Source organism: Prunus avium, chromosome 6 (assembly GCF_965620075.1).
Source record: "Prunus avium chromosome 6, drPruAviu1.hap1.1, whole genome shotgun sequence".
Taxonomy (NCBI): Eukaryota; Viridiplantae; Streptophyta; class Magnoliopsida; order Rosales; family Rosaceae; genus Prunus; species Prunus avium.
In genome coordinates this window covers 32,323,844-32,468,022 of record NC_142289.1, presented here as the reverse complement: position 1 = coordinate 32,468,022, position 144,179 = coordinate 32,323,844, and the positions used below count along the sequence as shown (strand labels likewise).

At 37.3% G+C, this 144,179-nt stretch overlaps 9 protein-coding genes, 3 long non-coding RNA genes and 1 pseudogene across 16 annotated transcripts; 11 read left to right on the top strand and 2 right to left on the bottom strand.

Moving 5' to 3' along the window:
* Positions 1-37,228: 37,228 nt before the first annotated feature.
* On the top strand, positions 37,229-38,633 carry LOC110770026 (small ribosomal subunit protein eS21y). The gene is made up of 4 exons (XM_021974104.2): positions 37,229-37,365; positions 37,937-38,003; positions 38,100-38,232; positions 38,388-38,633. The coding sequence occupies exons 2-4, from the start codon at positions 37,954-37,956 to the stop codon at positions 38,451-38,453; spliced, it is 249 nt and encodes an 82-aa protein (XP_021829796.1). The 5' UTR covers positions 37,229-37,365; positions 37,937-37,953; the 3' UTR covers positions 38,454-38,633.
* An 82-nt stretch (positions 38,634-38,715) lies between these two features.
* Positions 38,716-39,774, top strand: LOC110770028 (uncharacterized; annotated as a pseudogene).
* Positions 39,775-46,683: 6,909 nt separating this feature from the next.
* LOC110770025 (uncharacterized) lies at positions 46,684-49,003 on the top strand. The gene has a single exon (XM_021974102.2). The coding sequence runs from the start codon at positions 46,903-46,905 to the stop codon at positions 48,721-48,723; it is 1,821 nt and encodes a 606-aa protein (XP_021829794.1). The 5' UTR covers positions 46,684-46,902; the 3' UTR covers positions 48,724-49,003.
* Positions 49,004-54,978: 5,975 nt separating this feature from the next.
* Positions 54,979-60,101, top strand: CARB (carbamoyl phosphate synthetase B). The gene is made up of 3 exons (XM_021974105.2): positions 54,979-56,570; positions 56,990-57,682; positions 58,404-60,101. Exons 1-3 carry the CDS (start codon positions 55,227-55,229, stop codon positions 59,952-59,954), a joined length of 3,588 nt encoding a protein of 1,195 aa, XP_021829797.1. The 5' UTR covers positions 54,979-55,226; the 3' UTR covers positions 59,955-60,101.
* Positions 60,102-68,412: 8,311 nt separating this feature from the next.
* LBD1 (LOB domain-containing protein 1) lies at positions 68,413-70,326 on the top strand. The gene is made up of 2 exons (XM_021974107.2): positions 68,413-68,794; positions 69,397-70,326. Exons 1-2 carry the CDS (start codon positions 68,510-68,512, stop codon positions 69,754-69,756), a joined length of 645 nt encoding a protein of 214 aa, XP_021829799.1. The 5' UTR covers positions 68,413-68,509; the 3' UTR covers positions 69,757-70,326.
* A 6,508-nt stretch (positions 70,327-76,834) lies between these two features.
* LOC110770029 (uncharacterized) lies at positions 76,835-79,043 on the bottom strand. The gene is made up of 2 exons (XM_088253991.1): positions 78,791-79,043; positions 76,835-78,337 (listed from the first exon to the last, which is right to left on the bottom strand). The coding sequence occupies exons 1-2, from the start codon at positions 78,796-78,798 to the stop codon at positions 77,038-77,040; spliced, it is 1,308 nt and encodes a 435-aa protein (XP_088110117.1). The 5' UTR covers positions 78,799-79,043; the 3' UTR covers positions 76,835-77,037.
* A 1,306-nt stretch (positions 79,044-80,349) lies between these two features.
* LOC148294054 (uncharacterized) lies at positions 80,350-82,122 on the top strand. 2 transcript variants are annotated; one of them, XR_015836614.1, is made up of 3 exons: positions 80,350-80,694; positions 80,782-81,054; positions 81,847-82,122. It is a non-coding gene; the product is annotated as an uncharacterized LOC148294054 (long non-coding RNA). The 2 variants fall into 2 exon arrangements; XR_015836615.1 differs by having other exon boundaries at positions 81,611-82,122.
* Positions 82,123-85,227: 3,105 nt separating this feature from the next.
* LOC110747677 (uncharacterized) lies at positions 85,228-86,974 on the top strand. 2 transcript variants are annotated; one of them, XR_015836613.1, is made up of 3 exons: positions 85,228-85,530; positions 85,820-86,645; positions 86,725-86,974. It is a non-coding gene; the product is annotated as an uncharacterized LOC110747677 (long non-coding RNA). The 2 variants fall into 2 exon arrangements; XR_015836612.1 differs by having other exon boundaries at positions 86,718-86,974.
* Positions 86,975-88,088: 1,114 nt separating this feature from the next.
* LOC110771232 (uncharacterized) lies at positions 88,089-96,217 on the bottom strand. Of its 3 annotated transcripts, none has more exons than XM_088255090.1 (6): positions 94,022-96,217; positions 91,047-93,709; positions 90,654-90,741; positions 89,695-90,395; positions 89,493-89,554; positions 88,089-88,459 (listed from the first exon to the last, which is right to left on the bottom strand). In XM_088255090.1, exon 1 carries the CDS (start codon positions 95,942-95,944, stop codon positions 94,115-94,117), a length of 1,830 nt encoding a protein of 609 aa, XP_088111216.1. In that variant the 5' UTR covers positions 95,945-96,217; the 3' UTR covers positions 88,089-88,459; positions 89,493-89,554; positions 89,695-90,395; positions 90,654-90,741; positions 91,047-93,709; positions 94,022-94,114. The 3 variants fall into 3 exon arrangements, with proteins under 3 accessions (XP_088111216.1, XP_088111217.1, XP_088111215.1); XM_088255091.1 differs by having other exon boundaries at positions 91,047-93,699; XM_088255089.1 differs by having other exon boundaries at positions 91,047-96,217.
* A 62-nt stretch (positions 96,218-96,279) lies between these two features.
* On the top strand, positions 96,280-100,859 carry LOC110771033 (uncharacterized). The gene is made up of 4 exons (XM_021975276.2): positions 96,280-97,085; positions 98,098-98,876; positions 99,630-99,806; positions 100,308-100,859. The coding sequence occupies exons 1-4, from the start codon at positions 96,363-96,365 to the stop codon at positions 100,783-100,785; spliced, it is 2,157 nt and encodes a 718-aa protein (XP_021830968.1). The 5' UTR covers positions 96,280-96,362; the 3' UTR covers positions 100,786-100,859.
* Positions 100,860-103,101: 2,242 nt separating this feature from the next.
* On the top strand, positions 103,102-106,876 carry LOC110770869 (E3 ubiquitin-protein ligase RSL1-like). The gene is made up of 3 exons (XM_021975097.2): positions 103,102-104,028; positions 105,003-105,775; positions 106,337-106,876. Exons 1-3 carry the CDS (start codon positions 103,282-103,284, stop codon positions 106,629-106,631), a joined length of 1,815 nt encoding a protein of 604 aa, XP_021830789.2. The 5' UTR covers positions 103,102-103,281; the 3' UTR covers positions 106,632-106,876.
* A 743-nt stretch (positions 106,877-107,619) lies between these two features.
* LOC148294053 (uncharacterized) lies at positions 107,620-110,275 on the top strand. Its single transcript, XR_015836595.1, has 3 exons — positions 107,620-108,195; positions 108,972-109,052; positions 109,970-110,275. It is a non-coding gene; the product is annotated as an uncharacterized LOC148294053 (long non-coding RNA).
* Positions 110,276-121,136: 10,861 nt separating this feature from the next.
* Positions 121,137-124,876, top strand: LOC110770962 (E3 ubiquitin-protein ligase RSL1). The gene is made up of 3 exons (XM_021975196.2): positions 121,137-122,050; positions 123,016-123,788; positions 124,343-124,876. The coding sequence occupies exons 1-3, from the start codon at positions 121,292-121,294 to the stop codon at positions 124,602-124,604; spliced, it is 1,794 nt and encodes a 597-aa protein (XP_021830888.1). The 5' UTR covers positions 121,137-121,291; the 3' UTR covers positions 124,605-124,876.
* Positions 124,877-144,179: the final 19,303 nt, after the last annotated feature.

The window sequence follows — 144,179 nt, the reverse complement described above, 5'->3', positions numbered from 1 at the left end:
TCCTAGAATCAGCCACCAAGCTATTTGGTCGGCAGCCCCCAAATAAGGAAAACGACACAGTTTTAATACTTTATATTCTTTTTTACAGGAACCGCGACCAAAACAATTGGTCGCCAAGTTTCACAAAATATTTGGGCGGCATCTCACAAAATATTTTCGCGGCATCTCAAATTTAGAGACGACGCAAGCAATCTTAAAGACGAAATACTGTGGTTGCCAATAATTTTCAAGCTTAAAGGCGACCAATCTTAATATTGGTCGCCAATTCCTCCCCTAGCGACCAAATATTTTGGTCGCCATTCGGACATATTTTATGGTCAATTAGTTCATAAATCTGACGAAATTATTGGCGACGAATTAAAAAACTTCGTCTCCCATAACCCTGTTTGGCGACCAAATTTGGATTGGTCGCAAAAGATTTCGTCGTGAAAGACCTTTTTTCTTGTAGTGAATTGTATAGAATATACAACACTGATCTTTTCATAAGCATTGACAACATTGTCATAATCCATGCTACCCAATTCTGTATTAGAGGTTGCATTCAAGTCCTGGACAAGTTTTGCCTGCATTCCTTTGAAGAGTTACGAGAAAATAATGACAAAATTTAAAATTACAAAGCCAATGAAATTCTAATAAAAGAGAGATAAAGAGGGGTTCACACAGTACCACAAAGTGAACAGAAGGACCTACTCTATCAACAGCATCCAGAAGATCACAGATAAAAACACGTTTATCTAGATCAGTAGAAGTAGGGGAGATACGGCATTAAGAATTTTATTTGTAATCTCACTCCCCAATACTGGAACAATATCACGAATTACTTGCACCACTTCAAAACAAAAATCTGCAAGGTAAACAGGCACAAAGGTTGGAGAGAGAGAGAGAGAGAGAGGCGTGCGAATGTGGGATTGTGGTTTGGGCATTTAGTTTTTGGTGAGATTCTTTATTTATTAGACCTTAATAAATATTTGAGATTAAAGAGGCAAGAGAGATTACGTGCTCGTTTGGCATTGCTTATTTAGGGTGATAAGTGATTTTTAAAAAAATTTGGGAAGTCCAGCCCGTTTGGTAAACTGTGAGAAAATCACTTATTGTTAAAAATTGCTGTGAGAGAAGGCTATAAGAGAAAACATCTAATGAGGTGCTTTCATTTTCTGATTATGCAGGAATCAGTTTTGAAGAGGCACTGGGTTTAATGATTATGCCGCAATAATTTTTTGATTATGAGGAAATCAATACCAACAACACTTTTAACAAAAAGTTTACCAAACGCCAAACTGCTTTCTTTCACAACTGATTTATCTCACAGCAAATCTGACAGCGATTATTTTCACAGCACAACAATGCCAAACTGGCCCTACGTCTTCCAGCCAAAAAGTTGGAGAGAGAAAAGTTTTCTTTTATTTTTATGAGAGAGAAAATAAAATTAATGATTGTCTATTTAAAAAAATTAAAACTACTTGCCATGTAATATTTAATCTCAACAATTGAAAGTGGAGTAATCTAATGGCCCAAAAATTGTGTCAAAACTTGTGTCAAAAACATAGTGCCACGGATCCGCCCCATATATATATATATACAATATAGCCGGTCGGCTATACATTTTCAGTATAATATATTTAAAGCGTATAGCCTCGCGGCTATACTATGTTGTGTTTTAATTTTTTTTTCAAAATTAATCGTATAGCCGCGCGGCTATACGCGCGGCTATACTAAAAAAAAATTCCACTTTTGGAGGTTTTTAAAACAAATGAAAATCAATATACCACTTTTGGATGCTATAAAACAAATTCCGTCATATTAAATTTTTTTAAAGGATTAATGCACTGTCAAAAGTAGGGGTGGGCATGGTTCGGTTTGGACCGGTTTTTGCCTCAAATTAGAACCGATCTGGTACTATTCATTCAGTTTGGTTCGGTTCGATTTTAATAAAAAAATTTCAAATACTATTTGGTTTGGTTTCGGTTCCGGTTCAATTTTGAACCGGATTATATAAATTATTTTTTAATACAATTTTCAACTGAAATTTTATTTTTTTACTTGAAAATTAACAAATTATTCAATTTCATATAAAAAAAATATTAAAGCTAGAAAAGAGAGATATTTTGAAATTGAACTTGGATAAATATTAGTTATGAGATTAAAAATATAGTATTGAATATAAATAAATATTGAAATTATATATTTTTTAATTTGACCGGTTTGAAGACATAGAACCGGAAGCCTATTTTTCTCATTATTAAGAACTGACTTTGCATGCTTTTAAATTAAAAGATTAGATATTAAGCAATTCCATTTTCTGGAAGCCTAATGCAAATGACAATCTTGAAATTTTGGAGGTTTTTAAACAAATGAAAATCAATAGACCCCTTTTGGATGTTATAAAACAAATTCCGTCATATTCAAAAAATTTAAAGGATTAATGCACTATCAAAAGAAAGCACAACGTTGATAAGACCACATTTTTAACTGAAAATGTAAGTGCAATTCTTCAAACTAATACTCCACTCAAGCCTAAAGATCCAGGTTGTCCCACAATTTCATGTATTATTGGGAATTTTAGCATTGGGCAAGCTTTATTGGATTTGGGTGCTAGTGTTAATTTGTTGCCTTACTCAGTTTATAAGCAATTGGGTCTTTGTGAATTAAAACCCACCTCAGTCACATTGCAATTGACTGACCAAAAAGAATAAACTATTTCAATGTAGCTGTACAGAGTTACCAAAAATCATTACAGTCCTGCAAATGCAATGCACCAAAATAAGAACAGGGAAACCAAAAAGAAAAGGATGGAAACAAGACAATAGTATAGATTTTGATCCGCAGACCTCTGCGTGAATCAACTGGTGCCAATTTCAATCTCCATATTTCAAGAGAAAAGTAATTGACACATAAATGCCTTATCAAGATATGACTTTTTTTAAGCCTTGAAACCTTCATCAATCTATTAATCTGGACTTATCTATCCAAAACTTATAGAAGCATAAGAAAACAAGACCCAGCGTTAACTAGATCGCAGAACATAAACCCACGTAGACCAAAAGTCTCTAGGTGATTATGGTTACTGTTCAATTAACTTGTAAGATCCCACATCGACCAACGGAGAGGGGGTTGATGTGCCTTATATGTACATGCCCGCATCCATCTAGCACGAGGCCTTTTGGGAGCTCACTGGCTTCGGAGTCATGAGAATTCCGAAGTTAAGCGAGTTGGGGGATAGAGCAATCCCAGGATGGGTGACCCACTGGGAAGTTGCTCGTGAGCTCCCAAAAACAAAACCATGAGGGTAGAGAGGGGGGCCCAAAGTGGACAATGCCGTTCTACGGCAGAGCCGATCCCGGGATGTGACATAACTAAAGAGTAAAGCACAGCCTTTCAGGTTTCTCCTTACTCAACACATCTAAAACAACATATGACATATCTTCTATTACAACTATTAATATCTTCGAATGTATTTCTACTCGATCCTTATTCTTCGCCGCGACATTTAACTCATTGTCATATATATTACTAAACTTTTCCATTTTACCTTCGTTAGTCTACCAAGTCGTCATTCAATTCAAACCTTGGTTATTTATGCCTAGTTGTTTAGCAAGTCTTTAAATGAAAATAAAGTATACTAGCCCCATAAGAGGAAAACAAAATCTTGGGATAAAAACCATTTCAAGCATAAGAATATAATAGACCATGTATTGCAAATTGCAATCATTTGTGATAAAAACAATACACGATGTAGACATCAAAACGATAGGATACATGATGTTTACGGCAAATGACATAAAAGAGCACTCCTTTCTCTTTTGCTTTAACTCTAGAGTACAATTAACTATGCCTTCTCTACTGGTTTCAAAGGGTGAATCTTGACAGAAAAAGAACCATTATAAGGGTTGTAAGTAAAACCAGAATTCCTATCGCGTTTCGGGCACTCAAAAGGCAAGTGTTCACCTCGCTTCTCACAGATTGAACAATACTTGATACGTGCACGTCCTAGGCTTATGCCACAATTAGCACAACGTGAGTCTCTAAAGAGGCAGCCACATACGAGACATGTAACCACACAACTCTCGCCAACAATTGCGTTCTCTGGGACTTCATACATGTAAGAGCATAGTTGCGTATAGTGGTCACCCACCTTTAAACAATACTTACATTCACCTGTGTGCAATTTGTAGATCCATTGTTAAATACATTGAAAGCAAAATAGAAATAATCATTTTTTTTAAGACAATGAATGAATGAAGATGATAAAACCTAAAAATTAGTACTAGGAGCACAGTGCATAGAATAACGACAAATACGTATAAATTATGTCATAAGGGAGAAAAAAATGAAAAAAAAAATTGTAAATTTAAAATAGAGAAGCTGCAGTCGCATCTTTTTTGTCCCTAAAGTCAAAAGCTTATCAATAAGATTATGAGGGAGGAGGGGGGAGGTTATCGCTTACCAATAATATAGTTATAGACTATCGCTTCTATTTATAAATAAAAAAAATATTCCAAAAGCATACCAATTTCTTCATCCTCTGATTCTTCAGTCTCTGATTCTTCATCATCCTCTGATTCTGATTCTGATTCTTCATCATCCTCTGATTCTTCAGGCTGTGATTTTTCAGGCTTGCTCCCTGTTCCCATGCAATTATACATTGTTAAATACAAAAGCAAAAAAAGAGAACATCCTCGAATTTCACCAACAAAAATAAAATAAAAACAACATGCCAACAACTTCAATTACCTCCCATAAAATAAAAGAGAAACGCATAACACAATTTTGTTTGTTTGTTGAGAAATACACTCGATTAACCAAATGGAGCAAGGAACTCATAAATAATTTTACTCTAAAAGTATTCCCAAATCAAATAGAACAACATGACTGAGTGGAGGCAAGGGTTCTGCCCCTGCTAATTTTTCATACACAAAAGTTGTGGCATAAAATTTAGAACCCAAGTAAAAGAAAAAGGAAAAGCATACATACCGATTGTTGGCGTATTGAGGGGGATCATAGCTGGCGAGAAAAGGTCCTTTCCGCCGCCGTCCTTATCGATCACCTCCGACTGGGAATCCAGTTTTAGGGCCTCCATACATGAGACGTTGTCCATGGTTTTGTTGTGTAGAGCTTGGGGTTTGGGTTTAGGGTTTGTCAGAGAAAAAACAAAGAGCTTGGCTTTAGGGTGAATTGGGGGAGAATGAAAGAAGGCGATTCTTACTTATTTCTTGTATAGGCGTGGGTTGTGTTGTGAATTAATGACTAACTCACTGCCCTTTTAAGATCTTGTTGTTGATGGACTTTAGACAAAGAACTCAATGATAGATGAGTCTTACACACACACACAGAAATTAACCAAGCACAAATGACACAAGTGTTTATAGAGGTTCAGCAAATTGCCTACATCCTCTTTGGTGATCACCTTGAGAAATTTCACTAATGAAGATAGGTAACAACTTTGGTTTACAAAGGAAAACCCCCTTAGAACACTACCCTCACAATCTGTTTCTCTCACACCCTTGCTCAACACCTTGATACACTTAGAGAACTCTCTTGCTCTCCCCTTGGCTTTTCTGAAACTCTCACAGAAAAACTACAACTTCTGCACCAGCCACTTCCTAATTATCCAACTTGTTTTCTCCTCTTGTGTTATCTTACTTCACCCCATTTCCTACACAAGCCAATAGACAAGAGATAAGATATCAGCTTGTCCTCCACGTTCTTCCCTTTAGTCACCACTTAGACTAAATGTCAGATCAAGTAGGTAAATAGAATCCAACTCAGCCACCTCCCACTTACACCAGAAAATGGAGAGTGATATCTTTGAAATAAGATAACCAACTAGCCATGAGTGCTCTCCCAACTTATCCAGCACGTAGTCAACATTCAATTAACTCAGAAGTGACCCACAAAGCTTCTGAAATCATGTGGAAAGCGATAGCCATCGAAAACACAGTTGAAAACACGTAAGGAAACGTCACAGCACGACTGGAGCGACCGGTCGTCAGGAATGGGCGACCGGTCGTCAGGAATGGGCGACCGGTCGCCAGAAGTTTTCCCTCCAGACTTTGAATCTGCTTCTCAGCGACCGGTCGCATATGTCTGGCGACCGGTCGCTCGTGCTTCATGCGACCGGTCGCAAAGAACTGGCGACCGGTCGCTCCTTGGTTTAGCTCCAGACCTCGAATCTGCCAGACAACGACCGGTCGCAACTTCCCAGCGACCGGTCGCTTTTAGGCAGTTTCAAATACTCCCTTTGAGCGCCAAAACCTTTGTATCCTTTAGGTGAGCCATTTTTTCCAACAATCTCCACCATGGCGAGCCTAATACTCCTTGTGGACATCATTGCCTTCCAGGACATCTGTAATGTCTTGAGAATCGCCCTGATAACTCTCAAGAACTCCACCTCAATCTTTAGCATGTAACAAGATTGAGCAAGCTCAAACAATGCTTGAACTTTGCTGTTGTGACTGGCTTTGTTAGGCAATCTGAAGCGTTCTCATTTGTATGAACCTTCATTATTGTGATGTCTCCATCATTCACCCAATCCCTTATCCGGTGGTATCTCACATCAATGTGTTTGGACCTCCCATGGAACACTTGATTCTTCACTAAGCAAATAGCACTTTGACTGTCACTTAGAATCACCACCAAGTCTTGAGCTATCCCGAATTCCTTTGCCAATCTCTTCAGCCATACCGCTTCTTTTGAAGCTTCCGTTAAAGCCATATACTCCGCTTCCGTAGTAGACAAGGCACTAACCTATTGTAACACCGCTCTCCAACTAATCGGTCCTCCACCACAAGTGAAGACATATCCTGTGGTGGATCTCCTCTTGTCTAAATCTCCTGCATAATCAGAATCTACATACCCCGACACACATGCATTTCCTTGTTGTCTTTCAAACAATATCCCAAGCCTTTTGGTGCCCTTCAAGTACCTGAGAATCCATTTTGCTGCTGTCCAATGTTGCCTTCCAGGATTCGCCATATACCTTGACACCACACTAACGGCTTGGGCTAAGTCGGGGCGTGTGCACACCATTGCATACATGAGACACCCTACCAAGCTTGCATATGGAACTTTACTCATTTCTTCCTTCTCCACATTCGTAGAAGGACATTCTTTTGCACTTAACTTAAAATGCTCCGCCAAAGGAGTAGACACCGGTTTGCAATCCATCATATTAAACCTTTCAAGTACCTTGGAAATGTACTTACTTTGTGACAGCCACAACTTGCCTTCCTTTCTGTCTCTCCTTATCTCCATTCCTAGGATCTTTTGTGCAGCACCAAGATCCTTCATGTCAAACTCCCTTCCAAGCAATGTCTTCAAATTCTGGATTTTTGACATGTCCTTACATGCAATTAGCATGTCATCAACATAAAGAAGCAAAAGGATGAAGTTACCATCCTTGAATGCATGAGAGTAAACACAACAATCAGATTCACATCTTCTATACCCAATCTTCATCATGTAAGAATCAAAGCACTTGTTCCACTGCCTTGGAGATTGCTTCAGCCCATACAAAGACTTCTTCAACCTGCAAACCAGATTTTCCTTCCCTGCTTTAATGAACCCTTGAGGTTGGCTCATGTAGATGTCTTCCTCCAATTCACCATGAAGGAAAGCAGTCTTCACATCCATTTGCTCCACCTCCATGTCCTCTTGTGCTACTATGGAGAGTAGTAGTCGTATAGAAGTATGTTTCACCACCGGAGAGAAGATTTCATCATAATCAACTCCCTCCTTTTGTAAGAATCCTTTTGCCACCAACCGAGCTTTGAATAAGGTGGCACCCTTCTCATGCATTTCTTCTTTCTTCCTAAACACCCATTTGCAGCCAATAACCTTGCGACCTTTGGGTTTAGGAACCAACTCCCAAACTGAGTTTTGGTGTAGAGATTCCATCTCTTGCATCATAGCTTCCATCCAACTTTCCCGTTCCTTGTTCTCAACAGCTTCTTGGAACGTGGTTGGTTCTTCTTCACTAGCATTTAGGGCATAGTGAACCGCATCCGTCTCCCATCCAAACCTTTGAGGTGGTTTGATGGTTCTCTTGGGCCTGGATCGAGCTATAGATGAAGGCTCCACCTGTTCTTGAGCCTCTTCTTCTTCTTGAGTGTGTTGTTGATGCTGCCCAGCTTCTTCCTCTTCAATGTCAGACTCCACCTCCTCCTGACCGTCTTCAGTTGGCTGTTTCCGTGAAGTCTTTCTTGACACCTTCTTGAGTGGAACTTCAATGGTTGTTCCTTTCTCAACAACATCCTCCTTTGCCTCTGAATTCTTGACTTTGTTCATAGGTATGGTCTTCTCATCAAACACAACATTTCTGCTGAGTATCTTCTTGTGGTTCACTGGATCCCACAGCTTGTAGCCCTTCACACCACTCTCAAATCCAATGAAAATGCATTCAAGAGACTTTGGCTTCAACTTGGATCTTTCATCACTAGGAATAAGTGCATATGCACTACACCCAAACACCTTAAGATTCGAATAATCAATTGACTTATTAGACCATACCTCCTCTGCACACTTGAACTCAAGATTTCTTGAAGGCGATCGGTTAACCAAATAGGCAGCGTAGTTAACCGTTTCTGCCCAAAAAGATTCGGACAACCCTGCATGAATTCTCATACATCTCTCACGCTCCATTAGAGTTCGGTTCATCCTCTCCGCAGCTCCATTTTGTTGGGGTGTCTTCTTCACGGTAAAGTGCCTCTTAATGCCTTCACTTTTGCAAAACTCAAGGAACTTGCTGTCCTTATATTCACCACCATTGTCACTCTTTAGGATCTTGATCTTTCTTCCGGTTAGGTTCTCTACTTCCGCCTTCCACTCTTTGAATTTGGTGAAGACCTCAGATTTCTCCTTCATGAAGTAGACCCAAACCTTCCTGGAAAAATCATCCAAGAAAGTCACAAAATAGCGAGCTCCACCCTTCGATTTAACCGGTGATGGCCCCCATACATCCGTGTGAATATAATCAAGCACACCCGTGCTTTCTTCCTCTTTGTTTCGCTGCTTGAAAGCTATTTTTGATTGCTTTCCCATGGTACAAAATCTGCAGAACTCAAGCTTACAACTTTGAACACCTTTCAACAATTTTCTGTTGTGTAGTTCCTGCATACCCCTCTCACTCATGTGCCCTAGCCTCAAATGCCAAAGTTGAGTTTCATCTTCCGAGTCCTTACTTGTAGATACAGCTGCTCCACCTATGATTGTTGTACCACACAACCTATATAGACAATTAGGTTGAATCTCTCCCTTCATAATCACAAGTGAACCTTTTGAGACTATGAGTTTCCCTCCATTTGCTTTGAATGAATAACCATTCTTATCAAGAGTTCCAAGGGAAATGAGATTCTTACGCAACTTTGGAATATGCCTTACCATTCCAAGCGTCCTAACAGCCCCATCATGCATCTTCACCTTGATTGTACCGGTTCCTTTGACTCTACACATTGAGCCATCCCCCATCATCACTTCACTGCTATCTTCTTTCTCATACGTGTCAAACCACTCCTTGTTTGAGCACATATGATATGAGCATCCGGAATCCAAAATCCAATAGGAAGAGGAACACCTTGAAGAATTAGCCAATGCATTTGTTTTAACATTGCTATTAACACACAAAAGCTCACCATCACTTTCCGTGACATCCTCCGCTGTGTTCGCTGCATTCTTCCCTTTGTTCTTCTTCTCCTTCCATATGGGGCAATTCTTTTTCCAATGCTCCTTTGACCCACACTCGAAACAACCATCTTTCGCCTTGGATTTGGACCTTCCTCTATTGCCTTTCTTGCCTTCACGCCTCTTTGAACGACCTCTCTCTCCGGTCTTTGCAACTAGACCTTCGCCTTGAGAGTTTTCTCCCGAACGTTGAGTCATCCTATGGTGTGTCATGATGTCTTGCACCACAGGCTCAAAATCAAGAGTAACCTTTCCGAACATAAGAGTGGTTCGGAAGTGTTTATAGGACGAAGGTAAGGATGTCAACAACATGAGAGCCTTATCCTCCGGACTATAATTCACATCCATTTTCTGCAAGTCAGCAACACATCTATTGAAACTACTTAGATGTTCCATTAGATTTCCTCCCTCCTCCATCCGAAGATTTAGGAGTTCTTCCTTAAGGAAGAGTTTGTTGGACAACGATTTCCCTGCAAACATCTCTTCGAGCTTCTCCCATGTTTGCTTCGCTGTATCCTTTATCACGTTGATGAGCACCTCATCGAAGAGATAGTTTTCGATAGCTCCTCTGGCTAACTCGTCAAGAACTCCCCACTCATCATCCGTCATGCTTGCTGGCTTCTTCTCCTTGCCAACCAACACAACATGGAGTTGTTGTTGTGTAAGAGCTGACTTCATCCTTCGTTGCCAAAGAGTGAAGTTCTCCTTCCCTGTGAAAGGCTTTAACTCCACCTTCATGCTTGCTACTTGTGGTTGCTTCATATGCTGTGAACTGCTACCACTCTCAGCTTCCATGTCACTTGCCATCTTCAACACACTAGCACTCCAAGAGAAGAACTAGCACCAGCTGCCAAACACAGCTCTGATACCACTTGTTGTGAATTAATGACTAACTCACTGCCCTTTTAAGATCTTGTTGTTGATGGACTTTAGACAAAGAACTCAATGATGGATGAGTCTTACACACACACACAGAAATTAACCAAGCACAAATGACACAAGTGTTTATAGAGGTTCAGCAAATTGCCTACATCCTCTTTGGTGATCACCTTGAGAAATTTCACTAATGAAGATAGGTTACAACTTTGGTTTACAAAGGAAAACCCCCTTAGAACACTACCCTCACAATCTGTTTCTCTCACACCCTTGCTCAACACCTTGATACACTTAGAGAACTCTCTTGCTCTCCCCTTGGCTTTTCTGAAACTCTCACAGAAAAACTACAACTTCTGCACCAGCCACTTCCTAATTATCCAACTTGTTTTCTCCTCTTGTGTTATCTTACTTCACCCCATTTCCTACACAAGCCAATAGACAAGAGATAAGATATCAGCTTGTCCTCCACGTTCTTCCCTTTAGTCACCACTTAGACTAAATGTCAGATCAAGTAGGTAAATAGAATCCAACTCAGCCACCTCCCACTTACACCAGAAAATGGAGAGTGATATCTTTGAAATAAGATAACCAACTAGCCATGAGTGCTCTCCCAACTTATCCAGCACGTAGTCAACATTCAATTAACTCAGAAGTGACCCACAAAGCTTCTGAAATCATGTGGAAAGCGATAGCCATCGAAAACACAGTTGAAAACACGTAAGGAAACGTCACAGCACGACTGGAGCGACCGGTCGTCAGGAATGGGCGACCGGTCGTCAGGAATGGGCGACCGGTCGCCAGAAGTTTTCCCTCCAGACTTTGAATCTGCTTCTCAGCGACCGGTCGCATATGTCTGGCGACCGGTCGCTCGTGCTTCATGCGACCGGTCGCAAAGAACTGGCGACCGGTCGCTCCTTGGTTTAGCTCCAGACCTCGAATCTGCCAGACAACGACCGGTCGCAACTTCCCAGCGACCGGTCGCTTTTAGGCAGTTTCAAATACTCCCTTTGAGCGCCAAAACCTTTGTATCCTTTAGGTGAGCCATTTTTTCCAACAGGTTGAACCGACCATATAAGTTTTGAATAATAAATTATCATTAAAAACTAATGAACCCGAATGCACGGATCTTTAATAAGCATGGCATTAATTTCTAGTTTTGATTTTCCGATTTGGTTTAGGGGATTATCTTTTTCTCAGCTAGAGTAGGAATATTGTTTGGTGATTTTGAGTCCCAAATAAAGGAAGTTAATTAATGTAGTTTTTCCTTTGTTTTACGTTTCCTTTTCCCTTTCTTTAGTTTGCGCTAATACTTCATTGAGTTTGAGCCCCACTTCCGAAATTTGTGACTCTTTTTTCTTTCTTTCTTGTATTCAGTCCATCTAGGGCCACATATTAGATATTGCAAGAGATTTTTTTCCTGATTGAATAATAAATTATCATTAAAAACTAATAGACCCTAATGCAGGTACGTATCGGTGACGTCTTTAATAAGCAGGGCATTAGTTTCTAGTTTTGATTTTCTGATTTCGTTTTTTAGTTTTGTCAACTAGATCCTCCAAAGTACGTAGCTTTTCAGTAATCTTTTCTTTTGTTGTTTTTACTAACAAATAGGTAAGATTCTATTGATTTCTTTAGGTTCAAGCATGGAAAGTTTTAGTTCAGAGAGTAAGATTCGTTTACTTCCTAAAAGAATATCTCTCCTCTATAAAAGAATGGATGCCCCTCTTAAATGTTTGAACTTTTTCAAACTCATCTTTATTTTTCAATAACAAATTGGTGATTGCAGCCGAGTTGAACTTTTGTTTTGCATTATGGCTGAGGCATGCTTGGAGAAAACCATGGTTGAGGCATGCTTGGAGAAAACCAACGAAGAGTTCAAGGTTTGTGACTTTACCACTATTTTTTTTAATTCTTTTTCTATCTTAAGTATTTTTTATTATAGTGAAATTAATCATACGTACTTACTTATGCATCCGTATCTCTTGAACCCAAATTCTATGCGCCCTCCTTGTCCCCTACCTATACTTTTGTCATCTATCCATCTAGTTAACCAACTAATAACTCTGTTAACTCATATAAGAAAATTAATAAAATAATAATTTTAAATAAGATTCCTCAATAGTATAAGTTCTGAATCCAAATTTATCATAATCAATAGCAGGAGAATTCAATCTAAATTTAGCAGATAAATCTTTTGAACACAAAAACACCAAATTTGTACTTTCCTTTGGTTTATTCATCTGTTTTATGTTTCTTCGATCCTATCAGTTTATTAATTTGTTTTTATATGTTCCTGTTTCTTCATCTGTACTCTGTTATGTTTTCCTATTTAGATCGGTGCACTAGATACTAAGTTATATCAGGTTTTGATAAGAGTTTAAATTAAGTTGTATCTTGAGGCCCAAAACCTTGTGAGATAAGGAACGGTTTTGAAGCCTATTAAGGGGTCCTATTTATTTCCTTTTATGCGTGAACGGATCTGGTGGGCTTGGAAGATTAGTCAAGTCGGCCCTCGAATTGTTGGGACTAACCTTGAAGATTAGTCATGACAATGGCAACTTCATCCTTCAGCTCAATCATCTCATAGCACCAGCAGCACAACACTACTCAACCAAATGCAGTGATGAAATATAAATTTAAGAAAGGATCAATTTTCTCAATTGATCATTCTCGGAGAAAATCAATCTCAAAATCTGTACTCTAAATCTAGAATGATATATATGTTTTAGTACATCTAGACGCAGATTTAGTGAGCACAAGCAGATTTTATGAAAAACTGGTTTTTTCCTAAAATCTCATAAATGCAACCTCACCACCCTCACAAAGAAAAGGATTGTGCCTTCAAACATTCCAAAAGTGCAAGTTGTATTTTCCAAGTAGGTGACGGCTGCTTAAAACTATTGCCTCCTTATAGCAAGGGGAATGAAAGGCTGCCCTAGGATAAAAGTAACATATGTCAACAGTGTATTGGCTATCAAACAAGACAAAGAGAATTTTATGGACAAAGAAGCAAAGGCTGGTAGAAACGGTAAAATTGTATCATTGGGATGACAGATCGTTCAGGTGGACCATTAGCACGTACGGAATGAAATGCAAAGCATGATTTTACCTTTATTGAGTAACGCCAAAGCCGCTTTGTTGAGGATTAGCCAATCAAGACAGTCTTTTTGTGCGGACCACAACAAGCCAACAACCTAAAACTAATCTAAATCCTTTTTGAACAAGCTTATTACAAAAAGTTAAACAGAGGTCAAGGAAAGCTAAAAACTAATTAATTAAAACTTTACACTATAGAATATCAGTTTTTAAAAAAGGCTTAATATCACAAAACATCCCTAAAGTTTAAGAAACTATCAAATTGCATCCTTAATATATTTTTTTTTTTGTCATTCGTGGTCCTCAAGGTTTGTATGTGTGATCACAAATGGTCTTTGCCGTTAGGTTCCGTCAAAAACTCCTTTAATTTGCTGACGTGGCATATATATAGGGTTTAGGGGTATTTTGGTCCACTCGAGCTAAATTCCTCCCAATACACCAAAATTTTAACCCAAAGATGCAAATGTTTTCGAAATTGCTCCTAAAGTGAATGGAAAGAGCTTCAGCTTGTGTTTTACTATTAGATGGCTTGACTGAACTGAAATAACCTTCCAAGTGATGGGCATGTGGTCAAAACTCCATAGGAATTGGGGGAAGTGACATGAATTGAAACATGTCCTTCAATTGCTCCGAATTGAAACTACAATGATAAAATTGAAATTACGGAAACCAAAGTACCAAAAAAATGAAGGCTTCTATTTGTGCACCAACTTAAAATAGTATGAATAAAGTTCAACTTAAAAAATGAAGGCTTCTATTTGTGTTCCTATTTGAGCTTACTCATTGACCATTAACAAAACAAAATTTAAAACTCACTCACTTAGCTCAAAACAAAAATAGACCATTTACCATATTAAAGTTTTTTTTTATAAATAATAATTATTACTATATACTAATTTTTCTTAAATTAAAATTGGGCATGAGTACACAATTTGTGCATGTGACAATCTCTTTAATTCTCAATCCCAAAATTTGTAAGCGTCATAGAGTCAGTCCCACTGTTTCTTCGAGCCCTAAGCCCAATTGACGCAACTATCATGCCCAAAAGACTAAAATACCCATATGCTCAACTTTAATTCATAAATCAATATTCACTAGCCAGCCACAGACAGACCCACGATAGAGGAATTAATCGGAGAAAGAAATCAACGGTGAGAGCGCACTTCATTTACGCTCACCAATTTACCATTTTTCTAATTTTATATGTAAAGTCTTTTTTAGAAGGAATATATTTTTGAAATATAAAAATAAGAAGTAATGGAAGTTTTATAATAAAAATACCCACACGTTATTTTATATTTTTTATATTAAAATTTTACTTTTATTCTTTTATTTCATATTACTTAAGTCATCTTCTTAGTATTTTATTTTGAAAGTTTCCCTATATTCTTTGGAAAACAAAAGGTTTCCTAAATTTAAGAACGGGACTGACGTATTAAGGGATTTTACTTTGGCTTAAAAAAAAATCATAAAATCAGTATTTAATAACCCTAAGAGCAGCGTTCTGTTTAGGTAAAGCTTCAAAAATAAGCATCGCTACAATACACGCCAAGCCCTTAACCGTAAAATCCTCCCGTCTTTTTCCTACCCCTTGACCGTGATACGTCACTTTTGAAGCCAATCGGTATGTATGTTTTTCCTTTTTTGTTTAAATTAAGGATTTGTAGTACGCGATACGTCACTTTTTGTTCATATAGTAGAATTTCGTTTTGTAAAATATCCTAGTTCTATTTGATTTGAAATTATGTTTGAGTTCGTTGCTCCATTTGGTTAATTGGGTGTATTTCTCAACAAAATTTGTGTGTTGTACTTCATTTATCTTTTATAAATTTCTACTTTTTTTTTGTTTGAGCTTTTCGTATTGCCATACAACAGAGTGTTCTTTTATCATACAATGTGGCATGTTATATTTGTTAAATTATGAGACCACACATAAAGATACAAATGAATGCACCTAATGAATGGTTCGTATTTCCAATCTAACACTTTTTTGGTTTTTGGGTCACAATGTCTACTTATTCTTACCTCTCTCTAATAATCCCAAAAATTTATAAGCATCACAGAGTCAGGTCCACTGTTGTTCGAGCCCTAATCCCTATTGACACACAACTATCAGCCCCAAAAAACTAAAATATTTAGGAGGATGACCAGCTATGCCTATTGTTCGAGCCCTAATCCCATATGCCCGACTTTAATTTCATAAATCAATATTCACTAGCCACAGACAAACTTCGTTATTTTACCTTTTTTTAATATTAAAACTTTACTTTTATTACTTTATTTCATATTAATTAAGTTATCTTGTTTTAGAAGTCTAATTAATAAAGGATATTTCTTAGTATATATTTTCAAAGTTTCCCTAAATTCTTTAGGAAAAAAAAAGGGTTCCCTAAATTATATATGCCTCTGTCTTTAATTATATATAATAGTCTGTCTTTTCGTATTTTTTTTGTCTCCATCTCTCTCTTTGTCTTTGGTTTTTTGTGCGTTCAAGGCTCATAATTTGGTTTTCGCAGTATGGTGTCATTCAAAGAAAATTTAAGATTTCTCTCTCAAATGTTTTTCTACCCTTCTCTTTTCGCCACAGAATTTCTTTATGGATTCATTCAAGAAGGTTGTTTTGTTTTTCCTAATATAAACTTTGGTCATTAGCCGTATAGTTCATTTTTGCAGTTACGTTCCTGGCTAAAAGAATTGGAACATATGGGGTAAAGCCTCAATCATCATGAGGGCTTATTGTATTGATTTATACAGTATTACAGATAGAGTCTTATAGCAAGTATGATAAGAATACAATGTAATCAGATAACCAAGAGGAATCCCAAATGGGATAAACGTAAATACAAGATAGAGTCCTGAGGACAATAGTCATCTAATACACCCCCCAAGCTGACAGGGGAGGAACGCACTGGAAGCTTGGAGGTCAGCAGTTGGAAAAGTGGAAAGACAACCCCTTCATAAAAATGTCGCCAATTTGGTCATGAGTAGCAAGATAACGAACGTTAAGCTCCTACCGCACAACTTTTTCACGAACATAATGATAATCAACTTCAACATGACGAGTAAGCACATGGAAGACGGGATTGGAGGCCAAGGAGATGGCGCTAATGTTGTCACACCAAAGTGTAGGACAAGAAAGAGAAAACTGTAGATCACGAAATAGTGCATGGAACCAAGAAATCGCAGCAACAGTATAAGCAAGTTGACAGTACTTGGCTTCGTCATAGTCCGCATTAGAATTAAAGACAGGGAACCAGGTTTATAGAACAAGCCATGAGTGCAAGTACCATTAAGATAGCGAAGAATACGTTTGACAAAACCCAATGAGCAAAGGTAGGTTGGTGCATAAATTGGTAGACGTGGTTCACAGTAAAGGCAATATCAGGGCGTGTGAGAGTGAGATATTGCAAGGCACCAATGACACTTCAGTACTCAGAGGGATCATCCAATGGAACACCATCATGGAGGCTAAGACGATGTCCACTGGCAACAAGTCCTGCATCTTTGTGTGCACCAACAAGTCCTTTATTAATTTGGATTGAGTGAGAGAAAGCCCGTTAGGAGTGCGAAGAATTTCCATGCCTAGAAAATAATGAACAGGGTCGAGGTCCTTCATGGAGAAGAGACGGCTCAAGTCTTGAATGAGTGTGGAGATATGGGCTGGGTCATTGCCTGTAATTAAAATGTCATCAACATAAATTAATAAATAAACTCGAATGGACCCATTAAGATAGATGAATAAAGAAGAGTCGGCCTTGGAAGCAGTGAAGCCCAAATCTTCCAAATGAGTGGAGAAACATTTAAAATTGGACAATTTTGAAAACATTAGGGTGTCTATTGATGAAATTGATACATCGAGGCCCATATTTAGAATGGCCTCAAATCTTTAGGGAGTCTTTTGTTGTTAGGTCTAATAAAAATGGGAGTTTCACTAAAACACCCAAAATGGAGGCTGAAATTATAAAAAAACCCAACACCCAAAACACTTTATAAACACACCCAAAACCTATCATTACACACACTCAAAACCCATTTATAAACACACCCCAAAAATATACAATTGTTGATTTTGGGGTTGATTTTGAGTGTGTTTCTATGTTTAAATAGTGTGTGAGTTTTTTTATAAATACATGTCTAGGATTGGGTTTATTTATAATAATCTAAATAAAGATCCCCAGCAACCACGTCCCTGAGATCGCCGCCAAAGCCCCTCCTCCCCACTTTCTGCCATTGTTCTTGCTTTTTTTAGGGTGGGTTTATGGTCTTTAAGGAATCATTTAATTTCATAGGAAGGTCAGGAAGTCTAAGGTTTTGAGGAATATGATAAGTTTCCAAAGTCCTACAAGGTATATGGCCGTTGAGATCTTTGACAAGAAAAGCAAATAAGGTAGGTGAATAGGAATCCAATCTTGGTTGCATAGCCATTAACATGTATCAATAGCCGAATCAATTTTTTTCTATTGACTGTGAAAGTGGAATGATTGTTGAAGAGACGAAGTAGTCATGGCAGACGATGGGTGTGGGTGGGGGTTGAGGGGTTTGTCGATGAAGTAGGAGGGGTTTGTCGATGAAGTAGGTGGGTTTTGGGGTTTTCTTCTTTATTTTTCTAATTTTTTTTTTAATCTCTCTAATTTTATTTTTTAAGAGAAAAAATGAGTGTGAATCCAGTTGTCACAAAATTATACACGTTGCAAATTTTTAGTGGAAGTATCACATGGTAAATTAAGATTACTACTTATGTATTGTGAAGTGCAAGTACCTATCAATTGAATTCACCAACAGATTCAAACGAGTTAAGTTTTGTTCAAGAACTATACGACTAAAAAGTGCATTCAATACATGTAAACTGAAATTCACAAACAAATCCAAAGAAATATACAGCGCTTGAAAGTTGCTCTAAAAAAAGTGCATATAAAAGCTCCCAACTTCAGTACATATAATTTATAAATCTTCAGCATGGACTCTACTTGTACAAGTCTATTGGAATTGTCAAAGCTACATACAATACACCTCACTTAGGATTCCTAAGAACAATGATAACTGAATCCCCACGGAGAAACATCTTGCTGATGATAATCTATCCTTCCTTTAACGGATTGGGCCTTTTTTCTTGCCTTTTCCAGTATAGCCGCGCGGCTATACTATTTAAATAATAAATTTAATAAGTATAGCCGGTCGGCTATACCCTCTAAATAATATAATTAATTTTAAAAATGAGTACAGCCGCGAGGCTATACTGTTTATTAAAATAAAATTTAAAAAGAACCCTTCTAGGCCGCCTAGGCCGCCGATTTTTCGAAAACTTGAATGGCGTGTTTTTTTTTAGATTTCTTTTTTCCTGGCGGGTCTGGCATCTCTGCAAATACTCAAAAATGGAGATCATCCCTCCTGTTGGTGATATGAGATATGAATCATTCTTGGACAAATCAAAGCAAGACATAGCCTCTTCTTCAGGGTTGGTGCTAGGAAGGTCATTGTTCATCAGCTCTAAGCCACTCCTTGGTTTCCATAAATTAGGGTGAACCTTGGCATTCAATCAATATCATCAGAATCAAATGACCAACTATTGCTCCGATTTCAATTTCGAAAGGAAAGAGAGGAGAAATCTGACAAGCAGTAAGATTTACTGTTTTTTTTTTTCTCCTGTTTTTTAGCTGGCATGTATGTTTGGTGACTTAATGCATTATAGAATGCAGTGTTAGTTATTCGTATAGAATGCAGGCTCAGAGTTATAGTTTATAAGAAATTATGATTCTTTGATGTGTTAATAAAATATTAAGCATCTTTATTCATAATTTTGTCTTTTGGCAATGTAGGTTTTTCTTAATTGAATATAGGTCCCTCTGTAGTTGAGGTGTTGATAGTCAGTTTATGTGACTTCTGATCTCATGAGTTTGATAAGAGTAGAAATTGCCCTGCTTTACTAATGCCGGTTACGAGAAGTTAATCCTATAGACCAAAGAAATACTGTTTGAGGTTTAGCAAGATTTAATTTTAAATCTGGTTATTTCTGCTAAATCCTTTGATTGGCTTTTCAATGCAATTAGTCGTATGTGTTGGCGAGTCCTTACTTAGTTAGGATTTTGGTTCCTTACAATGTTAGGATTTTAGTTACTTACCTATTTGTCTAGTCCAATTATAATTAAGATTTATTTCCTATTATAATTTAGATTTATTTTCTATTGTAATTTAGATATATTTCCTATTTTATTTAGGGTTAACACATCTTTATACTTGTATAAATACCTCCATATTGGAGAAGAATAATAATATGAGCATATATGAGCATATATGAATATTTGCCCTACTTTGTTTGACTATATGGCATACAGTTCATATTCAAATTACATAGGTATTTTATACAAGCATATACATTTGGAATTATATGAACTTGTCTACAAAACAAATATTTGAAGCAGATTTGGGATCTTTTTGGATAAACAAATATACAAACTGAAATTTGGTGCAACCTTAATGGAGACTTGAGAATAAACTTTGAGTTAAAACTGGTGGGACTAATGTGATATGATGATGAACCGAAATCAGTTATGGAATTTTAATACTACATCTGATCTGCAAGTTAATCACATGATGTATGCATTTTGCAGCTTCAGTAGGACCTTTCTACAAGGAGATCCGTTTCTTGGAATTTTCAGGACTCTTGATCTTTTATCCCCTCTGTTGGTTACGTTGATGGTTCGTTTTCTCTATGCAAAGGAGAATTTGCAAGGCATACAAAAACACCACAGCACAATGATGTGCCATGCTTAGTTTTTTTTTGGCGAGGATGGTAGAGTGCCCATGTGAAAAGTTTGACACAACAGGTTCCTTATGCAACAACACATATAAAAGCGAATCAGGAGATGATTGCAGGTCAAAGCCAAAAAGGTGGCAGGCCTCTCATCTCTGTTTTACATTTGTGATGTCGCAACTACCGGACGGTCATTCCTAAGGGAAAACCTCCTAGAGATAGTGTGACCACTTGAAGAATATACTTAGCTTGCAGAATTTCCAAAAAGAACCTTATCTTTCTTGAAATCAATTGTAAAATATGAAGGCTCTTTTTGAGCATTTGCAATGCAAGGAAAGTTAAAATTGATACACAATTTGTATAGGTTAGTATCATACACTTGTGAAGGGGCGGTGACTTCATCTTTATATGAAAAAATAAAAATAAAAATCATGGTGAATCATTGAGTGGCCTGATCCCTTTTTGGGTGCCTTTTGTTTTTAATCCCGAAGTGAAGAATTAAAAAGCCAAATGGTTCCTCAAAGAGGCCTTGGTATGCCCTGACCTTGGGATGGGGTAGTCTCCTCTCCCCCTAAACACAAGCTAGTTCTTTCACTTCATATACTGCAAGGTGAGCCTTGTTTATGGCAAGGAGGTGCAGCTCATTCTGGTGAATTTGGATGTAAGTATCTTACAATGATCTCAACTCCTTCCCGTCTGGAATCTGCAACAATTTGCTTCTCTATTTTTCCCACACAAAAATCAGCAGGGCCAAAACAACGTCGTTAAATAACAGAAATCACATTAGAGTAGAATCCATGTATGAAAGTAATATTGTAGTTTCCAATATGCATCAGCACCGGAAGAAACTAGTACATTTAGACTGTTCGAGAAGGCAAGGCTAGTGACTCTTTTGGAATGACCCTCAAGCTTCCTTGTAACCTGCAAAATATATAAATCAAGGCAATGACAAACTTTTCGGGTTTGCTTCATCACAACATCGAGCATGATTTATTTTTTTACAAGAACAAACAAACTACCTCGTCTGAGTGGAGATTGTATATTACAATCGTGGAATTGTCATGCCAATAGCAACTATACCATCATCTCGGGAGTGAAAAGCAAGACATGTTGCCACATGTGGCGGTGGCATGACTTTATTCATCGTCTGCGTTTTTACGCAACAGATTTTTATGAGTACAATGAGTTAGATCATGAGAAATTTGCAAACAAAACCTAAGCATATTGACAAACAAGATTTGGGAAGTTTTGGCTGGGAATAGAAAATTTCAAGAATACTATTTATGTTGGGTTTACCTTAAATGTTGTCATGTCAAAAATGGAGATCATCCCTCCTGGTGACAGGAGATAGAGTCTTCAGGGTTGGCGCTGGGAAGGTCATTGTTCATTAGCTCTAAGCCACTCCTTGGTTTCCATAAATTAGGGTGAACCTTGGGAGTTGCCTGCGTTCAATCAATATCATCAAAATCAAATGACCAACTGTCGTTTTGGTTTCAATTCGAAAGGAAAGAGAGGAGAAATCTAATAGGAAGGAATTATAAAGCATGTCATTCTTTACCACTCCACTAGAATTAAGGTCATGTGGCCATTTCTAGAGAAAATGAATGCCATTTGATGCTAACACCAAAATGGTCACCTCCATTTGTGTATACCAGCCTTGATATAATGAGAAGCTACCAAAACATTTTAAAGGCGAAATCTGAAACTTAAATAATAGATATTCCCCTGCTTATATGCTCCCAATGCATAGGCAGAGAAAAACTATATATCAGTTTTAGAATTAAGAGACCTCATATTGAATTATTTATTTTTCTGTGTCTGAAAGATAGAGTACCTTCAGACAGAATTGCAAATTGAAACTTAAATATAGTAAAGCCGAGCGGCTATACTACTTATTATTATTTTATTTTATTTTTTTGAAAAAAATAAGGAACCGCCTAGCCCGCCGACTTTTCGAAACCTTGAATGGCTTTTTTTTTTCCTTTCCAGATTTCTTTTTCCCTAAGAGCAACTCCACCCATTTGCCCCTTGCCATGGCAAGGGGGGGCTAGGGCAGCCACTATTCACGTGAATAGTGGTTGCCCTTGCAAATAGTATATTTTGTGTTTCCACCTGTTGCCATGGCTAAGGGCAATTACTATTCATTTTTTTATTTTTTTCACAACTTTTTTTATCTCAATAATTAATTTGGATCATATTTTCGGATAAGATTTTCGGGTTCCTACGTGTCAATACTATTCATATCTCATAATCGGATAAAATTTTCAATTTCAAATTTCAGATAAATTTAAAATAAAAAAAAGGCTAGTATTTATAGAAAAAAATTCATTAATTTTTAGGTATTTTTTTAAAAAAATTCCAGTATTTTATTGCAAAAAAATTGGCTGCCGTTGGATTGGAGGAAAGAATCAGATCGGAGAGCCCAGACGACGCCACGTCAGCACCAACCTGCGTTTTGGACCTCAGGCTGAACTGGCCTTCGGGCCAGCCCGAGTTGCGTGGGACCCACTCCAGCCTGTGCTTGGGCTCACCGCTGGAAACCAATTTTCGCAAAAAACTCCCCCAGCCTGAGGCAAGGGGGCCTCGGTGGAACTGCTCTAGCGGGCTATTGCAATTATGAAACTTAAAAATAGTATAGCCGCGCGGCTATACTATTTACTTTTTCAAAGGGAACCGCCTAGCCCGCCTAGCCCGCCGATTTTTCGAAAACTTGAATGCCCTTCTTTTTTTTTCAGATTTCTTTTTTCCTGGTAGGTCTGGCATCTCTGCAAATACATTTTGTCAATTCTCAATAATGTAATCTGGGTGAAATGCAGCTTTTGGATCCATAAGATGGGCAAAAAGAGTAAATCAAAAACTCCCAGAGAGATGCAAGATAATATAGCTGTTGGTATCGGTGGCAGCTTCTTAGGTCCTCTTCAAACAGGTTTAGATGATTCTTTCCATTTTGTCAATTCATAACTCTATTTTGCTGCCTTGTTTCCTATTTAGTGTGAGTTTCCTTGTGAAAATGATTAAGCTTTCTTTGGAATGAACTTTGGGTAGTGTTCACTGGTTTGATTACATTTTGCAGATCCAGAGGCTATCGAAACAGCAAGGGGAAGGCAACTGCATTTGTGAGTACTTACGTATCAATTTTTAAGTGATTATTTTCCAGTTCTCTATATCAATGAATTAAGAGCCGGTAAGATGCTAATGGTATGAATCCATGTCTTGAGGCTTTTGAGGTGATTTCCCACTACTGATGTCAAACATTGCGGATTAGCTTTCTTTTAGCTCCTTCATTTTAGGACCTACCTGATTTGAACAATGAGATTGTCTGTGTTCATGAGTTTATTTCAGTGGCATAGTTCTTGAAGGAGGGATGCATTCATCTGTTAAAGACATGTAGAGAAGCATTTTGTATTTGATACGGCACATAGGATTTTAGGACATGGCATGCTTTTGCTTATGCTTTCAAATTTTCTTTGTTTTTTTATTTTTGAAAGCAATCTGTATTCTGTGTGTTTGGTTGTAGTTGTGGTGGTTGAAGAAACATAGCCCATATTCAGAGACTATGTTAGATTAATTCTCTGTGTAAATATTTGGTTGTAGTCTTGGAAATTGGGTTAAGGGATTAGATGCATTCTGTAAAAATCCACTAACATGGCCCATAAAGAGTGGCAGTATTCCATTTCTGATATTTGCAGTTGTGGTAGTTTCGAAGACCTTTACAAGAGCTGAAACTATGTTGAATGTTTGAACCCTTAGGGAATGGATTTCATCTTCTCTTGGGTTAGTGCACTACTAGCACTTCTTCAAGTATATGAACACATTGTTTCAGTTCAGGATTTTTGCTTAATAATCTTTGGGTTAATTTAAACAAACGTGTACGAGCTTGGGAGTGGGTGGGAATGAATCATATTTGGAATAGCTTAGTAATTTTATAATTGAATAATTTAGTCCTCAAGATGGTATGATGGAGTGAAGGTTTATTATGTCTTTGTAGTTAATCATTGATTTTGTCAGATAAAATGTAAGTTTTGAAGATCTGCCTGCCCCTCTCTCTTTCTCATGATTGAGCGTAACAATTTCAGGCCTGATGCAGTTGCAAAGCATATGGAATGGTAGCAGTCAGCACTAATCTTACAGTATGGAAATTTCCCTTGTTCTCTTGCCTTTAGTTGATTAAACATTAAGATTATCACTAAATTTAATTAACAATTTTTCATTATCCTTTGGTAATTCTGAATTTATGTGCTTTTTGATTTTTGATTTTGACGGTGATGCTATTTATTGAGTTCATGAGGACGAAGGTTCTAAAGATATCCTTGTTATTTCTATTTCATATTGACATATTGGAGACATCAAATCAGGTTGAGAGGAAAAATTCGAGGGTCATTTTTTGAAGAATTAAACTTAGTTTACCTAGAGTGCAAAAAGGTTCTTTTTCATTGCTCATGAGTTTGACTCCAGCTTTTCAGTTAACTGCATCTTGAATATTGGTTTTGATAATTTTTTTCATCCCTTTCAATCATATTTCAATGAATTCAGATGTTGAAGAACTGTTCAACGAGCATAAAGATCAATTTTCTCTGATATGAGCAGTCGAGTCAGTGCAAAAGTATGAGGGACATCAGCGTAAGATATGCATCTGCAGTGGCAGGCAAAGGTAGATGCTTGAAGATGTACTCCTTTGAGACATTAAGCAATTTAATTTTCATCAAATTGACTGTAATGTTTAACTCAAGTAAATATGCATTTCATGAACCCTCATAGGGTTCCTCCTGCTTGTAGATTGCCACTAATAACCGATACCCTCCGATTTCTTATGTAGAGATGAGATCTGATAAATGTTGCGTAGATACAGCTGCACCAAAATGGATTCAGCTGCATCCTCAACTTGTGATACTCGCAAGTGCACGAGCCGTTCGGTAGTATAGCGTATGTAAGTACGAGGTCGATCCCACGAGGATTGGTGATTGAATGATTCAATTCATTTTCCCTACACAAAACAGAAATGAAAAAGAAGGGAAATAAATAAAACAAGAAAGAAAATAACTAACTCAAGCAGATAAGTTCCCAAGTTCAATTAGATTAACGGATTGATTCTAGCTAATGTATGATTAAGCCATGGTGTGTGGTCATAACCTTGTGTTCCTAATTCCCTAATTTGATCATTTGTTGTCTAACCTAAAATTAAGCATTAGGAACCCATTAAGCATAGAAGAACAATTTAAACAACCAAGCATGTATCTAATCCCTGTTGTCGAATGTCCATACATACTCTTCCTATTCATAGTTCAATTCGAATTAAAGCATGGTGTATACTCTTAATTCAAACCAAGATAGCTAACATGCAAGCCTTAATGGTGATCAATCATTCAAACTAGCATATTAACTTATAAGCATAATGAATAAGAACATGAACCATAATTGAAACTTGGAAACTAACTAAACTTGAGACTAAAGAAAAGAATTTACATAATGAAAAGTAAAGTGGAACTAAGAAAAACTTAAGGAAAATTTCAACACAAAAGATTTCATTACAACAATTGAAAACTAGAAAGAGAAACTAAGAGAATTTGAGGGAGAGAAGGGAAGGGAGCTCTAGAGAAGTGTTTGAGAGCTCCCCCCCTTGGGGTGTGTTTACAAGCTTGGGAAACCTCACTATATATAGGCCTAAGGAAGCTGAAAATCTGAATTAAGTATGGCTAATGCGTACAACACTTGTTTTATAAAATCTGAAATGGTTGATGCACTTCACTAATGCATACAACACTTCCATTATAAAATCTGAAATGGTTGATGCACTTGTATTAGAAAATCTTGAATTGGTTGATGCACCAATAGATCCCACCAGCAGCCCTAGCTCATCTTCATGTCACCATGACCAAGCTTCCAACCAGAAATGATAGCTCATACCTAGCTCACCATGACCAAGCATCCAACCAGCACATGCTGAGGTCAGCATGACCAGCAACTTCAAGGGCTTACAACTTGGGCTTCTCTTAATCAAATTAGGACTTTAAGCACTCAAACTTGAAGTTCAGAATGTCTTCTTTCCAGCCATATATCATTTGGGCCAATCCAAGGTCGGAGGAGGAAGTTAAGGCCAAAACAAATTGCTAACTCATTTTGCGCGCTGATAAAATCCATCCTGAGCATGGCTCTGTGTTTGCTAGGTAACAGACTCCATATTTATCCAATGGGGCTGAATTTTGGATATGTTATATTACACACCCATTGGAACAACTTTCATGAAGAATGTGGCCTCATCCGAGCTATGTAGGTTGCTGAAACAAATCTTGCAATATGACCTACGAAACTGGGCTGGCAGGGGACTGTAGCCAAAATTGAGTTTGTCTTTAAGCTCTTCATCCATTCATCCAAATTAGGCCCTAACATGCTTGGATTGCATCATTTACTATCCAAAGCCATCATTATTACCTAAAGCTCAATGAACTGAAAGATAAACACAAAAAGGATTAAAAGCACAAGTTTAACTCAAAAACATAACCAAATCATAAGCTAGAAGGGTACAAAATGATATGTAAATATGCACCGATCAAATACCCCCAAACCTAGATTTTGCTAGTCCTCAAGCAAAACAAAAGGAAAACAAAGATAAAAACAAACAAGAAGTTAACTAGACCACTTTCGTAGGTAACTCGATTGCATTGAGCATATGCAACAAGCCTTTAAACCTCTAGGCATCCCTAGTAGGAGGAGTTGTGTCTCCTGAGGGTTTAACAGATACGATACCCACAAACGTTTTACTGACTCTGTAAAACAAGGTAATTAGAAAACTTAAAAGATTGTTAGTCCTTAAGCAAAATAAAAAACAAAAACAAAAAAAATAATTACATTAACAAAAACAAAACAACACAAAACAAAAAAAAAATTACAAAAATAAAAAGAACTCAAAACAATCTTTCCGAACATTTTCTGAAGAGAAATGACTCATGCACATGACTCAAAAGTTTTAACAATAAAAGCTCAATTTTAAACATTATTCACAAAGCGGCAAAGTTCAAAACATAATATGCTCAAAGTGTGGTAGTGTGATAGCCAAATGCAACAAATTCCCCAATCTTAGTTTTCACACAATTTCAAAAATCATACAAAGCACAAGTTCAACTTCAAATCTCACCAAAGTTGTCCTCTCACAAATGAATCACTCGGAAGATGGCTATAATGCAACACTCAGTTATAAACATGAGATTAGAGTTAAACCATAAAGACTTAACTCGAAATAGAAAGATGAAGAACTTGCATTAATATGATCTCAAGAAGGATGCCAAACACTTAAAAGTAGAAAAATGAATGCAATTCAACCACATGACATTTAAGATCAATTTAGGTCTTTAACATAGGTTGTAATGGGGCCAAGGGTGTAAGGTGAGTAAGAAATGAAAGGTATGGATAAAACAAAGTCCAAGGAACTCAAAATATAAGAGCATAAAACAATTGTTTACAAGACTTCGAATCATCACAATGAGAATTTATTTTTCTTTTACATGATCAAAACTCCTTATACCTTCATTTACATTGATTCACTCCTTTCCTGAACAACCACCAATTTATTTTGAAGGCCCAAAAATGAAACCCAAAAATGAAATTTCATTCAACCACCACTTAATCACAATTTTTCTCTTTTCTTTTCTTTTCTTTCACCAATTGAGTGAATTTTTTTTTTTCTTTATGTAATATCCCTTCCCAAACTTAGCATGAAAAATACATCCGAATTAGAGCTCATGAGTTCCTTAGAAAGGTAAATTCTTGTTTTTCGGGCAAAGGAGAGGAAATATAATTGGTAAAATGAAAGAAAAGGTTTACATGTAGGCTCAAAATGGTTAACAATGGAAAATCATGCTTAAGCATGCATAAGGTTAGCTTGAAAGGCACAAACGATCCAAAGAGGGCCTTAATATCACTTCTTAAATGTCATGAAATCAAATTGCATAAGAATGAATGACTTTTAAGTGTTCAACCAAATCAATGAATAATGAGATCAAACAACAACTTTGATGACAAGAAAATAAGAGTATGTATATAACACTCATGAATTGAAGTACAAGGCTCAAAAGCTCACATTATATGGTTATATAAGTCTAATTTATGCTTGATACAATTCTTTGGGTCATGCAAATCCTTTAATTGGAGAATTATGAAAAAAATGGCAAGTGCAAAGAAAGTTTCGAACATATCATGCTAGAACGATGCCAAATTAATTATATATATATATTTTTTTTTACAATAAAAATTTACAAGGAAAAAAAATTAATAATAATAAATAAATAAAATTCAATTTTCATTTAAGTCATGCAAACATTTATCACAATCTCATCAAATGTGTTCGGAAAGTGAATAAAATCAAAATCAAAATAAAATAAAAATAAAAATAAAAATAAAAGCAAGAATTAAACAAAATAAAGTAAAAATAAAAACAAGCAAATAAAAAAATTTAAATTAAATTAAGGAAAAACCAATTTTACATGCTAAACTCCAATACCCCCAAACCTAGAAATGAACATTGTCCTCAATGTTTAAAAATTAGGAACAAGCAATGTCATAACAAGAAATGAAAGGTACTAAAGTAAATATAAACCACAAATAAAATAAAAAATAAAAAAAACACAAATAAAATAAAATAATTACAAAAATAAAAATTACAAAACAAACAAACAAATAAACAAAAAAGAAAAAAAAAAATGAAACAGTAAAACACTCGAAACAGAAAGCCCTAAACAGACAAAACAGTAAGCCCTAAACAGACAGTCTTACGCAAACCAAAACCCAAACAATTGAAAGCCCAACCCAAAAGAAAGTTAGCCCACCTTGAAACCTAACAACGGTGAAAACCTAACCCACAATGAAATCTGAAGCCCCACACGTTTGTTATTATTTTTATTTATTTATTTATTTTTATTTATTATTATTTTTTTATTTAAAAAAAACGTGCAATGGGAGCGCAAAGAGTGTGATTTCTGAAAGGGAAGAGCGTGGTCCCTGATGCCTTGGTTCCTGGGAAGTCACGGGTGAAAGGGGTGAGGGACGTGTCGCCGCGCAGAAGCAGCTGTCACATCCCCCAAGCCAGAATTATTGGCTTCTTGGGTGAAGCGGGACGACTTTTTCACTAGAAGGTGGTGAAAGGTGAAAATGCAATTAAGGGGGGTTGGGAAACGGGTGCGGCGACATATAGAGATAAGCCGTAAGGGCCGCACAGAACTCAGAACCGCAGCGGCTAGGGTTTAGCAGACTAAGTCTATAAAAGGTAAAAAGAAAGGGTAAAAAAAACACAAACTCAGAAACACACAAAAGAGAAAAAAAAGAAAGAAGAAAAGAGAGTGAGAAATCAAATGGCCTCTAACTACCCATTTTCGTTGGATCTCAACCTAGCTCCACCGACTCAGACACGAGGCCAAGCAGCGGCACCAGTATGGATGCCCTACTTTGCTTCCGCACGGGGGCCTGTGACAGTAACTGACTCAATACTCCTGGACAACGATGTTGCCATTGGAGTGGCTAGAAATTTAGTGACTCCTAAAGATATACGTGTGCTGGGAACAAGGGATGACAACCGGGTCGTGAGCGATGCCCTGGCACTGAGCGTGCAGAGTACGGCAACAGTCGCAAGTTTGGGTCATCGCCTACTTGCGAAGTCCCATGAGGTAGAGGTGCTAAAGGGTCAGTTGGCGGCGGAGCGAAGTATGGTTGAGGAGTGTCAGACTGCTATAAAAAGCTTGAAAAGGGAGAGGTCAAGGATAATGGAGGTGAATCGACACCAGCTAGAAGTATTGCGGGACGAGAATAAAAACCTATCAAAAATGGTAGAGTTGTACTCTCGCGACATGAGAAAACAGCTGGAGGACCTAGACCGACCGGGTAAACGCAAACAAGCAGATCGCGAGAGTAGTTACACTCAAGCTAAGATTGCGATCTTTGGGAGCTCAAGTGATGAGCCCCAAGAAGCTGTGTGTGAAGCCCTGGAAGAGGACAGCCAGAGGGCCAAACTCAAAGCTCCAATGGTCGAGACACCAAGCACCGAGAAGAAATGATTTCCTACTGCATTATTGTTGTTTTTATTTTATTTTGTTGTTTTTGTATTTTCGTTATTTTGTTTCGGAAATAAAAGAGTAAGGTTGCAGAAAGAAAAAGAAAAAGAAAAAGAAAACAAAGACGACAAACGGAAAAGAAAACACATTTCCCTAACTAAAATAAGATAAAGATGATAGCCGAAAGGGAAAAGCAAAAACACAAAGCTCTAGAAAATGAAAGTAACGGGCAAAAACATTAAACACCAGAAAACACGGAAAAAAGAAAAGTAAAGTAAAAGTAAAGGTGCTCCCCCTTGAAGCGATTAGGTCGAGCATGCCCGGGAAATCCGAAATGGTGTTGGCTCTCTCTCATCAGCATATGTCTATTTAAACCACACCCCTGCAAGCGGATGATACCCAGCATTTCTTCCTGCAAACTCAAGGAAAAACATCAAAAAATTCAGAAGCAAAACAAATGGCATCCTCATGCACTCACCTTGATGATCTCAACCTTGAGCTCTCACTTGCACCACCGAATGCCCAGACAAGGGCTCCTCCAAACACTGTCTTTCTAAACTCTTCATATCATCACGGCACGGCCTCAAACTTTGCTGAGGCAATACCGAACTTTTCTGAGGCACTGTCAAACAGAGCAGTGCTGCTAGGAGGCATGATTAGCAGCAAGCTCACTCCGACAGATCATCTGCATGTGGCACAGAGGTCTGATAAGGCAGCGGTAGAGGAGTCCCACAATTTAACTGTGCTCCACGCGGTCTCCGCTACCAATTTGGGCATGCGATTACTGGCGAGGACAAGGGAGTGTGCCGCGATGAGCGAGGAAATAGCTTCCTTGAAGGCTATGGTGGCGGACTTGCAGAAGCGGCTCTACTGTGCCAATCAGCACGTGGAAGCACTGCAGAGAAAAAATGAGGACCATGTGGAGCTGCTGCAGATTCTACAAGTGCGAGAAAATAGAGGCAAGCCATGATGATGATGGAGATGAAGAAGATGAAGAAGATGATGAAGAAGATGATGATGTTGTTTTTTTATTTTTATTGTTTTTATTTTTGTTTTGTTTTTTTGTTTTTTGTTTTTATGCAATGTTTGAATTGAAATAAAGTTTGTTTTTAACACTCAGAGAAAAAAAAAAAAAAAAAAAAAAAACTAACTAACCATACCACGTAAATAAATACATAAACTAACTTAACAAAACAAAAACAAAAACAAAACAAAAACAAAGACTTAACAGAAAAGAAAACAAAGAAAATAAAAATAAAAATAAAAAAAACTTAATTTAAAAACACACGAATATACAAGCAACTCATGGATGACCAGTTAAGGGCCTCAGAAAACACAGCCAGGGGATCCGGGAAGGTTGGAGGGGTCACAATGGTCCCGCTTAAAACCCAAACTTCTTAGACACCGAAGGTGTCGCCTAAAGAACTCCTAGACACTGTATTAACGGAAGTGCTCACTGGGGTTACCATAAGTCGGCTCATATGAAAAATCTTTTTTTTTTTAATTTAAAAATTTTTAAGATAAGAAATAAAAACAAATTAAGATAAAATGAAACAACAAACCATAAACAAAAATGAACTAAGTACTGTAAACAAATTCAAACAAACAACATAAATTGTTGTACTAAAAGAAACAAACCAAGAAACCAAAGAAAAAAAAAAACAAACAACACTTTCTATCACCCGTTTATCACCATTTGGACAGATTCGTTTCTATGTTTTTCAGCTTCGACCTATGTTCAGTTTTTAGGCTATAACTTTCCAACCGTAAGTCCAAATTTTACGTTCTTTATATGGTTGGATTCAGCATAGAAAAACAAAGACCTCAACGCGGACCAAAAGGCAAAAACAACTACGGAAATAAACAGAATTCAAAGAAGAGAAAGGATTGAAATGCTCCCCCTTGAAGCGATTAGGTCGAGCGTGATGCACTTGGAGGTCGCGACTTCTCCCATTGCTCCACACTTCCCATTCTTATGATTGAGGTTGCCATCTCTCTCCATTTATTATTGAGCTATAATAAATTGCTAAAACAAACATAGAAAACTTGAAATAGAATTAAAAGGATTAGGAAATAAAAACTAAAATGAAAAGGAAAATCAACACACATCCAATTCCATGCTTCAAAGCAACAAGCACCAATGGGTTGTGTAAGCTGGGACTTAAACCCAGTTCTCTTGCTTGTTGGGCAATTGTCCTTTTCTGTTGGACTACAAACACAACTGGTCCATTAACGTCATTAACTTTAAAACAAGAAATTGTCTAGAAAAACATGAAAATGAAAAATAAAAATAAAACAAGTAGGGAAAAGAAATAGAACCAAACTATGTTGCCAATCCCCGGCAACGGCGCCAAAAACTTGTTGCGTAGATACAGCTGCACCAAAATGGATTCAGCTGCATCCTCAACTTGTGATACTCGCAAGTGCACGAGCCGTTCGGTAGTATAGCGTATGTAAGTACGAGGTCGATCCCACGAGGATTGGTGATTGAATGATTCAATTCATTTTCCCTACACAAAACAGAAATGAAAAAGAAGGGAAATAAATAAAACAAGAAAGAAAATAACTAACTCAAGCAGATAAGTTCCCAAGTTCAATTAGATTAACGGATTGATTCTAGCTAATGTATGATTAAGCCATGGTGTGTGGTCATAACCTTGTGTTCCTAATTCCCTAATTTGATCATTTGTTGTCTAACCTAAAATTAAGCATTAGGAACCCATTAAGCATAGAAGAACAATTTAAACAACCAAGCATGTATCTAATCCCTGTTGTCGAATGTCCATACATACTCTTCCTATTCATAGTTCAATTCGAATTAAAGCATGGTGTATACTCTTAATTCAAACCAAGATAGCTAACATGCAAGCCTTAATGGTGATCAATCATTCAAACTAGCATATTAACTTATAAGCATAATGAATAAGAACATGAACCATAATTGAAACTTGGAAACTAACTAAACTTGAGACTAAAGAAAAGAATTTACATAATGAAAAGTAAAGTGGAACTAAGAAAAACTTAAGGAAAATTTCAACACAAAAGATTTCATTACAACAATTGAAAACTAGAAAGAGAAACTAAGAGAATTTGAGGGAGAGAAGGGAAGGGAGCTCTAGAGAAGTGTTTGAGAGCTCCCCCCCTTGGGGTGTGTTTACAAGCTTGGGAAACCTCACTATATATAGGCCTAAGGAAGCTGAAAATCTGAATTAAGTATGGCTAATGCATACAACACTTGTTTTATAAAATCTGAAATGGTTGATGCACTTCACTAATGCATACAACACTTCCATTATAAAATCTGAAATGGTTGATGCACTTGTATTAGAAAATCTTGAATTGGTTGATGCACCAATAGATCCCACCAGCAGCCCTAGCTCATCTTCATGTCACCATGACCAAGCTTCCAACCAGAAATGATAGCTCATACCTAGCTCACCATGACCAAGCATCCAACCAGCACATGCTGAGGTCAGCATGACCAGCAACTTCAAGGGCTTACAACTTGGGCTTCTCTTAATCAAATTAGGACTTTAAGCACTCAAACTTGAAGTTCAGAATGTCTTCTTTCCAGCCATATATCATTTGGGCCAATCCAAGGTCGGAGGAGGAAGTTAAGGCCAAAACAAATTGCTAACTCATTTTGCGCGCTGATAAAATCCATCCTGAGCATGGCTCTGTGTTTGCTAGGTAACAGACTCCATATTTATCCAATGGGGCTGAATTTTGGATATGTTATATTACACACCCATTGGAACAACTTTCATGAAGAATGTGGCCTCATCCGAGCTATGTAGGTTGCTGAAACAAATCTTGCAATATGACCTACGAAACTGGGCTGGCAGGGGACTGTAGCCAAAATTGAGTTTGTCTTTAAGCTCTTCATCCATTCATCCAAATTAGGCCCTAACATGCTTGGATTGCATCATTTACTATCCAAAGCCATCATTATTACCTAAAGCTCAATGAACTGAAAGATAAACACAAAAAGGATTAAAAGCACAAGTTTAACTCAAAAACATAACCAAATCATAAGCTAGAAGGGTACAAAATGATATGTAAATATGCACCGATCAATAAACAGCACAGAAAATAGATCAGTGCTTCATGTAGCTCTTCATTTTCCAAGGGATGCAATCTTGTTTACTATTTAGTGTGAGTTTCCTTGTGAAAATGATTAAGCTTTCTTTGGAATAAACTTTGGGTACATAGTGTTCTCTGGTTTAAAAACATTTTGCAGATCCAGAGGCTATCGAAACAGCAAGGGGAAAGCAACTGCATTTGTAAGTACTTACGTATCAATTTTTAAGTGATTATTTTCCAGTTCTCTATATCAATGAATTAAGAGCCGGTAAGATGCTAATGGTATGAATCCATGTCTTCAGGCTTTTGAAGTGATTTCCCACTACTTGCTGTCAAACATTGTGGATTAGCTTTCTTTTAGCTCCTTCATTTTAGGACCTACCTAATTGAAACAATGAGATTGTCTGTGTTCATGAGTTTATTTCAGTGGCATAGTTCTTGAAGGAGGGATGCATTCATCTGTTAAAGACATGTAGAGAAGTATTTTGTATTTGATACAGCACATAGGATTTTTGGACATGGCATGCTTTTGCTTATGCTTTCAAATTTTCTTTGTTTTTGATTTTTGAAAGCAATCTATATTCTGTGTGTTTGGTTGTAGTTGTGGTGGTTGAAGAAACATAGCCCATATTCAGAGACTATGTTAGATGCATTCTCTGTGTATACTGTTTAAATATATTATTTAAGGCGTTCGGCTATACTCTTTAAATATATTATTTAAGAAGTACAGCCGTCCGGCTACACCGTTTAAGTAGATTATTTAAGGGGTATAGCCGCGCGGCTATACTATTTATAGAGAAAAAAAGAAAAAAAAAAGAAAAGGGGAGCCGGCTAGCCCGCCTAGGAGGCCGATGTTTCGAAAACTTGAATGGCATTTTTTTCTTTGGATTTCTTTTTTCCTGGCGGGTCTGGCATCTCTGCAAATACATCAAGCTAGGGTTTTAGTGACTATATTGAAGACATCAAATCAGGTTGAGGGGGAAAATCTGAGGGAGAAGAAATTTTTTGAAGAATTAAACTTAGTTTACCTAGACTGCAAAATGGTTTTTTTTTTCATTGCTCATAACTTGGACTCCAATTCTTCAGTTAACTACATCTAGAATATTGGTTTTGATCATTATTTCATCCCTTTCAATCATATTTCAATGCATTGAGATGCTGAAGAACTATTCAACGAGCGTAAAGATCAATTTTCTCAGATATGAGCAGTCGAGTCAGTGCAAAACTATGAGGGACAGCAGCGTAAGTTATGCATCTGCGGCAGCAAAGGTAGATGCTTGAAGATGTATTCTCCTTTGAGAAATCCAGCAATTTAATTCTCGTCAAATTGACCGTAATGTGTAACTCAAGTAAATATGCATTTCATGATGACCCCTCATAGGGTTCCCCTGCTTGTAGATTGACATTAATAATGGATGCCCTTTGATTTCTTATTAGTTGTAGATCAGATCATGTATTGGGTTATCTTTAATTTCTCTTAGAGATTCAATCCCACTCGAGCCTAATCTTATAACTAATGATCCCGATCAATCGTCTCCACTCTTTTCTTCTTTGTCGTCTATCATTTTTGGCTTGGCTAGAATGAAATTGTAAAAGAGAGATAGGTGAGTTTTGGCTCAAAAATGACTGTTGAAATGTGGTCAAGATCATCATATATAGAGAGAGACCAAGTGCGCAAGAAAGAATAGTTGAAACTTAAAAGAAATAATGGCTGCAAATTTTCCAAGAAACTTCTGAATTTATTTTGTTGAGGATCCATAACATTATTGATTTTAGATTTATAAAATTTGCTGCCGCTAATGCCTAAACTACATAGCATACATTATGTAGAGATGAGTTATTATTATGTTTAGGCCTATATTATCTAGAGATCACACGCCAAGGACGATGCCCTCGGATTCCACAGGCTCGCAGCTCTCCAACTTGCTGCAAAGTCAACCAACGGCAAAAATACCCCATTTATCTTCATCTTCCAAATGCTCAAGGACATGGAGCTCGCCATTGGAGAGCCCCACAACAAACTGGGCTACTTTTCGTGGATGCGCCGCCATAACAAGTGGATACACCAAAATGGCATCACCCGCATTTGTGTAGACTAGCCTTGATATCTGCATTGCCAGAGAAAGCTAATGAGAAGCTACCGAAACATTTTAGTGGCAAAATCTGAAACTTAAATAATGTGTATAGTAATAGAATTTAGTATTTCTCGAGAGAACGAGGTCGATCAAAGGCAAACATTCCCACACCCAAAAAAAAAAAAACTCTCTAATTGATTTACTGTGAAATTTCTCTTTCTTCGATATCTGCTTTGGATATTGAAACTAACAAATTAATATCTATAAATAGTATAGCTAGGTGGCTATACACTGTTTTAATAATAAAAAATTCAAAAAATAATACAGCCGGGCGGCTATAGTCGGATTTGTAAATTGTTTTTAAAAAATAGTATAGCCGCTCGGCTATACTCTGTTTTTCCAAAAATTTTTTTAAAAAAAGGTCTGTATCGGGTTTTATTAATGTTTCTTAAAAAATAGTGCAGCCGCTTGGCTTTACTTGTTTGAAACGTGGCGCCTATGCGGTGGGGAGGGTCCTCTTTTGTTTTTTTTTTTTAATTAATAGGCAAACCTAATTTTTTTAAAATTAGTATAGCCGCACGGCTGTACAATTTTTTGAAATAATTTTTTTATTAAAACCGAGTCTCGCTCCACTAGTTCTAATTCCCTAAAAAAGCCCTAACGCACGCACAGCACAAACTCGTTCGTTTCAATTTGCACTCTTGAGGCAGCCGCCACAACCACCTCCCTTGCGCCCTCAATCTCATCCACTCAACTCTACCGGTTGCGGAAGGTAAAATTCTCTCTCTTCTGTACATTCTGTTCCCATTATGGCAGAACGAATTATGCTCTGAACTTTACAATATATTTTTGCATTTTTTTGAACGATACTTCCATTCCATCTGTCTGTGCTCTTTGCTTAAAAAAATGTTGGGCAGGGTTGAATAGTATGGGTGGGCTTTAAGCCTTCAATCTCTGTTTACCTATAACAGCAGTTTCTTATTGAAAAGAGAGAAATTGATTGCCACCACAACTTCTAGCCATTATTTGTATTGTATAGCCAATTGGGTATCGAGAATTGTTTACAAATTTGAGTTTGTGATGTTCAAAACGTAAATTTAGAGAGATTGAATTGCAGTGAAAACATCCATGCTTGAACCATTGAACGTTAATCTAATATCTATGTTTGGACATTATTGTGTATTTGGAGATGATTTTGCTATGTTTTTTTAAAATAAATACATTGGAGCTTCTGAGACTGTTTTGATTTGAGCATATTATTTTGCACATGAAAACATAGTTTTTGATAGCTTCGTAAGCAACCAATCTAGTACTTAGAAAAATCAGATTTGTTTCTGTTGTAGTCGATTCATTGACCAAGATGCAGAATGAAGAGGGAGTTATCACTGAGCTTTACATTCCCAGAAAATGGTATCAATCTAATCTAATCAAAATTTGTGTCATTGATTGTTTGTGGGGTTTTGATGTGAGGGTATTCTGTTAAACTTGTGTGATCTGTGGACATAGCTCGGCCACCAACAGGTTGATAACTTCAAAGGACCACGCATCCGTTCAGATCAATGTCGGGCATCTGGATGAGAATGGCATCTACACAGGCCAGTTCTCCACTTTTGCTCTCTGTGGTTACGTCCGTGCTCAGGTCCTCCTTCTTACCCTCATTTCAGTACTAGTTCATGATATGCCAGTTTTATGCAGTTGTCTAATTGTACTATACATGTAATGCGAGCTTATTCAGGCACTTGCAATTTTTCAGTTCACTAATTCTACTTCTGATCTATTGCTCTCTTTCTTCAGGGAGATGCTGACAGTGGTCTGGACCGACTCTGGCAGAAGAAGAAAACTGAAGTTAAACAACACTAGGAAGAGAAAACTGTTTTTCTAGTGTTTCTTCTTCGGACATGTGTTCTTGAGTATGGAAGTGTTTAATTAGTGAACTGATACACTATGTTGAGCAATTTTCTCTCCATTCGTATTGTACGTTGCAACTAGTTGGCAAATTTTTCACTTATTGGAGTATCGTGAAACTATTTCCACCGGCAATGCATAATGATCTGAAAATCCATGTTTTAGTTCATCATGGATGTGAGATCCCAAAAGAACCAAAAAAAAAAAAAAAAAATACATGGATGACCAAGGCACTATATAGACTCTTCTGGTGTAGTTAATTCAAGACATATCTACCATATTTTTTAGTTGACAAATTCCCAGAAGAAATGCTTTTGCTGTTTCAGATTTGTCACTTGCTGCATGTAGTACAAGGGCCCAGATTGATTTTTGTTCTGTTTCTCTTGCGGCATGCAATGCAACATGAAATATGGACTTCCCTTAACCCCAATTTTATCTTTATTCTTTTTTTTAGGGTCAATTCTAGGGTTGATTTTTGGACAAATCGGATTAGAATCGGGGGATTCCAATTCCAATTCAAAAAAATTTGGAATGAAAAATCTATTCTTTCGGCGATTGAATCATCAAATTTGCATAAATCTCTTCCCGAGAGATTTATGCATGCACCAAGCTCTCAGAGCTTAACACCAAAGCTCCTGAACATAGCTTTGCCTACACCAAGAAAACTATCGAACCAGCGTTTGGTCACAAGCTCCCTGAGATTTTTGATAATTTTGAAGGTAAACTAGTAGCATTTGGAAGGATTGCTCAAGCGCATCCATCGAGAGCTACTTTAAGATTTAGGTACCCCGGTCAACATGTGAAGCCCCATACTAATTGCCGTAAAGGTTAGGCATCCTGGTATTGGTGAATCGATTAGGAGAGATTTTGCTATAATCAATCTGGTAGCAAAACTCTCAAACTTCATTCCTGCTTTAAAGTGGTGGAGATTGGATGAGAGTGTACAACAGTTAGCAGTTTTTATCATGTCCCAAGTTGCCCATTTGAGCAAGGGAAGCTGCCCATTTGAACCGCTTTATATATAATTTCCGTACATTGAAGGATGCCCCTTTCCCCAAGCCTTTCTATCCAATTGTGCATCCTGCTGTTTTGGTGGAAACTTATGAACAAGGGGAATGTTGTCTCACACTATGTCGATGATCTTGAAGGACATGATCGGATTAAATATGCGCTTGCTCACATTGGGACACACGCACTTTTGAAGATGCTAGCTCTCCTGGTAACATATATACCTCCCTCCGTTTGGATGCGGGAAAATAACTCGGAATTTAGCTAAAAGTCGAGAATTTAAGAGAAGAAATTGACAATTCCCTTGTTTGGCAACTTAAGCGCAGAATTTATTAAATGACGCGCGGAAAAAATCATGGAAATTGAGGCACCAAATTCCCGAGTTTAATTTCCACCAAAATAGACGTCATTTCACAATTTCCATAGTGCGAGAATTCATATTTTCCATGGAGCCAAAACTTAAATAAATAAATAAAAGGCCAAACTTTTCATTATAAAAAAAAAAAAAAAAAAAAGGTGCCAAACTTAAAAACAGGGCCAAGTTTGGAGCAGATTGCTTTGTCCCTTTATAAACCTATGAAACCCTGGACAACAACATTTGAAGAGTTTATCCATGCTGATACTAAGAACCTTGATCTAGCAGAGGTATATGCTGAAGTACAAGCAGTACCAGGTCTTAGTGAAAATGAACAACTCAAAGCATGTGCTTGGCTGATAGAAAATGACAAGCAATTTCAGATGCTGAAGGCACTCCCAATTGAGAAAAAAAAAAGTGTATGTTGTTGATGTTTATTGCACGTGGGGAGTGATTTGGTTTGCTAATATGCTCTGTTTGTTTAAGTTGAGTTATTTAGTTCATCAAACGATATGTTATTTTATACTTCGAGGAATACCTTCTATGTCGGTTATCAATTTTTTTTTTCTTTCGAAATATTTAATTTCTGTCATTTATAATTTACATGAGATATCCAAACATTGAAATTTTCAATTTCTATTATTTACAAAATCCGACATACATAAATCCAAACATTGAAATCTTCAATTGCCAGAAATTGAAATGACGGAAATCTAAATTCCGTCATTTTAGAATTCTATGTAATTGGCAATCCCTTCATCCAAACGGACTTGCAATGCATTTATGCTTTTGGACTATTTTGATTGAATTGTGTTTAAATCTTATAAGCATCTTGTTGTGTCTTAAGGTTTGTGAATTATACCAGTTGATAAATACACCTGAATGTGGTCTCAATACATAACAAATCCAGAAAAAAAGAAAAAAAGTAGGAAAGCTACTATCTTTTTAATATCTTGTCCTTTATGCTTAATGTTTTATTTTCTTTCATGTAAATTTACATGGTTTTTCTCTCTATTGTTCTATCTCCTCTCTATAGATGGCCAAGTAACTTTAGTGGATAAGATAATAATAGTAATAATAATAATAGAGAGAGAGAGAGAGAGAGAGAGAGAGAGAGAGAGAGAGAGAGAGAGAGAGAGAGAGAGAGAGAGAGAGAGAGAGAGATTTAATTCTCCTTGATTTCTTGTGTTTAAATATTAGGGAGAGCTCAGAAGTTCTGGTATTTGCTACTTTTCATTATGTTGGGGTGTATTCAATTCTAACTTTTAAAGACTTTTTGTAAGTAAGTGACTTTTATAGAGTTGACAAATTCTTAATGACTTTTACATACTTCATAAAGTTAAGTGATATACTCTCATATACTTTCATCATAGAGTTTTACATACTTTTATCTACTTTTTTTAATATTTATTTATGAATAGTATTTATCTTTTTAATATTTATCATAGAGTATTATAACGAAAAAAGAAATTGCTACGATTGGATACAATTGTGTAAAAGCAAAGAAATATTTTTCCATGTCTAAGAACTTTTCACTTGAGAACAAACAAGTATGGAGAAAATAAGGCTGTTGTTCTTCGATGCAACTCAAATATAAGGTGTGTCATCAATATTATGGATTTAATTAGTTTTTAGTTTGTAGAGCTAGGTCTTGGGGAAGAAGGGACAGATTATCCGATTGTTGGAACGAAGTTGAGATCCTCAAGACATTCTAGAAGTATACTCTGTTTGGGTGAGAGATACCAGTAAAGTGGCATGGTGATAGAGCCAAGCCAAATAACAGCACAAGAATGTGGGGTTAGCCATAAACCCCGAGATGCTACGAGCTAAATTGCTGTTGGAGAATGTGGGTTTTGTAACAAAATCATCTATTCCTACAGATAGGCCTTAAAAATTGCAAATGGAGGCAAAAAAAATTTACAGAAGAAACCAATGCAGTCCCACCATAGCTCTTTTAGTACGTAACAATTGTTTCAAGCATTGAAAAGAAAAAAAAAAGGTAAGAAATGGCTCATCATCATAACAATTCCGAGGACATATAATGATAGCCAAAAACAAAATCAAATTGGCAGTGTAAGTAGGCCATCTGTAATATCCCACATCGACCAACGGAGAGGGGGTGATGTGCCTAATATGTACATGCCCACCTCCATCTAGTACAAGGCCTTTTGGGAGCTCACTGGCTTCAGATTCCATGGGAACTCCGAAGTTAAGCGAGTTTGGGTTAGAGCAATCCCATGATGGGTGACCCACTGGGAAGTTGCTTGTGAGTTCCCAAAAACAAAACCGTGAGGGCAGGGGGTTCCAAAGCGGACAATATCATGCTACAACGGAGCCGATCCAGGATGTGACACCATCACTTAATAGTACACTGACCAAAGAGGGAGGGGGTCTAGAGACCCAAACATGGTGGCACACCCTCGCAATGGCCAAAGCTGCAACATGATCGAATTCGTTGATAAAGTCCTGGGTAAATTTACAAGACTTTTGGCCTTAAGAATTAGGCTTAAAAGTATTGAAAAGTCATTTATTTAACAAAGTTTTCAAAAGTCATTAATTTTTTGGTTCGTCAGCACATGTCTATATACCACTATTGGTCTATATACTATTAATAAAAAAACAAAAGAGGACAGCCCTAACGCATAGGTGCCACGTGTCAAACAAGTAAAGCCAAACGGCTGTACTATTTTTAAGAAACATTAATAAAACCGGGTACAGCCGTTCGGCTATACTATTTTTCAAAAAGAAATTTAAAAAAACCGGATATAGCCGGCCGGCTATACTATATATATATATGAGGACCCGCCCCAGCGCATAGGTGCCATGTGTCACGCCAGTAAAGCCAAGCGGCTGTACTATTTTTAAAAAAAATTAGGAAAAAATCGAGTATAGCCGTGCCTCTTTTTATAAATAAAAAATAAAAAATTTTGATGTATCAAAATCTATAAATCCGTAAACTTTACAATTGTAAAGTGAAAATTACCCTGATATAGAACCAGAGAAAACCTCATGTCCATTATTAGAAAAAGTATATTGTGGGTTAGCCCTGTTAATCATGATAATGAACTCGCCTACTTAAATTCAAGTTTACATTTGTCTAGAATAGATTATCACTTATATAAAAATAATAAATAAATAAAAACACATGTCATCTTTAAAATAAAACTCCAACTTTCTAATGATTAAAAAGGAAAATAAAGCCCAATTGAACTAACGTGCAACTTAACATCGGTAGTCTTTCTTCTTCTTTTTCAACGTCTATGCATGCAAGCATTTGGTTCCTCCAAGCTAGGTTTCAGTATTTGTTTATGGCAACAACCAGGTTGACCTTGAAATAGTATAAAACGAACAAAATGAGACAAATGGTACCAATTACAAAGCATGAACCCAAAAACCAATTGTGAAGAAGACAAATGGTGAGCATCTCGGCTGTTGCTATTGTTATGGAAATAGAAACGGTCTTGCTATTCTAAAAGAGTAATGCTATTTAGACACACAACATTGACCACCTTAGCTCCTTATGTGACAACTGATGTGTCATGTCATGTCAATTAATGAATGTTGCCATGAGTCCACTTACTAGGAACGCTAGGGTTTAGTCGAATCCAGATGATAAACTCAATCTATTTTATTGGGCTACAGCGGATTGGATGTTATTGATTGGGAATAAAAGTTATATAAATGAAAATTAACATGTATATATCATTAGACATAAAATTAAGAGATAAAAGAAATTGAAAATAATAAAAAGTTATCCGTTGTCGGGATTCAAACCCGAGTGGTTATCTCAATCTAATTTATTGGGCTACAACGGACTGGATGCTATTAACAGGAATAAATATTATATAAATGCAAATTAGGCATATAATTAATATATAATAGAAATATTAAAAATAAAACAATTTCCGCTGTCGGGATTCGAACCCGAATGATTAACTCAATCCCATTTATTGGGCTACAGCGGACTGTATGCCATTAATGGGAATTATAAAAAAAAAAAATTCTATTTAAACCCCACACTTCTCTTTGCTCACCCCAATACTTAAATTATTAAGCTGTCAGTTTTATTATTGCATAAAAAGACAAAAAAAGGTCATTCAACTTAATATTTAACCCTAGTACATCTATCTACACACACACTCCACACACCCCACCACTCTTCATATTAAGTTTTAGAAAAATACAAACTCCTCTACATCCTATTGCTAATGGAGTCTAGTCCCGTAAAAAATGGTCTTAACTTGCATATCAGTGGTCTGAGGTTTTGAACCCTACCACACACATCTTTGTCTGATTAGTTAACCTTTTTATTCACATGATAAAAACAGACTTGTGAAAACAACAAAATCTCATGTATACTACAAATATTGTTTAATGATTTAAGTATTGGGGTGAACAAATAAAAGTGTGGAGTTTAAATAAAAAAAACTCTTTTATTTCTTATTTTTTCAGCTTGGGGTGTATTTAAGGGTAATTTGAGAAGATAGTGGGGTTTTCTTAGAAATTGTGAAAATTTAAATTAGAAGTTGGGGTGAACTTAGAACATGGGGTGAACAAAGAGAAGTGTGTGGTTTAAATAGAAAATCTCTAAAAAAAACTATATAAATGGAACTATTAAGCATAGGAAAATTATTAAAAATTAAAAACAGTTTTTCCGCTGCCAGGATTTGAACCCGGATGATTAACTCAATCCAATTTATTAGGCTACAGCGGACTGTTGCTATTTACTTGAATAACAATTATATAAATGATGAAGCAGCGGACTGCAATTTATCCCTTGCCAATATTAACCCTCTTTGGCAAATACATGTCGAGTTGAAGCAGCAGTCACGGCCCACCTCAACCTCTCAACACAATCTAATTATACTTAGAAAATTATATATAGAACAAGAGAAAAACTCATGCCCATTATTAGAAAAAAAAACATATATAGGTTAGTCCAGTTTAATCATGATTAGCCTTCCTGCATGCGCGAGAGCCTCTCGTGCAAGGAGGCTAGTTACACTTATATGTTTACATTGCAAACCAAACCCAACTTAATTCCGTTTTAGATTTGCTTGCATGTTAAACGTTTTAGGATAGTGAATTAAATGGATAGCATTTAATACTCTTATTCTGAGATGGGATCAGATTTGTTTTCAACTTCATATACCAAGCACCAAACCAACAGTAATAATTCATAACTCTACCAAGATAGATTATTTATCTGGAAGTAAGAGGCATTGCATAAACCCAATGAAAGGACGAACCGATGTCATGGGTCGGTCTTCTTAATACCACACCCAATAACATGTTGTCTCAAACTCAAACAAATTAATACAACACTGGAAAAGCAAAAATACCACTCGACATTCCAAATGTCATCTATGAATGGCACATAATGAACAAAATTATTCTACTTGTCTGACTCAATGTCAGTACACAATCAAAAACTGGAAGCACCCTGTTATTTGGAGTGTAACACTCAAAAAGTGGCCTGAAAACGAAGTCTCACTCCATGGTCATATGATATCCAGCTTCTTTCCAATCGGATTCTTTGTGTAAAGGACAATTGCCATTTTCTGAATAAGCACTTGATGTAATCAGAGAAATCCAACTCAAAGGTTGCAAAGATTCATGACCAATGGTGTGCGATAACTGGTATAAAACTATGAATAGCACACAATAAACAACAGAAAGAAGAAACCATGATACAATTAACATGACTATTGCAAATTCAAAAAGAAATGAATGACCAAAACTGCTGCACAATTCTCTGATCCTTACAAAATCAAAATCTCATTTCTGTCATGTATTCACGGATGAACAGATCATAAGAAAAAATCCCAAGCATGATAGCAGATGAAGAACCCTTATTTGAGAAACAACACGACATGCAAGAATAATCTAACAAATATGATTAATTCGAAGAAGAATTCCATTCAAAAAGAAAAAAATATACCCCGAAATTAAAGAGAGATACGTACCCCTAAAATCAAAACTAATGCTTGCTTCATTGATAACCCGTAGAAAGAAAATATAATATTTGAATAAATTTAATAGAAAGCAGAAAAGAAAATGGGGTAGAGTCTTGCATAAACAGGTAACATCTAAAGCATTTTAAATTTTTCAGTACAATGCAAACCCAAATAATATGGCAATATAGCACTTACTTCCGTTGTAGTGGTGGGGCAGATCCACATAGGGGCAAGAGGGGTCAATTGACCCCCACAAGCCCGGAATCCATCATTGGAGGTGAAGGAACGATGTTGTACACACCCCACCAACCCCACCACTCTTCATATTAAATAGAAAATTTCTATATTTTTTTATTATTAAAATTTCATTTTGTATTGTTTATTTTTAAAAAGCATTAATTTTTTTAATAATTTGACGGAATTGCCCTTCTACGAGTAGCAGAAGTTAAAAAAATTTGACAAAAATTAAGGATTGTCCTTAAATTGCTTAAATTGAAAACTACATGGACAAAATTGATCAAATTGAAATGACAAGGACCAAAGTGGTAATAATGGCAAACTACAGAGACCAAAATTGACTTTTTGCCAAGATATATTGTGGTAGTTCCGATTTTCAGAATTTTGTGGAAGAAAGCGTCAACTGCCAACATCACAACGTGGGTTATCCTTCTTTTGTGCAGTTATCATATTTTATTTTATTTTATATTTTTAATATTCTTGGTTACATGTTGAATTTTCCATTTTGTCCTCATCATATTTGTTTTCAATTTTTTCTTAACCAAAATATTCTCTGTCTTTTACTTTATATATATAAATATATATAGATGAGAACTCGCGATAATTCCGAAATATTTAATTCACTCGTAACAATTAACCCACTGAAATAAATTCTTTGTAAAAATGAAGAAAAAAGAAAGGCACACCCCTTTCCCGACATAGCATAGCATTGTTAAATGCAATTAGAAACAAAGTTTTTGTCGACTGGATCATCATCCACACACTTGAGAGCTCCGCCGCTCCCTTTCGAGATTTGGTCTCGCTTCCCAAATGTTGAAGGTTGGCTGAGACTCACTGACTCACTGAGATGCTGAAGATGATGATGCGGAATATAGCTGCTTCTTCTTCTTCTTATTGCACCAGCAGGAGATGGAGAGGTATGCCTTGTCTTCACTCTAACTCCACTGTTGTTCTTTTCGCCAACGATTACTTTGCTTTCCTTCACTCTCAACCTTCTAAACCAATCAAATCTACAAGGACCCAACTAGAGCAGCAACCCAAAATCACAACTGTTGAGGATGCTTTCAATGTGTTTGATAGAATGCTTCAAATGCGTCCTCCTCCTTCAGTTGTTCGTTTCACTCAAATATTGGGTCAAGTTGCGAAATTGAAACATTATTCGGCCGTCATCTCCTTGTATAACGAAATGGATGTGGCGGGAATTGAACCTGGTGTTTATACTCTAACCATTCTAATAAATTGTTATTCTCATTTGAACCAAATGGAGTTTAGTTTATCTGTATTGGGAAAATTCTTCAAACTTGGTCTTGAACCAAATGTCTTTACCTTCACCACTCTAATCAACGGCTTTCTTCTCGAGAATAAAGTGGCGGAGGCGGCAGGAATTTTCAACAAAATGATTGCGGGAGCTAATTGTCAGCCCAATGTGGTTACTTACGGCACACTAGTAAAGGGCTTTTGCATGAGAGGTAACAATAGTGCTGCAATTCAGTTGCTTAGGAAGATGGAGGAAGGGCCTTGCAAGCCTGACCTAGTTGTCTATAGCACAATCATCGACAGTCTTTGTAAGGACACACTAGTTGATGATGCATTAAACCTCTTCTCAGAAATGACGTGCAAGGGTATTGTCCCAGATGTCATTACCTATACATCCTTGATTCATGGAGTTTGCAAATTAGGCCAGTGGAAAGAAGCTACAAGGTTGTTGAATGAAATGGTGAGTAAAAATATCTTTCCAAATGTGTTAACGTTCAGCGTCTTGGTAGACACACTTTGTAAGGAGGGGATGGTTGTGGAAGCAGAAGGCGTGGTTGAGATGATGATTCAAAGAGGTATTGAACCTGATACGGTTACGTACAGTTCACTAATGGATGGTTACTGCTTGCGAGGAGAAATAGACAAAGCGAAAAAGGTTTTTGAACTAATGCTTAGCAAGGGCTCGATGGTTGATGTTGTTTGTTACAACACATTGATAAATGGATATTGTAAGCATAAAAAGATTGATGAGGCCATGATGCTTTTTCTGGATATGTCTCATAAGGGACTGGTTCCAAATACCATTACTTATACCAGTCTTATGGACGGTTTTTGCAAAGTGGGTAGAATAGATGATGCACAAAAGTTGTTCTCTGAGATGCAAGCTTCTGGCCAGCTTCCAGATGTTCAAACTTATGCTGTTCTACTGGATGGCCTGTGTAAAAACCGACAACTTTCTAGGGCGATGCAATTGTTTGGAGAGATGGAAGCGAAGAAGTTGGATATTGGTACTGTGATTTACAATATTCTTCTTGAAGGTTTGTTTATAACTGGAAAAACTGAATCTGCAAGGGATCTCTTTTGTGGTTTATCATCAAAAGGACTTCGACCTGATGTGAAGACGTACACTATAATGATTAATGGACTCTGTATCGCGGGTCTAACAAGTGAAGCAGAAAAGTTGCTTGTCGAAATGGACGAGAAAGGCTGTTCTACAGATGATTGCACCTATAACACAATTATCAGAGGCCTTATCAATAACAATGAGATATCAAAGGCGACAGTACTTATTCAACAAATGGTGGAGAAGGGTTTCTCTGCCGATGCATCAACAATGGAGTTGATAGTGAATTTACTGTCGAAAGATGAAGTGGATCCTGCTTTGTTACTGTTGATAAAAGGATCACTGTGAAATTAATATGCATCTGTGGACAATCGGTGCACCTTGACGACCATGAAGGCATTACAGTGGTTGTGTGCGTATGGCAGGAGGTGAAAATGCCTTCTCACTTGCATCCTTAATTTCTGGCATTAATTCTGTTTAATGGGATATCTAGCACTCATTTGAATTTTTCCCTTTATCTGTGATGATTTATTTACTTTGTATTCCTATCACTCGGCATCTTGCAGTATATAGAAGGCCAAATATATAAATTTAGGTGTGCCTTGTTGCGACTCTCCTAGCTTGAAAATGTTTCTACAGATAATGTGTCTGCTTATTCGGGTATCAGAAACTTTGACAAAACATAGACCATTATAGGTTAAAATCATAGGTTGGTTTGTCTCTCTTCCCACATAAAGATGAAATAATGAGCCTAAACTTTGGCAATTCATTGATGTTCTGGAGAGGAGTGTGTTATATTGGGATAGCGGCTGATAATGGTATATATACTGTTGTTCCTTGATTGAACTTATGTTGCGTACCAATCTTTATGTTAACTAAACTAATTTTCCAAGTCAAACTCTTTAGATGTTTTGCGTGGTTAGAAGTTGGAACTAGTTAGGCATGATGGAAAATACTTGCCCCAATGCCAGGATTGGGATTGGAAGGGAAGGGAGAGTTTTTACAAAGTGATTTTTGAAGATAGTGTACTATATTTCCTATCAAAAAGAAAAAGAAATGCTTTAATTTGCAGCTAGTTTATGCTTTAATTAGCACGTGTCAAACAAGTAAAGCCTAGTGGCTGTACTATTTTTAGATATTAATTTCCTAGTTTCAACATCCAAAGCAGATATCGAAGAGAGAGAAATTTCACAGTAACTCAATTAGAGAGTTTTTTTTTTGTTTTTTTGGTGTGGGAATGTTTGCCTTTGATCGACCTCGTTCTCTCGAGTAATACTGAATTCTATTACTGCACACATTATTTGTCGTAGAGAATTGCATGCTGAGTTGGAGTGTTCTTGATAATTCCTTCACTTTTCAAACAATACTTTACATGAAGAATACTACCACCTCTCTTACTACTATACCCATAAGTCTTTGTTTGAAATTGTTGTTTTGGTTGGCAAAGATATTACAAAATCACCATCCTGCATTTTTGTTACAACAAGAAAGAAATAATCTTAGCCTCTCACATTCATTCATAGTTAGTAAGATACGGAAAGGGAAAAAATACGAATAAAACACGTATGTGTTTTATTCGGCAAAATTTTGGCACATTACAACTTAAAAGTCTGGCCACTATATTATATTTTAATACAAATTATTTACATTTTTTAATATATATATATATATTATTTTTATTCACTAATATGTGAGAATTATGTGTATAATACGTGAATTTTGTGTCTTGTATTAAACATGAAAAATACATATGTACCTGTATAATATGACTATTGTACGTTTGCTTTTTAAAAGATGTGAACTTTACTGAGTTTTTAAGACGTTTGCAGAACACATATGTATTATTGAAAAATACGTGTGTACTTGTTTAATACATTATTAAACATGAAAGTGCTAAAATCTTTATATGGGTAATAACTTTGGAGAAATTTGATTATCTTTAACATATTTAAATATTCACTAAAGAAACTAATTTTATATTTTCAAAATTTAAAACCAAAAAAAAAAAAAAAAACCTCTCGAGACGAAGGTTCGTCGGGACAGGTCTATGGTGGCGAAATTTGCCTAGTTTCAAAATTTTTATTTTGAAAAATAGTATAACTGCGCGGCTATACAATATTTTAAAAAAATTAGGTAAAACGAGTATAGCCGAGTGGCGATACTATTAATAAAGAAACAAAAGAGGACCTACCCCAACGCATAGGCGGCACATGTCAAACCAGTAAAGCCAAGCAGCTATACTATTTTTTAAGAAACATTAATAAAACCAGGTACCGCCGTGCGGCTATACTATTTTTTAAAAACCGGGTATAGCCGGCCGGCTATACTATATATCCAGCGCATAGGCGCCACGTGTCAAAAAAGTAAAGCCAAGCGGCTGTACTATTTTTTAAAACAATTAAGGAAAAACCGAGTATAGCCGTGCGGCGATACTATTTGAAGATATTAATTTACTAATTTCAACATCCAAAGCAAATATCGAAGAAAGAGAAATTTCACAGTAAATCAATGACAGAGTTCTTTTTGTGTGTGTGTGTGTGGGAATGTTTGCCTTTGATCGACCTCGTTCTCTTGAGTACCTAATCAGCCCAACCCAACTATAGGCAGAGGGAGAGGTAGAGGTACTACTACAGGAAGAGGGAGAGGAAATGGGAGAGGACAAATGCCAATTGGAACTGGAAATGGAGGAGGAAATGTAAGTGACAACTCTGTCAAATTTAATTCTTGTACTTTGGTTAGTTAATATGGTTCCATTTTATTTTAGGTTGGAAATGGGACAACAGAAATGCCAAACAAGCCATCGTCATCACAACCACTCCCATCATCACAGCCACTCTCTTATACTGGAGCTACATCATCATCATCACAGCCACCCAACATTGTTGAGGTTGCCTCACAACCATCAAAGTCTCCTGCTAAGAGATTCAAGTCTCCTGCCAACAGAGTCAAGTCTCCTACCAAGAGATTCAAGTCTCCTGCCAAGAAGCTTAGACCATGGATGTGGTGAAGAAAACTGGGAGGATATGTTTTTTGAACTAGATGGATGTGTTTTTTGAACTAGTTGGATGTGTTTTGTCAACATGTTAGTTATGAATGGTTTGTTGGATGTGGTTTTTGAGTCTTTGGGCTGGAACTTAGTGTGGATGTTTTGTATTTGGTACATTTTGTGGATGTTTTGTATTTGGTACATTTTGGAACCTGAACTGGGTGTTTGTGTTCTTCTATCTTTATGCTTGTGTTTCACTTGAAACTTGATTTGGTAGATACTAAATTCTGTTATTACATACATTATTTGTCGTAGAGAATTACATGCTGAGTTGGAGTGTTCTTGATAATTGCTTCACTTTTCTAACAACACTTTACATGAAGAATACTACCAACCTCTTTTACTGCTATACCCATAAATCTTTGTTTGAAATTGTTGTTCTGGTTATACTGTTTTTATAAATAAATAAAAACATTGAGCTACCAGTCAAGCCTTATACCGTGCAACAGAACCATTTTCATGTCTCTTTATTTTGCAAACCCATACCAACTATATATTTCTGTTGAGGACAAGGGACTAAAGACCAAGTACTCATGGTTCTAACAGTGAGGTTAATTCTTAGTCTCACAGCTATGCACCTGTGGTCTTTGAGGCAATTGAATGTTAAGAACGTGTTCTTACATGGGGAGCTTGAAGAAGAAGTTTTAATGAGACAACCTCAAGGTTTTGAAGACTCCAAGCATCCTGAATTTGTGTGTAAGTTGAATAAGTCTCTGTATGGACTTAAGCAAGCTCCAAGGGCATGGAATGCCAAATTTACAGGATATTTACTAGCTATAGGGTTCCAATCATCTCACTCTGATCCCAGCTTATTTGTCAAGCATGAAGGCACTGATATTGTCATTTTATTATTGTATGTTGATGATATAATCTTGACAGGTTCCAATGCACAGTTAGTGCAGACAGTGATTGATGATTTAGGAGCTGTGTTTGAGATGAAGGACATGGGTCAACTTAACTATTTCCTTGGCCTTCAAATGTCTTACAATTCTACAGGTGACATCAGCACAAGCATGCTAAAGATCTATCACACAAGGCTGGTCTGAGTAATTGTAGGGCTTGTCCCACTCCTTGCAAGCCGCATAATCAAGTCTTAAAGTCTAAAGGAGAACCATTGCATGATCCTACATTTTATAGAAGTATTGTTAGTGCTTTACAGTACTTGACATTCACAAGACCTGACTTATCCTATGCTGTCAATACTGTATGTCAGTATATGACTGCTCCCACATAGATACATTTCAACCTGGTCAAAAGAATTTTGAGATACGTTCAAGGTACTATGAATTATGGGATTCACTTTACTCATGGTCCTTGGCAATTATAAGCTTATAGTGATTCTGACTGGGCTGGGGACTTAAATACTAGGAGGTTAACTACAGGTTAATTTTGTGGTATTGCTTGGACATAATCCTATCTCATGGCAGTCGAAGAAGCAAGGGTCTGTATCTAGAAGTTCAATAGAGGCTGAGTATAGGGCATTGGCTAATACAACTGCAGATTTGGCTTGGATTCGACAGGTTTTGCTAGACTTGAAAGTGTGCTTGCCTCAACCTCCTACAATCGTTTGTGACAATCTGTCTGCTTTGTCACTTAGTAGTAATCAAGTATATCATTCAAGAATCAAACATTTGCATATAGATTTTCACTTTGTGCGTGAAAGGGTTCAAAGGAATGATCTTACTGTTCAGTATGTTCCTACTCGAGCAAATTGCTAATGTGTTTACTAAAGGACTTCATAGTCCTATTTTCTTAAGTCACTGTATTAGTATGCGACTTGGAAATCCAGAGCAGGATCCAGAGTTGGGTTTGAGGGGGAATGATAACAATATTAGTTAGCTTATATTCAGTTAAGCTGTCGCGTGTGTGCTAACGTGTTGTTAGTTAGTATTAGCTGTAATTAGTTAGATTGTTAAGTCTTGGTTATTGAGATATATAACACAGATGACACTATGATTGTAATCATTATGTGAAATCAATATATAGAGCATATCATTTTCTCTTGAATCTTCTTCTTCTTTCTTAGCTTTCTTAATTCTTAAGCTTCCTCTTCTAAACTGTTAACAGAAAAATCAGATTTGTTTCTGTTGTAGTCGATTCATTGACCAAGATGCAGAACGAAGAGGGAGTTATCACTGAGCTTTACATTCCCAGGAAATGGTATCAATCTAATCTAATCAAAATTTTGTGTCATCGATTGTTTGTGTGGTTTTGATGTGAGGGTATTCTGTTAAACTTGTGTGATCTGTGGACACAGCTCGGCCACCAACATGTTGATAACTTCAAAGGACCACACGTCCGTTCAGATCAACGTTGGGCATCTGGATTCTGGATGAGAATGGCATCTACACAGGCCAGTTCTCCACTTTTGCTCTCTGGATGCTCTCTGGATGGGGCATCCAGATGAGGTTTTTTTTCACTTATTGGAGTATCGTGAAACTATTTCTACTGGCAATGCATAATGATCTGAAAATCCATGTTTTAGTTCATCATGGATGTGAGACCCCAAAAGAGAAAAAAAAAAAACATGGATAACCAAGGCACTATATAGACTCTTTTGGTGTAGTTAATTCAAGACATGTCTACCATATTTTATAGTTGACAAATTCCGAGCAGAAATGCTTTTGCTGTTTCAGATTTGTCACTTGCTGCATATAGTACAAGGGCCCAGATTGATTTTGTTATCTCTTTCTCTTGCGGCATGCAATGCAACATGAAATATGGACTTCCCTTTTCCCAATTTTATACCAATATTTTGTTTGGAATCGAATCTAGGACTGATTTTCAGACAGATAGGATCGGAATAAGGGGATTCCAATTCCAATCCAAAAAATTTCAGAATGAAAATTCTATTCCAATTCCATTCCAAAAAATTCCAGAATTTCGGGAATATTTTTGGAAATTTTCATAAACTAGTTCAAAATTTGAAACATTACCATTCGAACGGATAAAATTGGCTCACATTTTAAAAAACATATTGAACGCTTGAAAAACCCAATATATTTCTAATATTTAAAATTCATATTCTAGTACTTGGATGTTGTTATCCTTGATGGAATAACTTGTCTCTAATTTGGTCATTAAATTATATTTTGTTCAACATAAAATTGGTAATTGTATGTCTTCTAAGCTTAAAATATATAGTTTGGAATTCGGAATTTTTCGGAATCTCGAGATACATTTCAATTTCAATCCAACTTTTTTTGAAATTTTTAGATTTTGAAATTTATTTGAACTTGCCAAAATTGGAAATTTTCGAATGAGAATCAGCCATAACTTGCACCCCTAGTCAAATCTCTCTCTCTCTCTCTCTATTTTAGTTAAGGAAAAAACTTAAACTTTTTGTTTAGAATCGACTACTTTTTTATTTTTATGGTAAGAAGAATTTGAGGAGTTGGGTGTCCATAAACAATTGTTGGGTGTTTTGTGTTTGATTATGGGCAGTCCGGACTTAAGACCAACCAAGACAGAGCCAATCAAAAGCAGGCCCATAAAAAGCCCAATCCAAAAAAGAAATTTGAATCATTTGAGTTGACTGCACAAAAAACCCTAATGTCAGATGCCGAGTACGGCGTCGCCCACTGTCTCACTGTTTTGTTGGCTTCCTCACCAAAAGACAAACAAATACTCCACTCAGGAACACTGGCTTCTTCAGCAAAACCAAAACTGGCCTACATTGAAAGTCCACTTCCATTTCCTCACCCTCCCTCCTAAAACCCTAATTTCTCAAACCACGAACTCTCTTTCTCTCTCTGAGCTCTGAGCGCTGAGTCTCTCTTGTGATAGTTTATATTACAGGGAGAAAATGGACCATTGCCTCAGTCACAGTGAAGCAGCTCTCTCTCCCAAGCTCTCAATTTTCGCCAACTCCAAGCCGTATTTGTCGAAACCAAACCACTTTAGCTTCTTCCTCTACTCTAAGAAGCTCGGAGCCAGAACCGCCGCGCCCTCTCTCCACCTCCGATCATGGCCCTCAAACCTCGTCACTTTCACCAAGCGCCCGAGCCGCCGAGTCTACTCGGTCCGGAGCGAGTCTTCCCACGCCGGAGCTGCGGCGAACGGAGAGCCGCCGAAACTGGGGAAGAGAACGGACATAAAGAAGATCCTGATACTCGGAGCTGGGCCGATTGTGATAGGGCAAGCCTGCGAGTTCGATTACTCGGGCACTCAGGCCTGCAAGGCTCTCAAGGAGGACGGATACGAGGTCGTTTTGATAAACTCGAACCCGGCCACCATCATGACCGACCCGGACTTGGCTGACAGGACTTACATTACGCCAATGACGCCCGAGCTGGTCGAGCAAATCCTCGAGAAGGAGCGGCCTGATGCTCTGTTGCCCACCATGGGTGGCCAGACAGCGTTGAACCTTGCCGTGGCGTTGGCCGAGAGCGGCGCTCTGGCCAAATACGGCGTCGAATTGATTGGAGCGAAGCTGGAGGCAATAAAAAAAGCAGAGGACAGAGACTTGTTCAAGCAGGCCATGAAGAACATCGGAGTCAAGACACCGCCGTCTGGGATTGCGACGACGCTTGATGAATGTATCGAAATTGCTCATGAAATCGGAGAGTTTCCGTTGATTATTCGGCCTGCGTTTACTTTGGGCGGGACTGGAGGGGGCATTGCTTATAACAAAGATGAGTTTGAGGACATTTGCAAGGCCGGGATAGCGGCAAGTGTGACGTCTCAAGTTTTGGTGGAGAAATCGTTGTTGGGTTGGAAGGAGTATGAGCTTGAGGTGATGAGAGACTTGGCTGACAATGTGGTGATTATATGTTCCATTGAGAATATTGACCCAATGGGGGTTCATACTGGGGACTCAATCACTGTGGCTCCTGCTCAGACTTTGACTGATAAGGAGTATCAGCGGCTGAGGGATTATTCCATTGCTATCATAAGGGAGATTGGAGTGGAATGTGGTGGTTCTAATGTGCAGTTTGCGGTTAATCCTGTAGATGGTGAGGTTATGGTGATTGAGATGAACCCAAGGGTTTCGCGGTCCTCGGCTCTTGCCTCCAAAGCTACTGGTTTTCCAATTGCGAAAATGGCTGCCAAGTTGTCAGTTGGGTATTCCTTGGATCAGATACCTAATGACATTACAAAGAAGACACCGGCTAGTTTTGAGCCTTCCATAGATTATGTGGTAACCAAGGTAAGTACTTATTCATTACCTTCTTCATTACCCTTTTGTAGCGCGCTCTGATTAAACACATCGAGCTTTGTATTCTTGGATTAATTAGTTTTTGATTGCTTCATTTATGGGTATTCAAATTTTCTTTTTCGTATGTCTGTCTTTGGTATTGCTAGAATTTTTGTGTACATTTTTAGTCCTAGCTTGGATGTAATGGTTAGACCTTACACAGGAGTTGAGTTTTTTCTGTCAAATTTTAGATGGCATTGTCCATTAGCTTCCTGGATAATATGCATATTACTTATGCTGGTAGGAATGTCATCAATCTTTGTCGTCATTTATCTTATTTATGACAACACATTTCTGTTAATCCATGCATTTTTAGATCCGTTTTGCATGTCATCTCAATTTTCTTGTTTTTGTTTTATTGAATTGTGCAGATTCCCCGGTTTGCATTTGAAAAATTTCCTGGTTCACAGCCCATATTAACTACCCAAATGAAATCTGTTGGTGAGTCAATGGCACTGGGTCGCACATTTCAAGAGTCCTTTCAGAAAGCAGTTCGATCTTTGGAATGTGGGTTCTCTGGATGGGGCTGTGCGAAAATTAAGGAACTTGACTGGGATTGGGACCAGTTGAAGTATAGCCTCCGAGTTCCTAACCCAGACCGCATCCATGCCATATATGCTGCAATGAAGAAGGGGATGAAGGTAGATGATATTCATGAGTTGAGTTACATTGACAAATGGTTCCTCACACAGCTTAAGGAGCTGGTAGATGTGGAGCAATTTCTCCTGGCTAGAAACTTGTCTGATCTAACAAAGGATGAGTTATACGAAGTGAAAAAAAGAGGTTTCAGTGACAAACAGATAGCTTTTGCCACTAAAGCCACTGAAAAGGACGTCCGGTTGAAGAGGCTATCTTTAGGTGTTGCTCCGGCATATAAGCGGGTGGATACGTGTGCTGCGGAGTTTGAGGCCAATACTCCTTATATGTACTCTTCCTATGACTTTGAGTGTGAAGCAGCTCCCACCCAGAGGAAGAAGGTTTTGATTTTAGGTGGAGGACCAAATCGAATCGGTCAGGGGATAGAGTTTGACTACTGTTGTTGCCATACGTCCTTTGCCCTACAGGTTTGTCTCTGATATGTTTACTGCCCACTTGCCTGCCCTTCCTTTTTCAACTCCCTCTCTTACCACACCTTTTTCATTCATGAACGCAAGTTCCTAGGTACGTAGATATCTTATATTAACTTAAAATAACTCGGGTGCATTAGCTGAATGGAATTGGTTTTAGATTTCTTTATTTCTGAATCATGACATATCCTAATCATCAATCATGCATTATTTTTCACATGTGGCAGTGGGATCACAGGTAGTTACAAATTGGGCGATCATTGCACCTTTTTCTCCTGATGAGAACTAAAATTAGATACCTTTAGTCAAGATGCCTCTAGGATTTACTCTTGGAGGCGGCGAGTGTCATAAACTACAATTTGGGTACAGTTGATCAGAGATCTGGATGCATTCATAATAGCTTGTAGTAGAAACGGAGAAATTTTAGTTACTTGCATATCTAAAATAGTTCTATGGGATATACTGAATTTGGCGCTTATGTTGTAACAATGAACTTATGGATTACAGGATCCCTCCTGTGTGATTAATTCACATTCATGCAAACGTATTTATATATTTCCCGTCACTATTTATATTTTTTCTGTGCCATCGTAGGTACCAATCTAAAAGTTTGCCTACTATTTATATAATTTGATGAATTGGCGGAGTCTATGCGTTGATATTTGAAATTGTTCAAATCCTTCATTGAGATGCCTGCTTCTCTCCTTCTCTTTTACAGAAAGCAGGATATGAGACCATTATGATGAATTCAAATCCTGAAACAGTATCCACAGATTATGACACGAGCGACCGTCTATATTTTGAGCCACTGACTGTCGAAGATGTGCTGAACATAATTGATTTGGAAAAACCTGATGGCATCATTGTGCAGTTTGGAGGTCAAACACCATTGAAGTTGTCTCTTCCTATCCAGCAGTATCTAGATGAGAACAAGCCTAAATGTGCAAGTGGGTCTGGATATGTACGCATTTGGGGTACTTCACCTGCTAACATAGATGCTGCTGAGGACAGGGAGAAGTTCAATACAATCCTTAACGAGTTAAAGATTGAACAACCAAAAGGAGGAATTGCCAAGAGCGAAGCTGATGCTATTGCCATTGCAAAGGACATTGGGTACCCAGTTGTTGTCCGGCCTTCCTACGTATTGGGTGGCCGAGCCATGGAAATTGTATATAGTGATGACAAACTTGCGACCTACCTCGAAAATGCTGTTGAGGTGGACCCGGAACGCCCTGTATTGATTGACAAGTATCTATCCGATGCAATTGAGATTGATGTTGATGCACTTGCCGACTCTCAGGGTAATGTTGTCATTGGTGGAATAATGGAGCACATTGAGCAGGCTGGGGTCCATTCTGGTGACTCTGCTTGTTCGATTCCAACAAAAACCATCCCTGCTTCTTGCTTGGAGACAATTAGGTCATGGACTATAAAATTGGCTAGGAGGCTGAATGTGTGTGGGCTGATGAACTGTCAGTATGCAATTACATTGTCTGGAGATGTTTTCTTACTCGAAGCAAACCCTCGTGCTTCCCGTACCGTCCCATTTGTGTCCAAGGCGATTGGACATCCATTGGCTAAATATGCTTCCCTTGTCATGTCTGGGAAGTCTCTTCATGATATAAGTTTCACAAAAGAGGTAATTCCTGCCCATGTGTCAGTAAAGGAAGCTGTTCTCCCATTTGAGAAATTCCAAGGCTGTGATGTGTTGCTGGGGCCTGAGATGCGTAGCACTGGTGAGGTGATGGGTATTGATTATGAGTTTCCCATTGCATTTGCCAAGGCCCAGATTGCTGCGGGGCAGAAGCTACCACTTTCTGGCACTGTCTTCCTCAGCTTAAATGATTTGACCAAACCTCATCTTGAAAAGATTGCAACAGCCTTTTTAGGGCTTGGATTTAAGATTGTTTCAACTTCTGGGACAGCTCATATTCTTGAGTTGGCAAAAATTCCAGTGGAACGAGTGCTGAAGCTGCATGAAGGGCGGCCTCATGCTGCTGATATGGTTGCTAATGGGCAAATCCAGTTAATGGTGATCACAAGTTCAGGCGATGCACTTGATCAGATTGATGGACGGCAACTAAGGAGGTCGGGCCTTGCTTACAAAATTCCAGTAATAACAACAATTGCCGGAGCTTTAGCAACTGCCGAAGCAATAAGGAGTCTAAAGTCCAGCCCTGTTAAGATGATTGCACTTCAGGACTTCTTTGATGATGAGAGCAAAGCTGGGAGTGATAAAAAGTTGCAGTCAGTCTCCTCCTCTCTGTGAGCTGACCCGGACTTTCTGGTAAGCCGTTGGGGTTCCTCTGCGTTATTTATTTTGTTTCTAATATATGTATCCTCTAATGTTTTTGGGACAGGTTTCTGTTAAGTTACTAGCTTTTACCAAAATTTTGCCAATCCAGTTTTTCTCTCCTCTCCTTTTTGTTGAAGCTATAATTTCAAATTTTGGATAGCTATATGTAGAAAAATTTAGGCATTGGTGTGTGTAATATAGATTAGTTCGATGGTGGTACAATTATGGCGATCTGTGCTGTATGTTCTCTTGCATAGACATGTACTTTTCCAAAGTTCTTTATAGCACAGTTTAATCATCAGAAAACTTCTACATTAATGAGAAAGTGAATCTTGTGATGTACCAAATCTAGATCCTGCTTAGCATATAATATGGCAACCATTGGAACTTTACTTGTTTGTGTAGCTTGTATTATTTCTAGAAATGGTAGTTAACAATTTTTGGTATAGCTACGGGATCAATCTCTCCCCCTTCAGGAATTCAATTTTTGAACATATCATGCGAATGATTTCGCCTCAGCTCAACCCTAGAAGAGGATATATTTTCCATTACCCTGGCCCCATAGCAACTATGAAATCACTTTTGTTCTACATATTACTTTGCATGGCGTTAACATTTTCTTTGGATCACATGTGTGCAGCGTGTGACCTGATCTTGGTCATTTCAGAGTTCTTTTGAGCTAGTAAAATTTTATTTAGGTGTAGCAAATGAATTTCCTTTTCGCTTTCTATCCACCCAAATGCTACTTGAGCTAGGGTCATGACTCATGAGTGTAGTTGATGAATTAGACAGTGGATACATTTGTTTAAACTGTGGAGTAAAAGGACATCTAAACAGATAAGCTTTAACTGAAATTGTCCAGATGGAATGATTGTGGTTGATCAAGTGATTTCGTTTTCGGCCTAGATACTTCGAGCATGACATTTGCTTTTTCCCAAAGTGACCTCAACTACATGGCATGTTTGACCATTCCCTCTGCGTTGTCAATTTAGATTGAATTTAGCTGGTCTAGGAATCGTGTGATTCATGAATTTAGCTGGTCTAGCTGGTTTACTTGCATAGAATGTTCGTTATGTTTGCACTTAGAGATACATTGAATTCTCCACTCGTTTTCCCTTTATGGTGGGATTCATGACCCTCCTTTTCTTGGGGATTATGATTGCTGCATTGATTGTTTTGGTATAATTAACGGTTTAGACACTTCATATATTTTCATTCTCTAATTATTAGTTAGTTTTGAATGCTTTGTATTTGTATCCATTTGTAGATAGCGGTCAAGCCAAACTACCTCAACTTTGATATTGTTTATTGGGACTTTCTTCAAAGACTCTTTCTATGAGACCAGGCATGACGTTTAGTTATTCCTGGTGCACTGAGTATTGCTAACTTAAGTCGTGTATGGGCGTGCAAGAATTTTCCGACTGTTGATGGATGCGGGTCTCACACAATAGGGCCCGCATGCATTTACGGTCAAAAATCAATCGCACGCCCACGGGCCACTTATTGTAGCATATTTATTCCCCCAAATCGTTATCTTTCATTTTCTTTTGGCAAAGGGCCCTCTCGTTCTCAAAATTACTACCTACTTGATTTCACCTTTCTTGATACGCACCATAATTTTTCGTTTTTAACCTTTTTGTTTTCGATGGAATAATTCTGTAAATTTAATCCTAAACAAATTCACTTATGAAATTACGCAACCCCTGTTTGTTGGGCCTCCACTTTTGTTTTCCGCTTTAGCCTCTTGGCTTCTTATTGCATGTTGCTGTTCCAACAAATAGTAAAAGGAAGCTGTGGATGGTGGGAAACCCAAAAGAAAAAAGGGAGTTTCACTATTATCTCTAGTATAGGGTCCAAATTATAAAAAATCCAATATAAAATAAATTTTAGAAACACACCCAAAGTCCATTTACAACATAACAAAGAGGCTTTGAACTTCCTATAAATTACAAAATTGCCATTAATTTCTTAAAACATGCTCAATCCCAAAATCTCATTAAAAAACTAGGGATGGCAATAGGTCGGTTAGGGGCCGGGTATAGCAATACCATCCATGTCCCCGCTCCCCATCCCCGCCCCCGTACCCGCCCTCATCCCCGGTATGAAATTTCAGGGAATCCCCATCCTTGTACCCGTCAAGGAATGGTATCCCAAACCTGCCTCAAATCCCCAAATTTTTTAAATAAATAAAACAATATCCATATTATAACACATGTTAATTTAACAAATAAAATCATATAATAAAAAAATAAGTCCACAGTTTAGGGTAACTTTTTTAATTGTTATATTATATTATATTATATATTTAGTACTTAAAAACCTAATCAAAAGCACCTCTGGCATGCTGGAAGTGTTTCTTCAGTAAAGCTTCTAAGTACTTTCTATATAAGTATTTTCTGGACAAGCTTTAAATTTAGTTCAAGTTTTTTGCTGGGTTTAAATCTTCCTCGGAAATGGATAAATCAATATATGCTTAAATTAGCTTAACTAGATTCGACCCAAAAAATAAAACAGAAACTAGCTTAACATGTCGAGGAAAGTGTGGGCACAGTACAACACAGACAAATGGAAGTTTATGTCAATTTCAACACGTAATTGTTTTGGGTAACTTTTTATTTTTTATATTATATTATATGTTTAGTAACTAAAAATAAATATATCACTTATTGGGCCAGGCTCGGGGATGGATATACCAATACCATCCCCGGGCCATCTCTAATCGGGTATTTTGAAAAATTGAGGATCCCTATATCCGTCCCATTTTCCCTCAAAATCTTTCCCCATTAGGGCCAGGGACCAGATGGGGACCTGACATGACCAGGATTTTTGTCATCCCTATTAAAAAAGACCCAAAATACTCAACATGGCATCAAAGTAATTTAATAATCAAAATTAAATTCAAAAGGGCCATCTGTCCTTTTTTGGATATTTTTTTTGGGTTTGTTTATAGAAATTAAATGGTGTAGGATTTATCTATGTCACTAGTGCTAAGAATGAGTATCTAACTAAATACCTCAAGAAATAAACGGGAATTAATTTTTTCTTTCAATAATGGAAGGAAAAATACAACTAGATTAATAGCTAATTAGTACAAACATAAATTACTTTTTTTTTATAAAAGGAAAAAACAAAATTACTTGTATTGATTTGAAGTTTGTGAAAGCTTTTTAAAGTGGGGTGTTTAAACTAACAATTGGTCTTGTGATATTTATCTCTACTTTATTAAAAGATGTTCAAAGTTCGAATTATCGTTTTTCAGTGACATGATATGATAAGTTTAGGGCCAGCCTTTAATTTATGTTTTGTGTTGTGATATGATCTACTAGCGTCATGTTGTGATAAGGTTAGGTCCAAATGTTATTGTCTTTTTATGTAAATTTCGTGTGTTAATTGATCGCTTGGAATTTTGCCAAGAAAGCCTTGATCTCTCCAGATTTTCAATTTAGGATGAATAGTCGTATTCAAGGCCTCCTTTAGTCCTGCATGTGATAAGAAATACCAACATCATCGACTTTGTGCGTGCCTTCCCTTTTACTTGCAGGACTATGGTGCTCGTCCGGTTATATCAAATCTTTGCTTTCCATATTCTACCAGAAAAACTTCCATGTCTCCTCCGGTTGTGTTTAATCATGTGCCGATCTCTCTCGTCATTGACTAGTAATGTAATGACATAGACAGATACATGGTTGTTCTCTATCACCGGTTGTAAATAATTAGGATCTATCTCTCTCATTACGTGAGTATTCCCTTTGACAACATAGATAAACACGTTGTTGCACACAACTAGTTTCACTTAAGATTTTCTCGTGGCTTACAGATAGATAACACGCAGTCTAGCATTTCAGCAATAAAATGATTGTTTTTTGGTTTTGGTTTGAATGTGTGGGCTTAATATTCTAGTCGTGCACTCAAATTACCGTGTGATGTCCGCTAATTTGGCTGCTTGAAGTCATTGAAAGAGAGAGAGAAAGAAATTAAGGAGCCGTAGGAGGTCAATTGCCCTTAGCGGTCGGAGTGGGAACTGGTTGTAACGAAAGACCTTATGCTAAAACCGTGTGGACCTTAATCTCTGCAAACAGCCAAATTCTTCCCTGGAATATGGAATTAGAAGCCTAAGATCTGGAAAGCTCTAGAATACCAACAAATTAGGACCCATTTGAATAACACTTTTGTCTTATTAAAAGTGTAAAGGTTTCTTCCATAACATGTTATATTATCAGACTGTCAATTTAGATCACATATTCAAACTTACATTGAAGAGTCTGTTAATGTAACATGTTAGGTTGTTTGATAAAGAACATCTCCTTAACGATAATGCTACACTAACGGAATCATGAGGAAAGAAGGGAACCACCCTCATGTGGATTTGGATCTGGATCTGGATTCTCTCCTGGTGGTTTCACTGACAAATTTTGATATTTCTAGCAGTGGATTGAAGTATATAATGTGTAAAGAATGATGGGGTTTTTGGTTTATACATTATTTTTTCAATTTTTAAACTGTACGACTGATTTTTGTTCAGCATTCAAAATAAATGGGTCTTCCAGTAGTTCACATTAATGTGGTTTACAACTATGGCTTGTGTCTCCACTGAAAATTGGAAAATTTTGGTCAAGTCTCGAGAATGTTTTGGTTTTGGTCTTGGTCCTCGATATACATGGCATAAATGCAAAGAGCATATAATGGGTGCCCTATCTTCAAGAGCACGGCAACATACCCATGCAACCCTACACGATCGAATGTCGATAGATCATGAAATAAATTTTTGGTCTTCTTCGGGTGATGTCAAGACCCCCAAAACCAAGTATCGATCATGTTGAAAGTTGAATGTATTAATTAAGTCTGCAAGACTGCAACCAAATTAAAGTTAAATATTAAACGTGTATGAAGAGAGCATGGAAAAGGGAGAGGGCGATTGGATGCTCAAACTCAAAAGTACCAATGCCGTATAGCACATGTGAGCTTCTTCTGGAGACCATGACAATTCAACTCGAAGGACGAAGGGGACACTCCATCATCTTGGAAATAATAATACACCTGTCACCGGGTGTCTAACCCGATGAGACGAGCGCTCGATTTTTGACTCGTTTTCTTGAAATTCGGCTTTGATGGGTTTATTCAACTAATAATTCAATGAGTGACGTATGTATTTGAGACGTCCGTTTCATGAAATGATGGATGTAAGCAAGTTTTTCTTCACGCAAGAGGGCAACATAACCACTGGCACTATTGCCTGTTTAATCGCCAACCCATGCAACTGCATATAAGAATTGACTCGTTTCCGCTATGAACCGAGATTACTTATATAACTTTCCTCTCACAACAAAGTGTACTTAGAATCAATACGCTGTATTTGAGGCTGTTTTCTCATATACTCTTCATCATACTTTTGCTAATGGGGAAGCTGAAAGAGGAAGTCAAATTTCGGATTCCGCATTGCAAACTCTCTAGAAACCAGCTAATTAATAGTACGGAAAGTGAAAACATTAAAAAGGGTACCGACTGTTTGTTGGTGAGGTGCGTATTTTGTTACCACGTCACTAAAATGAAGTCAAAATCAATCTTTATGTTGAAGACTGAGAGAGTAAGGGAATTAATTACTGTTCACTCTATGATTGAGCCACCCCAAAACAACAACATTGAGTTTTCATATTGCTTCTTACATGTACATGACATCATATTAAATGAGTTATTTTTGCTTTTGTTTTAGTCAGATATTCACAAAGCAACATTCGTAGTTTAGATAACCACTAACTTCAAAAGTTTAAGTAATTCTCTGCAAAAATGAGATAATCAAACTTAGGATCTCGTGTAAAGTGAGCTCTAAGACCAATTAGATCACCCACTAACTCCAAAATTTTAACGCTTTAAGTTGTCAAAGAATAAATCAACAATGTATATCAAACTGACGATATAAAAGCATTTGTTCCGTGCATAAAAAGAGCATTTTGCATTTTGTTTTGTTGCTTTTTATTTTATATATATGTGTGGGGTGAAATCGAAACTACTTCTGTTTACATGGCTAACTTGCTATCAATATGAACTGATTGTTTTCAGTTGGACTTCTCGTGAGTTTTGATGGTGCATGAGCAAACTATAAAAGTAGAATTTGGCATATGCTTTCTTTTATTAAGGTCCACGCGCATAAGACTCTTTAACAGCAAAAAGAAGAAGAAAAAAAAATAATTTTGAAAGGTGGGTGGGGTGGAGGTGGAGGTGGAGATGGGTGAAGAAACACAAGTCCAACTGCTTCCACTGCAAAGTAGAACAAGTTTAATTAACAAATGGCAAAACTCAGTTTAGTCACTTAAATATTAATTATAATCCAGAATCTAATTTTTTTCTTTTTCTTTTTCTTGGTTAAGAAGAGAAATATATTAATTTAAGATATCTTTTTTCTCTTACTTAGGGAGAAGTGTCGCAATCGTCAATGGCAGCTTAAGACTTTAGAATACCAGAGTTTTCTCAACTCATGCGCGCAACGAGCTGACCGGCTCCCTACCAACCGTACCCCACCTTTATCTTAACTTTATACACAAAAACACGCTTATATTTCCTTTCGTAACGAAGCCAGAAATTTATCATTATGTGAAGATGACAAAATAACGAAATGGAATATGTGCATCTCCGAAAATGCATATGTATATTCACTTGAGAGTAATTGAAGGGGAAAACAAAAAAAGTGAGTTATTATAGGAGATTTCTATAAGATTGGTTTACAAACTTCACTGACCACTTACGTGAATGAATTTGATTCATGTAAAGAATGTGTTTAAGTTTAACGAGTGGTGATTATGACATTACCAAAAAGAACGCGAAGAATGCTTTTTCAGATTTACGGGTTTTAAGAGCACTTAATTGAGCTAGTTAGCTACATCGGGATACTTGGGTCGTTCTCAACGAAAATAAGTAGGTCATTAGGCGGTGGTTAGAGGAGGTAGAAAGCTAGCACTGTCTCAGTGGATTCAGCAGGCCCAATCACTCACCAAATAAACCCTACTTTTTCACTCATTCACCACAAACCTCTGCCACATGTCACCCCGGCAAAAGCCTACACAATAATTAATTTCAAGAGTGGACCAAATCTGGATTTAGGTTTTTGGTTAACCACATTTTGTAATTCCATTTTGAGTGATGACATGAGGAAAAAAAAGAAGCCAAAAAGGAAAAGGTAGTAGGGTTTTGTAATGTAGCTTTGGGGCCCCTTCAGAAGAGGAGGAATACATTTTGGTTTAAAGGTTAATGTCAGTGACGGATGGTACGTCAAATCGAAAACTATATATCATTACCGTTCTCATCCAAACCTTTGACTCTTAAAATAAATACGACTTTGTTGTGTATTTTTTTTGTTTTGTTTGAAATAATAGCTCTATGTATGGCTCAAGTCCTAGAAAATGGGAGGGAGGGAGAGAGAGTATGAGGCGCCAAATTTCCCCAATTGAAAGTTAGGCAACGTTATAGCCTAGAATTTAAAGAGATAAAACAAATTTTCAAGAATGTCTTTGAGACTATTTTGGCTAATGAGAAAATTTTTCGTCAGAATGAAGATCTTAAAGCAGACTTCGATATGTACAATCATTCACAAACCATGCATTTCAAGTCACTTTGAATGTTTTTGTGTTCATAAGGATTTGAATTTACGACGTTTGAATTCAAAGCTCATATCTGACTTGTTGCGGATAGAAAGATAGAGAGAGAGAGAGAAATTAAAAATCTAAGAAATAAAAATTTCTAGAAACACTACTTGTTGGGAAGGAAAGTCGCATGTGAAAACAACGGCCGTCAGTAGGGCACTCCTTGCCCTGGACAAGGGTTAGAAATAGAAATTGTCTTGCATTTTTCCTATCTTTGTTGACAAGGTTTTTCATCATGAGTTAATTCTTAATTTATCCTATAACCATTTGACTAAACCCAACCACCCAATTTGATATATGATTAAAGAGCAAGTGAATTTGATTCTCTTTACTTTAACAATTCCAGCAATAAAGATTGCTTCTGGTGCTTGCTTGTTACCACCAAATGAAATTACTGAGTAAATGTGAAAAAGGTAGAGATCTATTTGAAGTGCTTTGGTGGTTAAAAAGATTAATTGAGAAGGACTTTTGGAGACTATCGAATTGTTTGTATACGGCTATTTTGATTTTAGACTCTAAAACTTGTGTCTGCAAACTGGGTTTTTTCAGAGAGAGGATGATGAATTTTCAAACTTGAAGATAAGTTTTTCCTGCAAAAAATCAAAAGTGGAATTATATATAATTCTATCAATAAACCTAACGGCTTAAGAGAAATTAAATATAAATCTGTCTCTATATATGGCAGAATCAGCAGCCTAATAAAAATATTCAACAGATGACGTCACAATGACACCTTCCCTCAAAGCTTCCTTCCCTATTTATACTCTCACTTTGTGCTGCAAACAAACCCCACCTCACCCCTCTCTCTCTCTCTCTCTCTCTCTCTCTCTCTCTCTCTCTCTCTCTCTACACAAAAGCATAGCTTAAAGCCCAAAGCTTAAAGATTTAGGTGCAATGGAGTGCAGTAATGAGACAATGAACACAAACTACACAACCACCTCCTCAACCCCTCTGTCTCAGTCTCCTTCTTCTTCACCATCCTCTCCTCCTCCTCCTCTGCCTCCTACTCCAACTCCAAACCCACCTGTGGTTATAAGTCCTTGTGCTGCATGCAAGATCTTGAGGAGAAGATGTGCAGACAAATGTGTCTTGGCACCTTACTTTCCTCCCACTGAGCCAGCCAAGTTCACTATTGCTCATCGTGTCTTTGGGGCTAGTAATATCATCAAGTTCTTGCAGGTACTTTTCTTCATGTACCAAACATGTAGCACTACTTGTCAAAGTAGGTCTATGACTTTGTGTTCTGGAATATTAGATACACAGTTATGTTCTTCTGTCACGCTGTGAATTTTGGTAATCGATGAAACTGAATTTTACTAAATATGTAGTTTAAATTCAAAGTCTAATAAAATTATCGTTCTCTCGTTCTCTCGTTCTCTCGTTTTGACAACACAAGTCTGACCAGAAGACACGATGAAACTGAACTTAAGATCTTTCTCCCATGTAAAATATTAAGTGTCATATTTTCCATGGAATATTGTGTTAGTTGCATTCATATTTGAAAATTCTAGGAAGTATACACCACTAGACACAAATGGAGGCATACCAAAGTGGTAGGAAATTCCCTTTCAGCCCTTAGCCCTGATATTATTTTTTATCAAGGAAACCAACTACTCTGACTAAATTATTCTGATAACAACAGAACAAGGGAGAAAAACTCTCAAAAGTACCTCTTTTTTTCTTTTTCTTTTTTCTTTTTCTATCTATTTTCTCAGTTCGCAATCAATTAAATATTGAAGGTTTATTTGTAACTAAATGAAAGAAACATCTCAAATTTTCAGGAACTTCCAGAATCTCAAAGAGCTGATGCAGTGAGCAGCATGGTTTATGAGGCCAGTGCAAGAATTAGAGACCCAGTTTATGGGTGTGCAGGGGCAATCTGCCACCTCCAGAAACAAGTGAATGAGCTGCAAGCACAATTAGCCAAGGCACAAGCTGAGCTTGTCAACATGCAATGCCAGCAAGCCAACCTTGTGGCACTAATTTGCATGGAGATGACACAATCTAATGAGCAGGGCTCTCCTCAGCAATCACTTGATCACAACTTCATCACCAGTTCTCATGGCAGCAACCAGAGCAACTTAAGCTTCCTTGATGACACCACCACTCTAGGCTCATTGTGGGAACCACTTTGGACATGAAGAGAAACAAATAATTAAGAGGAGGAATGCTAGACTCAGTCGAGCATGAGTACGTGACATATCTTGATCAGTGTGGGCTCGACAGTAGGTCTCACACTCATGCATAACTCAGAATGCATCACGCATGTGCGACTGACACTAGCATCAATTATTAATTAATTATTGTAACCCAATGAATTGAAAAAAAAAAAAAAAAACCTTGTTCCAGGAATCCAATCAAATTCTCCTAAGGAGAGGTTGAAGGACACCATATTAATTAATAAATTTTGGGTAGCTCTCTAGTAGGAATGAAGTAGTACTAGATCTTCAATGTTTGAACAAAAGGGAGGGAAGATGAAAGTTGAGATTGATGTAATATGACTTTGTTTAAGCCTGCTGCAGGGCAAAAGTAGCTAGCTTGGTGGGTCTTTTTCTTTTTAGTTCATGTAATATTTTCCATATTGAAGACGAAAACAGATATATGTCTGTTCTCAGTCCATTTGTGTGCTGATCTTACTGAATCTAGCTTTAACCAACTTTTGGTCACCTACTTTAATTAATTAATAAATTGATGTTTGATGCATGAATTAATTCCTTGTCCAACTAGCTTTTGACCATCTTTCTCTATAACGACCTTTAAGCCCACCAAAAGAAAACCCTCTCTCTCTTGCAACTTGGGATAAGCACCATGTTTATCAACTAATACAATCAGATTTTATTAATTAACTTGAACTTTAATTTTTATATGGTAACAATTAATTATATTTATCTGCGATTATGAGTTGTGTGATGCAATTACACGTGGAGATGAGAAATTGGAAATTAAATTGCATGGGGTGTGTGTTGAAGAATCTAAAGTCCCATATTGGAAACTATACTGAAGCCTTTTGTTTCACTTGCTGGACTTTAAAGGCGGTTAATTTAGAGACAATATCATCACTATTGGTAGTAGGAACCCGATGATCCGTTGCTATAAAATCTAACAAACCTATTATCGTTTAGAATAAAGACACCATTTCAGCATCAGGGTCTGTTTTTATCTGCCTTAATTGGGCAATGTGGACCTATTATGGCTTTGCACCTCTGGCTCTCAATTGAAAAATGAAACTTGATGTATTAAATCTGACGATGCATTTTTTAGATTTATCTAACCATATATGCTTGGCTCTTGAAAGTACATGTATGCGCAAATCTTGATCACCATGTCAAAGATGTATACCTTTTGGCTTTGGGCTGGCTACAGATGTTTTGACTGATTCCACAATCTTTTAGTGCATGCTTTCAAGGAAGTAAACAAAATACAATTCCATGGTGACAAGACCTTTTTTTTTCCTTTACCATGTTTCTTTTCTGTTTGATACTGCAGCAGCAGCCCCTCCTTAACTTATTTCACACTGATCGAGTTTTCTTGCTAATAAAGGAAATCTTTTGAGTGAATATGCAACTTGACCCCAATATTCTTGCTTTTCTCTTTTATGGAAAAGTGGGATGGTGTTCGATGAAATGTTTCAAAGAGGTATGCACTACTTTATTTATTTTTTCTAAATTTATAAATATTTTTTTTATTTTTTTTAAAAAGGATGAGGGTAGACTTTCAATTTCATAAGCTTCGTTGACTCCTGAGCTTTCTTTTATGGAAAAGGGCACACTGTTTAATAAAATGTCTCAAAAGAGGCATATTCATAACCTAAAGAAGGCTAAGGCACACCTACTTATGCTTAATTTGATGAACCCTATTCGTCACACCCCGGGGTATTCTTGTATTTTTCTTTATGATATTGTTTGATAAAATGTCTTAAAGAGGCATTTATAAGTTAAAGGAAGGTTGAAACACATTACGTTTATCACACTCAGTAATAGTGACTTACTAATTATTGATGTGACGTTACGTTGACTATAATATAAATCACATATTTACGCATGAATTATTTATCTGTCTTAAGTGCAAGCGATTAGAAAAGGGGGAGTTTCGAACCTCTACCCGCATAAATAAAGGTAAAAGAACTTAACCAACTAAACTATACATCACTCACATTTACACATGAATTCAACTACATCATAAAATAACATGTCATAGAAATCCTTCCAACTATAACCAATGATTAATCGTGGTGGATCAATTAGACATTACTTTTACTGTCCCAAACTGTGACACTTAGCCAATAAGTCACTTGATGTTGTTAATATTAGTTATTACTGTCCCCCCCGTCCCCGTTAAAAGTCACAATCTTTTTCCTCGACAATGATGCAGAAGAATTTCCTCAACAGAACATTGGGCCCCTGTTGATGTGGGTCGTTGCCACGTGTCCATTTGTTACTCCTCCATTGATAGTAATTAGTGAACTGGTAATCATAGCTTTGATCCCCCCCTAATTAAACGCGTTTTTGAGGCATAATTCAAATCATGTGCACCCCACGTGCGTGAGTTGATGATGATCTCAGATTCTCAACTAAGCAAAGAAGCAAAGCCAACAAAAGATTGTCACCTGTCGGCAACCGATTGTTGCTCTCTTTCTGTCCTTTTTTCTTCTTCCCCTTCTTCTTTTTTCCTCAAGAGACAAAATATCTATGTCTCACCCAACATGCCATAATTTTCTATGCTTGAACGGGAACAAAGTCTGTTTTTTTGACCCAATTGTACCTCTACAGAGGCTATAAAATTAAGCAAACCTATTCCTATATATATAAATAAATAAAGAAAAAAATGAGTTCCACAAGTCAATGATATAATCCTTTAAATTATATTTTTCACCGTCATGACAAGAATTCTTGTGTACTGGTTTGTAGTCATTTTTGTACGTGGTGAACTTTATCCAACCTAACATGCTATAGTGTGTAGGAAAGACGATGGCTTTAGAGAGGTTGATCATAAGTTGACTAGTTAAACATGTATTCCTTGTTGGCGATTCATAATTATACAACATATTTGTTATTAGCATTACTCTAAGTTTCTAATTACTTCGTATGATATTTGATTAAATCGGTGTTATTGTGCGTGATTCTCTCCAGATCAATTCAATTTGTTGTGTTTGGTCACTATATAATATTTACCCATATTCGGCACCATAATTTGCTTTGTACTTTTGTTTTTCATTAATAATTACTATCGATTATTCTATAAAAAAAAGTTTGCACCACCAGAAAAAGTCTTGAATTAATTACACATGCACAATTACACTATATGGTGAATATATATGATGAGAGAAATTATTATATGAAACTTAAAAATGTTCACCAATATTTTAAAGTTAATGTTAGCATGTGATTATGGAAATTCAATTGGTGAGATGAGAATATGGTCAATTAAAACTGTTGTACCTCCAAAAAAAATTGAGCATTATAGGTTATTTTCATAAATCAATCACTGACTAACCTTCCAGGTGAATGTGACTTATATCTCAAGGATTGTCTCATACCAGATTGTTTTTCATTTTAATTTTTTTTATAAAATTAAAAAAGATAATGGGTCCTATTTTTATAGAACACAACTACCTCTTATTTTTTTTCAAAATTCTAAAATTAAATTAAAAAAAATCAATTGGTACACGCGTATACGAATGCCAAGCGGCTAATGTGGGGAGTGGGAATGGATGCCCCCTACCAACATTATACTGTTTGAGTGCATGCTAAGATCTATAAATAGATATGAGCTATAGCTATTTATAGCTCATCATCAATATTTTATTGGTCAAGAAATTATTAAATTTTATATTTGTATGGCACCATCTTATAATCATAGAAAGAATCTTTATCACTGTACATTTCAGTGGGTTTAGATCAATCTACATCATTTCCCATTGCCCATATAGTGGTATTAGGTGTACGAAAACCTATTTTAAAAGGTCACATTGCACCAACTTTTGTCACAAAAAAAATGTCAAATATTAGATGGGACAGAGTAGGAGACTGAAAGAAAAGAATGATCCAATACATCGATAAACTGAAACCAAATTTATTACATTAAATTAACAAAAGGCAAGATCGACAAACCCACAACTAAAAAGGAGACTTAAAGAGTCAAAAATTTGAAACAAGTCTTATCCATATTGTTTGAATTTGCATTACCTAAACAACTGCTACTGAGGAGAATGTTGCAATGGGAACTAAGACATTAACATTTGCTTTGTTGAATCCGCATATATGTATATAGAAATCAATGGGAAAAAGACCAGAAGAGTCGCTCCTTTTGATTCTCTTTCTCTCTTGCTTTTTGAGTTTTGAGATCTCATTCTATTCCTTTTTCTGCTGCTTTCATGTGTATGCATGCATATAGCTAAGCCCACTTGCTGAGTTTTGCAGTCATTTGAGGCTTTTGAACTTCTTTTCTCACTTCAGAAGTTATGGTGGTGATCATAAAGCGTTCATACCAAACATAAATGTTTTGTTCTCATGTGCCATGTGGATGGTTGGTTGTCGCAAATTGATGAATTATGAGACTCACTTGCATTATCGACTGAAAATCCCACGAGAACCCTTTAGCATCACTTACAAAAAGTACTATGTGATAAAAGTGGAGATAGGCCCGACATTATTGCACATCATGTTAATTGGCAACGCCGTACGTCTCGTGTGCCTTTGGCCGTCATTCCATGAGACATTCCCAAAAGTTGCATGGTACAAAGTCTTATAGCCTTTAGAATACATACACCTACTTCTATTTATTTTTTGAAAAACTATCATATATATAGTTAATGGTGTGTTACACTACTTTCATTTCATATGTTTTTACCCCCTATTGTGAGCAAAAGTCTTCGAGATTAGTCCGTAATTGAGGAGTGATATTTTGATAATTTTATATACCAACTAATTTTCGGTCTAGTGATATTTCTTTTTTCAATATTGAATGATGTTTTAAGTTCAAAGCCCCCCCTCCCCTCCCTATTTACGAAGAAAAAAAATGATTTTATTTGCAATATTGTTTTCCTCGTCACACCCGTTTTCACATTTTCTAGCACATGTGCTTTTTTTTTTCAAAAGTTTTGGCTAAGCTTTAAGAAAATTGAACTTAAAGGTTTGCTTGGTCTTGTAGGCCATGTCACCTATACTTAATCAAGTTTTTTTTTTTTTTTTTGGTTATGAAATTAATTTCAGGTTTTTTTAAAAAAAATTTTAAAAAATGAAGATCACATCACATACGTATTATAATATTTAGGAGGTGTAAGATGAGCCAAAAGATGCAAATAGAATTTTCCGGATGCTTGTTCAACTCAAAGAAAACTTTGTGATTTGATTTCGAAGGTAGTTATGTGATTAAATCTTATCCAGTGAGCACATAAGCTTTCTTTTTCATGAGATGGTGAAATTAGGATAACTAAGCTATGGCAATGGTGCTATCAACTCAACACATCGCCATTTTCAAGAGTCGTTTAGCATTTGAAAGGAAAACTTCAAAGTTTGCAGGGAATCTTGAATATAAATAATTGATTTTTCAAACCACGATTTTCACTCATGCTTTTGAAATTATATTATAAATTAAATATTCAACAAGCAACACATTTTTGCTAAGGGATAAGCTTCACAGAATAGGACCAAAAATAAAATTTGTAACACTTGGGTAGAATTAACATTTTGCTAGAGATCAACTTCGCCACGTAATAAACTTTTGTAGACGACGACAACAATAAAACCCTAGTCAAAGTATTTTTCAGTGTTATTTTTTGTTTAATTTCCCTCAGAATTTTGTTTTTCTTTCTTTTCTTTTCTTCTAGATTGATGAGGAAAACCAATTTAATTAGCAAATGTTCAGACAAATCGCAATTGATTTCTACCACAATACCTAATGGTATGAGAAAGTTCAAAGTAGTCAACCAGTCCAAGCAAAACTGCCATGTGTATAACACATTGTCATTTGTTAGGTAATTTAAGTGAGAAAACTAACACATTTGGACATGAAAATTGAACTTGACCGTTTGGACTCTTCCATGACTTATTTTCCCACGTTGAATGAATTGTTGTCTCTTACATCTAGGGTTAGGGGCGGACAATTAACTTTCCGTTAAACCCAACTAACTCGACTTGAATGGTATTTCACACGCAAAAAAGAAAATAATAATAAAAAATCAAGTTATTTTTATGAAATGAAAGACCTAAACTTTCCACGATCAAAACATCAAATGGGAAACGTTTTAAAGAAGGAAAAAGCCAGCTAAGTACATTCAAAACAAAATTGAAATTTTCTTGAATGCTTATAGTATAGTACCTACCTATCAAATTGTTGTCTGCATTCAGATTTCAGAGGCGAAGTTCTACACGTGTCATTAGCATGTGAGAACCCCAGCTAAGCCCATTTTGCTTTAAACTCAGAAAAGAATTTATTTTTCCTAAGATGACCCAAAAGAAGAAAAATTGGAAATAAAATTGAAGGCCCAAAAGAAAATAAAATTGAAGGACCTAGTGTTATACCCAGTGGGCTTTCCTAATAGTGACCTAAGTCAGTGTTATGCCCATTGTAACTTTCCTAGTGGTAGACTTATGTTAAGCCTTACTTCAGTGTTTACTTACTGTATTGGTGGAAATATGAACAGAAAGCATAAACTAGCTGCAAATTAAAGCATTTCTTTTTCTTTTTGATGGGAAATATAGTACACTATTTTCAAAAATCTCTTTGTAAAAACTCTCCCTTCCCTTCCAATCCCAATCCTGGCATTGGGGCAAGTATTTTCCATCAAGGCTAACTAGTTCCAACTTCTAACCAAGCAAAACATCTAAAGAGTTTGACTGGTATATATAAACCAGACAAGAAACGTAAGAGTTTTAACTTGGAAAATTAGTTTAGTTAACATAAAGATTGGTACGCAGCATAAGTTCAATCAAGGAACAACAGTATATATACCATTATCAGCCGCTATCCCAATATAACATACTCCTCTCCAGAACATCAATGAATTGCCAAAGTTTAGGCTCATTATTTCATCCTTATGTGGGAAGAGAGACAAACCAACCTATGATTTTAACCTATAATGGTCTATGTTTTGTCAAAGTTTCTGATACCCGAATAAGTAGACACATTATCTGTAGAAACATTTTCAAGCTAGGAGAGTCGTGACAAGGCACACCTAAATTTATATATTTGGCCTTCTATATACTGCAAGATGCCAAGTGATAGGAATACAAAGTAAATAAATCATCATAGATAAAGGGAAAAATTCAAATGAGTGCTAGATATCCCATTAAACAGAATTAATGCCAGAAATTAAGGATGCAAGTGAGAAGGCATTTTCACCTCCTGCCATACGCACACAACCACTGAAATGCCTTCATGGTCGTCAAGGTGCAGCGATTGTCCACAGATGCATATTAATTTCACAGTGGTCCTTTTATCAACAGTAACAAAGCAGGATCCACTTCATCTTTCGACAGTAAATTCACTATCAACTCCATTGTTGATGCATCTGCAGAGAAACCCTTCTCCACCATTTGTTGAATAAGTACCGTCGCCTTTGATATCTCATTGTTATTGATAAGGCCTCTGATAATTGTGTTATAGGTGCAATCATCTTTAGAACAGCCTTTCTCATCCATTTCGACAAGCAACTTTTCTGCTTCACTTGTTAGGCCCGCGATACAGAGTCCATTAATCATTATAGTGTATGTCCTCACATTAGGTTGAAGTCCTTTCGATGATAAACCACAAAAGAGATCCCTTGCAGATTCATTTTTTCCAGTTATAAACAAACCTTCAATAAGAATATTGTAAATCACAATACCAATATCCAACTTCTTCGCTTCCATCTCTCCAAACAATTGCAATGCCCTAGAAAGTAGTCGGTTTTTACATAGGCCATCCAGTAAAATACAATAAGTTTGAGCATCTGGAAGCTGGCCAAAAGCTTGCATCTCGGAGAACAACTTTTGTGCATCATCTATTCTACCCACTTTGCAAAAACCATCCAGAAGAGTGTTATAAGTAATGGTATTTGGAACCAGTCCCTTATGAGACATATCCAGAAAAAGCATCCTGGCCTCATCAATTTTTTTATGCTTACAATATCCATTTATCAATGTACTGTAACTAACAACATTCATCAAGCCCTTGCTATGCATTAGTTCGAAAACTTTTTGTGCCTTGTCCATTTCTCCTCGCAAACAGAAACCATCCATTAGTGAATTGTATGTAACCATATCAGGTTCAATATCTCTTTCAATCATCATTTCGACCACGCCTTCTGCTTCCACGACCATCCCCTCCTTACAAAGTGTGTCTACAAAGACATTAAACGTGCAAACATCTGGAAAGATATTTTTACTCACCATGTCATTCAACAACCTTGTAGCTTCTTTCCACTCGCCTAATTTGCAAACTCCATGAATCAAAGAGTTATAGGTAATGACATTTGGGGCAATACCCTTGCAGATCATTTCTGAGAAGAGGTTTAATGCGTCATCAACTTGTGCATCCTTACAAAGACTGTCGATGATTGTGTTATAAACAACTAGGTCAGGCATGCAAGCTCCTTCCTCCATCTTCCTAAGCAACTGAATAGCAGCACTATTGTTACCTTTCATGCAAAATCCCTTTACTAGTGTGCCGTAAGTAACCACATCAGGCTGACAATTACCTCCCGCAATCATTTTGTTGAAAATTCCTGCCGCCTCCGCCACTCTATTCTTGAGAAGAAAGCCGTTGATTAGAGTGGTGAAGGTAAAGACATCTGGTTCAAGACCAAGTTTGAAGAATTTTCCCAATACAGATAAACTAAACCCCATTTGGTTTAGATGACAATAACAATTTATGAGAATGGTTAGGGTATAAACATCATGTCCAATTCTCGACACACCCATTTGGTTATACAATGAGATGACGGCCGAGTAATGTTTCAATTTCGCAACTTGACCCAATATTTGATTGAAACGAACAACTGAAGGCGGAGGACGCATTTGAAGCATTCTATCAAACACATTGAAAGCATCCTCAACAGTTGTGATTTTGGGTGAGTTGGCTGCTCTAGTTGGGTTCTTGTAGATTTGATTGGTTTAGAAGGTTGAGAGTGAAGGAAAGCAAAGTAATCGTTGGCGAAAACAACAACAGTGGAGTTAGAGTGAAGACAAGGCATACCTCTCCATCTCCTGCTGGTGCAATAAGAAGAAGAAGACGCCGCTATATTCCGCATCATCATCTTCAGCATCTCAGTGAGTCAGTGAGTCTCAGCCAACCTTCAACATTTGGGAAGCGAGACCAAATATCGAAAGGGAGCGGCGGAGCTCTCAAGTGCGTGGATGATGATCCAGTCGACAATGCTATGCTATGTCGGGAAAGGGTTGTGCTTTTCTTTTTTCTTCATTTTTACAAAGAATTTATTTCAGTGGGTTAATTGTTACCAGTGAATTAAATATTTCGGAATTATCTCGAATTCTCAATATATAAAGGAAAGGATGTCTTTTGACAAAAAAAAATTTTAAAAAAAAAATATATATATATATATACAGAAATTCTCTTATGCGGACATTCAGACGTTATTATCGTGCGGACGCAGTGTATTTTGTACTACCCCTCTCTGTGTTCCTGCCTATTTACAATAGGATCCGCACGATAATAACGTGCGGACATCCAGATAAGAGAATAACTGATATATATATATATATATAATCTTCCCAAAATCCACAAGTTCCGCGAGAGAACGCACACTTCATTTATTTCTCGCTCTCTTAGTCCTACATGACGACGGCGACGTTTTATTCCCCGTCTCCGAGCAACGTCGCAAGCTCATGGAAGCCCAATCCCTAGAGTTCGACATGAATCTCACCTTTAACATCCAACTCCAAGAAGCCCTCACCGCTAAGGGTGGAATCAGAAATTTTTTAATGGGTGGGCTAGCTAAAATTATTAGCTTAAAATCTAATTATAATTTTTTTTTGTATTTACATTTTCTATAGTTTTTCTAGAAATAAAAGTATACATTAAATCATATAAATCACATAATTGTAAACACACAAAAAATTGAAATTAGAGCCATATTATTCGCGAAAGGGTTTAGAAAAATGCTTCTCTTTTGGAGACAAATTAATAGAAATTTTTTAAAATTGATATTGGGATAAACTTTGACACCAAATACAAATGTGGAAGATCTCTTACTATGCATATTGGTACTGAAATTGTATATATATTTATTTATTTTCAATTAAAATATAGACTATATGTATATTTAATTTGTTTTTTTCCCAAACTGTCCCTGGGCTACAGCCAAGGGCAACCCTTGCCTTGGTTCCACCAGTGCTCGCCGCCTGTCTCGCTCTCCAACCATCTTCCTCCTCTACCCAACCACCCCCCCCCCCCCCCCCCCCCCCCCCGAAACGACGCCGTTCGGACCATCCCCAACTCCCCAACCCACGTCTCCCTCAAGTCCCAAGAACTCATAAGATGACCCAAAAGAAGAAAAATTGGTAATAAAATTGAAGGCCCAAAAGAAAAGAATAAAAATACACAAAAGCGGACCAAGTGTTATACCCAGTGGGCTTTCCTATGGGTATTATAATAGTGTATCTAAGAAAAATAAATAATAGGGACCTGAGTTAGTGTTATGCCCATTGTAACTTTCCTAGTGGTGGACTTATGTTATGCCTTATAGTAACTTCAGTGTTTATTTTTCTTATGTACAAGATAGGTGACGGGGGCTATTCTCTGGTGGGAACGTCATTTTGCGAACCTCTAAATCAGAACACCGTTGGATCAAATCTAACGGATGATAAGAAGCAAGTGTAACTGAAAGTGGGTAAAACCATACCACTGGAACGTGGCTTCCTCCCTCCAAAACAAACGCATTGTGCTCTTGAAGACCACAATATCTCCCTCCAAAAAAAGTTCTGTTTCTCTGTCTTTATTTGTCTCTCTCTCTCTCTCTCTCTCTCTCTCTCTCTCTCTCAAAGAACATGGTTTTCTTCTTTTTTCTGATTTGCTATTTTGTTTGAGGAAAGAGAGCTGTTCAGTTTTCTGGTTTGGTGATTCAAATAATACAAAGCAAGGTATTATCCTGATGAGCACATGCACTGTAATTCATTTTCTGTTTTCATTTTTCTGGTTTGATGATTGTGTTCTGTGCACTTGTGAAGACTTGAGGACCCATCTGGTACCAAAAAAACTGGTGCGCGTAACACCTTGATAGAATCGTTGAGCACAGTCGAAACTAGCATTGACTTGGAGGAAAAAGTGTTGGAGCAAATCGGAAACTAGAGTCGTCGTTTGAAAGTGTTGGAGCAAACTGGAAACTAGCGTTGAGTTCGAATAGTTGAGAAGACGAAGATCAAATTTGTTTGGGGTTGTCGCTTCAAATCGACGACAATATCATATTTGTTGAAATTTAAAAGCTCAAAATCAATTACGAGGTAAGCCTTTATTTATACTTGAGAAAATGTTTTGACCAAATATATGAGCATAATTTACGCTAGTTTGGATGTAGGTTGTTTAAAGTTTCAGTAGAGACTTCAAAAGGCCTCCTGGGTGTAGCATTTATATTCAGTAATAGGTTCATAGATTATTTCGTTTCAGACTCCACGATTTACTAATGTTGCATAGTCTAGTTGATATTTGTGGAAAATTTGAAGATCAAAATCACTTATGAGGTAATTGATATCTTGTATTTGTTAATTTTGGTATCCTGGAGGAAATGTTTTTACCGAATATATTTGCATAATTTACGTTATTTTGGATGTCGGTTGTTTAATATTTCACTAGAGACTCCAAAAGGCTTCGTAGATATAGCACTTGTATTCACTAATAGTTCATAGCTTATTTCGTTTTATACTTCATTATTTACTAATGTTTGATAGTCTATTTGATATTTGGTGAAAATTTGAAGATCAAAATCACTTACGAGGTAACTGATATCCAGTAATTGTTAATTTGAGTATATGGACATAATTTACGCTAGTTTGGATGTAGGTTGTTTAAGGTTTCACTAGTGACTCCAAACAGCTTCGTAGGTGAAGCACGTGCATTCACTAATGGTTCGTAGCTTATTTCGTTTCAGACTCGATTATTTACTAATGTTTGATAGTCTATTTGATATTTGTTGAAATTTTGATATTTCTGTGTTTATAATATTGTGGTTAATATACATTTGAATGCTCTTTAAACGCATGTGGCAATATTATTATGATGATGATATGATTTTCAAGGTTAAATTGCAAGAATTGTGAAATGGAGTCTGAAGCAGAGGTGAAACAGGAAGTTAGTGTGGAGTTCAAACCAAAACTAGGACTTGAATTTGATTCCCTTGAGGATGCGTTGAAGCTGTATGATCTGTATGCACTAAAAGCAGGATAATATTCACTGAGAAACTCTTTTGTATCATGGCATCATTGTGTATCATGCTTGTTGCATATTTCAGGCTGTCTATGAGGATTATGTATCATTATGGTTATCGTTATGCACCCTACAACACATATTCAACATCACTGTATCAAAACATTGTTTAGAAGATTGGATTTTCCGAAGAGCCAAGAAGAAGGCGGAGAAGAGGAGGAGTTGAAGAGATTTGTGTGGGGTTTTAGAGATATATCTGGCACATGCCCCACCCTAAAAATGTCAAAATAGTATCAGGAGAGTATCACAAAGGTATCATAAGGATGGTTTCTGGTTTCGACAGAACAAGTAAGAAATGTCGAGAATGAGAATAGCACAAAGATGTTTTCTGGTTTCCTTTCTTGTTATTACTTTCTATTTCTCATGATACATTTATACAAGTGTTATTAATTACACAACTTCTATCTGGGATTCCTCCATGAAACAAGGTCTCCATTAGACAAGGAGAGAAAGTCTTCCATGAAACAAGTATTCCATGAGACAAGTAGAAAAGGTGTAGGGAAAGTGTCCTCCATGAATTAAGGAGGGAAAGGTTTGGTCAAGTGTAGGGACTTATGTTTGGTCTTGGTGTTTCACATGACGACAACTCACATGATGACAACTCTTAAGTCATAGGATTCTTCATATGCTAACAAAAAAAAGGGGATTATGAATTTTATGAAAACAAATATAATCATAATCATATTACACATGGCACAACAAGAGATTAAAATCAAATCATATCAGTGTTTGTGACATAATATGTATATTAAAATTCCAAAATATGATAAACTGTTGATAATCTTTTCAGTCATTTATGACACTTTACATTTTTACTAAGGAGAATCTAGGGAGAAAATTAAGTAAAATTACATTTATGACACTCTACACTTTCCAAAACATGATTATCTTCAAATAAATACGCGAAAATATAGGGAGAAAATTTACGGTGTTTTTTTTAATCATTTTTTGTGAATTTTGTCAGTTAAACAAAAAAAAAAAAAAAAAAAAGATGACATGTGGTGCTGCAAGAGGAAGAAAATTGAAACTTTGATAAACTATTTGAATTTTTTTATGTGTAAAAATTATATTTTAAAGCTTAAAAGATAAAGAAAATGTCATAATGAGTTTGTGAGAATTTATGGTGATTGTGATTTTTGAAACTTAAACTATGAGGTGTGAAAACAAGATTTTGACTTTGGGAAATTTGAAGTAATAATTAGAGGAAGAGTTGTTGTAAAGTAGTGATCAATACTTTGTAAACCACTTTTTGGACTTGGGATACGAAGTATTGATGTTGAGAAATATGTATGTAATTTTTTGTTGTTGTATTTTTTCCATTTATTTTAATATTTTAAACGATTTTACAACAAAATATGATTAAAATATAACAAACGTAACACATGTCAGCACAAGGAGAGCCTAGCATCCCATCCATTTCCATGTGTCGGCAAGGTAAGCCGCCACCTGGCATCTCATCCAATTAACTATTTCTTTTTACTTCAAAATTGATTTAAAAATCGTTTATAATTCAAAAAATTCCCAAAAAATAATGTCGGGATTGGTATGACATTTTCTTCGAGCACGTACGTCAAATTTCGCCAGTGAATTCAAATTTTGATTCGATCCTTATGTGATCAAACAAACAATAGCTTAGGGTTTACAAAATATAGTTATGTTTTTATTTGCATCATTCACATTTAGGGATGACCCCCAAATTTTAATTTTAAAACAATTGTAAACCACTTTTTGGACTTGGGATACAAGTATTGGTGCTGAGAAATATGTATGTATATTTTTTGTATTTTTTTCATTTATTGTTATATTTTAAACAATTTTACAACAAAATATGATTAAAATATAACAAATATGACACGTGTCAGCAAAAGGTGAGCCCAACATCCCATCCACTTCCACGTGTCAGCAAGGGACGCCGCCACCTGGCATCTCATGCAATTAACTATTTCTTTTTACTTTAAAATTGATTTAAAATGGTAGAGTTTAGTGGTTAGGGGTTAGGGTTTGGGGTTTAGGGTTTTCATATGACAAACTTTTCATGCTATATATATGTGTGTGTTTTTATGCTATCAAAACATAATAACTTGGGATGGGTATTAAATAATATTCTGAATGTTTGTTGTAATTTTCTAATTTTCTAATTTATTTATTGTGAATTTTTGAAGTTAAATCATAAAAAAAAAGAGTGTATATGATAGAATGTTTTGATTTGTCTGTGAACAAAGTTGAGTTTTTATCATTGAGCTTGTATTTTTATAATTCAGAATTAGAATTTTGGAGCTTTAAGGAGAAGAGAATATATGAATTTTCGGTGTATTTTTATGATTTTTAATTTTTTATTATGAATTTTAGAGCACCCTGTGAGTATTTCTCATGTGTGGCCTTATAAGATGATAACACGTGTCATGTTTTTGTAATTTATTGTGTTTTATCTTAAACAATTCTTAAAAAATTATATAAAAATCAGAAAAATATACTACAAATTGCTACAAATTTCTTATGACACAACATTCGATTATGGAGATCTAAAATTATGATTTCATATATTTAAATTAATGAGAATCATTTGATAAAAGAAACAAGAGTGTATGTGAAAGAATGTTTTGATTCATATCTATGAACAAAGTTGAGTTGTTATTATTGATTTGCATTTTTATAATTTAGAATTAGCATTTTGGAGCTTTAAGGAGAAGAGAATATCACAAGATGTTCATAGGAATTTTCTATGTTTTTTTTTTAAATTTATTTATTATGAATTTTAGAAATTAAATTATAGAGAAATAATATGAAATGTAATAGATTGACACGTGGCAGAGTCTTGGACATTGATTTCTCCTTCCTTTTTTTTCGCTGCCGCTCTTTTTTTTGGGCGAAATTCTATTTTCGCGCTACCCATCTTGTTCCTAGGGGTGGGCATCAATCCGGCCGATCCGATTACACCGGCCGAACCGATTATATTGGTTTGGTTTGGTTTGGTTTTGACCAACGAAAAAGTCAACAGTTTGAAAAACCGATCCGAACCGGGTTGGTTTGGTTCGGCTGCGGTTTGAGTGTTTTTGAAACTGTCCTAAACCAAACCGAACCGATATAACTCCATTTAATATTAATTTTATTTAATATACATGTGTCAAACAACAATTGGTTAGTAGAAAGGCATATTATGTACCCTTTCACACCTAATTGGACCCCAAAAACATAACAAAACCAAGAAAACCCTCCACTACACTCACATTCGAAGCCTCTCTCTTCTCTTCTCTACAACTAAAACTCAAACCTAATCTGAAAAAAAAACCCAAGCGAAGCAGCCGCCAGATCTCATTATTAGCCTCAGCACCTCCAAGTTGTTGACCTCATCTCTTCCTTCTTCGAAAACCCAGTTGTGCCTCTTGGATCTTCCTCTTAATTCGCAGCTGCAAAACCATGTTTGAGATACTCAATGGGGCTTGGAGAAAATAGCTCATACCACTTCAATGATTCAATCCCACCCTCTTAGAACTAAGGTTTGTTTCAATTCTTGAATCATACCCAGTTTTTGTTTTTGTTTTGTTGTCTTACTCTGCTTTGTAAGATGTCAATTAATCAATTAGGTTTTGAAATTTCTAATTTGATTTGTATTAATCAATTATTTGTATTAATGAAAATATGGGATTGGGTCTGTCAGGGTGTGGGAAGAGCTGAGAGAATTGGGTTATGGAAGAATAAATGATTTGTCTTTTCATTGCACTAGTTTCCAAAAGGCTATTAATTTTTTATTATTAATACCTCACTTGCATGGTCCCTATGTTGTAGATTTTGTATTCAATCAGAGAGATGATTTCTGGAACGAGGCCATTAAACTTGCTGATTTGCACCACCTCAATGTGGTAGCTTCTATGGTGTTGTGCTTGATGGGCCGGGAGGTTCTGTGCCAACAATGACAGAGTATATGGTTAATGGCTCTCTCAGAAATGCCTTGCAAAAGAATAAGAAGAAATGTGTTTGTTTGGCTTTTTGTTCTTTGCATTAATTTGATAAAATCAGAATGAATGTTGTATCTGACTAGTTGGTATGTAATTTCCAATTGTATTAATCAATTGGGTATTGAAATTTGTTTGTATATGTATGAAAATATGGGATTGTATGTTGAAGTTTGTTGCTGGAATTTTGGATGAACTTTGATGAAAATGTTTATGTTTGTTAGGAGCAAGTTCAGTTTTAGGATTATTTGATGGAATACAGATGTTAACAGGTTTTGTGTTATTGTAAGCATGTTTTCTTTTATGCCTAAACCGGCCGAACCAAACCGCACCAAACCGGATATGAATGGTTTGGTTTGGTTTGGTTTTCATTTTGATTTTAGCTCAAATCGAATCACACCGGACCGTAAAAGTTTAATTGGTTCAGCTGTGGTTTGAGGGTGAAACCGGACCAAACCGGACCGTGCCCACCCCTTGTTCCCCTCATCCTAAAAAAATTGACGCTTCTTTTCTCTTTTCAGCCCCAAATTGAAACCACTTCCCTCCTCCTCTCTCCTTATATCTTTTCCAGACCCACTATATGCTCTCCCTCTCCCTCTCCTCATCTCTCTCTCTCTCTCTCTGTGGCTACATGCTCCAAGAAGAAGTATGATTGCTTTGTAAGTATCCATTTCAAGAATTCAATCTCTTATTTCGTATTTGGGTTTCAAGTTTTATTTTTATTTTTGCAGAATCTAGGTTGGTTTGTCTACTTTCTCCCTCTTCGTTCCAGTAACCCTCTCACTCATGGTTTGTATCAATTCCTAAATGCCAATTTGTTTTTTCTTTACATGTTTCTTGATTAATTTTTCTGTATTTGTTCTGAAAAAATGGGTATATTGTTGTTGGTTCATTGTATCTAGTTCACGATTTTGATAAATTTTCAACCATCTTAAGTAAGGTAATTGTACAGATTGATGGTAGAAAAAGTAGCAGATCTTGATAGTCCTTGAAAGTTTGTGAATCTCCTTTGTTTGATTGTGTTGTGATTTTTTTTTTTCCGGATAAGATGTGCTATGATTCTTTAGTGGCAGTATTATATGAGGAGAGGGTCTTGCAAATTTGGCACTTCTTGTAAGTTTCACCATCCTAAGCAGGGAGGAAGCTCTGGTTGCCTGCAAATTTGGTAACTATTATGTTGGTAAAAAAAACCATAAAAGAAAGGCTGATTTTCAACTCCCAAAAAACAGGCCACCTGCATGCTAAAGAAACCATAATGATGTTGCCCATCATTACACCTTGTCTCCCACCAAAGACATCATTAATACAAAAAATATTCCTCCACTAAAGAGGAAACCCAAGGCGCCGAAAGCATGTGCAGCTCCCCTATTTTCCTTCTCCTTTTCAACCATCAATTAATGACCATGCATGCATATTCCATACATTCATCCATGTGCTTTGCAAAGGGAAAAATACCAGCCGCATATCTTGACTTCACACTAAAGAGGGATTTCCAACAGATGTTGGGACATCAGAGGTTAACAACCACTTTCATACATTAAAATCATTTTCTTGTTCAATTTTATTCGAACTCATCGTTTCATTTACTTGTGTTATGTTGCTGGCTCATCTGCTTTGTTTTTTAAATTTTTGTTAAAATTTGCTAAACAGAGTATCAGAAGAAAGGTTTTTGGTTTCAATTATATGTCCTTTGTATTACTTACAACATAATGGTTGTTGCATCCAAGTTTTTCCATGCATGAATGCAAGATAAGGGTTTTGTAGTATGAAAACAACTTGTGAGAGCACATTGTTTAATATGGAGCACAGAACTATTGCTTTAGGTGTGAATTCCCAACTTAGCACGTAATGAATGTCTCCATCCGCTTTGGGTGTCTCCATTTTTTGGGCATCGTATTACACTATTAGAAATGCATTTTCATTTTTTTCTACAAGCTTAAAAATGGAGGCAAATCCTCCACCACATGCACATCAACTTTTAGATCCAAATTTTCATAACCAAGATTGGAGCTTAATGGAGCATAATGGAACAACTGACTGACACAGCAGAATGCCGGTTGATACTCTATTGACTGCTTTCGACTTCAAAAAATGGTTTCAGCTTCTCAGATTACTTTGGAGCATGTTTGAGTGTGTTTATCTGTTTCCCAATGGATTCACTATGGCTTCAACACAAGTACAGGCTAGTTTATGTCAATTTTAGATTAACCTTCAGTATCAGATATGAACATACATAAGTCTCACAAACGATTCAGACCAAAAAAAAAAGTCTCACAAACGATTGATTAAAATTCATCATGTGAAAATGTAACGATAACTACTCAAATGCAGGGTCCGTGCATTAAATCAAAGTCTTGCAAAAAATGCCTTTGTCGTATTAGGCTGCACAATACATTCACTATTCTGCGTCTTCTAGGTAGGGTGCATATTCTCAGTAACTGAAGCAGCCACATCTGTTTCAAAAGATGATGAGCTACAACAACAACAAAATATCGTTAAAATCCTATGAATTCCTTGTGGCATTTTGTTATCTTTTAAGTTGAAAATATAATTTTTAAATATAAAAAATTCAAATAATTTCTGAAAGTTCTATACTAACAATAATACCATGTTGAACATTATTACTCTCCCTTACAACAACTCTTTCTCCAATTATTACTTCAAATTTCCCAACTTCAAAATTTTATTTTCACACATCATAGTCGAAGATAATGTGCCATGGTGATGGCTCCCCTTACTAGTAAAGGAACTGGAAGGGAGGTGCTATCAGTACTGCTCTTGTTATCATTGGCAGATATCAATAAGTTTCTATAAATTTTTGGTGCATTTTTCTGATTTTTCATCATTTTTTTGTGTGAATTTTTTAAGTTTAAGATACAAAAATGAACCTGTGATGACACGTATTGCTACATGATACTGACACATGTCAAAAACTCTGATGATGCACCAATCTGACACTGCTATGTGTCATTCTCTTTAATTTATTAGTATTTTCCAATGCTTTAACTTCCAAAAATCATAATAAATTTATACAAAATTAGACACATTCACCAAAAAATCCTACAAACTTCTAATCACATTTCCTTCATCTTTTAAGCCTTAAAATATAATTTTGACATATACAAATTTCAAATAATTTCTCAAAGTCAAGTTTATTTCTATACTACCAATACTACTATGTTGACCACCATTACTCTCCCTTACACCATTACTCTCCCTTACAACAACTCTTCCTCCAATTATTACTTCAAATTTCCCAAAGTTAAAATTTTAGTTTCACAAATCATAGTTGAAGCTACCTTTTAGGATACTTATGAATGCCAAGAAGCCATCAATAATTTGTCAACAACAGGTGAATAGATTATCACTCTAGTCTATTTTATCAGTAATAACACGTGCATAATTTGTCAATATTGTATCAATAACCCATCAATAGTGTATCAGAAACCATTAGATTTATTAATCCAACTCCAACTGTACTAAAGGCTATAATGGAGCACGCTAACCATTTTGAGCTCAAAGTGAAGGACCAAAAGAAGGAGAGTTTGCAGTAGGAAGGCCTTGACCTCTGTGACAATACAAATAAAAGAAACGTAGGATCAACTGTTAACCTTATATCCAAAATCACCAGTATCCACAAACATACATGTACCCAAAAAAATTAGCATAAAATTTATGAAAAAACAATCAATAAGGAGAGGGACATACATTGCAGTGCAGCAAAGGAATCAGCCGATTTGAGAAAAGATGTGCCAAAGTCTCTGTTCTATTTTTTTAAGAAAACAGAAAACCTGTACACATCACAGTTTTAGATTGAGGCTTAAACTAGAAATAGAAAAACTCAAACACTACCCAAACATGAACAATATATCAAAATTACATAACAAACTAAATTAACAATTAGAAAACTAAAGGGATATGGTGGTGGTGGAGACAGCTTAGGTGGTCAAACCTGTTAAAACTTAAAACTGAATACAGATACAAAGTCATCAAATTGATGGAGAAACAAAACGTAAAAATGGCATAATTCACATTTTGCCAATACTTTTGTGCTAAGTTAGAGATAGTGTTTTCTCACCTTACAGCCATGTTTCTTAAGCTTTGAATTATCAGCAAAATATTGCATATTTATCTCATAATACTGCCCCATATCAACAAAATGCCCTTATTCATCTCATCTGTTGCCCAAGTCACATCGATAGTGAATAATTAAATGCATTTCCTGGCAGATACAAAGGAAACGGAGAAAAAGCAAAAAAGAAATATTGGTTCAGAAACTTACACAGAGCATTCTCTTTGTTGCCAAGTTTCAATCAAATGGGTTTCTGTAATTTCCATTAACATAAGACAGTTGGTAGGAAGTTGGAAGGTAAAGTCATCACAAACACCAAGAGATCTGATTCTCATCTCTTGTTACAACAACAAATCACAAACAACAGGACATCTGATTTAGAATCTCATAAACAATTGAGGAACAAACGCATATCCACATATAATCACTAATATTTCTATGTAAATCGAAAATATATAGAAAAAGATAATGATTTCGCATATAATTTACAATTAAATACACAAATATTTTAACCCTAAATCAAATTAGGGATATATAAATTGATTTTTCAAAAATTATAGAAAATAATTCTAGGAGGACGAAGGACATTTGTTACCTATGGAATAGAGGAAGGTTTGACGGCGAGAGAGACCAGTCGAAAGACAGAGCCGGCGAGAGAGAGATGGAGAGACAGTCAGGGTTTCCTAAATGTGAATGATGAAATTGCACGGGCAAAACTCAGTGTAGGTTCGCATTAAAAAACCAACAACTGAACTGAAAAGTGCCTAATTTGATCAAAAAATGGAACTTCAAGGGAATTTGACAGTCATAATTTACAGATAATTATACAATTAAATACCGAAAATATATACAAAAAAATAATGATTTTCACAGATAATTTACAATTAAATACCCAAACATTTTAACCCTAAATCAAATTAGGGACATAGAAATTGAATTTTCAAAAAACATAGAAAATAATAATAAGTGAAGGAAGGACAGTTGTTACCTATGGATCCATGGAGGAAGGGAGGCTCCCATGGAGAGAGAGCGCGAGACCGAGCGAACCAGAGAGAGAGAGAGAGACATCAAGAAAGAGAGCGCCGGCGAGAAAGAGAGCCGTCGAGGCCAAAACTAGTCTACGGAAAAACATATTACGATCCCAAACAACAACAAAAGCTCACTGAAACAGCAAAATACAGTAACAGATCCAAGTAACAGGGAAACAGGCCCAAGACAGAGCCAAGGCCCCTCACTTTACCTCCTACACTGGCGGGCAAGGAAGGCAGTCGTGAGAGAGAAAGAACACAAAAAATTAAAATTAGGATTTTATGAAATATATTTGAAGGTTAGAATTCTAAAAACTTAAAGATTTTCTTGGGATTCATAGATGTCTGAGGAGGCGATGTCGGTGTATGGGTACTATGTGCGTGGAGGAGGTGAAGGAGATGGGAAAAACGTGAACAGTAACTGTTATCAACCCTAACCTAATCGCCACTCACAGAGAGAATAAACAGGTGAGGTGAGAGAGAGGAGAATTTGTCTGAGAGGAAAAAGAGGGAGTCCGAAAAAAATAGGCGCGATTAGATGGAAAAAGGCGGGATTAGAAAAGGCGTGCCAGGATACGTGCCTTAAGGGGAAGTGCAGCGTACCCATTTCTATTGTAAGCTCTCTTTTTCTTTCCAGCCGTTGAGATTACTTTGATGGCTGAGATGAAGCAGCAAATAGGGGTTCGCAAAAAGGAGTTCCCACCTGAGCCGCGGCGAACTTATTTTATGGGTACCTCTTTCGGTTGTGAACTCTTTTTACTTGGACTTTTTTGGGCCTGCGTGCTCTCGTTGTCTAAGTTCTATTGGTTTTTTTTTTTGCCACATAAAAACAAAAAAAACACGAAAAAAGAGTCAATTTCAAGTAATTCGAGTGGAGGAAAGCTTCATTGTTATGGGAATATATATGTCTACTTTCTCAATTTCAATCTCACTCATTACATAAGTCACGATAAGTGAGATATATAGTGTTGATATATCGCCAAGTACGTAGATAAATTATTCTGCAAACAAGGAGTATTTAGAATTAAACTACATCAATGGTTCGATTCTCACTCTCCTATATACAAAAAACTAATTTATGAGAGTGCCTAACCCAATCCTGTATCTCATGCATCATAAATGCTCGCCAAAGTTGTCTATTTTGGCCAGACACAGAACACAAACGAGAACAATTCCAAGGTTATACTTGTCAAAGCCTAACAACAATAATTTGCTGTGTATACATTTTTATGTGCTGCCGGACCCGGATATGAAGAGATATGAAACACACTGCAAAAATACCACACCGACCTGATAACTGTTAATATCTAGAAAGCATGAGCATGTTTTGGACAATGGCCTCATGTTTCATAAGGACCAAGGGTTGGCCAACTAAACGAGAGAAAACCACAACATGGGGTGCAGCTAAACTCAAGTGTAGCATTTAGAAAGTATCGGATTTTCATGTGCTGAGAGGGACTAAAGGTCTTTCGTATTGGAGATGAGCATATTCAGTCACTTCAGTAGTCCATTGACACGAATGAGAAAGGAAATGATGACTTCCAATCCCAAGCAAAATTGCCATCTGCATTGCAAACAGCTCAAGCACATAACACCCTGTCAACATACGTTTAATAATTCATAATTGGAATCAAGTAATAAGACAATGACATGTTTACATAATCAGAATCCGTAATCAGACGCATCCACAACAATGGCACGTTCACTAATCCATTATCGGAATCAAGCACACTAAGTTCAATCAAGGAACAACAGTATATATACCATTATCAGCCGCTATCCCAAAATAACACACTCCTCTCCAGAACATCAATGAATTGCCAAAGTTTAGGCTCATTATTTCATCCTCAAACTAGAAGCCATTAGTATATATATTATACATTATGTGGGAAGAGAGACAAACCAACCTTTGATTTTAAAAATCCTCTGTAGATAACTAGACGCATTTGAATTTTGAAGTCAATGTCAATTGATTTAACCTATAATGGTCTATGTTTTGTCAAAGTTTCTGATACCCGAATAAGTAGAAACATTTTCAAGCTAGGAGAGTTGTGAGAAGGCACACCTAAATTTATATATTTGGCCTTCTATATACTGCAAGATGCCAAGTGATAGGAATACAAAGTAAATAAATCATCATAGATAAAGGGAAAAATTCAAATGAGTGCTAGATATGCCATTAAACAGAATTAATGCCAGAAATTAATGAAACAAGTGAGAAGGCATTTTCACCTCCTACCATACGCACAAACCACTGAAATGCCTTCATGGTCGTCAAAAGGTGCAGCAGTTTCAAATTTCATTGTCCACAGATGCATATTAATTTCACAGTGATCCTTTTATCAACAGTAACAAAGCAGGATCCACTTCATCTTTCGACAGTAAATTCACTATCAACTCCATTGTTGATGCATCTGCAGAGAAACCCTTCTCCACCATTTGTTGAATAAGTACTGTCGCCTTTGATATCTCATTGTTATTGATAAGGCCTCTGATAATTGTGTTATAGGTGCAACCTACTGTAGAACAGCAGCTTGACACCCGATGACGACAGCGACGACGTTTTATTCGCCGTCTCCGAGCAACGTCGCGAGCTCATGGAAGCCAAATCCTCTGTAGATAACTAGACACATTTGAATTTTGAAGTCAAAGTCAATTGATTTAACCTATAATGGTCTATGCTTTGACAAAGTTTCTGATACACGAATAAGTAGACACAATATCTGTAGAAACATTTTCAAGCTAGGAGAGTCGTGAGAAGGCACACCTAAATTTATATATTTGGCCTTCCTATATACTGCAAGATGCCAAGTGATAGGAATACAAAGTAAATAAACCATCATAGATAAAGGGAAAAATTCAAATGAGTGCTAGATATGCCATTAAACAGAATTAATGCCAGAAATTAAGGAAACAAGTGAGAAGGCATTTTCACCTCCTACCATACGCACAAACCACTGAAATGCCTTCATGGTCGTCAAAAGGTGCAGCAGTTTCAAATTTCATTGTCCACAGATGCATATTAATTTCACAGTGATCCTTTTATCAACAGTAACAAAGCAGGATCCACTTCATCTTTCGACAGTAAATTCACTATCAACTCCATTGTTGATGCATCTGCAGAGAAACCCTTCTCCACCATTTGTTGAATAAGTACCGTCGCCTTTGATATCTCATTGTTATTGATAAGGCCTCTGATAATTGTGTTATAGGTGCAATCATCTTTAGAACAGCCTTTCTCGTCCATTTCGACAAGCAACTTTTCTGCTTCACTTGTTAGGCCCGCGATACAGAGTCCATTAATCATTATAGTGTATGTCCTCACATTAGGTTGAAGTCCTTTCGATGATAAACCACAAAAGAGATCCCTTGCAGATTCAGTTTTTCCAGTTATAAACAAACCTTCAATAAGAATACTGTAAATCACAATACCAATATCCAACTTCTTCGCTTCCATCTCTCCAAACAATTGCAATGCCCTAGAAAGTAGTTGGTTTTTACATAGGCCATCCAGTAGAACAGCATAAGTTTGAACATTTGGAAGCTGGCCAAAAGCTTGCATCTCGGAGAACAACTTTTGTGCATCATCTATTCTACCCACTCTGCAAAAACCGTGCAGAAGAGTGTTATAAGTAATGGTATTTGGAACCAGTCCCTTATGAGACATATCCAGAAAAAGCATCTTGGCCTCATCAATTTTTTTATGCTTACAATATCCATTTATCAATGTGCTGTAACTAACAACATCCATCGAGCCCTTGCTAAGCATTAGTTTAAAAACTTTTTGTGCCTTGTCCATTTCTCCTCGCAAACAGTAACCATCCATTAGTGAATTGTATGTAACTGTATCAGGTTCAATATCTCTTTGAATCATCATTTCGACCACGCCTTCTGCTTCCACGACCATTCCCTCTTTACAAAGTGTGTCTACCAAGACGCTGAACGTGAACATATCTGGAAAGATATTTTTACTCACCATTTCATTCAACAACCTTGTAGCTTCTTTCCACTCGCCTAATTTGCAAACTCCATGAATCAAAGAGTTATAGGTAATGACATTTGGGGCAATACCCTTGCAGATCATTTCTGAGAAGAGGTTTAATGCGTCATCAACTTGTGTATCCTTACAAAGACTGTCGATGATTGTGTTATAAACAACACGGTCAGGCCTGCAAGCTCCTTCCTCCATCTTCCTAAGCAACTGAATAGCAGCACTATTGTTACCTTTCATGCAAAAGCCCTTTACTAGTGTGCCGTAAGTAACCACATCAGGCTGACAATTACCTCCCGCAATCATTTTGTTGAAAATTCCTGCCGCGTCCGCCACTCTATTCTCGAGAAGAAAGCCGTTGATCAGAGTGTTGAAGGTAGAGACTTTTGGTTTAAGACCAAGTTTGAAGAATTTTCCCAATACAGATAAACTAAACCCCATTTGGTTGAGATGACAATAACAATTTATGAGAATATTTAGAGTACAAACATCAGGTCCAATTCCCGACACATCCATTTGGTTATTCAATGAGATGACAGCCGAGTAATGTTTCAATTTTGCAACTTGACCCAATATTTGATTGAAACGAACAACTGAAGGCGGAGGACGCATTTGAAGCATTCTATCAAACACATTGAAAGCATCCTCAACATTTGTGATTTTGGGTGAGTTTCTCATTGGCTGCTCTAGTTGGGTTCTTGTAGATTTGATTGGTTTAGAAGGTTGAGAGTGAAGGAAAGCAAAGTAATCGTTGGCGAAAACAACAGGAGTGGAGTTAGAGTGAAGACAAGGCATACCTCTCCATCTCCTGCTGGTGCAATAAGAAGAAGAAGAAGCAGCTATATTCCGCATCATCATCTTCAGCATCTCAGTGAGTCAGTGAGTCTCAGCCAACCTTCAACATTTGGGAAGCGAGACCAAATCTCGAAAGGGAGCGGCGGAGCTCTCAAGTGCGTGGATGATGATCCAGTCGACAAAAACTTTGTTTCGATGAGTTTCGAATTAGATTTCCTTTCTAATTGCATTTAACAATGCTACGCTATGTCGGGAAAGGGTTGTGCTTTTCTTTTTTCTTCATTTTTACAAAGAATTTATTTCAGAGGGTAAATTGTTACCAGTGAATTAAATATTTCGGAATTATCTCGAGTTCTCATTATATAAAGGAAAGGATGCCTTTTGACCAAAAAAAATTAAAAACAAATATATATATATATAATCTCCCCAAAATCCCGAAGTCCCGCGAGACAACGCACACTTCATTTATTTCTCGCTCTCTCAGTCCTACATGGCCAGCAGCGCGTCTTCCGATGACGACGGCGACGACGTTTTATTCGCCGTCTCCGAGCAACGTCGCGAGCTCATGGAAGCCCAATCCCTAGAGTCCGACATGGATCTCGCCTTTAACATCCAACTCCAAGAAGCCCTCGCCGCCTCTCTCGCTCTCCAACCATCTTCCTCCTCTACCCAACCCCCCCGAAACGACGCCGTTCGGACCATCCCCAACACCCCAACCCACGTCTCCCTCAAGTCCGAAGAACTCATAAGAACGGAGCAGGAATTTAAAGACGGCGAAATCGAAATGCGGAAAGCCAGAGAGGATCTCAACCGTCGGATTCACGATGATCAGGTCGCGAGGGAGATCAAGAAGATTCCAGAGGACGAGTGGCAAGAGTCCGGCGAACTCTTCGCCAAACCCTTCGGCGAAGGCTCCTCCTCGTCGTCGTCGACGAAGAAGGTCGAGAGTGAGAGCGTGTTCAGGCTCTACTTCAAGGGTTTGGTGAGCGAGGAAATGGTTGGAAATGAGAGAGTGGTGCTGGCTGGGGTTGGGGTTGCGCTATGCGACTCCAGGGATAATTTGGTGTTCGAGGTTTGGAAACCCCTGATCGGGAATGGGATGAGCAAGAATGGTGCCCAGTTGAAAGCCTTGATTGAAGGACTTAATGCTGCTCTTGCTTTGGACTTGAAGCGCATCACCTTTTTCTGTGAGAATTTTCCCATTTTTCAGTTTGTGAGTTGCTATCTCTTCTCTTCTCTGCCTCGTTTCGGTCTATTGATGAAAAATAGTTAGGCTAATTGTGGGTTTTGCATTTTAATATAAAAATTCCATTTTTTAAAGATATACTGATGAAATTCGATAGAGCGGGTTGTATATTATCTGTTGTGGACAGAGATTATACATTTTCTCTGATAAATTTTAGTTGGGATTTCTCAGCATTTGTTTAATTTAGTTGCTAGTATTACACCACACTAGCATTAAATTGATGCCGATGTGGACTAATTAGCTAGGACAGGTGTCAAGATTATTTAAGTTAATTTTTCTTTGTTGTCATATGGCAATGTATGTAAAGGCATTCTAGCTTCTGTTGGAAGAGATGATATCATTATCATATTGAATGAAATTACAGAGTTCTTCACTTCTTTGTTTCTCTCTTGCTCTCTAACCCTATATTCTTCAATATTTTAGCCTTCATTCTACTGTAGTTCTGTGATATTTGAATGAATCCATGACATCTATCATAATTAGCCTTCTATCTTATATATATGGTTATGGACGCTATGGTTTACACTGACCATGAAAGAGACTCTTGTGAAAGAGGTCTAAAGGAATGGAACTTACTATTATATTAGTGTATACGATGTTGTAGGTTTTGTGAATTAATATTGTTTTTCCTGGAACAATAGTGAACATTCAATTTTCAGATATACTTGATGAAATCTGATAGGGCAAATCGTATATCATCTATTGTGGACAAAGAGATGCATTCACTTTGAGAAATTTTACTTGTGTCTTCTCAGCATTTGCTAAATTAGTCTGCTATCTTGTATTTAAATTGACCATTAGAGAAAGTCTTGTGAATAAGGTCTAAAATAATGGAGTTTATTATGACATTTATGTGTGCAATGTTGTAGTATTTGTGTTGAAACCAAGAATATTGGATGAACTTGTCACTCTGCTACGGTCTATTTACACCCATGAATAGAGCTTGTTGAATTTCTGACGTTATATTTTATGTATGAAGGTTAATGGTAAATGGCAAGCAAAGCAGCACAAGATAGCAGTGCTTGTCAATCAGGTTAAGAGCCTTCAAGGAAAGTTTACACTTTGCAACCCAAGGCTTGTGCCCCGAAATCATATTAAATTTGCATTTAAACTTGCAAGAGATGCAATAGTGTCTCAATCTCAGACCAACCAACCTGCACAATCTACCACTTGTAAGAATGTGAATGAGACTTGTGTGATATGTTTAGAAGATACTGATGTTATTCAAATGTTTTCGGTTGGTGGCTGCCTGCATCGGTATTGCTTTTCTTGTATGAAACAACATGTGGAGGTGAAGTTGCTTCATGGGATGATTCCTAGATGCCCTCATGAAGGTTGTAAGTCTGACCTTAGTGTTGACAGTTGTGCAAAATTCTTGACACCTAAACTTGTGGAAACAATGCGCCAACGCATAAAGGAAGCTTCAATTCCTGCTGCGGAAAAAGTTTATTGCCCATATCCAAGGTGCTCCGCTTTAATATCAAAACGTGAGCTTTTAGAACACTCCAAAAAAACCTTGAGGGATGTGGAACTATCAGGAATTAGGAAATGCATGAAATGCAACTGCCTTTTCTGCATCAACTGTAAAGTCCCTTGGCACAAAAACAGAACATGCTCTGACTATAAAAAGCTGAATCCTTATCCCCCAGAAGAAGATACAAAGCTAAAGTCTCTTGCCTCAAGGAATCTGTGGCGTCAGTGTGTGAAATGCAACCATATGATTGAACTTGCTGAAGGTTGCTACCACATGACTTGCAGGTATTTAGTCCCCATTTTTTGGAGTTTACCCCTCATAATAACTTTTCAAAATTATTTTGAGTAAAAAAATATGTGAGGGAACAAGATTTGTTTTAGACATTTCAATCTACCTCAGTCATTGAAGGTGTTGTATACGCTAATGATGTCCTAACTAGAAAACAAAAAGGCCATTCTTTTGGCTCTAGAAAATAATCTGCTTGCTCCAGTTTCCTAAGGAGTGGATTTAAAAAAATAAAAGAATAGCTTAAATTCTGTAATGAGAGTTTTGAGTTGACTTGCTAGTAAAAGTAGAGGGCATGTGGAACACAGATTCGAAATTCGAATCTTGTGCATTGAGTGATCATCATACGATTTTTTTCAGCAGTAATTTAAATGAGGAAAGAGTTAAGACAATCTATGTGTTTTGGGAGTTGAGAAAATTCTTATTTTTTGACATTTAGTCTTAACCATCAAGAGAAAACATGTGTGGAAAGAGCGCTTGAGGAAAATGGTAAAAATCAAATGTAGATCAAGTTGAAGACAGAGAATGGGAACGGGTTGACAACCCTTGATTTGGTAAATGTTATGATAATATAAACCCAACTAAGAGGATCGTTGACTGGTGTTTTGTTGCCCAAAGTTGTTGGGAATCTGGATTTTATCAGTATTATTGTATTGTAATTGAAATTTTGAAAGCTGTTGTACTTCAAGTTTGCGAGTTACTGTATTTATGTCATCTTAGTATTCATCCTAATGCGTTTATTTCTTTTGCAGATGTGGGTATGAGTTTTGTTATAATTGTGGAGCTGAGTGGAAAGATAAGAAGGCAACATGTTCTTGCCCCCTATGGGATGAGGGTAATATTTTGTACGATGAAGATGAAGATTTTGATTCAGAGGATGTGACAGAGTCAGATTCAGAGGAGTATTCTGACTACGAATATCTTTTACCGTAACATCCCCTCTCTAAAGTCATTCCCTCAAATTTTCTCCGAATGGAAAATATTCAATAGTATTTATATTAATATGTTGTGTAAAGTATCAAACGGTTTGTGGCAAAAAAAAAAAAAAAAGGAGTATCAAATGGTTACTGCTTGCTCAAAAGGTTTTCCCATCTCTTGATTACTGTAAAGAAAGGAAGGAGAACATTACAGTTTGAAAAAAGAACCTACATTATAGTTGACAAAGAGAATGTGCACATGATGACTATGATGAAGACACAAGGATGAACAATTGTGTTTTATAATTTTATATGTTCGTATCAGTGTGTGTGTTCGTGTTTCAGATTGTGTACCATCCTTGGGAATCTGCATTATTATTTTTATATTGTTCTAATTGTGATTGAAAGCTGTTGAAGGTCATTCCACCTGAAAGAAAAAGATGCAGATCAAGTTTGCAAACAACTGTTTATGTGATCTTGGTACCCATTCTCATGCTTTTATTGCTTTTGCAGAAATGTGGTGCCTGAGTTTTTCCGTGACAGTGGAGCTGAGTGGAATGTCGAAAAGGCAACATATTCATGCCCAACATCAGATGAAGATGATATCTTGTCTAATGAAGATGGAGACTTTGAGGAGGAGGAAGAAAAGGATGAAGATGAGGAAGAAGACGAAGACGAGGAAGAAGACGAAGACGAATATGAAGATGAAGATGAAGATGAAGTTGAGGATGAGTTTGAGGAAGAGAAGCAAATATTGTCTGCTGAAGATGATGGAGATTTTGATGAAGAATATGAGGAAATTCAAGAGAAAGAGGTTGGGGATGACATTCAGGACGAAGAGGAGGAGGCGGTGGTTGAAGAAGGTGAGCATAACTTGTCTGCCGAAGACGATAGAGATTTGGATGAAGAATATGAATATGGGGAATATGTGGAGGAGTATTGTGACTCTGACAGCGAGTGCTATGACTCTTATTCAGATTATTCATTGTAACACTATAATACCCACTCGAAAGAATTTTGTGTTCACTGACTTGTTGTCCATGAGGTTTTCCGTTTGATGATCCATCTGTTCTGCTCTAATTTGTTTTGATACCATTAAAGGAGAGGAAAAAAATGAAGATGAGAAAGACGAGAGTTGAGAGGTAAAGAGAAGGGGAGGAGAATTCAAAACAGAAAATAGGGTTTTTTGTGTGTTATGTGTTTAAAATCTAATTAACAATTATTGCATATTAATTAATTAATTAACGAATCTGATTATAAATAAAAATATGATTACAAATAGGTCATCCGTCATCTAGTGATATTTTCGTGTCCAACTTAGAAGATACTGAATTTTGAGTTTAGGAAAGTCAATATTCCATTCCAAGTCATTTGCAAAAGTGCTGCTTAATGGTCAAAATTAGTCAAAGTAATCTCACGAGAGATTATAGAATAGTAGTATTATGGTCACGTAGTATAACTTGTTACCTTAAATCTTAAGACTCGATTTCCAAGACGCTCTTGGTCTCTTCCTTATGTAGCAAGTTTCCACTCCTTTTTGCCTTCCCCTGCACGCTTTACCAATATGTGAGTTTTATCACTAAAGGATCCATTTTTATGGGTCTTTTGTGTTTTTGGTTTGGAGTTACTGGGTGGTGTTTTGGTCATTGCCATATTGATTTTGTTATGGTTAGATAAAATAAGCAATTTTATTTAGAGAGGAATGAAACAAGTAGATTCAGTTCCTCAGACTTCTTAAATGTGAGTAACATTATACGCGAACGGCCACGACATGCACCGCCGGCCATTGTACCTGAGCAGCCACGACAAGTATTGACTAAATTTTGACCAGTGCTTTTGAATTGACTAAATTTTTTTTGGACTTTTTAGATCTTGGTCCAAAATAATTAGTTATTATTGGGTTTAGTCATTGCGTTTTTTTTTTAGATGTAGGTCATTTGACATTTATTACTTTTTTTGTTGTATTAATTTTATAGATATTTATAAAAATACCCAATCCTAGACATGTATTTATAAAAATACCCAAGCACTATTTAAACATGAAAACATACCCAAAATGGGTTTTGGGTATGTGTGTAATGATGGGTTTTGGGTATGTTTATAAATGGGTTTTGAGTGTGTGTAATGATGAGTTTTGGGTATGTTTATAAAGTGTTTTGGGTGTTGGGTATTTTTATAATTTCAGCCCCCATTTTGGGTATTTTAGTGAAACTCCCTTAATTTTACCCTTTGAGGTAAATAAGGAAAAAACATTGAAAATCTAAATTTAATGCATTATTTCCTTGTAATTGAATTCCAAAATTTAAATTTTGAATTCTTTCCTTGATAATATTCCTAATGTATGTATAATATTCCTAATGTATGGGTAAAAACAATTTAGTCAATAAAAAGTAAATACCCACATATTATAACAATCGATCAGACAAGCACCCACATTAAATTATGTATATGACACACAGGTAAATAGCGTAATTATTAGCAATGAAAAATACTCAGTGATAAATCGTGTTACCTATAAGTTAGGAACATAAATTAGAAGACTACCTATAAGTCAGATACAAAAATAGACAAAATAAAATTGTATGTTACCTATAAAAAAACAAGGTACATAAAATACTATTACATATTGTCGAAAATATGAAAAAACCTATATATACCTATGTAATAGGCAATAGTCAATAGGCAATATGGCATAAATGACTATTACCCGATTCAAGTCATAAGGGGCAATATTGGAACAAAAAATTAATTTTAAAAATAAAATAATAAAAAGAAGAATGTAATTCTATGTGGCACAAAAGTCAAAGGACTTGTATCAAAGTCACCAAATCCGAGGATTAAACTCAACTCCTCAATAGAAATTTGGATGTATATCAACCTTTTTTTAAAGCTAGTTGATAACATTCTATTAAATTTTTATGGTCTTTTTAATAAATTATTTTAATAAAAAAATTGACTTTCCAGTTTGTAACTTAAATTGAAATTAAAAAAATTTAATTAATAAATTCCTAACATAAAAAGTTTAAGTGGCCTTAAAAAAAAAAATTCCTCTATTGGTCATTTGTTTGGCATCTCGACTATAATTATGATTACCTTAGCTAGAAATTTCCTCATCTATTCTAAACACACAGTAAAGTTTTTTCAACAAAAATAAACACACCGTAAAGTTTTAATTTTAAATACTAATATTTGATATAAAATCTCAACTCGAATGTGCATTATTATTCACGATATCTTGCTTTAGTAAAGTTTTGATACAACATATATATATATATATATATATATATATATGTAATGTAATGTAATGTTCTGCAGACTCTCATCAATTTCGAAAATCTTGTGTTTCCCTGGTCTTTTCCTTGTCTAACAAGTGTCACCTCCTTTTGCCCATTCTCGACGCTTTGGCTCTTAAAAAAGGGAAGCAAAACGTTAACTATAGTCGTACTGACCCAGAAGACCCACTCTGCGTCCTCCACACAGACCAATCATGGATGATCGTACTGACCCAGACGACCTCCACACTATTCTCTCCGAGCAACGCAGAGACCTCATGGCCGCCAAAACTCTAGACTCCGACCTCGACATGGCCTTCAAGCTCCAAATGCAGGAAGCCATGGCCGCCTCTCTCGCTCTCAATCCCTCGTTGGCCTCGAGTTCGAGTTCGCGCAACTCTCCGCCTCCTTCGCCTCCCCACGACGCCATTTTAGACCTCGCCGCCACACTCATGCTCGAGGACGTCGAGCGATTCGCGCAGGAGTGGGAGGACCACGAGCGCACCGTTTCGGAGATGAGGAAGACGAAGGAAGATCTCAACCGTCGAATTCACGATCAGAAGTTCGCCGCCTACCTCCGCGACGTGCCCGAGGACAACTGGGCCAAGCACGGCGACTATTACCAGCGTCCGTACTGTGCGGACGAATCGTCGTCGTCATCGTCGACAAAAGCTGTGGCGGTGGAGACTGAGAATTTGAGGTTGTATTGCAAGGGTTTGGTGAGCGAGGAGAGGGTTAGGGATATGAAGGTAGTGGTGGCTGGGGCAGGTGTCGCGATTTGTGACCCGAGAGACAATCTGATATTCGAGGCGAGGAAGAATCTGGAGGCGGTGGTTGATGGTGTGGTGCTGAGCAACGAGGCTGCGGAGCTTGAGGCCATCATTGAAGGGCTTAACAAAGCTCTCACCTTGGACTTGAAATCTGTGACCTTTTACTGTGATGACTACATGCTTTACCAATATGTGAGTTTTAGCATTAAACACTCGCTCTTATTGGTCTTCTATTATTTATTCTCAAATTCACTTTTTAATTGGGTGGGAGTTTGTGTTTATGTTAATGGTAGTAGAGTTGACTGTTGACTGGTGTGCATTGTTTGTTGCATTGCAAATTTGAAATCTTTGGCTGTATGAACTATTGGGTATCTTCTGAAACTGAAACAGAGGAAAATAAAAAGATTCTGCATTTGACCATTTTGGAAGTGGGATAGAAATTTTGGGGCTTACTATATGTGGGTTTGTTTGGGAGAACATTATCAGAGATTGAGCAGGAAGATTGTGGGCAACAATGAGAAGTGTGAAAGCCAATTACTAAACATCAATATGAGTGAGTTGCTGTATTGGTTTTTGGTTCAGTGCTTGGGTTCGGTTAATTGGTTGAAGTGCAATCTAACAAGTGTATGTCATGTCATCTGTGACAGTGTTTTGGAGTGTGTTAATTTAGCTCTGTGCAGAAGCTGCAAGGAATAATCCCAAACAACTTGGTATTTGGGAGAATTAACAGTTATCTTGTTAGACCTATCCTTCTTTCAGTCTGTTGTGTTAAACATTTGCTGAGCTTGCTGCATTTGTGTGACAAAGCCAATTACTGGTATTAATGTGTTAGAGTTTCAAATTTCGGGTTCAGCAATGATTCGGTCATGCAGTTATACTATTTTGTTGCTGTTAGAAATTTGTTAATTATTTCTTGGTGATGTGTTCTGCCAAACTTTGTTGGTTGTATTACAGGATAAATATATATATTTTTTTCTATTCCGAAGGATTCAAACTGTATCCAGAAAACCTAAGTTCTGTTATTTTTCATTTATTTTCCTCCTTATTGATAGTATAATTGATGTCTTTACAAGTTTGCTGCTCTCATCACTATTCATGTTTATAAAATAAAATATGGGGGCATAACAGAAAATTCCATGTAGATGATTGACATCTTATAAATGCAGGTCACAAACAGAGTGCGTCCTGGAAACAGCAAGGTTGCGACATTAGTCAATCAAGTGGCTCTTCTACAAAGAAAATTTGAATATTGCAGCCCTTCTCTTGTAGCACGTACTGACATTAAGTTTGCACTTAAAGTTGCAAGAGAGGCTATAGTTTCTCAGATCACCTGGCGTGCAGACTCTAGCAATGGAAAGAGTTTGAAGGAGACTTGTGTAATTTGCTTTGAAGAAACTGATGTTGCGGAAATGTTTTCAATCGATGGCTGTCTACACAGGTATTGCTGTTCTTGTATGAAACAGCATGTGGAAGTAAAGTTTCTGAATGGGATGGGGGCAGAGTGCCCTCATGAAGGCTGTAAAAATGAGGTGAATATTGATAGCTGTGCAAAATTCTTGGCACCTAAACTAGTTGAGGCCATAAGCCAAAGAATCAAGGAATCTTCTATTCCGGTTACAGACAAAGTTTATTGCCCAAATCCCAGGTGTTCTGCATTAATGTCTAAAAAGGAGGTCTTAGAATATACCAAAACTACTTTTGTCCGTGCTGAGCAAACTGGAGCCAGGAGATGCATGAAATGTCATTACTATTTTTGTATCAATTGCAAGGTCCCTTGGCACTTCAATATGACCTGCTATGATCATAAAAGATCACATCCCTATCCCCACCAAGAAGACCAATTGCTCAACTCGCTGGCTACAAAGAAACTCTGGCGTCAATGCGTAAAGTGCAACCATATGGTTGAGCTCGCTGAAGGTTGTTACCACATAACTTGCAGGTATTACTCCCTACTCCTCCATCCTATTTGCCTTGTCTTTTGGTCATTGTTCTGTTGATTTTGTCATCTTTAGATCAAATTAGCAATTTTTTGAGAGGGATGAAACAAGCAAAAGATAAAACAAAATATACAGCTAGTGAACTCAATATGATCTAATTGGTAGCAAGTTGAGTACAAGAGTGGATATGGCTAAGTATAGTGTTGGGTCTCAAGTTCCTCTGAGTTCTTTTGATTGAAAATCACATTGCCAATGGGCCATCAAACCACCAAAAGAGTCAATCTCTGCATGCTGATCTAATTGGCGTTCTCTTTTATGCTTTTGTTAGCAAACATTGGATAAGATCCTAGTCATCTATAAATAGATATCATGGTAGGGCCTTACACTGTCCCCTCAGATAGTTATGGTATTGGTGTATTGCCTTTACTAGTTGCAAACCATCTTTTCTATTCTTTTACCCACAAAAAGAACTAGTTTTGATTGTTCTTTTCTGGGTGCTGCTGTTTATTTTTTGGGTATACCAATCCTTGTGGTTTGTCTATATGCTTGCATTGTCTTTGTAGATGCGGTTATGAGTTTTGTTATACTTGTGGAGCTGAGTGGAAGAACAAGAAAGCAACATGTTCCTGCCGAATCTGGGATGAGCGTAACATTATACGTGAACAGCCACGACAAGCACAGCCCATTATACGCGAACAGCCACGACAGGCACAGCCCCTTATACGCGAACAGCAACTACAGGCACAGCCCCTTATACGCGAACAGCCACGACAGGCACAGCCCATTATACGCGAACAGCCACGACAGGCACAGCCCATTATACGCGAACAGCCACGACAAGTACGACGACGACATTGATTGGGATTACCAAGACTCTTGTTAGACTACAACTAAAGATTTAGGCTATTAGAGTGGTCTTTTGCGTTTTGCTTTCCTTTGTTTTCTTTGTTATGAAAAAAAGGTGAAGGGTGTTTAAGGACCACAATGTCAGATGCTAAGCTAAAATATTGCCCAGCTTTTTGTTAACTTTTGGCACGTTAGTTTTGCATTCCTCTTATATATTTTAAGGGTATCCCCCTTGACACCATGTGGTACGCTTTCAATTGAACAACCAAATCGTTGGAATTCCTTTCTTTTATTTTCTCGTAGGAAGTAGTTGTTGCTTAGGTGTGGGCACAGATTGGTAGGGCTGGGCATGGTATGGGATGACACGGGATGGAGGTCATCTCGGTGTCAATCCCGGATAGGGGAATCAGGATGGGATGACACGGGATGAGAGTTTTAGAAAACACATTCAAACCATACCGGATCCAAACGGGACCGGTATGATTCGGTATTAATGTTGATATCGTAAAAAATCCTGCAAAATTTCAGAAATCTTGCAATTTTTATAAATCAAGCATAATACGAAGTTTACAAACAATCAAGATTCAAGACCTGCCAAATTATATGATACATTGAATACATTCACAAAGAAAGGTTAGGCTTCAAGCTAGGGTTGAGCTCCAAATTTCGAATTGATGGAGGATTGGGGAATTAGGGTTCGAATTGAGAGAGAGAGAGAGAGAGAGAGAGAGAGAGAGAGAGAGAGAGAGAGAGAGAGAGAGAGAGAGAGAGAGAGAGAGAGAGAGAGAGAGAGAGAGAGAGAGAGAGAGAGAGAGAGAGGTTTTTTTTGGGAATTAGGGCGCTTACACCATACACTGACACGTAGGGAGAGAGATAGGAGAAGAAGAGAGAGTTCCCAAACAGATAGATAGAGAGGAAGAGAAGAAGAAGATCGATCGATTCTGTAATACCCTCAAAAATAATATTTGGTTTTATTATTTTTGTGGAAAATATTATTAAGTCGTGTGACTATTTTGGATGTTGTATGATTTTGGTTTGGTGTGGAAATATTGGAATTAAGAGACTTAATCTCAATTTGGGACAAAATACCTTTATGATTAAGTTTATGATTTTACAAAGGAAGTACAAGAAATTGAAGTGAGAAAATTATGATTTTTAAATTGGAAAGTCGAGATTGATCTCACGAACGCGTAGGCGCAAACGGTTCGTGAATCCGAGTTGAAACGAAGAAGTTATGCTCGTTTGAAGTTTCAGGGACTAAATTGCAAACAGAGACTTTGCCTATAAATTTAAGATGGACACTGTTTGGATTCATAATTTGCAATTGAATCCGGAAGTTTGAGAGCTCATCGGAGAGGCGATTTCCGGCGGCTTCTGCGGCGGCGTACGGTGGAGGTGATCAACACCACCAACCCAGATAGGAAGCCTGATATCTTGTGAACATAACCCAAGAAGAATCGGAGCCATCGGAGGTGCGGTGAAGGCTGGGCGATGCCGCGAAGTTGGTTCGTCAACAGTGAAATCAGCAACTTCAACAGGCGGTTTGAGTCACTTACGCTTCGAATTGGACCTCGAGGTAAGAATTAAAGTTGTTCTAATCAGTATTACGAATATTTTGGCATAGGTCTTGACCGGCGATTTTAGGGTGGTCCGTCGCCGGAATAGTACCCAAACCACCACCGGCGGTGGCGGCGCGTGGCGGCGCTGGGTGGCGATTCTGAGTTAGGGCTTTAGAGACAGAATGTAGTGCTGGAGTAACTGAACATGTTTGTATGTTTGAATTGTTGAGATTCCGTCGTTTAATCGACGATCGGAGCCTCACAAATGTGGACCATTGATTTGAGATTATCGGACCGTTGGATCGTGTCCAATTTTAATTATGTTGTAGCTGGTGTTGTGAGGAGTCTGTAGGTTCAGACGGATTGATGATCGGACGTCCCGATCATAAGTTATTAAATTTCAAAGTTAAGGCGAGCGATCGCCATTCGATCGTGTAATGTAGAATTATCCGACCGTTGGATTGGGCCCAAATTGTTGCAGGGTGATGTTGGGACTATTTAGAGTCCATTGGTGAGATCGGATTTGGAATCCGAGGTTGTGGGCCAAAGGCGGATTTTTGGGGTGTCGGTTAGACATGTGGGACCCACGGGACCCAAATAGTGACCTTTTGGACAATGGGTGTCATTGGTCATGATTCGACGTTGACAGCACGTACGTCACAGTTTTGGAGTTGGTTGGAGGAGATTTGATCACTTTGGATTCCCGGTTGGTCCAAAGGGCAATTTCGTCATTAGATGCGAAATCTTGGATTTTTGGAGTTTTGTACTAAGTTGAGCTATGTACTTTGCTTAGGTACTGTTGGAGATTGAGTTGCTCGTTGAGGTTTGAGATTGAGGATTCGTTAAGTTGTTGAAGACGCAGCTTGGACGAAAGGTGAGTAAAACCATCCTAATCGTGAGTAAAATCACGGATTATTATATTTATTATAAGGTGACCTTGGATAATGTTAATGGCTATAATTAACATGTTGGCTGTGATTTTATAAAATGTTTAATTGATTTAAAACACATGAACTTGTTCATCAACGGTTCATGAGGTAAGTGAAACCTATTTTGTTTTGAATTAATTATTATTATTGGAGATTTTGGTGTTTAACCATATAACATATGTTGTGGATGTATGGTGGAAATTCATTCGTGAATAACCACATAAATATATATAATAAATATATATTGTTGTGATTGGTGTATTTGGCTATAAAACAATGTTTAATGTGAAACTACATTTTATATTGTTTTGGCGTTGGTGTTTTGGTGTTGGTGTTTTGGTGTTGATGGATTTAGGTGAGAATACCTTGAATCCCTTCTGAGTTTGTCAGGTGGGCATTCTCGTGGCAAATAATGAGGGATAAATTACCCTAGGGAGCAAGACCCAAGAACAGTTAGAGCTCTAGTCTGGCGCCATCTAGTACTCATGACTGGTGTGTAATCATGAGTGAACACTACTATGGTGTTTTGTAGTGTTATAGATTAGAGGTTCATAGTATTCTCTCTTCTATCTGTCAAACAATTGACGTGTGAAAACTACTTTGAAATAAAGAGTTTTGGTGTGGTCACAGGTGGTGATCGAAACAGTTCTTTAAATAAAATAAAAGAATTGTGATTGTGATGATATTGATGATTATGATTACCTTGGTTATACAAGGATTGTGGTGTGCTAATGAAAGTGCATGTGTTTGTATATTATGTGAAATTGACATATTATACTGTGGACGTGGTTTACTTATACGAGCTTTAGAAAGCTTACCGGGTTGTTCTGTGGTGAACCCGGTGCACTATTCAATGGTGTAGGGGAAAATCCTGCAGGTGGTAGAGACGGTGAGCAGGAGAATTAAGGTGAGGAGCAGGAGGCTCATTGGTGGATCCACAGACTGTAAAGTGTGGTGTGAGAGTGTTGGTGAGTGTTAGACTTCCGCTGTGTGAAATAAGCTCTGAGGAGCATATTATGTAAAATGATGATTGTTCATTTATGTTGTGAGTTTGTAATGTAATATTTGACTCAGAAGAGTTGAGTCATTATTGACATTGTGGTTCGGAACAGTGGTGTTGTATCAAGAAAGAAAAGTTTAAATTTCTAGGTACTTTTGTTGAAGGTTCCGAGCTTCGCGTCCCGGATTGTTGGTTGTTCTGTTTAAATTCGCAGATTAATTGTTGTGGGAAATTCGGGGCGTGACAGTTTGGTATCAGAGCTTATGGTTCTGCTCTGATGGAGTGTTAGAGCTTATGGTTCTGCTCTGATGGAGTGTTAGAGCTTATGGTCAGCTCTGACAGTTTGTTAACTGCTCAATTGTTTTGCCTTGTCGGAACTTTGGGTAAGTTCGGGAGACCTGTATGGTGTTTAACTCTAAGAAGGGTTTAGGTGTTAGAGGAATGGATCCTCTGTTGTTGTTGTGGTTGTATGTTAATTTCAAGCTTGTTTATTTTGAGATAATACTCAAGTATGGAATTAACAGTTTGTTGGTCTTTTGCCAGAAGGATAATGGTTCAAGGCAGAGGTCGAGGCAGAGGTCGAGGCAGAGGCCGAGGCCGAGGCCAAGGCAGAGCTAGGGGTGAGGGCGAAGAGCAAGGAGCTGTTGAGACTAATTTTGAAATTCATGAGGAGTCTGAGGAGGAGATTGAAGAAGAAGCTCCTGCTGGTGCGCAAAATATGCGCAATGTGCCAATGGATGATCGTACAGCTGATCTATTTGCAGAGTTCTTGCGGGCACGGGAGCATGGTGTTCCTCCACCACCACCAGTGCCACCCGCAGATCCTTTCAGAATGTCCCAATTGGTTTATGAACTCAAAAAACTGGGAGTTAAACCCTTTGAGGGTAAAGTGGATCACATGAAGGCGGATAGGTGGATACGGAATCTTGAGAACTACTTCAAGATGTTGCGTATGACTGGTGTTGAGAAGACGAGTGCAGCTTCCTTTTACTTACAGGATGAGGCACGAGTGTGGTGGGATACGGTGGAAAGATCACATAATGTGGACCAGATGGATTGGGAAGAGTTTTTGGCACTATTTTACAAGAAGTACTTTTCTGATACCGTAAGAGAGGAATTACAAATGGAGTTCATAAACTTGACGCAAGGGACCATGACTGTGAGGGAGTATGAGGCACGGTTTGCTGAGTTGTCTCGTTTTGCAGACCCTCTGAGTGAGTTGCAACAAACCCAGAAGTTTCAAAGGGGTTTGAATGTTTATGTGAAAAAGATGGTGACTGGTTTCCGTCATACGAAATTGGTGGATTTGGTGGAGTGTGCAGCTTCAATTGAAGCAAATAATAATGAGTTCAAGAAGAGTCTGGATGTCAAGAGAGATGTCAAGGGGAAAGGAAAGGCGCCAGCACAAAGTAGCACCACTGGGAATCAGGGAGGTGTTGGCAAGAAGCAGAGGACAGGGTACCTGACTGCGACAAAAAATGAGGCACATGCTAAGCAAGCTGGGCCTATTAGATGTTATAACTGCAATGAGGTGGGTCATCTGTCAATAAACTGCACCAAGCCTAAGGTGTATACATGCTTTACTTGTGGTCAGCCAGGACATATTGCTAAGAATTGCAAGAGTGAAAACAAACCGGGGAGACAACAAAGACAAGGAAATGCCAGAGTCTTTGCCGTGGGTCAAAGGCAGGGGAACACTGGTGTGGAAGGTACAATAACTCTCTTTCATAATCTTGTGAGGGTTTTGTTTGATACTGGTGCATCACATTCTTTTATCTCTCGATCTGTTGTGAATGCGTTGGGATTAACTCCTAAATTGCTTGGTGTACCTTTAACTGTTGAGTCACCTTTGGGTAATTCTGTGAAATTGATTTTGGTGTGTGAGTCTTGCCCATTGTTGATTGGTAACAAGGAGTTCCTTGCTGATTTAATTATTCTGGATAATAACTCGTATGATATGATACTTGGTGTGGACTGGTTACGGTGTAATCATGCTGTAATTGATTGTCATGGAATGTTAGTGTCATTTCATACTCCTGGACAAGCGGTGGTTCGGCATAGGTGCATTAAAACTGATGCAACTATGAAGTTTGGGTTTCTAGCTCTTGTGGAAAGAGTAGAACGAGTTCTGGCATTGGAAGATGTTCCTAAAGTATCTTTGTATCAGGATGTTTTCCAAGATATTGTGGGTTTGCCTCCAAGGAGGGTAGTAGAGTTTACTATTGAATTGATTCCGGGAACGTCACCAATATCAAAGGCTCCATATAGAATGGCACCTACCGAGTTGAAAGAACTCAAGATTCAAATTGATGGTTTAGTGGCACAAGGGTTCATTAGACCGAGTACATCACCTTGGGGTGCACCTGTCCTATTTGTGATGAAAAAGGATCACACACTGAGATTATGTGTGGATTACAGAATGTTAAACAAGGTGACGATTAAAAATAAGTATCCGTTGCCAAGGATTGAAGATTTGTTTGATCAGTTGAAGGGGGCAACTGTGTTCTCAAAGATTGACTTGAGATCAGGATATCACCAAGTTAGGGTGAGGGAGGAAGATATTCCTAAAACAGCATTTCGAACCAGGTATGGACATTATGAGTTTGTTGTCATGCCTTTTGGGTTGACTAATGCACCTGCTGTGTTTATGGATTTGATGAACAGAATATTCGGTCCTTACTTGGATGATTTTGTTGTGGTGTTTGTGGATGATATTTTGATCTACTCAAAGAATGATGAAGATCATGATCGGCATCTTGAAATTGTTTTGGAAACACTAAGAAGGAATCAATTGTATACCAAGTATGAAAAGTGTGATTTTTGGCAGGATAAAGTAAAATTTCTCGGCCATGTGGTTTCTAAGGATGGGGTATCAGTGGATCCTTCTAAAGTGGAAGCAGTTATGGAGTGGAAACAGCCTGCTACTGTGACTGAGATTCGTAGTTTCTTGGGTTTGGCCGGTTATTATCGGAGGTTTATTGAGGGTTTTTCAAGTATTGCTGCACCTTTGACCAAGTTGACAAGGAAAGATGTGTTGTTCATTTGGAATGAGGATTGCGAGAAAGCTTTCAATGAACTGAATAAGAAATTGACTACTGCTCCGGTGTTGACAATTCCCTCAGGAGGAGGAGGATTGGTGATTTATAGTGATGCATCTCTTCAGGGTTTGGGATGTGTGTTGATGCAGAATGGTAAAGTGGTTGCTTATGCATCTAGACAGCTGAAGGTGCATGAGAGAAACTACCCTACACATGATTTAGAATTGGCTGCAGTAGTGTTCGCCTTGAAAGTTTGGAGGCATTATTTGTATGGTGAGAAGTTTGAACTCTTTTCAGACCATAAGAGTTTAAAGTATCTCTTTTCTCAAAAGGAACTGAACATGAGGCAAAGGAGATGGATGGAACTCATAAAGGATTATGGTTTCACGTTGGAATATCATCCAGGGAAAGCTAATGTTGTTGCAGATGCATTGAGTCGCAAGCCTAGAGGAGTGGTCGCATCTGTAATGGCACAGGAGTGGAGAATGCTGGAAATGGCAACAGAGGTGGACCTAGTACCAACTACAGTTGGAGGAGATATTTTTCTGGGGAGTATGACAGTTCAACCTAGCTTGATTAGTAAGGTGATTCAAGAGCAAGCTCAAGATGTGGGAATGCAAGCTAAAATGGTTGAGTTAACAATTGAACCAACTTTTATAGGTCCTTCTGAGTGGACAATTGGGAGTGATGGTGGTTTGAGATACAGAGGGAAGTTGTGCGTGCCTGAATCTGAGAATCTTAAGAGAGAGATTTTGGATGAAGCTCATCGTTCTAAGTATACGGTTCATCCAGGAAGTACTAAGATGTACAAGGATCTTAAGAGACAATTCTGGTGGATTGCTATGAAAAGGGAGGTGGGACAGTATGTGACTAAATGTCTAACTTGTCAACGGGTGAAGGCAGAACATCAACGGCCATCAGGGTTGTTGAAACCTTTATCTATTCATGTTTGGAAATGGGAAAATATTGCTATGGATTTCGTAGTGGGATTGCCTAAGACTAAACAGAGTCACGATGCAATTTGGGTTATTGTGGACCGACTGACGAAATCGGCACATTTTCTGCCTGTATCTATGAAGTATTCAGTGGACACACTGAGTAAGCTCTACATTCGTGAGGTGGTGAGATTGCACGGGATTCCTGTATCCATTGTCTCGGATAGGGATGCTCGTTTCACTTCTAAGTTTTGGAGTAGTTTCCAAAAGGCCATGGGGACTAGATTGGATATGAGTACAGCTTTTCATCCTCAAACTGATGGTCAAACTGAACGAGTGAATCAAGTGATGGAGGATATGCTTCGGGCATGTGTCTTGGACTTCAAGGGAAGTTGGGATGAATATTTGGCTCTGATAGAATTTGCCTATAACAACAGTTATCACTCTAGTATTGGTATGGCACCGTATGAAGCATTGTATGGAAGGCCATGTAGATCACCTGTTTGTTGGGCTGAGGTAGGTGATAATAAAGTAATGCATACTGAGGTAGTTCAAGAGACTACAGAGAAGGTTTCTATCATCAGAGATAGAATTCGTACAGCACAGAACCGTCAGAAGAGTTACGCAGATAAGAAACGGCGGAGTGTGGAATTTGAAGTTGGTGACCATGTGTTTTTGAAGGTTTCACCAATGAAGGGAGTAATAAGATTTGGTAAAAAGAAAGGGAAGTTATCTCCCAGATTTGTTGGACCTTTTGAGATTCTAGATAAGGTCGGTGAGTTGGCATATCGGTTGGCATTACCTCCAATGATGTCAAGTGTCCATAACGTGTTTCATGTGTCAATGTTGAGGAGGTATATTAAGGATGCTTCACACGTAATTGATTACGGTACTGTTGAAGTCAATGGAGATGCAACTTATGTAGAGGCACCTGTACGCGTCTTGGACAGGATGACCAAACAGCTTAGAACAGCTCAAGTGGATTTAGTCAAAGTGTTGTGGAGTCACCATGACGAGGGTGATGCCTCTTGGGAATTGGAGTCTGAAATGAGGAAGAAGTATCCTCATCTTTTTTAGGACGAAGCGGGTTGAATTTCGGGACGAAATTCCTTTAAGGAGGGTAGAATGTAATACCCTCAAAAATAATATTTGGTTTTATTATTTTTGTGGAAAATATTATTAAGTCGTGTGACTATTTTGGATGTTGTATGATTTTGGTTTGGTGTGGAAATATTGGAATTAAGAGACTTAATCTCAATTTGGGACAAAATACCTTTATGATTAAGTTTATGATTTTACAAAGGAAGTACAAGAAATTGAAGTGAGAAAATTATGATTTTTAAATTGGAAAGTCGAGATTGATCTCACGAACGCGTAGGCGCAAACGGTTCGTGAATCCGAGTTGAAACGAAGAAGTTATGCTCGTTTGAAGTTTCAGGGACTAAATTGCAAACAGAGACTTTGCCTATAAATTTAAGATGGACACTGTTTGGATTCATAATTTGCAATTGAATCCGGAAGTTTGAGAGCTCATCGGAGAGGCGATTTCCGGCGGCTTCTGCGGCGGCGTACGGTGGAGGTGATCAACACCACCAACCCAGATAGGAAGCCTGATATCTTGTGAACATAACCCAAGAAGAATCGGAGCCATCGGAGGTGCGGTGAAGGCTGGGCGATGCCGCGAAGTTGGTTCGTCAACAGTGAAATCAGCAACTTCAACAGGCGGTTTGAGTCACTTACGCTTCGAATTGGACCTCGAGGTAAGAATTAAAGTTGTTCTAATCAGTATTACGAATATTTTGGCATAGGTCTTGACCGGCGATTTTAGGGTGGTCCGTCGCCGGAATAGTACCCAAACCACCACCGGCGGTGGCGGCGCGTGGCGGCGCTGGGTGGCGATTCTGAGTTAGGGCTTTAGAGACAGAATGTAGTGCTGGAGTAACTGAACATGTTTGTATGTTTGAATTGTTGAGATTCCGTCGTTTAATCGACGATCGGAGCCTCACAAATGTGGACCATTGATTTGAGATTATCGGACCGTTGGATCGTGTCCAATTTTAATTATGTTGTAGCTGGTGTTGTGAGGAGTCTGTAGGTTCAGACGGATTGATGATCGGACGTCCCGATCATAAGTTATTAAATTTCAAAGTTAAGGCGAGCGATCGCCATTCGATCGTGTAATGTAGAATTATCCGACCGTTGGATTGGGCCCAAATTGTTGCAGGGTGATGTTGGGACTATTTAGAGTCCATTGGTGAGATCGGATTTGGAATCCGAGGTTGTGGGCCAAAGGCGGATTTTTGGGGTGTCGGTTAGACATGTGGGACCCACGGGACCCAAATAGTGACCTTTTGGACAATGGGTGTCATTGGTCATGATTCGACGTTGACAGCACGTACGTCACAGTTTTGGAGTTGGTTGGAGGAGATTTGATCACTTTGGATTCCCGGTTGGTCCAAAGGGCAATTTCGTCATTAGATGCGAAATCTTGGATTTTTGGAGTTTTGTACTAAGTTGAGCTATGTACTTTGCTTAGGTACTGTTGGAGATTGAGTTGCTCGTTGAGGTTTGAGATTGAGGATTCGTTAAGTTGTTGAAGACGCAGCTTGGACGAAAGGTGAGTAAAACCATCCTAATCGTGAGTAAAATCACGGATTATTATATTTATTATAAGGTGACCTTGGATAATGTTAATGGCTATAATTAACATGTTGGCTGTGATTTTATAAAATGTTTAATTGATTTAAAACACATGAACTTGTTCATCAACGGTTCATGAGGTAAGTGAAACCTATTTTGTTTTGAATTAATTATTATTATTGGAGATTTTGGTGTTTAACCATATAACATATGTTGTGGATGTATGGTGGAAATTCATTCGTGAATAACCACATAAATATATATAATAAATATATATTGTTGTGATTGGTGTATTTGGCTATAAAACAATGTTTAATGTGAAACTACATTTTATATTGTTTTGGCGTTGGTGTTTTGGTGTTGGTGTTTTGGTGTTGATGGATTTAGGTGAGAATACCTTGAATCCCTTCTGAGTTTGTCAGGTGGGCATTCTCGTGGCAAATAATGAGGGATAAATTACCCTAGGGAGCAAGACCCAAGAACAGTTAGAGCTCTAGTCTGGCGCCATCTAGTACTCATGACTGGTGTGTAATCATGAGTGAACACTACTATGGTGTTTTGTAGTGTTATAGATTAGAGGTTCATAGTATTCTCTCTTCTATCTGTCAAACAATTGACGTGTGAAAACTACTTTGAAATAAAGAGTTTTGGTGTGGTCACAGGTGGTGATCGAAACAGTTCTTTAAATAAAATAAAAGAATTGTGATTGTGATGATATTGATGATTATGATTACCTTGGTTATACAAGGATTGTGGTGTGCTAATGAAAGTGCATGTGTTTGTATATTATGTGAAATTGACATATTATACTGTGGACGTGGTTTACTCATACGAGCTTTAGAAAGCTTACCGGGTTGTTCTGTGGTGAACCCGGTGCACTATTCAATGGTGTAGGGGAAAATCCTGCAGGTGGTAGAGACGGTGAGCAGGAGAATTAAGGTGAGGAGCAGGAGGCTCATTGGTGGATCCACAGACTGTAAAGTGTGGTGTGAGAGTGTTGGTGAGTGTTAGACTTCCGCTGTGTGAAATAAGCTCTGAGGAGCATATTATGTAAAATGATGATTGTTCATTTATGTTGTGAGTTTGTAATGTAATATTTGACTCAGAAGAGTTGAGTCATTATTGACATTGTGGTTCGGAACAGTGGTGTTGTATCAAGAAAGAAAAGTTTAAATTTCTAGGTACTTTTGTTGAAGGTTCCGAGCTTCGCGTCCCGGATTGTTGGTTGTTCTGTTTAAATTCGCAGATTAATTGTTGTGGGAAATTCGGGGCGTGACAGATTCGATCGAGCCTTGGAATCGAGAAATGAGAAGGAAAGAGGAGAAGAAAGAAAAGAAAGAAAGAATTAGAAGGAGGAAGAAGATCGCAACGAATGGGGGAGAAGGAAACTGAAAATGGGAATTAAAACTTCAAAACACTGTTCGGTACAGTATGGCACCAAAAGAGATCAGAAATGTGGAATCGATGCCATGTCAAGTAGTAACGGGAAGACACGGTATCATCCTATTTACACTTCAATACCAAACGTGACGACATGAGATTGGCATGGTTTGGCATGGTTTCGGTTTGGTTTCCTTATTCCGGTTTTGATGCCCAACCCTACAGATTGGGTTGGGTCGGTTTTGATCCTAACTTGTAACTCAATTCATACATAATGATTTATAATTTTTTAGGTTAATGACCCGTTTATTATTAGGTCAACCTAACCCCACCAACCCTACATAACTCAATCATTTTTGGATTCAAGACCCACTTCTTAAAAAACAAAAAAGGACACATGTCACTTTGTAGTTGAGTCACAATAAAAGGTAAGGAGGAGTTCTTCCTTACAGGCAAGGAGGGAAGTATTGTTCATGTTTTATTATCATTCTTAGAAGACTAACATATCTGAAACAAAAGCTCGTCAAATGAGGGAGAAAAAAAAGAGATTTTGATTTTTAGTTAGGAAGCATAATGAAAAGCCATCAGATTACATCGTGGCCATAGTTCCATAGAAATAAAATGGGATCTTTGAGAGGGTTTTGATTTCGGAGGAAGGAGTTATTCTTTTCTTTTTCTTTTTCTTTTTTCCAATTAGTTGATGAAGTGTTAGTTCTCTAACCCTTGTATTGTATTTTATTGATGTGGCAATCTTATATTAAATGTCAAGGAGATTCTAGCAGAGAAAATTTAGCAGATGATTCAGATCCTCGAGTCGCCCTAAGTTTTATATTGATGGAATTTTTAAAATCTCACATACGCGGGATAAAGTGGAGCACCCATGTATATCGCCGAAATCTCGATAATATTGGTGATAAATTTACCAAAATCAGTGCTTAAGTTAGTTGTAATGTTAGCTTGATAAAATCGCCGAAAGAAACAGAAAATATCGCCAAAAAAGTCGGTAAAATTACGATAAATTAAAGAAACTTGCCAAAATATCTTAGTATGACAAAAAGTCTATAATATTACAATAAATTAAGGAAACTTGCCAAAATATTTTAGTATGACAAAAAAATAGTGTCGCCAAAATGGTCAAATGATGTGATGTCCTGATACAAGCTTTCATCTCCATCAAAGATTCGTAGCTCAACCACACAGACAAGCTAGATTTTGTCACTAACACACACAACAATCAGAATTGCAAAAGGATCCCAAACTACATTCCAGTATCTCGGAATATTCAAAAGTCAGGGAAACATTTCTTTCAATAAGAAAGCCATCTGTGCCAATATGCAGCATTTCAGAAAATAACCAGTTACTTGGCAGAGTCATATTTCACTCCACCAATATTGAAAGGGTAATGTTAGACTTACCATATTTTTATATCAGATTGTGTACCTCCTCTCTAATAGAAATGGAGCCCACCAATATAACGGGGCCCACTTCTATTAGTGATGTGGTACACAATGTGGTATAAAAATGTGATAACCTAGCATTTTTCATATCGAAAACTCCATCAACAAAGCCCACTTTTACTCCACCGTTTGTATCAGTGCTTACTAGTACTTCACAAGGCACAAACTAAATTTTAACTTAGGTTAGGTACGTGAAATTTGCATAGGCATAAAAAAGAAAAATATAACAACAATGTCCAGGGTCTCACCTGAATAGCAAGTTCCGGTGTTGGGCAAATGACAACAACGCCCGTTCCCTCACGAGGAGTAAACTCCAGCTGGTATTAGAAAAACAAGAGTTTTCCCGCATCCTGTCCTTGCAGCTCCGATGACATCATTTCTGTTCAATAGTGGTGGGATTGCTTTGTCTTGAATCTGCAGTTGTAACAATTTGTAAATTGTAATAAGCCAAAATCATCCGCAACTTTACAAACATAATATGTAAAAGATATCTCAACGAACAGACACATTTCTTATCAAGGGGAATCCCCAACTTACAAACATTAGCTATTGTGAAGAAAATACTTCAGTTGGACTTTCTAATTAGTTTCATCTCAACATCACAAACAACGTAGTCATTATGTACTTTTCAACTTCTAATTTGAATGCACTATATGAATTATTAAGCTCAAAAAAAAAAAAAAAAAAAAAAAACCCTTCAAAAACTAGAAGGGAAAAGAGAAAAAAGAGAGCAGAGCAGTGGCGTGAGTGAGTTCTTCACCTTGTGGTCTGCCGCAAGAATATAGAGATAGCCTCTTCCAGTTTGAAGGCAAGACAATAATTCAACGCAAGAATCAATTCAAGTTGAACGCATGACCTTCATATTATTAGATGATTACATCTTCTCCTTCGCAAACTTTTGCTTTGCTTCACCTAGTGAGTGAATGTTGAACAAACAGTCGACACCTTCTTGCGCCTCCGATAGTGCCCGCTGCGTTGTTTGTTGTATGCATTGAGCAATATAAAAACTTCTCTACGTTTGATTAGGGTTGAATATGGTGAGTAGGCACCCAAGGTCAGGGCAAACTCCAGACCTTTTCGAATTTACCAAAGAATTTATAGATTACCCACCAAACACGGAACTGCTGGCAGTAGGGTGTACTCAGTTAATTTTAAGGTTCGTTTAGCATCACTCAATTGAAATATGCGAATTATTCACGATATATATCAGTTGCTTAATAACTTTAATAAAGTTTTGATACAACATGTCTATCTTCAACATGTCTATCGTGAATCAAATCAAGTAGCAGATATTACGATTAAACGCAACCATACTTCTTCACATATGTGTGTTTGGTTTGGAAATTTTCCAACAGATATTTTACATAGGTTTTTTTTTTTTGGTCAATGATATTTTACACAAGTTACATTGTGATTTATATGGTGTCACGCACGATCCCTCCTTTATAATGTTTTGTTTCTTTTGACTAAAAAATAAATAAAATTCCCTCTGTTTGAAAAGTGCTGCTTTATGGTCAAAATTCGTCAAAGTAAATTCAGAAGACACGTGGCTGAAATCTGCAGACTCTCATCAATCTCCAAAACCTTCTGTTTCCTTGGTCTCTTCCTTCTCTGACAAGTCTCCACTCCTTTCCCCTAGGCTTTCGTGAAGCATTTTATCTCAAAATATAGTAAAAAATTAATTCTAGTTATAATTATTAACTCTGCGTCCTTCACACAGGTCACCGATCAATCATGGATGATCGTACTGACCCAGACGACCTCGACACCATTCTCTCCGAACAACGCAGAGACCTTATGGCCGCCAAAACTCTAGACTCCGACCTCGACATGGCCTTCAAGCTCCAAATGCAGGAGGCCATGGCCGCCTCTCTCGCTCTCAATCCCTCGTTGGCCTCGAGTTCGAGTTCGCGCAACTCTCCGCCTCCTTCGCCGCCCCACGACGCCTTGAACGACGCCATTTTAGACCTCGCCGCCACGCTCATGCTCGAGGACGTCGAGCGATTCGCGCAGGAGTGGGAGGACCACGAGCGCACCGTTTCGGAGATGATGAAGACAAAGGAAGATATCAACCGTCGAATTCACGATCAGAAGTTCGCCGCCGACCTCCGCGACGTGCCCGAGGACTACTGGGACAAGCACGGCGACTATTACGAGCGTCCGTACTGTGCGGACGAATCGTCTTCGTCATCGTCGACGAAAGCTGCAGCGGTGGAGACTGAGAATTTGAGGTTGTATTGCAAAGGTTTGGTGAGCGAGGAGAGGGTTAGGGATATGAAGGTGGTGGTGGCTGGGGCTGGTATCGCGATTTGTGACCCGAGAGACAATCTGATATTCGAGGCGAGGAAGAATCTGGAGGCGGTGGTTGATGGTGTGGTGCTGAGCAATGAGGCTTCGGAGCTTGAAGCCATCATTGAAGGGCTTAACAAAGCTCTCACCTTGGACTTGAAATTTGTGACCTTTTACTGTGATGACTACATGCTTTACCAATATGTGAGTTTTAGCATTAAACACTCGCTTTTATCGGTCTTCTTTTATTCTCAAATTCACTTTTTAATTGGGTGGGAGTTTGTGTTTATGTTAATGGTAGTAGAGTTGACTGTTGACTGGTGTGCATTGTTTGTTGCATTGCAAATTTGAAATCTTTGGCTGTATGAACTATTGGGTATCTTCTGAAACAGAGGAAAAGAAAAAGATTGTGCATTTGACCATTTTGGAAGTGGAATAGAAATTTTGGGGCTTACTATATGTGGGTTTGTTTGGGAGAACATTATCAGAGATTGAGCAAGAAGATTGTGGGCAACTATGAGAAGTGTGAAAGCCAATTACTAAACATCAATATGAGTGAGTTGCTGTATTGGTTTTTGGTTTAGTGTTTGGGTTGGGTTAATTGGTTGAAGTGCAATCTAACAAGTGTATGTCATGTCATTTGTGACAGTGTTTTGGAGCATGTTAATTTAGCTTTGTGCAGAAGCTGCAAGGAATAATCCCAATCAACTTGGTATTTGGGAGAATTAACAGTTATCTTGTTAGACCTATCCTTCTTTCAGTCTGTTGTGTTTAACATTTGCTGAGCTTGCTGCATTTGTGTGACAAAGCCAATTACTGGTATTAATGTGTTAGAGTTTCAAATTTCGGGTTCAGCAATGATTCGGTCATGCAGTTATACTATTTTGTTGCTGTTAGAAATTTGTTAATTATTTTTTGGTGATGTGTTCTGTCAAACTTTGTTGGTTGTATTACAAGATAAATATGTTTTTTTTTTTCTATTTCCGAAGGATTCAAACTGTATCCAGAAAACTGAAGTTCTGTTATTTTTCATTTATTTTCCTCCTTATTGATAGTATAATTGATGTCTTTACAAGTTTGCTGCTCTCATCACTATTCATGTTTATAAAATAAAATATGGGGGCATAACAGAAAATTCCATGTAGATGATTGACATCTTATAAATGCAGGTCACAAACAGAGTGCGTCCTGGAAACAGCAAGGTTGCAACATTAGTCAATCAAGTGGCTCTTCTACAAAGAAAATTTGAATATTGCAGCCCTTCTCTTGTAGCACGTACTGACATTAAGTTTGCACTTAAAGTTGCAAGAGAGGCTATAGTTTCTCAGATCACCTGGCGTGCAGACTCTAGCAATGGAAAGAGTTTGAAGGAGACTTGTGTAATTTGCTTTGAAGAAACTGATGTGGGGGAAATGTTTTCAATCGATGGCTGTCTACACAGGTATTGCTGTTCTTGTACGAAACAGCATGTGGAAGTAAAGTTTCTTAATGGGATGGGGGCAGAGTGCCCTCATGAAGGCTGTAAAAATGAGGTGAATATTGATAGCTGTGCAAAATTCTTGGCACCTAAACTAGTTGAGGCCATAAGCCAAAGAATCAAGGAATCTTCTATTCCGGTTACAGACAAAGTTTATTGCCCAAATCCCAGGTGTTCTGCATTAATGTCTAAAAAGGAGGTCTTAGAATATACCAAAACTACTTTTGTCCGTGCTGAGCAAACTGGAGCCAGGAGATGCATGAAATGTCATTACTATTTTTGTATCAATTGCAAGGTCCCTTGGCACTTCAATATGACCTGCTATGATTATAAAAGATCACATCCCTATCCCCACCCAGAAGACCAATTGCTCAACTCGCTGGCTACAAAGAAACTCTGGCGTCAGTGTGTAAAGTGCAACCATATGGTTGAACTCGCCGAAGGTTGTTACCACATAACTTGCAGGTATTACTCCCCACTCCTCCATCCTATTTGACTTGTCTTTTGGTCATTGTTCTGTTGATTTTGTCATCTTTAGATCAAATTAGCAATTTTTTGAGAGGGATGAAACTAGCAAAAGATAAAACAAAATATACAGCTAGTGAACTCTATATGATCTAATGGGTAGCAAGTTGAGTACAAGAGTGGATATGGCTAAGTATAGTGTTTGGTCTCAAGTTCCTAGTTCTTATGATTAAAAGCCACATTGCCAATGGGCCATCAAACCTCCAAAGGAGTCAATCTTTGCATGCTGATCTAATTGGCGTTCTCTTTTATGCTTTTGTTAGCAAACATTGGATGAGATCCTAGTCATCTATAAATAGATATCATGGTAGGGCCTTACACTGTCCCCTCAGATGGTTATGGTATTGGTGTATTGCCTTTACTAGTTGCGGACCACCTTTTCTATTCTTTCACCCACAAAAAGAACTAGTTTTGATTGTTCTTTTCTGGGTGCTGCTTTTTTTTTTTGTATACCAATCCTTGTGGTTTTCTATATGCTTGCATTGTCTTTGTAGATGTGGTTATGAGTTTTGTTATACTTGTGGAGCTGAGTGGAAGAACAAGAAAGCAACATGTTCCTGCCGAATCTGGGATGAGCATAACATTATACGTGAACAGCCACGACAAGCACAGCCCATTATACGCGAACAGCCGCGACAAGCACAGCCCATTATACGCGAACAGCCGCGACAAGCACAGCCCATTATACTCGAACAGCCACGACAGGCACAGCCCATTATCCGTGAACAGCCACAACAAGTACGACGACGACAATGATCGGGATTACCAAGACTCGTGTTAGACTACAACTAAAGATTTAGAGTGATCTTTTGCGTTTTGCTTTCCTTTGTTTTCTTTGTTATGAAAAAAAGGTGACGGGTGTTTAAGAACCACAATGTCAGATGCTAAGCTAAAATATTGCCCAGCTTTTTGTTAACTTTTGGCACATTAGTTTTGCATTCCTCGTATACTTTTTAAGGGTATCCCCCTTGACACCATGTGGTACGCTTTCAATTGAACAACCAAATCGTTGGAATTCCTTTCTTTTATTTTTCTCGTAGGAAAGTAGTTGTTGCTTAGGGGTGGGCACGGATTGGGTTGGGTCGGTTTTGATCCTAACTTATAACTCAATTCATACATAGCGGTTTATAATTTTTTAGGTTTAAGACCCGTTTATTATTAGGTCAACCTAACCCCACCAACCCTACCAAACTCAATCATTTTTGGATTCAAGACCCGCTCCTTAAAAAAAAGAGGACAAATGTCACGTTATGGTTGTGCCACGATAAAAGGTAAGGAGGAGTTCTTCCTTCCAGGCAAGGAGGGAAATATTGTTCATGTTGTATTATCATTCTTAGAAGACTAACATATCTGAAACAAAAGCCCGTCAAACGAGGGGGAAAAAAAGAGATTTTGATTTTTAGTTAGGAAGCAGAATGAAAAGCCATCAGATTTCATCGTGGCCATAGTTCCATAGAAATAAAATGGGGACCTTTGAGGGGGTTTTGATTTCGGAGGAGTTATACTTTTTCTTTTTTCCAGTTAGTTGATGAAGTGTTAGTTCTTTAACCCCTGTATTGTATTTTATTGATGTGGCAATCTTATATTAAATGTGAAGGAGATTCTAAACACGAAGAATATTCAAAAGTCAGGGAAACATTTCTTTCAATAAGAAAGCCATATGTGCCAATATGCAGCATTTCAGAAAATAACCAGTTACTTGGCAGAGTCATATTTCACTCCACCAATATCGAAAGGGTAATGCTGGGTTTACCATATTTTTATATCAGATTGTGTACCACCTCTCTAATAAAGGTGGAGCACACCTCTACTAGTGAGATTGTACACAATGTGGTAACCTAGCATTTTCCATATCGAAAACTCCATCAACAAAGCCCACTTTTACTCCACCGTTTGTATCAGTGCTTACTAGTACTTCACAAGACACAAACTAAATTTTAACTTACGTTAGGTACGTGAAATTTGCATAGGCATAAAAAAGAAAAATATAACAACAATGTCCAGGGTCTCACCTGAATAGCAAGTTCCGGTGTTGGGCAAATGACAACAACGCCCGTTCCCTCACGAGGAGTAAACTCCAGCTGGTATTAGAAAAACAAGAGTTTTCCCGCATCCTGTCCTTGCAGCTCCGATGACATCATTTCTGTTCAATAGTGGTGGGATTGCTTTGTCTTGAATCTGCAGTTGTAACAATTTGTAAATTGTAATAAGCCAAAATCATCCGCAACTTTACAAACGTAATATGTAAAAGATATCTCAACGAACAGACACATTTCTTATCAAGGGGAATCCCAACTTCCCCAGAACATTTCTTATATTTTATTTGCCTTTGGTTTGGGAGAAAGGGGAGATGGGTTTGATCGGAGGAGAGAGACTAAGAGAGAAAAAATAATTTACTTTTTGTTTCTTTTAAAAATAATATTTCTCATTTTTTAAATATTTTACTCAATATAAGCATTAAAAAATAGACCCATGTATGTATAATGTCACGGCAGAGCTACATTGCAAAAATTAATAGGACAGGAGCAAATATGTCTTACGAGTAAAATCACAGTGTACCAAATTGGAATTGACCCAAAAATTTATTTTGTTCACTTTTAATTTGCGAATTTTACCACTTTTGGTGGCTCCAATTTGTTGGACTCATTCCCATTTGGGGCATGATGTTTTAGGCCCTAATTTGTAGCAAGCAACTTGTTGAGTTTCAAGTTTCAACCACACTTTATTTACTAAAAGGGTCATGCAAAGAAAAAAGACATCATATTCCCTTCTTTTTGCACTCTAGTTCTAGGACACATTCTGTCAAGCAGGATGGGATGAAGACGATTATGTGCAACAGTGCAAGTGAGATCTTTTCAACGAAGTAAAGCGAACTTCAAGGGACATCGCTAGTTCAAGAATATAAACTCAAAACCGATCATGAGTTTCTTTCTATTTAAAATATAAAACTTCGCATAGTAATTATTCAAAGTAACTGCAACCTTTGAAGAAAAACAATTATTTTCTCTCAAGTTATTATTGTGGAGATATCCTTAAAAGAAAGAATGATTTAAACTTACAAACAAATTCACCTCTAGGATATAATAATTTAAGAACACACATAATTACAATTGCTTTATATTCAATTTATAAAACAGAAATACCGCAAATACATGGAAACAAACTCATACTATTACGAAGTTCTTTCCTACGACAATAACGACGCAAACAGCAGTTGTATGAAAGTAATACAACTTCACAAACACATTCCAAAAAATATAGTACGATTTTAAAAATGCATTTTGGACTTCTACATATAAAAACAAACAAGATAGTAGCGAGCGAGCATAAAATTGCTGCACGAGGAGGTTCATGTACAAGCAGTAGCTAAAAGGATTTCCCGATCTTAATTTCATTGTCATGAATTTTTTGTATTTTGTTTTCCTTTTTCAATGGTTGCAATACTAGCTTCAATTACTATATTTTGGTTTAACGAGTTTTGTTTTAAATAAAGACTTATTCAATTGCATCTGTTCCAAATTCGGTTCAATGGTTAACTATGATAATTGTTATCAGTAAATACAAAGAGGAATTTAAATTAGTTCTTGCATTTGTTTTAAATTCTTTTTAATATAATCAACTATGATAATTGATTTATTTTTATAAAGGTTATCAATGAATACAATACAACATATGTTACCAAATTATTGAAAAAAAGAACTTTTAAGGACAATTCAAACTAAAAATTAAAAACAGGAAAAAGCGTTTTACCCAAGCTAATAAAAGGTATTTCAAATTATGGGAAAAAACAAGGAAAATTTTCAATTCCACCAAACAGAATTTTTTTTAATTTTAAAAAAAAACACAAAGAATCCCCCTAGCTCCTGAAGCTCATTAGACTAGCCTCTCTGCACACACTTCCGCGTGTGCAAGAGGCTTTTTTTTAATCTCGCTCGCTATGCGTGACTTACAAAGTTTAGTTTTAATTTTTTTGCAATTGTATTTTGCTAGATGCCCATATCAACAATTTTAATTTTTTTATCGCCCTTATTTTTCTAGATGCCCGTCTCAACAGTTTTTTTATATATTTTAAATCTTTTATAGCGTGTAAATTGTTGAGATAGGGATCTAGAAAAATAAGGGCGATAAAAAATTAAAATTGTTGATATAGTCAACTAGCAAAATACAATTGCAAAAAATATAAATATGGAGTATAACCGCGCGGCTATACTCTTTAAATATATACACCAACAATAAAAATATAAATATGAATTTCTTTGTGGGCTTAGCTTTTGAGGTGCCCTTTGTGAACACCCCACATCGAAAATCCACTCATGCAGAGGTCTTTTATAAACAAAGCACTATGATGGTTTGGTAAGTGTGGTTAACATTGGGGAGTTGGGCTAATGGGCTTGCCTAGAGGCTCGGCTTTGGATTTGGCGCTGATTAATAATAATTATATTAATTAAAGACTTGGTCCTTGGAGCTCTTGGGCTTTGGAGAAATTTAATTAAGGCACCCAAATGAAAATAAGTATTTCTTTTTTTGTTTTGTTTTTGAAATATCCTTTCAATTTAAATTCGAATGAAGTTAGGTTTATAACTGCCGTGGTTTGAAAATTCCACAAAATAATTTAAAATAATTAATTACTATTTATTGAGTAATTTATGAAATAGATAACATATTTAAATATTCACAAAAGAAATAATAATTAAAACATAATTACTAATTAAAGTAATTCAGAAAGGATAACATGTTACTTAATTACATATATTAAATTAAAGAGGTTAGCCAAAAAAAAAAAAAAGTAAAGAAACTAATTTTGTTGGCGAATCCTTACTTAGTTAGGATTTTGGTTCCTTATTTAGTTAGGATTTTTGTTTACTTACAAATTATTATTTAGTCCTATTGTAATAGAGATTTACTTCCTATTGTAATTTAGATATATTTCCTATTTTATTTAGGGTTAACACATCTTTGTACTTGTATAAATACCTCCATATTGGAGAATAATAATAATATGAGCGTATCTTAGCATAACTGAATATTTACCCTACTTTGTTTGACATGGTATCAGAGCCAGGTTTTCTTGTGACCTGTGTTTGCGTTCTCCTTGCAATTTAAGTGCTCTCCTCCCCTCCTCTTCAAGGGGGGGAGGGGGAGTGAAAATGATATATTTATTGACGTATCCCCATTAGCTTGACATATTCCCATGAAGATGTTGCTTATTTCTTGACTCCGACGACCTCTTCTTTTCAGGGGGAGAGGAGGAGTGAAGAGAAGTTGTCTCTGCTGTTGCTAGTGCCAATGCCTTGTATTGTTGTTGATGATGCCTGTTATGTCTCTGCCTTGTTGCTCTTGTTGGTGCCAGTATTGTTGCTCCTGCCTAGTATGGTGCTAGTATTATTGCTCATGCCTTTGCTGGTGTGTTTGCCTTGCCTTACTCTATTTTGTAGGGTTTGGTTTCTACCTTATCTACTGTCGTGCTCACAGGGCTTTTGTGTTCTGCCTTATCTATTGCCCTGTTCACAGGGCTTCTGTGTTCTGCCTTATCTGCTGCCGTACTCACAGGGTTTCTGTGTTCTGCTATGTGTCCTATTTTTTAGGGTTTGCTCTTGTGTTTCTGCTGCGAACTTTGCTTTAGTTTGTCACTTGTTTCACTCGTGGTTGACGAAAAGACCTTCTCTACAATTGGTGCTTCTCAAGTATGGTGTTCTGTGACTCGCTTGTCAAGTTGGGCATGCGAAATATCTTTGCCTAACTTGAGGGGGAGTGTTGGCGAGTCCTTACTTAGTTAGGATTTTAGTTCCTTATTTAGTTAGGATTTTTGTTTACTTACAAATTATTATTTAGTCCTATTGTAATAGAGATTTACTTCCTATTGTAATTTAGATATATTTCCTATTTTATTTAGGGTTAACACATTTTTGTACTTGTATAAATACCTCCATATTGGAGAATAATAATAATATGAGCGTATCTTAGCATAACTGAATATTTACCCTACTTTGTTTGACAAATTTATATTACTTAATAAATTTTTTTAATTAACTTCATGAATTATGTTACTTAATAAATTATATTTCAATCTTTCTTTTTTCTTTTTTCCTTTAATATTCTCTAAGTAAAACATAACTACTAATCGAAGTGCTTAAAAAGAGAGATACATATTAAAGGCGCGGCTATACTTTGAAGATATTCTGTTTATGCAGTATAACCGCGCGGCTATACTCTTTAGATATATACACCAACTATGATAAACTGTATAACACGACGATTAGAACACTTTACCTGAAAATGGAGAAATCCATATTAGGACGAGTGTGACAAGAGGCCAACTTTGATAATTGAATTAGAATACACGCATACGATTATTAGAGGGGGTAATAATATACTCAAATATGAGATTATCTGTTTGTGTTTGCATTTGTTTCTATGTACCAGAATCAGAGTCAATTGAATATCTCATTGTTGAAATAATATTGCTTAATTGAAATTACAGTATACATATAAAACTATATTTAATAAACCTAACCGAAAATGTGGTGTTATTTGTTGGTTGCATCTTTTTGTGTTTTAAATGTAATACAGTAAAATTGCATTTTTATGCTGTATTTGATTATTGAAAGGTGTTTGCAATTTTATTAGACATCACTTGATGTCTAATAAAATATATACATAGAAATAATTAATTACTATTTATTGAGTAATTTATGAAATAGATAACATATTTAAATATTCACAAAGAAATAATAATTAAAACATAATTACTAATTAAAGTAATTCAAAAAGGATAACATGTTACTTAATTACATATATTAAATTAAAGAGGTTAGCCAAAAAAAAAAAAAAAGTAAAGAAACTAATTTATAATTCAAAAATTAAAAATTTTAAAAACATTACTCTCCCGACGAAATTTCGTCGGCACAGACCTATGCCGGCAAAACTTTGTCGGATTTTCGCGACAAAAGTGCTATTGACTTGCCCCGACGAAATTTCGTCGGGAGAGGTCCTTTTAAAAAAAATAAATATAAACTTAGGATATTTAGGTTAATTAATTTTTTTTAATTTTATTGTCAGTAATTAAATAATATATTTGCCTCATTTAATTAGTTAAGTTAGTAATTATATTTTAATTATTATTTATTTAGTGAATAATTAGTATTAATTTTTTTAATTAACTTCATGAATTATGTTACTTAATAAATAATAATTCAATCTTTCTTTTTTCTTTTTTCCTTTAATATTCTCTAAGTAAAACATAACTACTAATCAAAGTGATTAAAAAAGAGAGATACATATTAAAGGCGCGGCTATACTTTGAAGATATTCTGTTTATGCAATATAACCGCGCGGCTATACTCTTTAAATATATACACCAACTATGATAAACTGTATAACACGACGATTAGAACACTTTACCTAAAAACGGAGAAATCCATATTAGGACGAGTGTGATAAGAGGCTAACTTTGATAATTGAAATAGAATACACGCATACGATTATTATGCGTGTATTATTAAATAAAGTACTAATGAAGGAACTTTTAAAGCTCACGCCGTCGATAATTATACTCATAAATTGATATTCACATAAAATCAATTAAATAAATCATACCCAAAACACACCAATCATACACAATAACTAATACAATATATACATAGAAAAAGTGTTAGGATGACATGTGATGTCAAAAGAGGCATGTAGTCGTTGTCCTAAAGTCGTAGATGCCTTCCTAAAACCATGTGTTTGGGTCAAGGTTTTAGGACAACGACTACGTGCCTCTCATGACATCATTAATTCATATTGAATGCAAATGTATCAAATAAATACATACTCATTTTTCAAAGCAACACGTATATTAGATCATAAGAAACTATATGTGATATGCGCTTGTACTCTTTATCAGTAACATCCATAAGCACTACAAAGTTTTTTGAAGTCGTTCTATCCTATACCCCTCAGGATACTTTTGCAGGTCGTGGAATGACCGCACAATGATTGTCTTAGCTGAGGAATCCTCATGCTATTCCACCTCACCCAATCAATATTCGATTTTTGTTTTCCAACTAGGACGATTGTACACAAATTGAGACTTTATGTGCTTTAGTTTGAAATCATCCATGTTCTTGGCCACATGAGCCACTCGGAAGCATCTGAGAATCTTTTCTACAACAATACAAATGCAAACATGTAAACAAACCTTATTTGGCTAAATTAAGTCTATGTTTATTTAAATGTAGCATTATCATATCATTTACAAATAGTCATATGAAATTAATATATAATTACACAAACACATTCCAAAAAATATAGTACGATTTTAAAATTACATTTTGGACTTCTACACATCATAAAAACAAACATATGATGTCTAATAAAATTGCAGACACATTTCAATAATCAAACACATCATAGAGATGCCATGTCACATCCCGGGATTGGCTCTGCTGTAGGACAATATTGTCCGCTTTGGGCCCCCTTCTCTGCCCTCACAGTTTTATTTTTGGGAGCTCACAAGCAACTTCCCAGTAGGTCACCCATTCTGGGATTGCTCTAGCCCCCAACTCGCTTAATTTCGAAGTTCCCATGACTCCGAAGCTAGTGAGCCCCCAAAAGGCCTCGTGCTAGATGGATGCGGGCATGTACATATAAGGCACATCAACCCCCTCTCCGTTGGTCGATGTGGGATCTTACAATCCACCCCCCTCAAGGGCCCGACGTCCTCGTCGGCACACTCGCACCACACGGCAGAGTTGCTCTGATACCAAATTGTCACATCCCGGGATCGGCTCCGCCGTAGCACAATATTGTCCGCTTTGGGCCCCCCTCTCTGCCCTCACAGTTTTGTTTTTGGGAGCTCACGAGCAACTTCCCAGTGGGTCACCCATCATGGGATTGCTCTAGCCCCCAACTCGCTTAACTTCGGAGTTCTCATGACTCCGAAGCCAGTGAGCTCCCAAAATGACAGGACCTGCCCTGAATTCCTCGGAACTCGAGACGAATCTTGTGGAAATTCCGACATCTCACCGATGCCGGGTCCACTTATTAAGAAACGACACTTTCGGCCGAAAATTTCGGCATAGTCTCCCCTGAAAATTGGACTTTTCCCCAAATTTCAACATGAAAATTTAAAATACAGTTTATAACCCAACTGGCAGCATGCACAAATTATCAACATGCAAATACAAAATAGGCCCTCGGCCTTCAAAGGGTTCGAAACAAAACCAACAATGTTCTTAAGTCGGATAAAGCATAAATGATGAAATGAATGACCTCAACAACTTTACAAATGCCACCGAAAATATTAAATCGGATTCAAATCCAACAATCATATCAACATCCATTCACAAACTCAGAATCGATCAAACCCTTTTTAAACATAGTATATTTCGCGACTGCACCTAGGTGAGGCTCTAGGCTACCTACGTACCCTTGGACAAGGGATCAAGCCACACGTAGTTCTTATCTCAACAGTCACAATTCCAATAATATACAATTATTTAAAACAACACCAACGATACATTTCAGATTTATCACAACTCCAATTCCGATAAAACACAATGAACACATTATCAATTTCTTCCCTTTATATCAGTTCAATCCCGCAACCATACCCTATCCAAGGTGTATGTTGCCGTACAACACTTCCCAAAGTACAATCTCACGGATCTCAATCCTGAATCAAAACCACATATACCAATATGTAACATGTATGCCTATAAATTAGTATATAAGTATATATATAATAACACCCACCTCTCACCATCATTATGTACTAGGGGAAAACAATCCGTTAAGGTATGCCCCGGGTTCCGTCATATCCAAACCATATCCACCGTGTCCATGTATCAGTATCCAAAGGGAGGTACATATGATGATGCACATCATGTACTGGGGAAAACAATCCAACCGAGGATTGTTGACTAGCTCACAAGTATCCGGCCTCAAACGCCCATGTGGCTAGGGATGAGCCGTCCAACTGGGGGACTAACTCTCACCCAGCACGTACGGACGAAGAATCAAGACCTGTACGCCTGGAACAGCCCTACGCGCGTAGACTACCCAATTAAGGGTCTACAACGACACCCCGTTAAGGTATGCCCCGGGTTCCGTCATATCCAAACCATATCCACCATTTCCAGGTATCCCAGTATTCATATCCACTATTTCCAAGTACCCATTTCCACTGTTTCTCATTGTCATCATCCAAGGGGAGGTACATATGATGGTGGAGTTCGTAACTCTTATATAAATATTATAAAATAATATTCCCTTCCTTAATTCAATTTTCCCACAATACCTATTCATAGTATAGACTATAACCTCTTAAGCATATAACCCATAACCGGGGAGGTACCTAAGGTAGTGCTAATAGCACTCAACTAACATTTTAATCTCACATCTTTCCTCATCTCACAACAACAACCCATATACCCCACACATAATCAACATAGATAGCATTTCCTCAAATAAATAAATCTACACTCAAGATATTCAAATATGTCAAAACTCAAATATATATCGCAAATACTTCATAACATATTAAATTCATTAATTAAATATATAATATATTTCAATAAACCATTAAGACAATATGCATAAACTTTCCACATTTGGTCAACTAGGCCCGCGGGGCCCATGACCTCCATTTTACGATCCGAAAGTTCCTATGGGCTCCACAAGGTTTAGGATACACGTCCTGCAAGTTTGGTACGAATCGGAAGGTCGGATCGCTCGCGATCGAACGATCGGACGGTTATCGTAAAACACGAACTTTAAGCTATTGAATCTAAACATCCGGGGCTCCGATTCACACTCCGTCGAATCCTACATGATCCTAGGAATACCTAGATCAACATATATTAGATTGGAAGCGATCCAACGGTTCTAACATATCGAACCCGGACATTACACAATATGTAAAATCCGTTCGGGGTTCAAACGTTATCCGAATTGGAATCCGAAAGTACCTATGCGCTTGTGAGAATCAGGAGATCATTTTAGGACACAATGACAGGCCAACATGTGGCCCACATGCCACCCCACACTCCGGCAGCGCGTGGGTGTTCAAAGAAATTTTCGGCGATCGGAAAAACTCCAAACAGTCAGCAAAGCCTCCTACGCTAGATGTAAAACCTCATTTGGAGTCACTTTTGTTCTTGGACCTACCCCGAAAAATGGCCGGAAGTGGCCGGATCGGAGGCCGAAAAATGGCATATTTTCAATCGCTTATTTAACTACCAAAACGCAGAAATTTCTCAATTCCTACCCAACCATCAGCTAGAGCATGAAAAATAGGCGGAAAAGCATACCTTAATTGACCGGTTTGGTGGTCGGAGGAGGGAGAAACCGCCGGCGAAAAATCTTTTAAAACTGGGTCAAATCCGGTCAGAGTTTTGGATTTTCTGGCCATCTCCGGTGGTTCTAGCGACTGAGGTTGGTTGGGATGGGAAGAGGACGACTAGCCGGTCATTTTGGAACCAATACCATTGCTTGGGGTGGCTGGAGGAAAAGAACGTCGCCCAAAATCTGTTCGGATGAACAGTAACATGGGGGTCGCGCGCACAGAGGGAAGAAAGAAGAGAGAAATGGGAGGGTTTTCTGGTTTTTAATTAAAAACCAATTTCAACTTATTATGCCACTGGTGATGTTTTGCTCGTAACTTTCTCGTTACAACTCCGATTCAAGCCTACCGCATATTTCCGGACTCGTCTCCGTATGACCTACGTAAAGGTACCAGCCACTGCCCCGAAATCCTCCCATATTGAAAATGACCAAATTACCCCTACTCCGAGGGTAAAATTGGAAATTCATAATTCTTGAAATTAAATCATTCACTATTCCTTTTATTTTTGGGTCAGGATGTTACCCAAAAGGCCTCGTGCTAGATAGATGCGGGCATGTACATATAAGGCACATCAACCCCCTCTCCGTTGGTCGATGCGGGATCTTACATGCAATTTTATTGTACTACATTTAAAACACGAAAGAATGCAACCAACCAATAACACGACATTTTCGGTCAAGCTTATTAAGCGACATTATTTTAACACTGAGATATTCAATTGACTCTGATTCAGGAACATAGAAACAAATGCAAACACAAACAAATAATCTCACAAAGTTTTTTCTACAACTAAAGAGATGCAATATATGGCTTTAGATTGTTGGAAAAATTCAATATTTATACTCATAATATTCATATAAAAAGGTTAGGAATATCTGGCATGTAATGTCAAGAGAGGAGCGTTGTCGCTGTCCTAAAGCCGTAAACGTCTTCCTAAAACCATGTGTTCGGGTCAAGGTTTTAGGACGACGACTACGTAGCTCCCTTAACATCATTAATTCATATTGAATGCAAGGGTATCACATAAATACGTATTCATTTTTTTGGAGCAACCTGCACATTAAAAAGTAAGAAGCCACATTTGCACGTGTACTCTTTATCAGTACCATCCACCACAAAGATTTTTTTGTGGTCATTCCATCTCATACCTCTCCGGATACTTGTGCAGGTCATGGAATGACCACACAATGATTGTCTTAGCTAAGGGATCCTTGTGCCATTCCACCTCGCCCAACTAACAGTCAATTTTGGTTTTCCAACTGGGACAGCTGTACAGAAATTAGCACCTTCCGTGCATCAGTTTGAAATATTTCTTGTTCTTGGCTACATGAGCCACTCAATAGTGCCTGAGAATCCTTCCCAACCACATGGTAGGGTACGTACGAAGATCGATTCTAGACTTGCCATGGTGAGCACAACCAAATCCTCTCATTTCTGCTACAGATTCTATCTAATGCCTATTTTGTTTGTTTAGGTTGCGTGAGATGAGTACTTGAACATTCAGGTGAAAACGTCACTACCCACAAATGTGCAATAAAAACTAGCCATAAAGGGCTATTACATTAATATAGCAATCTAATATCAAATATAAGACAATGTGGAATTCCTTCTCACTTCACTCTCTATTTCAATTCACTATCTTCTTCTACATTAGTCTCTCTATTTGTTCGATATCCTTGCTGCATTTTCATCATAACCTATGACGATCACAAGTCATACTACGAAAATGACGATGTATGTTACAATGGGTTATGGGCTGCGTAAACCAAGGAAAGATAGTTTTTTCAACGCTTGTTACAACAAGACTAAACCTTCATTTTCTTCCTCAAATTTCTCAAAGTTTTATGCCACCTTCCGAAAAACACAATTCCACCATCACAAGTACAATCGACTCAGAAGTGTCCCCACTGCTCCTCCATCATCCGCCTTTGATTCTGAAATTGATATGTGATTTATGGGTCAGGAAAGAATTAAGGTAAAGAGGCTGAGTATCATAACTAAGATTGACGATATTGATTTCATTGTTGTTTAGTATTTTGTGTTACCTTAGTTTATAGTTGTTATTTACCTAATTCAACTAATGACATTTATGCAATTGGATAGTTTGTAATTGCAATGATATTTGTTTTCACACATAAACTCAAAATTTGAATTCTTATGGACTCTTGTGATATTAAAAATAAATTAAAAAAACTAATGGCACATACAAAGTATATGAAATATTACATATTTCACTTTGATCAAAAAAGAAAGAAAAAAATAATATCCGAAAAATATTTGAAAGAAGAGAAGAGGGAGGCGATAGTGAGTTTAGGACAACTGGGGTTTTAATGGTCTATAGTTTTTCCAGTTGCTTAGTTGCTTGGGTTTATAGCAGCTTAGATTATAACCAAATAGTTATAATTCATTTGGGTTTCCTAGTCAACTAAGGATTCACACACACACACACACACACACACACACACACACACACACACACACACACACTCTCTCTCTCTCTCTCTCTCTCTCAAGGATTCATTTGGATTTCTATTTCTCATTAACTCACTTCACTTCGCTTGCATTCACTCTCTATACGCGATTAGGGTTAGGATTTCTATATTTCTTAGTCTATCTCCCTTAATTCCTCACTTGCTCACTTTCTCCTATCTCATTCAAATTCAACATGTGCTTCTCTCGTACCACTAAAGCATAGGTTGAGAGCACTCTCTCATATCAGTCGTGCAAACCATTGAAAACGACAACATTTGTGAATGTGATGATTGGTCATGGTACGATTATGCAGCAAAAGCATAGCAAATTGACGACTACCCTTCCTCGTTTTCCTCAACTTTCTCTTCTTCAAGGAAAGTTGCATGTCGCCTTCCAAAAAAATGAAATTCCACCACCACAAGTACAATCAATTGAGAAGCGTCCTAGTTGTTCCTTTTCCTCCAACTAAGAAGCGTCTATGCTATTTCTCCTCCTCCGACTTCGATTTCGAAATTGAAATGTGGTTTATAGGTCAAGAAAGCAAGAGGGTAAAGAGGTAGATGATCATTCCTAAGGTGGATGATATTGACGTAGATGCTGGTTTAAATAAACATGGTCGTAGTGGTTATGGTGGTAAATTGGGCTTGAATAATAAACGTAAAGGTGGTTTGAAGAAGAAAGTGGTGGACAGTGGCTTGGCTTCCAAGAAAAATAAAGTTGATAATGGGTTGGGTGTAAAGAGAAAATTTGAAGGCGTTTTGGATTTGAACAAGGAAGTTGAAGGTAGTGATCATGGCATTCTTTGTACGGTAGCAACTTCTTCTTGTGAGGTTTCTTCGTCCGAAAGTTACTATAATTTCGGTGAAACACCAGTGACTGTACTCCATCGTCCTCCATGTCATGCCTCTCCTGTTAAAGCTGCCTTATCTGCACCTGATCATGAGATCAGTAACGGGGGATACCATTCTTGAAACTCTTCAATTGTTTCCTCATTTCTCATTCATCAAGAAAAAAGGTTGGAGCCTTTTAGTTTTTTAGCTTAGGAGATGAAAGTAATCTAAAAAAATGCTTTACATGTTCTTACTCTAAGAAATCTAGCAAGCAGTAGCAATCCCACGCATACAAGAGCTCAACAAAGGAAAGTTATGTACCTCAAAATTCTATTAGATTGTGTCTCACAAGTTAAGGAATTTTATGAATGGTTGTATTAGAATTGGGTATTCGAGCCGAACAGGATTGAGATTTCAGAATTGTGTACCGGACCAAGCACTTCAGTTTGATGTTTTCCAATGCCGAAGTCGAGCCGCAGCTCTTTGGTTTATTGTGGTTCGGTGCACCGATTATCCGCTAAGTTTTGACTTGGTTTCAGCGAGAAACCAAGAAAGAGAAAAATAATTGCAGAATGAAAAAAGAAAAAGAAAGAAAAAGAAAGAAAAAAGAAAGAAAAAAGAAAAAGAAAGAAAAGGAAGGGAAATAAGAAAACGAAGAAAAACAAGAGAAGAAGAGGAAAATGAAGAAGAACGAGAAAAAAAAATAGAGGTTGTCAGCGGCTGAAGAATAAAAAAGAAGTTTTAGGGTTATATTATAGGGTTAATGACAGTTTATTATCCTGTGGTTGCACTCGTAAGGTGTGTTAGTCCATGTCTTCTAGATTTTTCAATTAGATAACTTGGTCCTTTCAATTTGTTGTAATGTAGTTATGCTATTAAGGTTTCCGTCAAATCTCCCGTTGCCTACGTGGCATTTTTGGGTCCCACATTTTAATTTTTTTTTTGTTTAAGTGTAATAAAATATTCATAGAATATTTAAAAATCAATTAAAAATTGATGGAGTCTTTTTCTGTTAGAAGGCTCGTCTGAGCTTGTTGATTCTTGGACTGCCATAGAGTGATGAATCAAGCCTTCATTGCTCCTTTTTTCTGAGTTAGCAAAAACTAGGCCCAAAGCATCCCGAGGGAGAAGCAAGTCCCAGGGGAGTACTTTGTTCTTTTTTCAATGGCTGCATGTTTTGTGCTGATGTTTCCGACTGTTGGAAGAAGAGTTGGAGATGGTGCATTGATGTTTCACAGGCTTGGCATGAGAGTTTGCTTTGGTGAATTTAGATACTACTAGGCTTGGCATGAAAGGCTTGTGGTGTGGGAGCTAAGAGAAAATGAGTATAAAGAAAGGATTAAGGCTTGAGATTTTGGGTGTTTTCGACAACTAGACGAAGAGTTTGCGATGTCTACGTTTTCTTACCAAAAGGGTTATGACTATGGTTTCAACTTTGTTTCAGAGGATGGGTGTTTCAGATTTGGGATGGAGCTTTTTGAGTGTGAGAGAGAGTGAGAGATAAAGGATGGATGGCTTGAGTAGATTTCCAGCAGCTTGATAATTGCTTGGTCATGCTCTAGATGGTTGAAGATGACTTGCTGATGTTAAACCGAGATTGTGTGAGCTTGGCATGATAGCTTGGAGTGTGGGAGCTAAAGGCCCACAAGTTTAGCAAATGAGAATGCATGTGCTTGGCTTGGTGTTGGATATGCTTGAGGTTGGGTGTTGATAATTTGTTGTTTGCGGATATGGCTATGGGGACTTAAGAGTTTCAAGAGAAGGAGAATGAGAGGAAAAGCTTGAAGTTTGAAGGCTATGGTGTTCACAGCTTGGAATGAAAGAAAAACTTGGAGTTATGCTTGGTGAGGCTTTATGGATTTAAGAGTTTCAAGAGGAGGATGGGAGGAAAAGCATGAGGCTTGAAAGTTATTGTATTTATAGCTTGGAAGGGTATGAGGAGGAAGGAAAAGCTTGGAGTTATGCTTGGTGAGGCTTTATAGGGAAGATGGAGGATTTCAAGGCAAAGAAAGTAGAAGAAATGGTTGTGATAGCTAAGGAATGGCTAGGACGACCGTTGGAATGCTTATAGTAGCTGAAGGGAGGAAGGAAGGTGGTCTGATGGTTGTTAGGGTGCTTGAGCAACCCAGAAATGTTGGTCGATGGTTGCTGGGATGCTTGCAGTAGCAAAAGGATGGAGGTTGATGGCTCAGAAATGACTGTGATGGCTGCTGGAATGCTTGCAGCAGTTGAAGAAAGGTGAGTTCTCATGGTTGCTGAGAGTCTTGTAGCAACCAAGAGAGGTTGATTTTGCCTGGACAATGTCTCCCAATTTATAAAAGGTGAAGGCTCTATTTGGTTTTCAATAGGTAAAAGGAAGTGTTGGAGCTAGTCTATTTCCAATGGGTAAAAGGGAGCATTGAGACATTCTTATTTCCAACAAGTAAAGCTAGGCATTGGAAAATGACTATTTCCTATGGGTAAAAGGAAGTGTCGGAATTGGATTGTTTCTAGTAGGTAATAGGGAGTGCTTGAAGAATATCTCATTTGCTTACCCACATTGGAGAACTCCAAGTAATGGGCTTGTACTTTAGTGCTCCTAAGTAGCTAGCCCAAAGTCTCCATTATCCAAGAGCTTTCATGGGCCTTGTGGACCTCCGTAACCTTTCACACCAAAATCCCTCGTGCAAGCCCCGTAAACCATATGACTTGGGTTCATGTGAGCTTAGTAGGTGATTGTCATAGGAAAAATGTATTATTGGTTTAGCGTGTCATGTACACTATTTCTATATTTATTTAATAAATTAATTCCCAAAATACAGCTTGGATTAACACATAACCAACATTATAAGTTATATTGAGCTTTGGGCTTCCCGTGACTTTTTTGGGCCTCAACATAAATAAATAAAAACTCCATTAGCCCCAAGCCACCCCTTCCCTGACCCCAAATCCCTCATATTTATCCTTCTCTCTTTCTCTCTTTCATGGCTTCAGCGGCAGCTGACAAGCCTCATGGTCCACGACTCTCATGGCTTCGAGCACTCACACAAAACTCCACACTTCGATCTTGACCGCCACATCATCATCGTCCCCAACCTCATCACCACCGCATCCCATTTTGACCATGAGACTACAGTCAACGACTACTTGGCCGACCTCTCCACCAGTTCTAGGCTAAGTGTTGCGTAGATACAGCTGCACCAAAATGGATTCAGTTGCATCCTCAACTTGTGATACTCGCAAGTGCACGAGCCGTTTGGTAGTATAGCATATGTAAGTGCGAGGTCGATCCCACGAGGATTGGTGATTGAAAGATCCAATTCATTTTTCCTACACAAAACAGAAATGAAAAAGAAAGGAAATAAATAAAACAAGGAAGAAAGAAATAACTAACTCAAGCAGATAAGTTCCCAAGTTCAATTAGATTAATGGATTGATTCTAGCTAAAGTATGATTAAGCCATGGTGTGTGGTCATAACCTTGTGTTCCTAATTCCCTAATTTGATCATTTGTTGTCTAACCTAAAATTAAGCATTAGGAACCCATTAAGCATAGAAGAACATTTTAAACAACCAAGTATGTATCTAATCCCTGTTGTCGAATGTCCATACATACTCTTCCTATTCATAGTTCAATTCGAATTAAAGCATGGTGTCTACTCTTAATTCAAACCAAGATAGCTAACATGCAAGCCTAAATGGTGATCAATCATTTAAACTAGCATATTAACTTATAAGCATAATGAATAAGAACAAAAACCATAATTGAAACTTGGAAACTAATCAAACTTGAAACTAAAGAAAAGAATTTACATAACAATGAAAATTAAGTAGAACTTGGAAAAACTTAAGGAGAATTTCAGCACAAAGATCTCATTATAACAATTGAAAACTAGAAAGAAAAACTAAGAGAATTTGAGGGAGAGAAGGGAAGGGAGCTCTAGAGAAGTGTTTGAGAGCTCCCCCCCTTGGGGTGTGTTTACAAGCTTAGGAAACCTCACTATATATAGGCCTAAGGAAGCTGAAAATCTGATTTAAGTATGGCTAATGCATACAACACTTGTTTTATAAAATCTGAAATGGTTGATGCACTTCACTAATGCATACAACACTTCCATTATAAAATCTGAAATGGTTGATGCACTTCACTAATAAATCCCACCAGCAGCCCTAGCTCATCTTCATGTCACCATGACCAAGCTTCCAACCAGAAATGATAGCTCATACCTAGCTCACCATGACCAAGCATCCAACCAGCACATGCTGAGATCAGCATGACCAACAACTTCAAGGGCTTACAACTTGGGCTTCTCTTAATCAAATTAGGACTTTAAGCACTCGAAATTGAAGTTCAGAATGTCTTCTTTCCAGCCATATGTTATTTGGGCCAATCCAAGGTCGGAGGAAGAAGTTAAGGCCGAAACAAATTGCTAACTCATTTTCCGCGCTGATAAGATCCATCCTGAGCATGGTTCTGTGTTTGCTAGGTAACGGACTCCAGATTTATCCAATGGGGCTGAATTTTGGATATGTTATAGTACACACCAATTGGAACAACTTTCATGAAGAATGTGGCCTCATTCGAGCTATGTAGGTTGTTGAAACAATGCTTGCAATATGACCTACGGAACTGGACTGGCAGGGGGCTGTAGCCAAAATTGAGTTTGTCTTTAAGCTCTTCATCCATTCATCCAAATTAGGCCCTAACATGCATGGATTGCATCATTTACTATCCAAAGCCATCATTATTACCTAAAGCTCAATGAACTGAAAGATAAACACAAAAAGGATTAAAAGCACAAGTTTAACTCAAAAACATAACCAAATCATAAGCTAGAAGGGTACAAAATGATATACAATTATGAACCGATCACTAAGCACCGAGAAATCTGTGTGGGAAGTTCACCTTCTCATGGCTCGCAAATGCGACGGCTTCCGAATCTACCACGCTTTGGAAGATGGGCTTTCGCTTGTGTCTCTGTTCTTGGGAGATGAGGAAAAGATACCAACTTTGGCTTCTGGGAAGAGGAAGAGAGCAAATTGTGGAAAGGGCTTGTGTGTTTTGTTGATTGGGTTTGTGGGTTTGTTATGGTTTAGCTTGATTTTTGGGGATTTGGAGATTGGGTTTTGGTCTTGGGTTACTTTGGGTTTTTGGGGATGAATTTGGGCAATGTTGGAGGCGGCAGTGGTGTCAAGGCTCTGAGTTGGGATGAATCTAGGCAGTGGTTTGGGGCTAGGGATTGGGGTATCTAATTACAAAAATAGAGAGGACAGAAACTAACATGCCTTACGAGTGCAATCACAGAGTACTAAACTGTCATTAACCCTATATTATAATACACACATTTTCATAACATTTTTTATTCTTGTAACAAGATAATATACCATCATTCTACATGATTTAGGCAAGAATGCCACTTGCGCTGGTGGTAAAGTGCTATCATTGGGTATTGGAAGTCAAGGGTTTGAATCCCCTTACCGCATCAATACGTGTATTATTTCACATTTTTGGTTTGATCGGTCCAGTTCGGTGAACTGACGAGTTGAAATTTAAGAAATTGTGAATTAGTCTTACCAGTTTGAGTCGGTCAGGTTAGCCGAGTTGGCAGGTTTTCGGTTGGTTGGTTCATGTGGCTTGTTGGCACTAAAACTGAACAGATAGAGATGAGTGCAACTTACAAGCGGTGAGGACGATCTAGCAGATCGATTGAATGATAGATGC

Excerpts from the sequence above, each read along its gene's own strand:
- LOC110770026 (XM_021974104.2), top strand. The coding sequence starts at position 37,954 with ATGCAGAATGAAGAGGGAGTTATCACTGAGCTTTACATTCCCAGAAAA. Across the intron at positions 38,004-38,099 it reads CTTTACATTCCCAGAAAATG|CTCGGCCACCAACAGGTTGA; the intron begins GTATCAATCTAA and ends CTGTGGACATAG. Across the intron at positions 38,233-38,387 it reads GTGGTTACGTCCGTGCTCAG|GGAGATGCTGACAGTGGTCT; the intron begins GTCCTCCTTCTT and ends CTCTTTCTTCAG.
- LOC110770025 (XM_021974102.2), top strand. The coding sequence starts at position 46,903 with ATGCTGAAGATGATGATGCGGAATATAGCTGCTTCTTCTTCTTCTTAT.
- CARB (XM_021974105.2), top strand. The coding sequence starts at position 55,227 with ATGGACCATTGCCTCAGTCACAGTGAAGCAGCTCTCTCTCCCAAGCTC. Across the intron at positions 56,571-56,989 it reads TAGATTATGTGGTAACCAAG|ATTCCCCGGTTTGCATTTGA; the intron begins GTAAGTACTTAT and ends TGAATTGTGCAG. Across the intron at positions 57,683-58,403 it reads ATACGTCCTTTGCCCTACAG|AAAGCAGGATATGAGACCAT; the intron begins GTTTGTCTCTGA and ends TCTCTTTTACAG.
- LBD1 (XM_021974107.2), top strand. The coding sequence starts at position 68,510 with ATGGAGTGCAGTAATGAGACAATGAACACAAACTACACAACCACCTCC. Across the intron at positions 68,795-69,396 it reads ATATCATCAAGTTCTTGCAG|GAACTTCCAGAATCTCAAAG; the intron begins GTACTTTTCTTC and ends TCAAATTTTCAG.
- LOC110771232 (XM_088255089.1), bottom strand. The coding sequence starts at position 95,944 with ATGCTGAAGATGATGATGCGGAATATAGCTGCTTCTTCTTCTTCTTAT.
- LOC110771033 (XM_021975276.2), top strand. The coding sequence starts at position 96,363 with ATGGCCAGCAGCGCGTCTTCCGATGACGACGGCGACGACGTTTTATTC. Across the intron at positions 98,877-99,629 it reads TGCTACCACATGACTTGCAG|ATGTGGGTATGAGTTTTGTT; the intron begins GTATTTAGTCCC and ends TTTCTTTTGCAG. Across the intron at positions 99,807-100,307 it reads GACTACGAATATCTTTTACC|AAATGTGGTGCCTGAGTTTT; the intron begins GTAACATCCCCT and ends TTGCTTTTGCAG.
- LOC110770869 (XM_021975097.2), top strand. The coding sequence starts at position 103,282 with ATGGATGATCGTACTGACCCAGACGACCTCCACACTATTCTCTCCGAG. Across the intron at positions 104,029-105,002 it reads ACTACATGCTTTACCAATAT|GTCACAAACAGAGTGCGTCC; the intron begins GTGAGTTTTAGC and ends TTATAAATGCAG. Across the intron at positions 105,776-106,336 it reads TGTTACCACATAACTTGCAG|ATGCGGTTATGAGTTTTGTT; the intron begins GTATTACTCCCT and ends TTGTCTTTGTAG.
- LOC110770962 (XM_021975196.2), top strand. The coding sequence starts at position 121,292 with ATGGATGATCGTACTGACCCAGACGACCTCGACACCATTCTCTCCGAA. Across the intron at positions 122,051-123,015 it reads ACTACATGCTTTACCAATAT|GTCACAAACAGAGTGCGTCC; the intron begins GTGAGTTTTAGC and ends TTATAAATGCAG. Across the intron at positions 123,789-124,342 it reads TGTTACCACATAACTTGCAG|ATGTGGTTATGAGTTTTGTT; the intron begins GTATTACTCCCC and ends TTGTCTTTGTAG.